This window comes from Abramis brama, assembly GCF_963993115.1.
Source record: "Abramis brama genome assembly, chromosome: 19".
NCBI lineage: Eukaryota > Metazoa > Chordata > Actinopteri > Cypriniformes > Leuciscidae > Abramis > Abramis brama.
In genome coordinates this window covers 12,861,385-13,005,563 of record NC_139981.1, presented here as the reverse complement: position 1 = coordinate 13,005,563, position 144,179 = coordinate 12,861,385, and the positions used below count along the sequence as shown (strand labels likewise).

Genomic DNA, 144,179 nt, shown 5'->3' with positions numbered 1-144,179 from the left:
GCTTATTTGTATAGACTATTTAAGAATATATATATATATATTGGTCTTGTATTTTATTAATGTTGTATTAATCTTCTATTGATGAAACATTTAAGTTGTAATATTATTTTCAAGGTAACCATTAGCAAACCAAAAGCTTAAATTATAGTCGCAATTGGAGAATATCTCTTTTTACAACAAAAGACGTTTTGATGTTTTTGACAATGTTTTATAGTAAGTCATAGAGCTTTTTTTACGTATACTATGTGTTGTGCATGTATATTTATTAGTGCAGCCAGGCAGTTATTGTGAGATAGCAGAATCTCAGCCTGTCATTGCACCTCTGCCTCTGCACCCTGTCCGCAGCTCGAGCTCCGTGAGCTGACAGCTCCGCCGCGCATGCGCAGGGCGTCTCCACTGGCTCGCTCGGTGCTGAAGTTGGGCGGATGGACGGAAAACACCGCTGATGGAGATAAAACGGCAGCATGCAATCTCAACGCGTGATACCCCCGATATCCGCATAAACACGTGTAACGACACCCTTTTAGAAGACTGACATCTAGAACAAAAGGGGTAAGGCGACATATGCTCTTTAACGGTCTCGGCGGTACCGCTAGCTCGCCAGCTAACGCGCTAGCCGTTGCCTCCTTGCGCTTAGAAAATCAAAGAGCCACAGCGAAAAAGTAATAAAGTGGAAGCTACACTTCATTTGCCTAAAAAAGCCCTGCTTTAGCGAACAGTTTGCCGGTTACTTTCAATTGCACTGCGCTGTTTTGTGATAGAAATGGTTTGGGCTTTACCTGCGATGACTTTAGTACTAAAGATGCTGGCTGTGTCGCAAAACCTAGCGAGATGCCTACTACCCAGACAGCATTTTTGGACATTATTCGAGCGGTTGGAACGGTCCAACAGCATTTGTAACGCTCGACAGCGTTTGGGGGCTTTAAATGGGCGTTCAAACGATCGTTGGTGTTTCAACCATACCTAAAAATGCTGTCTAGGTAGGATCCTCTGTAGGTTTTGACACACAGCCGTTTTGATTCCACTGCAACGGGGAATGAAGGCGAAAAGCGGGATGACAGCCGTCTATATCTATTATCACAGAGCCTTGTATTATTTTGTTATATATCAGACGTTAAACTGTGACTTTTCGTCCAAATTTATCTTTTACATTTAGGATTATGGTAGCCGACAATTTCCTCACGGTTGACCTTAAATAAAATAAGGCGAAAGGTCTGAGTTTGTTTTTATTTCTCGGTCCTGCCAGTAGTTATTTTGCTTGCATTCAGTTATTGATGACAGCCTACGTGATATTAAGAGTTTCCTTCCGGAGGAGGGCTGATTGCTCGACCATTCATCATCATACAAGTTCTGAAGTTCCTCCCATTCACTTGTGCTTCTGGTTTTAATATGCAGCTGGTTGTGTGAAACATTCTGTCTAATATGGGGAACATTCTGGGTGTCACAAAAGATGTTGTCCTATACAATGAAATGCACAGATTGTAACTACAGTGTTGTTTTACTTTCAAACACTTAAAATGCACAGAAAATGAGTCGGTAAATGTATACTATATACTTTATTATTCTAGGGATTATTTTCTTCTTTTGCTGATATAGTCAGGTTTATTGCAGTTTGCTGTAATAGATAATGTAAGATTAATTGGTAGTGCAGTTTATTGCCTTGCAGAAGTATTTACTTGTTTTTACTTGTTAATTAGTACTTTAAAACATTTCAGTTAGCAGTAATTCATGATGTGAAGTTGTGATGAAATAGAAGTAGTGGGAGATCTTTTCTTTCTTATTGTGACATACGTCTGAGTGAAACAGATTATCGACAAAAAAAAGGTTTGATTTGGTTCTATATGAGTCGGTTGTTGACTGGATTTGGAGATGTGGGCGTTGCACTCAAAAGTGGAGGTGGATGAACGAAGCGACATTAAGGGGCTGCGTTAAAGTCCTGCACACCTAACCAGAGAGAAATTTGTTGTTTTCACCAGAAGGTCCAGCATGATTAAAGGTCAAGGGTCGATTAAATAAACAAAACGCGTATGAATCGTTACAATAAGATTTGTAACATCATGCATTTAGAAAGTAGGACTTTAAGGTTCTTTTCATTATTTATTTATTAGTAAAATACTAATCAAATGCTAATTAAATGAGAATGAATTAATAAAAAGATTAGACATTGAGTGTAATCTAAAAGATTTACAAATTTCAATAATATAATTTTTAATCAGTTTGTGAGAATGTGAGTTATTCCCATTAATCTTTTATCTGGACAGAGTGAATTTATTGCCCAAAGCAGTTCTGATGCTTTCTTTGTGTTTTGATCTATTTCTCAGATGTCTCATCCTGGATCATTTAGCCCGTGACTCAAGGAAAGGGAGTGCCTGCAAATACCAGGTGTTTGAAACCTACCTCCACCCACCTCCTGCGTTCTTCATCAGGCATGATAAGAGAAGATACAAGAGGCCACAATTTGTTTTCCAGCTCTCTGCCCGTCTCAGCGTTTGACATTACCGTCATGATTTTCTTACCTGATCTTCGGATGGATCGCTGCTAATTTGCATGGTAAGTTAGAGGTGGTTCTCTCCTAGATTGATTGCAAGTGCGTAGATGATGTGGAAAATCACAAGACGTGTTTTCCGAGCGGTGATGTGATGCAGCGCAAGGTGAGAAATGTGGGCGAATTTGGCCCCGGTGTGATTATCACATGTATCGGAAGTGTGGTGTGACATGTTTCTCGAGCTGGGCTTTGTGGGTAATGGCTCTAGGAGGCTTCTGTTGTGCAGCCAGCCATGGCCTATGCTATGCATCACTTGCTGCCCTGGAATGTGTATGGGGAAGTGCACAAGGGCACGCAAGACTTCCAGTGGGAGAACGGGGTTAGAGGCGGGACGACTGCGGCATCTGAGCATGCTCACTCGCAGAGGCATATTCACACATTGTAATGTAATTCCCGAGTGCATACTGATGTATTTTAAGTGAGGGAATGAGCACTCAAATGCTTGCTGTTAGAATTATGCACAATTAAAGAAACTTCTTTTGTTATTTTAATTGTTACATTTTAATTGTTCTTTGAAGATGTGCAGTTTGTTTTTCAAAAATTTAAATTTTAGTTATATATCTGATCACTGACCAAAACGTTGCTAATAAAATGTTGATACTCGTTTGCAAGTATTGATAGTGTGCGGGAGTTCCTTGTTTTTTTAGTTATATATCTGAAGAATAATTATATCCCAGTCAGATTAATGTTGTTGTTTTGTTTCAGTTGTAGCCATGTCTTGTTTAAAGTGTAAAGCTTTTTTTGTTTTGTTTTTTAAAATATGTAAATTATTACATGGATTTCTGGAACACTTAATTCTGATTGGTCAGTGGTGGCTGTTGTCCAGGGCAATACTGTTACCTTTTATCTTCTAAGTCATGTTTGAAACGACATGAGGTTGAGTAAATTATGACAGAATTATTTTTTTGGGGGGGATGAACTATCCCTTTAAAGCCATGGAGATGCACACATATAAACTTGTATTAAATAAAAAAAATTGAAATTCACCAAATATTTATTGTAACTGACACAAGGTAGAGCTAATGCATCTGTTAAAAAGCCAAGACAGTTATTGGCAGATTTATTAGCCAATAATCTAAAAATAGTGAAATATTAGTTGATACACATATTAGTTTTTAGCTAGTTTATTTCTTCTTAGAATTATCATGTAATAAAATTGAATATATGATTTCCTACGAAATCGAACTGAGTCTGGTTGTATAATTGCTTTTTCCTCAATACACAACTTACTCTTTTACATATTGAGCAGAGTTGTTGGTGAGCGCTCTAGATGTGAACAAAGGGACTCCTCAGTGTGTTTTGCATCAGGATGCATGTTTTCCATTGACTGGCACTGAATAACTGATAGTTATGTTTTGCATATTTGGTTTATTTGGCTCCTTTATGGTAAACTATCAAAGGGTGTTCACATTACATCCCTGACACACTGAGTTTTCATCACCAGGTAGAAGGGCTGTTTATCACAACACGTTTTAAGTGAAAGGATGAATTTAGAGGTAAGGTTTCTGTTTCAAGGTCTCTGTTTAACTAATATTATCATAGATATATAGCCTAATCAGAGTAGATTTAGAGATTCACAAACAAAATATAGAATTTGTAATATCAGTAATGTTGAGTTAATGTTGATGCTATGTAATGAGACAGTACACTACTATTACCCTAGTACAAATCAAATACTACTAATACTAATTGCAGATTAGAACAAAATATTTACTTTCATATGCAGTGTGCTTTATATATTTATTTGAGAGAGCAAATTATGTGTAATATGTTTAAAGCTGTTTTCGAACATCAAAACAGGTTGTTATGTGGTTTTTGTCCTTTATCACAGCAATGCATTTCAATCAGCAGTAATCTTTAAATTATGCACCACACGTTGCGACAAAAAGTTAGCCAACCAAATGCCCCGTGGTTATGTGGTTATGGGATATTTACCAATACCATACTGGGAAATGAAAATTTGATACCATCCCAGACCTCCAGCTTGTCTGTTTAGTGGCCAGACTGTTTGTCCCTAAATATTTGGATCAGATATCTAGGTGATGTGATATGGTGTTTGTGCTGTCAAACCCTGGCAAAAGATCCCTTTCTAATAAGGTTTGTGCTAAAATCAACAAATTTGATGAGGTCATAGTGTGGTTCATCATGTTTACCAGTGTTTCCAGTATATTGTCACATTTTTTACATTTGTGATTCACGCAATCAACTTGTAGAGCTTAAAATGATTTGTTGAATAGAGTAATTGAGCAAGTCCCATTTATTTGTTATAAAGGCCAAAAAACAACTGAAGTATAGTGCTGGGGTTAAAGGGAGAGTTCACCCTAAAATGAAATATCTGCCATCATTTATTCAGCCTTATGTCTTTTGAAACCGTTTTGACCTTTAACTCTTTCCGATCTTCAAACCTATAATAAAGCCCAAAGTATACTTCGGTAAGTATACTTAATTATGTAATTCTTTGAATTGAATTAAGTTACAAAACTAGTATTTATGAATCTTTGTTAACATTAGTTAATAATTTTTTTTTATTAAATCCATACTGATAGTTCTTCTGGGTTGCGTCCGTTGCTGGAGTGGCTAAGAAGGGTCCGCTGTCATTATACAGTACAAGAGCGGCCTCTAAAGGACGAAATAAAAACTATCACTGACGCCTTGTGGTGTTTGTTTTGACACGACACTTAAGATGCAGATTTAAAACATAGACAATGAAACGTATGTATACAGTACACTACATGTTTTCATATCATTACAAAGTAATTAATTTGTTGACTAGGTGCTGCATTAGTGGAGAAAGAACAGCAGTATGTTTGCCGTCAAGGCTGAGAGGACGCTAACATTAGCAGTACCTCAAATAGATAAAACTGTGACAAAAATACATGCAAGTCTAACCCAAATGTTTAATGCCACAATTGTTACCATCTGTTTGTATTAGTTTATATCCAGCTGGTCATTTTTATGCATTAGTTTTCAAACAAAGTTGCATATTTAAAGCTAGTGCCATGAGAAAGCAAATTGAGACAGTGCTGGTCAGAATTATTTGCCCCCTTGGTAAATATGATCAGCGATGGCTGTAAAAAATAAATCTGCATTGTGATATTTTATTAAAAAATTGCAAAAATCTAACCTTTCATTGAAGTAAAATAATTGAAAGTGGGGGAAAATCACATTGTGAAATAAAAGTTTTTCTCCAAAACACGTTGGGAACAATTATTTGCCCCCTTTTATTAAATACTTTTTGCAACCTCCTTTTTCCAAAATAACAGCCCTGAGTCTTCTCCTATAATGCCTGATGAGTTTGGAGAACATCTGACAAGAGATCAGAGACCATTCCTCCATACAGAATCTCTCCAGATCTTTCAGATTCCTAGACCCATGTTGGCGCTTCTTCTCTTCAGTTCAGCCCACTCATTTTCCATAGGGTTCAGGTCAGGGACTGGGATGGCCATTGCAGATGCTTGGTTTTGTGCTCAGTGACACATTTTTGTTTTGATTTTGATGTTTGTATTTGGATCACTGTCCTGTTGGAAGATCCAAACATGGCCCATTATAAGATTAATAGCACAGACTGTCAGGTTTTGATTTTTTATCTGTGGGTATTTGATCGAATCCATGATGCCATGTATCTGAACAAGATGCCCAGGACCTCTGGCAGAAAATTAGGCCCACAGCATTAAAGATACAGCAGAGTATTTCATTTTACACATGGGCTACTTTTTTATCCCTGTGCACCAAACCCATCTTAAGTGCTTGCTGCCAAAAAAGCAAATTATTATGTTTCATCTGACCAAGAAAGGCATACTGTAGTTCATCAAAACATTGTAATATTCATCATACACAATTAACCATCTATATTGCTAAATGTACCCGATTTTTCATATCAACAGAAAAATATACCAGGATAACCTGGGTTAATGGTTATAGTTAACGTTATGCTAAAGCCCGCCCGCACCTTGACAGGATTGGTTATTTGGATATTGTGACGTAGAGAACTACTGCTATTCCAAACCACGTTTTTGAGACTGTCTTCACTGCAGTTTTAAAGGGATAGTTCACTTTAAAATGAAAATTCTGTCATCATTTACTCACCCTCATGTTGTTTTAAACCTGCATGAATTTCTTTCTTCTGCTGAACAGAAAGGAAGATATTTAGAAGAATGTCAGTAACCAGACAGTTTCTGGTCTCATTGACTTCCATAGTAGGAAAAAAATATACTATGGATGTCAATGAGACCAGAAACTGTCTGGTTACTGACATTCTTCTAAATATCTTCCTTTCTGTTCAGCAGAAGAAAGAAATTCATGCAGGTTTGAAACAACATGAGGGTGAGTAAATGATTACAGAATTTTAATTTTAAAGTGGAGTATCCCTTTAAGGAGAAAATACTCAGCAATGGTTTTGACATGGTTTGTCTTAAAGCAAACTAAAAACACCAAATAGACATATAAACAACATAAAAACTTGATTTTTTACCACAGGGGGTCTTTAATAAATGCTGTAGAAGTATTGTTCATTGTTAGATCATTAATTTCAACATTTACGTAACATTTTTCAATTTTAAAGTCTGTTAACATTAGTTAATGCACTATACTACAATACGGTAATACATTAATATTTAGGGCCCAAGCCCTGAAAGGGCGAAAGCCCTATTGTTTCCGTAAGGATTATTTATTTTTATTTTTTTAATTTTTTTATTATTATTTTTTTCTGCCTTTTTGCCACTTTTGGGGCCCTTAACATGCTCAAAAACTCTTGAAATTGTGCACACACGTCAAAACCTGCGGCCATCAGGGCCGGACTGAAGCTGGTACCGGGGCGCGGCAGGGGGGCTCGACAGCGCCCCCTGGAATGGTGTCTGAAAACTTGGTCCATAAATCAAACACGCTTGCATGTAATAATATGAAACTCAGTACACATATAGATCTCATCGGGCCAAACAACTTCCGTGCTCTAAGTATTACAAAAGCCCAACAGGAAGTCGGTTATTATACAGTGAGGAAAATAAGTATTTGAACACCCTGCTATTTTGCAAGTTCTCCCACTTGGAAATCATGGAGGGATCTGAAATTGTCATCGTAGGTGCATGTTCACTGTGAGAGACATAATCTATAAAAAAAAAAATCCAGAAATCACAATGTATGATTTTTTAACTATTTATTTGTATGATACAGCTGCAAATAAGTATTTGAACACCTGTCTATCAGCTAGAATTCTGACCCTCAAATACCTGTTAGTCTGCCTTTAAAATGTCCACCTGAAGACTTGTTATAGCGTGCATGCAATGGTTCTTTTTTGGGGGGGGTTGTATCATTTATATACAATTATAGTGTTTATTCATATTTTTTATTTATTTTTAAATTTTTAGTAATTTTGTTATGTGCTTTTGTTATTTATTATTATTTTTTAAATATATACTTCTATTTAGATTAATAGCTTTAGTTTATTTTTATTTCAGTTTTAGTAATTTTAGTACTTCAGTTTAGTATTTCAGTTAGTTGCCAAGACAACATTTCTCATTGTTGTTAGTTTTTCATCTAATATTTATATTTTGTTTGATTTTAGCTTGATTTCAATCAACAACTATTTTTAATAGTTTTAATTAATGATAGTAACACTTTTTTTTTTCTTTTTTTTTATCAGTGATCAGAATCACAAAAAATATCTTTTGAATCACAATGTTCATATTTATGCAGGTAAGTTGCTTCTATAGTACCTACCAAGACCCTGTGGTCACTATTAATAAAACTGTCAAACAGAATAGTCAGCCATGTGTTTCAATGACATGTTAATGGTACGTTGATGGATCACAGTTAGAGTAGAGCAGAGCTCAGAGAAAAACACTTGCTTATTTCCTCTCCTGATAGAGGGCTTCTTGGAAACGCATGTCGTTAAAATGTTTGTGGTCACGATCTGTGCTCTGATGTTGTTTTTAACAAGCCAGTGATATTGGGAACCCAACATGGAAGAATTTATTGAAAACCATTTTATTTCACGTCTGCTCCCTAGTTGTCTATTTACTGGTAAAAATTTTGATTAGCACAGATTGCATATATTTATTCGTATTTGGAGCCAAGCTTTTAAAGTAAAGACATTATAAAATCAAAATGAGAATTTTAAAATCAAACGTACATGCGAGCTCCTAAATGCTGACAATAATCACACATTTAAAATGTATAGTTTTTCTTTTTCCTGGAAACCAGACCAAATACTAGTTTAATTTCGAATACATTTTTTCCTTGACAATGTATCTTATCTATTTACCTAATTAGTTTTCCCTAGAATACATCTTTTAGGGAGGGAATATGCTTTTATTCAGTGTATTTAAGAAACAGGAAGTGACAGCCATTGCATCTTTATAAACCGTTTACTTCCTAAAAGGAAATCCGTTGCATTTGCACTTGTGTCAGAACATGTGAGATCCCACACTACTACAGCCTGTTTGTGTTCAGGGGTGGGGGAGTGACTGCATCTCTCTCTCTCTTTCTCTCTCTCTCTCTCTCTCTCTCTCTTTCTCTCTCTCTCTCTCTTTCTCTCTCTCTCTCTCTCACAGCTCAAACTAATTTAGCATCTTGCCAGAGGAATGAATGTGTAGTCTGAAGAGGGTATTTCTTTACTTTCTGTCTGTCTGTCTGCCTCTCTTTTGTTCAATCTCTACAGACACGCTCTCACATGGATTTGAGCTGAATAAGCCTCCGACAGTAGAGTAGGACGGAGTCCAACATGCCCAGATTCTGAGCATCCTTATGATTGCTTACATCGGAAAAGCTACCATAACCCTACCATAAATATCTCTCCTAGAAACTCCAAATAATGAATCATGCCTTTCAAGCTTACTTTAGATTTAGAAGCATATGTAGTTAACAAGATACTTCAGCTAACACAGTTCCCAAGCTCCCACTGCTTTGTTTCTAATCCGATGTGTCTGTCCACAGCCTCAGAGTGTGAGTGGAGTTGAAATGAGGAAAAGGCAGCAGGGACGTATTGAAGGACCCCCACAGGCGCCTGGTCACCCGAGGCCCAACACCTGCTGTCTTTGCTGGTGTGGATGCTGCAAATGCCTCTGGTACGCCACATCTTTTCATTATGTTTTTCTGTCAGTGAAAAGATGTAATTGTATGTAGATATTTGCTTAAAAATGAGTTTTACATAGAGCTGCGCAATTAATTGCTAAAAGATCGCAATCTCAATCCAAACACCCATGCTTTCTTATTCCTAAATGACAATGATTTGGCTAAGTCTTTTCATTATTTCTCTGTTACAATAATTCAGATTATCACAGAAGTACTTGGATAAAAGTTTATAGTTTGGTTATAAATACTGATGTCTACAGTAGCAATCAAAATAGAGTAAATCACCTTTTGAAAGGAACTTGAGTCTTGGCTTTCGAATAAAGATTGTATCAATTACGTTGTTGCACCAGTAGGTGGCGACAAGTGACTGTTAAAAAAAATGTATTTGTCATTGAATCATTCATTAAAGAGATTCGTTCAAAAACGCTGATTCATCCAGTAATGAAACAAGTGAAGTCTTTATGAGTGAGTCATTAAATCATTCATTTATCATTCAAGGACAAGTTCGGTATTTTACACTTAAAGCCCTATTTTGCAGCGATTTTTGTGTGAGCATATCAGTGAACACCACAGACCACTCGGTGAGTTTCAAGTCTTTGTAAACGAAATTTGAATGCGTTTTAGGAAGGATAGTTCATATATGCACCTATTGAGCCATTGTGAAGGTGGGGGGGGTGATAACACAAAAACCTAAAATTCTCGGATCAGCAGCATCTGTCCAAATTTCATTCTTAACCATTCTATTTCATCAGAAACAATCTGAAAATAGGGCTTTAAGTGTAAAATACCGAACTTGTCCTTTAAATAATGATTTGATTTATTAAACATGTATACTATAAAATGTTATTTTGTTTAGTTGTCTGTACAGAATCGCGGGAGAATCATGATCTCTATTTTAAACAAAATGTTTAATTTTCAATTTATCCAAAATCGTGAAGCTCTTGTTTTAGAGTATTTCATCACCATCACCTGCCTCAGGTACACAGGTTCAAACATTTGGGGTCAATAAGGTTTTTGAAAAGGCTCTTATGCTCATCATCAAGTCTGCATTTATTTGATCAAAAATATATTAAAAAAACAGTAATATTGTGAAATATTATTACAATTTGAAATAGCTGTTTTCTATTTTAATATATTTTAAAATGTGATTAATTCCTATAATGACAAAGCTGAATTTTCAGCAGTTATTATTCCAGCTTCAGTGTCACATGATCCTTAAGAAATCATTCTAATATCCTGATTTGCTGCTCAAGAAACATTTTTTTTTATTATTATCAATAGGGCTGCGTGATATATCGAAATATCGCAAATGTACATATCACGATATGCATATTGCAACGGCTTGCGATAACTGCATGATTTTAATACTCCAAAAGATTACAAAAAGTCCAAGTTTTAGGTCGTTGCAGACAACAGAGAATAGACTGGACACATGACTGTTATGTGTGTGACATGCTTAATGTTATTAGGTGCAATGAGCAAAGTACTCATGCACACAGGAAGCTAACATTACAGATTTCAAAAGGTACTGCGTAACAGGAATGACCCAGTGAAATTCGTTTATTTGTTTTGTGTTGGCATTGTTGTTGCTTAGCATAGCCTATGTGGAAGAAGCTTTGTCTCAGTTTGCAAACTTACATGGTGCATTTATTTGATAATTACTGAGTGCACTTTTAAGCATGCTCATATATTTAGAAACACATAACATCAAGTCAGTCTTCCTTAAAGAGTTAAATTAGCTTGTGAAAAAACAAAGAAAGATTGGAAAGGCCATAGCACAGCTTGCAGGGGGACTAAAAATAACATGAATGAATACAAATATTGCATGAAATAAAGCAAACATTGAAGAGGCACCCTACTCTGTAACCTCGGGTTTCCACAGCCATCCCCCCCCCCACACACACTCTCATTATCTGCTCAGTAAACGGCTATTTCTGTCCCACATCACATGCAAAACAGCTGTGTAGTACATGTTATATATTTAGCGTCTTGTCAGCTTGTCGAACCCCATGGCTAACAAACCCAATTATACTTGCTCTACAGAGACTTGGATTGAGAAACGCAGTGGATGTTCACCTGTAATTTGTAGATTAGTTTCAGTAAATGCTGTTGTTGGACTAGAGGAGAAATGTTATTACTCAGAATATGGTTAGACTTGTGCTGTTCTTCTCAAATTGGGTGCCAGAAGGGGGTGCTTGGGTGTCCTCTTAAAAAAAAAAAATATTCTGACTATTTTAGACTGGTTCGGGTCGTATATATATATCATTTTTTGTCAAGTGTATGACATGACCCTTTAAACACCTGAATGGCTTTGTAGTGTAATATCAGCTGGTAGGCTCCAAAATCTAGTTGTACCATAACTGTATAACCTTGCATGATGATCAACACAACATGTTTCAAATGCCACAGAGACTTTGCCCTGTCTAACACTTCTCTCCTTACCCTAGGAATGAAGACAGAAGGGAACGTTCAGAGAGGCAAACATGTACAAAGATGGATAGCATAGAAGCAACAGAGGAACAGTGAGTTGTTAGAAACATCTATTATTGTTTAGGAACAAGATGTTTGGTGCTTTTGTTGAAACCTCTCCAACGTCCTGTTAAAATGAGCTACATTCCCTTAAAATGGAACTGCAGTCTTGTTAACAGAATAAAAAAATGAGGGAAATCATCTAAAAATCTCACAAAGCAATTACTTTTTGGGGCAACTGAATTTCTAATCAAGCCTTTAATAACATTTACATGCACTTTATTTACTGACACCTGAAATAATTATTTTATATGGGTAGTTCCTGCTTTTTTTCATTGTTTAAAATTTTAAGGTGTCCCACACTGGATGAGGTGATTGCCTGGTCACGGAGCTTTGAGATGATGATGCGCTCTCCAGAGGGGAGGGATGTTTTCCGGAATTTTTTACGGTCTGAGTACAGTGAAGAAAACCTGATGTTCTGGATCTCCTGTGAGGAGCTGAAGAAAGAAACCAACCCATCCGTTATTGATGAAAAAGCCAGGATCATTTATGAAGACTACGTCTCCATTCTTTCACCAAAAGAGGTTAGATTATGGGGTGCATCAAAAACAAACTGTGGCTGTCTGTGGCTGCAATGCATCAAAATCCCTTTCAAGGAAAGTCTGTTCGCTCGCCATATTTGCAACGCCTCCAGGCAGCTATTTCAGTCATCCAAGACCAAATCCTATCTATTTGAATGGGGGAATCCTGAAAACTCAAAAACTGCTTGCCGAACTCACAATTAAATAACGTATTTCAAATCAGCAACAAAATCTGACATGAACTGTCCCATAAGTGTTTCTTATGCTCAAATAGCGTTAAAAAAATATTTCTTTCCAGGCTAGACGTGCCAATGCGCATGTGTAGTCCTAGTGCGAGTCTCAGGTTTCTATGGGAACCGGAGCTTCTAACGGCAGCTGCAGTGACGCAATGACTTTACCAATCTGCGATTGGCTCTTTTACTTAGAAGGCGGGATGTATTCAGCCATATTGCTCGTCGCAGTTTCTCCCATTCATAAGTAATAGGAGTGAACCTTCTTTCTATATCTATATAGTCTTTGAATAAATTCATAAATAAAACATGGCAACATAAAAATATAAGAAATACATATTCATAATTAATCTAAAAATGTCCAAAACAAAGGATATTCTCAAGCATTTTTGTGCAATTTCGTTATGGGTGTGTTTTTTCTATGTTCAACTTGAATCTGATGAAGAGCATGTAGCTCGAAACATCACATCTGTTTGTTGAGGTCATTACATGTGTTTTTACCAATCTTTTTGTGCATTGTTTCTCCTACATTTAAAAAAAATCTAGAATCTGAATAAAAAAATATTTTTGCAGTACAATATTTCACACAAAGCTTGAAGATAATGATTGTTCATTCATATAAAAATAGCAAAAACGCATACAAATAATGTAAGAGACTTGAAAGCATTTTTTGTGTATGTAAATTCTCTGAATGGTTTTTTTTTTTTTTTTGTCATCTGTCAATTAAAAAATGGTATTCATGAGTATATAATAAGGGTATATTTTTTTCTATGTACAGTACAACTTGAGTCTGAAGAAGAGCATGTCATGACATCAGATCTGTTCACATAAATGTTTTTTCGGTCGGCAGGTCAGCTTGGATTCACGGGTGAGGGAAGGCATCAACCAAAGCCTGGCAGAACCCAGCAGTACGATGTATGAGGAGGCCCAGCTACAGATCTACACCCTCATGCACAGAGACTCCTACCCCCGATTTCTCAACTCATCTGTTTACAGGGATCTCCTTAACAGCAAGAGGGCCTGCTTAGACACCTAGGTTTCAGCAAGAACATTTGAGACAAAAAAGCCCCAAGGTGCCACTTTCAAAAGGTGTGATGTTTCTTATTTCAAGAGTGAGTAGTTAAGCAATTCTGAGCATCCACTAGTGACCCTGAAGTTGAGTTCTGTTTAAGTGCCAATATGAGCTGCTCAGGCAACTGTGACACAAAAAAACGTGTAGGAAAACCGACAGACCCATACTTCCTACTCTCAACTTGTCTTTTTCATTCACCTATTTTCCTGTTTACCTCACCTGTTCTCTCTCTTTCTCTCATGTTCTTTCTACCTGATCCTTTCCATCTTTTATGCCTCACATGTCTGAGGACAGCTGAATAATGCTATTTTTTTTAAAGAAAATCAAAAAACAAACGGATAAGCGGTAGATGTTGAGCTAGAAAACCTTTGCATGATACAAGGTTATGGAATTTACTCCAGTTTGACATTCAAGCCCCGGTCTACAATGTTTTTTGAATAAAATAAAAAAAGAATTTTTTTATGCTGTCACGGGGAGAGAACATTGTAAAGCTCTCGTAAGCGAAGGGAAAATTAGCTGTGCCAATTGTTTTGTAAAAGAGAAGCTGGGAAGCGTAATCGCCATCTTGCCGTCCAAACTCTTTCTTTGCGTGTCGACAGTTCTTTAACTGGGAAACATAAGGGCTAGCTAGTGTTGTGATTGGGCAGCTAAATGAATCATGAAGATTTCTTTCTCTCTGCAAAAATCACAATGCCTCGACACTGAGTAAGGGCACAAAAGCTGCTGATGCTGGTGATGACACCGTTTTTTTTGTGCGAGTCCTCCTAGCCCCTCCCAGTCCGTTACTAACAGAGAGAAGCACAGGTACTGTATATCATGGGCTGTAAGCTTCGCTGGATTGACTGAGAATTGCTTGAAAATCACTCACCAACGTTCTGGACGTTCTTAAAAGAGCTTCGAATTGTCTTACACATTAAAGAAATGTATTTTATTAAACAAAAGTGTAGTGAACACTATGCCTTGTTTTTGAGAGTTACACTAGGTCTATTTAAAATAACTGTGCTCGCCGAGACCCGCTCGATGAGGTGGTGCGACGGAGTCGGGTTTATCAGGGAAATTGTTCTCTGCCTCCGAGTCCAAATGTTTGTTTTGCGACTTGAAACTTGGAGCGGTCTCGGCCATTTTCACAGCTCGGAAAACTGCAGGTTATCGGAAACGAAAACAAGTCAGTCTTTTTTATAATACTTTTTTCCAGCATGCGTTTCTTCTGTTGTGTCATGTACACATTGCAATACTCAACCCAGATATGATGTGAACCTCTGTGGGAAGCATCATGTCGAAGACGATACTATAAAGATGATTTTTTTTCTTTCGAGGTTTAGACGCGTGTCCCTCAAGAACGACAGCTTTTCAGCTCTGTGTTGTTGGATTCAAACTTGAATGTTGCTGTTCAATTTTCTAGACATTTATGTGCTATTGCAATCGCAGCAGCCAGTGCATGAGAACACCATATTTAAAATGCCGGTGTGTTAAACCACTCTCTCACCTTTTAGCAGAGTAATTCAAGAGTGAATTGCATTTAAACCGACATTTTTTGGTCACCATACCCAACCTCATAGTGTCACTTACCCTGAACTCTTGTGCCAATGAATGAACGAACGTTTGTCAAGTAAATCATGATCAAGTGTGTTGTTGTTGGGTTTTCTTATTGGTGCTCTGAGAGTTAAGTGCCATTCACTCTGCAGGTTTACCACATTAAAATGAAGACCTTTGTCACTTTACTGAGTGCATAGATATCCTTCTTTGAAGTATTTGTGTGTTTGAGCATCAGCCAATGTGAGTAGGTCCTTCATTTATGTTGTTTTACGAACCAAATAGGTGTTACCTAGTAGTTTACTTACTGAAGCAGCGAACCATCACGGGAAGCTTGGATTTCCCACATTTATAAAACAAAACTATTGAATTTTTCTTGTTTGTTTTAAAAGAAAAATCATGTCATTAAAAAAAAAGAGCAATAAATCAAAATTGTCTTGCTCTAAAAAACAAAAACAAAAAAAGACCCTGCATGACACATGGACATTTACTATCTTTGAGGGGGGAGAAATCAGATGTTGACATATTGAGTACTACACTGAAGTGTCAATGAAAAGCAATGCATCTGTATGACTATTTCAATCCGTACAAGCCAGTAATCTGGGAAGTCCCAACATCATAGAGGTCACTGAAACTACTGGACAGGGAACAGAGTGAATATATATATATATGGATATTTTTTATGTTTTCACAATAGAACATCATCATGATTTAAATTATGAGAAATTGTAATCATACCTTTGAAGTGTATCACTCAAAGGTAAACAAGTCCTTTTTCAATATTGACAAAAATGGAAGCAAATGAAGCAAGGAAATTAGTAAAGTATTGTGTCCTATATTTTGCTGCAGGCGGAATCATTAAATAAATAAAGACAAATAAAGAAAAAAAAACTTTTAAAATGCATCAACATCTATTGTTCGACAGAAAGTTACTTATGAAAGTTTCCCAGACAAAGGTGTTATTCAAAGTATCATAAATTTGACATTTTCACTCATTAATTAGATCATTCCAACAACATGTCATGTCACATTTGGTCCCATTTAGAATTAACCATAATTTTTGAGAGTAGTTATCTCTGCCTCTGCTACATTTTTGCTGCTAATGTTTTATCAGATTTCGAGAGTTTAGGAGTTTTTCACTTGACGGCTGTCACAGTGATGGCTAACAGCTGTTGATAATGATTTTATCAGCATGGTATGACTTGGAAAAATAATAATCTTTCTTGCCAAAAGGCTCCTTTTCTAAGCAAATGAAGTGGAGCCTGTGCTATGTTATTGTAGGAGCGCCATCCGCACGGACCGCCTCTCGTTTTCATTGGTTTTCCACTACCTCTCGTTATTCTTAGTTTTTCTCATCTATTTGTTAATGTTAAATGTTTATTTTGATCTACTTGAAGCCTAATACTGTAACTGAGATGTATGCTGGTATACCGAGGGTTTATGAAGAAGAGTAGCATTTTTTGTTTGTTTGCTTGTTGAATTCTTTTCAACATAATTATGATATATACTCATAAAGAATTCAGGAAACATACTATTTAAGGGCTAATCCCATATTGCCTATGCAAATATCTTAATTGTCATATTGGAATAATTAGTGACTGAGGAATGTTTTCCTGAAATCGGGTGGAACACTGGTTTACATTTGCCCTTTTCTGATATTCCTTAGTCTCTTCGGTCACTTAATATGTCATATATATATATATATATATAAAAATCCTTCTTGATGAAAAAGCTACTCATTAAGATTGAAATAAATCTGTGTTGTGTCTACTGTGGGTTGACAGTTCACTATTGATGTAAACTGCACACTGAATGTAAGACACTGTTCATGCTGAAGTTTATTTGTTCAAGTGATGGAAAACTGGAGCCACACAGGGCAGGAGGGAAGTAATTGAATTATTTGTAGATGAAGCAAGTGTCTATTCTTGTTTTTTTAAGGGTGCTTCAGTCTTTTTTGCAAAGGTTGAAGGGCTACTTTGGGCACTTTAAACAAGCTTTTCAAGAACAAGAATATCTACCTCTTGGTTCTGTTCTCTCCATATGCTTAATAGAAGATCGAGCCTTGAAAAACAACGTAGCTTGCACACATTTTGTTTGTTTTGATTCTGATTGGAGCCACAGGGGAACTGGCGGGCGAATTTTTAGCTCAACCCCATCGATTAAACTTCTCATCCTTTAGTTCTGTTGGTTTTCTTTGTTTAAACAAAAGATTGACAGTTTGTGCCCAAGCAAAGATATATTTTCTGTTTAAAAAATAATACTAGTGTCTGTTACCTGCATGTTGCTTGCATTATGTGATCTAAATAACATAACATATAACAGATTGCTGTAATTATAGAGAAAAAAAAAGTAATACTCTGTGTGCTGCGCTGCACACCCTTCACAATTCTTCATTGTGCTTACATGAAATATGCTCTTTACATTCATAAGACATTAATGCCATTGATTTGAAGGGTCATGCAGGGTAATGTGAATTTAAATGACCTTGCGGTGACCCTCAATATACTGTATGAATATTGCAACAAGGAGGAAGGCTTCATGTATATCAGCTTTTTTCTTTCATTAAATCATTTTTTTGACATCACATGGAATTGGAAAGAGGTCAGGTAACATTTTTATTAAACATTTGATGCCTGATTTTAAAATCATAATTCATAGTTCAATGATTTGTGTTTCTATAACCTCGTCACGCTCACTTGTTTTGTCTTTATACAAGTTCACAATTACATTCCAACCGTTTTCATGATAAAACAGCCTGACTACGATTGACTCTGCAGAGCGCTACTGAATTATTTCTTATAGGATTATTGTGTACCTCAAATTTTGTCACTTTACATATTTTAACAAAATATGGTATTATTTTTTATTGCTCCAATATCACAAACAACCTGCCAGTTACAGTTGTCAGATATTTAAATGTAAAGATTCCAAACTATTTCAAGAAGGGACAGAGAAGCCCTCTGCGCATTTATGTTATGAGGATTATTAACTGATCATTTTAAGGCATCTTTCACAGGCTTTGGAGGCAAACTGACTCCTGTAAAACAGTTTATCACAGTCACCCTGAAGTGCCTTGAATGTTTAGGCCATGATCTATGATTTAGTTAATATCCCAAGGGAAGATGTTTGTCTTTTAAATCTTGTGCTCTTCTCTATGATTGAATGCATGATGCACGCTGTAAGAAAAGACATTTGCACATGCAGAAAACTATTAATGCCAAGATTTGGAAATAAGTGTGAACTTGATAGTATTTGAGAAATTGTAGCCTTTCAGCTTCTGTCATTGTCCTCTGCACACACAATAACAAACAAACAAACAAAAAACTATTTTTTATTTTACCACCATCATCATCATCATCATCATCATCAAGTGTTTGGTGCTTATTATATGTCACATAATGAAATCTCAAACCTCTCGTCCCATTGTCACAATATTGTTTTCCTTACAGAATATAGGCTTGCCCTGTTTTTTCTTCTTCTTCTCAGATCAGACACAGATCAGACCTTCACTGAAGGCTTTCTTTAGAGCTGTGCCCTGATATGAGACCTCATAAATACTGTCACCTATTTAATATAAACTCTTTTAAAATGATCTAATATTTAATTATAATTCTGTTGTTTTTAATACCAGAGGACAAACTATAATGCCTTTGTAAATTATAACTGATAGAAGAAAAGAAAAAAAAGAGAATATTTTATATTTGGCATGCTTTTGCTATTCAAAATAGTTTAGTTAACACAATACTGTACAAGTATATATAGAAGTACTGCAATCTGCAGACAGTAACACTGAATCTCCTGGAAGAGTTTTGGAAATGGACATATATTGGAAATATTAGCAGTTTCTTTACAATTGTATTTAAATACAGTATTATGTGCTGACTGCTGAACTCTCAAAACTTGGTGGAATGACTGAAATTTGACTTCTAGTAATGAAATTAGTTTATTGTAAAGTGATGCAGTTCAGTTCAAGAACAGCAGTACTGGTTTATTAAGAATTGAGCCCAAGCGGATGGGCATCTTTCAGATCACATGTACTCCTGCATGAACACTATTAAAAGAGAGAACAAATGTATTTGTAGACATCAAATAAAGTGACTTACAATATGGTGCTTCTTCTGTCTGTCTAACACATAATAACATCCTGTACCAAATAGCTGGAGAGCAAAATAACAGTGTAATTTGTGGGGAAAAAAATGTTTGACACTAACAAGAAAAAGTGATTGTATGCTCACTTAGCAGTTTTTCTGTAATGTCTTGTGCAAAGTTTAAAAGAAAAAGAAAATATCTCCTGACACTGTAGCATATTGTCGCAATAGTGGTTTTGCAGTTTAACTCATAGATCACAGTAATGACACAAAGTTATCGACTTTTTCAGCCTCGCACGCATGAGAACTGTTCTTAAGTCTTATCACATTCTCCTCTGAGGATTCTCATGAGCTCTGATGGTTTCTTTTGGAAGATCTCCACATCAGGCTCTTCGCTTAAATTCATTTTTTTTGGGGGGGTTGCAACGTGTGCAATGTTAAACTATTTTTGTCTTTACTCCCCAGACAACAATATCATAAGCTGTGGAGTCAATGAAAGTACTGGCATTCTCGTGTTTTCTGTAATGATTGCCAAAATTATTAAAATACTTAGATTTATGAATACAAACTGTCCAGACACAAATTCCTCAAAAAGTCATGGGTCTTTTTCTGTGAACTCCGTGATATAATAGCATGTTCCATAAAGGAACAGCAGCCTGGCACAAATGAAGTGGTTTTTGAATATTGTTGCAGCATGTTAAAAAGATATTCAATGAAGAGGTCAAAGGAATTGACGCGTGTTGTCAATATAAAAATATCGATTTCTCGATTTTAATCGATTCTCATGTTTACGAAACGATATCGATTCTTAAATCCCAAGAATCGATTAGTCATCCTGTTTTCAGTTGATGAATGAATGGAACATTGTTGCGCCCATCAAATCCAATAAATCGCAATCTTTGTGCTTTGTTATTATTGATATGAAACAAAGTCTCAGATTTCAAATTACGTCCATTTTCTTACGAAATTCAAAAACATAATTACCGTTTTGGCGCTGTGGCGAGAGATCGCTCTGGCGCAGCTCAGCTCAAGAGCAGCAGCAGCGCGGAGCGCACGTGATCTTCTCTTCCGCCTTAAAAACACCAGTTACAGCGCGAAATAAACATGAATGAGCATCTGAAAGTGTGTTAAAAGATAGAGTACAACTTATCGAAGTCCGTATCATGTCACATGGAATCGCTCAATCAGTGTTTCGAACGTGGAAAGACGTTAGTAAACAATGTCATGTAACGTCACATTTACCTCAGAAAAACCATATATCCAGTGACCATAAACTCGTTAGTCAGCTAGAAAAATTTACTCTAGAGAGGAGCATTTTGTTAAATATATGCACCATATTACATAATTATTCATTATAATGTTTAATGTTCTTCAATATTTAATGCATGTTTGAATAAATCTGGAAAGTTTTTTATGACAGCCACCATTTAAATTTTTATATAATTTCAACTTTATTATTATAAAAATAAATAAAAGTGTATTTTAAGTGTTTGTATACAAATCAGTTAATTTTTACCTTCAATATTATAGTAGGCTAATGAAGCCTAAAGGCTACAACTGACTCCCAGTTACAATAATAGTTAATAGATTTGTTTTCCTTGAGAAAATTTGCAATGTATTGTACCTGATAATCGCTATTAAATCGAATCGAATCGAATTGCAAGCTTGTGAATCGAAATCGAATCGAATTGTGAAATTTGTGTCAATACCCAGCCCTAATAAATAGGTGCTCAAAATGCTAGCTATATTCTACACAGTATATTTTATAGTTAGCATTTTGAACACAAAGTGACATTGAATGGTTGATTCAAAAGCTGTACATGTTTTAGACTCTAACTTTCCAGAAATGTTGCTTGGAGAATCAGTCTGGTACAGTACAATGTTTTTAAATTCTGCTAAATTAGTGATAATTAGACAGTGCCAGTCAAAAGCTTGGAGACGCCTACTCATTTATTATTTTCCACATTCTGAATAATTGTAAAGTCATCAAAACTATGAAATAACACAAATGGAAGATTGATAATTAATCCTCATCAATTAAAACAAAATTGTACTTTTGTAAAGAAATTCATACATACTGTACAGTAGAGACTATTTATATTACTTTACAAAATAATTTTCAATCATTTAAGCATAACATTTTAGACAGAAAAGGATTATGAGAAACAATTTTTATCAAAAAGGATGAGAAACATTTGTCAGATGTAATGGTGCAACTTTTGACTGGTACTGTACACATGTACAAAAATGAATAAGGACAAAATTCAGATTCTTTTTTAACTTGTTTTAATTATTCAAGTTGTGTTATGGAGTGGGTTTTTAGGTTTTTGATGTCTCCCTATTTCTGGGAGCATTATAATATGCAAATATAGTTCTAGACTTACCATGAAATATTTGATATTACAACACATCATACAGACCCCCATGTCACATAATAAATTAACTGAAAGCCCCACATTTCCCATAGTAAAAAAGAAACGCACAACATTTTGCTTTTGGCAACTACTGTATAGTTCCAGATCCATGAAACTCATTTTAGTTCTTGGAGGAAGTTCTTTATAAAGTACACACTCTTTATCTCTTAGATTGTGCTTGCCATACTCAGGGATGTAAAGATCAGTTTACAACAATTTTCCAAGGGCCAATTAATCATCTTAGTAATGGTAAAATATTAGAGGAAAAAGGTGTACACACAATATGTGCCAAAGAGTGAATATGGCAACTTTTAGTTGTTTTTAGTAGATTTACAGAAATGACATTTTCTTGTCACTGCTTTTAATGCATCAGTAACCAGTTCAGAATCCTTGTAGTGCTTTTATGTTAATATAAAACAATGACACATCTGGATCACAACACATTTCAAAACAGCAGTGTGCAAGAAATCTACTATGCAATCATTCCCGACACCTTCTTTAGTCACGTGATCTTACATTACTTATACTTGAACAACAGTTCTTATTTTGCAAGTCTATAAAAATAATCACCGCTTGTGAGTGATGGTGTTCATGAAGTGCGTGCACTCAAGGCGCAAACATAAATTCTTCTAGTCATCAAATTCCATTGTTTAATCTCATAGATGGAGAGTAACAAGCTTCTGTTCACTCTCAAACACTTTTTTTTTTCTTTTTGCCTGTATTCTTTATTATTATTATATCATTTTTTTGGAAGAGCGGTTCTTTTCCCTTAAATAGGATACTTGCATTTTCTACACATGGCAGATGTTTTGTTTTACAAAAAGACGTCTGTAATGTACATTACTTGAGCTCAGGAGATCATGCTGGGCTGAGGCATTAGGTGATTGTGGTCTCATATGGTCTTCTGCTCCGGAGCGTCGTGGAAGGCTGAAGTCGAGTCGTCTTGGCTCTTGTCTGTGCTGTGGACCTTGGGTTCTGTGGCAATGGTGGAGGTGGCATCTATGCTCTCGTACGCCTCTGATGTCCACTGCTGAAAAGAAAGGACAAGTTAAAAATGCAGTTTGGTTTATAAAGATTTCAGCAGTAACTTGATGATAGATTCCAAATCTGTAAGACTCAAAATCATTGGGAAGCTTATTTATAATACAAAGATACAGAATGGAACAAAAATACAGAATAAAAGGTGAGTGAGGATTTTTTTTAGGATGATTAGGTGCATTCTGGGTCCAGAATTAACACATAAAATGCATTATTTAAATAAAAGATGTGAAAACCTACTAAAGAAAACACTTTTCTCAACAGCACGTCTAACCTTTACCAGTGTGGAAACTTTACCATGAAAGGTTTATCTAGAATTTTCTCCAGAACTTTTAAATATTGTTACAATTTACAAAAACTGTTTTCTATTTTATTATAGTTTAAATGTAATTTATTTATGTGAAGACAAAGCTCAGACTTCAGCATTATTACTCCAGTCTTCAGTATCACATGATCCTTCAGAAATCATTTTAATATGCTGATTTGGTGATCAAGAATAATTTATTATTATTATTATTATTAATTATATTTTTTCATTCTTTGATGAATGGAAAGTTCAAAAGAGCAGCATTTGAAATTAAAATCTTTTGTAACATTATAAATGTCTGTACTGTCAAATACTGTACTTTTGACAATTTAATGCTTCCTTGCTGAATAAAGGTATTCATTTCTTTAAAAAAAAAATCTTAATGACCCCAAACTTTTGAATGGTAGCGTATAATAACAAATTAAGCCACCAAAGTGAATGAATGGAATGAAATATTTAAGGTCCAATACATTTTCTGAATTCACCCACTTTTTTTTAGAGTTAAATAAGGCAAAGAAATCAAACAACACCGCAAATTAATATTATCAAACATAGAATTTATGTATTTTTTCTGAAGCTAAAATATAATAGTGTGAAGCATTATTTAAATATTCTTTATTCTAAGTTATAAATAAATTTGAAATGTTTAAAGGTTATGAGCCTCTGCTTTGTAAGTGTAGATTAATGACAAAAATAGGGAATTAGCATGTGGTGAAAATGGACAAAATCTGCTTTATATCATCTGAAGGCTAATAGTGGTTTATTCTGGCAAGCTTTTGTTTCTTGAAAATGCTTTAAAAACCAAATGTTCCATATATCATTGTAAAAAATATCTGAAAAGACGTCCCCTCACCTGTGTTGCGCGACTGGAGCGACAGGACGGTCCCAGGGCGATGTTGACGGAGCTTGAGGACTGCGTATCGCTGGTGTTTCCCCCCTCAGCCGCAGAGAGGCCCGAGATGACCAAGCCGCTGGAGAAGCTGCGCTTGCCAAAGAGCAAGCTCAGCGTGGAGCTGGAGGAAGACACCTGACTGGAGCGATGGTGACCTGTAGCTGAAGCCAGAGGCCCTGTTGTGGACAAACGAGGCACCTGGGAAAAGACGGAGGCAATGGAGGAAGTGTTGAAAGACAGCTGGCTGTTGGACAGGCGCTGCACCAGTCCGGGGCCTCCAGAGCCCGAGCCGTGCTGGCTGTCTAGGATGGGGCCCGATCGGCTGGTGACGGGGGGCCGCTGGCCATGAGGTTGCACTGAGCGACTGCGATACTCCCGGTGAGCTGCAGGGAAAGGAGACTCAGCACAGACAGAACAATGTACATTTGTCTGATTCTCTTATGGGAAACATTAATTTCAAGATGATAAAATTCATTTTGTGCTGAACTGGAAGGTAATTATCCATTTTTAATTTTTTATGGTTTTCAATTTAGGTAAAAGTAAACCAAATTGGTTTTTAATTTAAGTTTAGTTTTTATTTCATTCATATTTATCATTTTTACAAAAATTTTCTTCTAGGCTTTAGGGCAACAAATTGTACGGAAATGTATAAAGTGTCCATGGTTTGTTCTGACCTCCGTGGTTTCTAGACTGGGAGCTGCGAGGACGGCCGTGATATAGGCTTAGGCTCTGGGATGTGGCGGAGTTATGATTTTGACTTAAGGAGGAACCGGCACAATCCACATCCTCCATGTTCATGCCACTGTTACAGCTGGTAAGGTTATCTTTCCTCACCCTAGAAGATGCAAGAAAGGTTTTTAAAAAAATGTATAGAATAGAAACAGAAAAAGAGCCTGTTAATGCCTTATACATACCGAAACAACCTGGAGAGCAGCCATGTGCGAATGCTGTCCAGACTGAGAGGGCCGCCCCATATGTTCCTGATCTGCTTGTGAGTTCCCATATAGGAGGTGGTGAGTGGGGACACAAACATGGGGTAACCCAAGGGCTGGTCACAGGAGGAGTTGATCATGTTTCGCAGAGCCTGCTTTGAGTTCTGGATGCTTCCGCGTTCAGGATTGCGGTTCCGGAGGAAGACGAGCTCTTGCTGCTGACCTGCCCACAGCCCTCGCACACATTCTTTATTCATCTGAATGGAAAGATGATGGGATAAATGAATAACAATCAGTCTTAAAACATAATAAATGTACAAACTAAAAAAAACGTATATATAGTTTTTGCTCTCTTGCCTTTATAACTTTGAAGCTGAGATGTCGTTTGTAGAGCATGATGATCTTATACTCATCTGCGCCTTCATCCACCATGTGTCGAAGCGTGAGAAGTGTGTCTTGGCTGGACAGTACTGCTCTTCGCCAGGCGGGGTCGCTCTCATGACAGATCACTAGACTGGTTCTGTAGTTGGTTATGGCCTCGTAAAGCACGGCAGGCTCCTCAGTCTCCTCCAGGCTCGTGAAGTGGTCCTGTATAATGTGAAATTATTGAAATTATACCAAAAGGCAAATACGATGTGAATAGTTCGTCAGGTTGTGCAATATCCAAACATTGTCCAATCATTTCACCTGGTGGAGTTTCAGACTCATTCTCACGGCTGGGGCCACAACCGTCTGCAGCAGGTCCATGTCAGCAAAGACCCATTCATCCTTAGCGGCAATGCGGAAGTCACCTTTGAACAGCGTGTTGAAGCCATAGAGGAATGACTCCAGACTGTGGAGGAAACCATTAAAGTCACCATGAATCAAAATTGACAATTTGTTTTTTTTTAAATGAATATTGCAGCATTTATTATAAATGATTTATCCGTGCAAATCATTATTATTTAAAATCCATGTGCCTTCATAATCTTTCATTTATATAACTTCCCCTCCCTCATGCAGAGACATCTCTTCACTTCTCTGGACAACCTGTCACTCACATGAGATCACAGCAATAGCAAACCACAACAATTCTCTCAATTCCCGGATAGAAAAAAATGCACGTCCTACATTTTTTTTGTTTGAAAAGACGTTTCAGTCGGATATACATCACAATAGGGAAGAAAAGACTATCGCAACATCCATTTCATGCCGACTTTAAAATGTAAAATCTCTCACAGAGAACGTGTTTTTCCATTCCATTGCACTACATTGCCATTGTTTTTCTGAGTAAACGCGCTTGACGGACATAAATGTGGCGCTCAAGTTAAAATAAGCTCAACTTTTAAAAGACGTGTCTCAAAACCTTACATTTTTCCCCCATTCCACTGCACGCGTCTTGCGTTTTTCAAAGCAACACAGCATTCTGTGTGAAACAGCCCTTATTATGTTGGTACACATTTCATTTGGTATTCTTGATTCTGATTGGCATCCATCATACAAACTATTATCTTTCAAGTATTTAAGTGTACATCGCTAATGTTGGAAGTGTACCTGTTGGATCTGTTATGTGCTGCTGTGCTGAGGGATCTCCGTCCAACCACAGATAGAGCGAAACACAGAGTAACCAAGGGAGAATCTTCATCGCTGTCCACTGGCTGAGAACGAAAAAACTAAACTTTAGGTATAAGATGCAAGTTTAGATCACCTTAACATTGTGGAAATGCAAAGAAGAGTTCAACTGTCCTACCAAAGGTACGTCCCATGTTTATACACCATTTTAAAATCAGCCAGACACTGTTTTTTATTGCACTCTCAAAGACGTCCTTTAGTGCATCAGCTTTCACTCACTCTAATGAATGCCATTTGTGTCTCCTCACCTCCTCCAGCTTGTTGGCACAGTATTGAATCCACTCCAGGTAGACGTTACAGTAGCTGGCTCTGGTGACCCCCTGCAGACAGTGGACATAGTCTTCATCAATCTTCATGCTGAACACAGCCGGATCCTTCTCAATGTGATGCCATTTAGTGTAAGACTGAAGGACTTCCTGCGTAGACTGGTCTTTAATCCATATCTGCAGCTTGGGGTTGATCACCAGGTAGTAGATGATACTCTAAAAATAGAAATAATTGAAAATACAGAGATGTGAGTGTCGTTAATGTCACTTTATCAAAAAATAAACCTACCACAGTAAATCAAGAACATTGTAGCTATTTCATTCTTTGAGGAAATGTAGAATATGAAATTTAAGTAGACGGAAGAGACTCGATCGCTTCATATGATGAACAGATTGAATTTAGTCCTTTATTTAAGGCAGGGTTCACCAATCTCGGTCCTGGAGGGCCACTGTCCTGCAGAGTTTAGCTCCAACCCCAATTAAACACACCTGAACCAGCTAATCAAGGTCTCACTAGGCATACTAGAAACTTTCAATCAGGTGTGTTGGAGCTGGTTGGAGCTCGTAAGCGTAGAATCTGCCATTTAGAATACATACGAGCGAGTCGCTCGAATGGCGGCAGCCATGTTGCGCCTCCATCTTGAAAATACATTAGCCAAAGAGGGACATACCTGGAAATTCAAGCTTTGCCTTTTGCGTTTTTACACTCAGTGGCACCGTGTGTAATACGGCCAAAAAAATAATAATGCGGCCAACGTAGGAGTTAAAACGACCTCCGAATGGGAGGGGCTAGAAAGTAATATTCAGTTGGTAGTCATATACAATTTCACCGCTAGATGGGAGAAAATCCTACAGTGTAGCTTTAAATAACTGTACACAAAATATTGATTTTACTGAGTTTTAATATTTTATTAGCTCACCAAATGCAAAACTTCCACAAAGAAAAAACGTTCCTAGCAAGTGTATAGCGCTGCTGACTTAAGCAACCCGGATGAGCCTGCGGACTAAACCGATCAATTCATATGGATTAGTTTTACAATCTCTTTATGAACTTTTTGTTTATATGTCAACATGTAGTTAAAGTATAAAAAAGATAAATTATTAGATAGCATTCATACCTGTTAAACTCATTTAAAAAGTAAACACCTTTTGCAAGAATTGTTTTAAATGCTATATCATCATTTGGCAATGCAATTGCATTTCTTTTTTCTTTTCTTTCAAATATCTAAATTTTACTAATAGTACAAAAATAACTGTTAATTAAACCATTAAGGAAACAGAGTTGTTAAGAGGAATGCGAACTGGAACTGTATAGAACTAATACAACTTTTTCTTTCTTCCAAAATATAAAGGTCACGTAATAGTGTTGCTGGTACCTTAAGGTAGTAAGTGATGAGCAGCTTGCGCAAGTCATAAACTTGCAGCATGGTGGCAGCGTTGTTTTCGCTAATGCTGTAGCCCTCCAGCAGATACTTAGTAGTGGTCACCTCCCAGGCCAGCCAACGTAGATTGAAAGCAGCATTGCAGGACAGCAAATGGGGCAAATGACCCGGCTCACAGCAGCAGCAAGAATCATCCTCCTCTACACCTTCTGTGATGGCCTCCACCTCCCGCTGCTGACAGTAAGTACCTGAGGAAATGAGAAGGCCAGAGTGAGGAGAAAGAACATTTACAACAATGTAATATTTAAACCACTTACCCCTGAACTCCAGGCCTCGTAGCTGGAAGGTGACCAGACCGTTGCCGACCTCAATGAGGTGAACAAGTGCATTAAGGTAGTCAGAAGCCAGGATGAAGCAATCTCCAGCGCAATAATTCCCCCAGCGGCCCAACATCAGGTCTCCACATAAAGAATGCTGCAAGGAGCGCGTCAGGTACTCATAGAAAATTGAGTTGAGGTTGTTGTCATCGCAGCCTACATGGTGAGCATATAATCTCTCAACATTTTTATTTAAAAATGTAAGAGGACACCATTGTGTCTCTAGCAACAGTAGACACATGGCATCCTAAAACAATGTCTGACAAAAAGTTTAAACTGTTTAAAACAGTGAAACTGAACCTTCATGCATTTTTGAAACAGTTTTGCACAGAAATTGACTGTTTATTAAGTGTGTGGTAAGACATGAATAGATAGACAGTATTTACCCGTCTCTTTGTCAACCTGAGACACCAGTCGGCTGTTGGAATTGTCAATTCGTTTGGTGCTGAAAATGTCAAATCAAATGTTCATGAAGTGAAATATTCACAGTCATGTAAAAAAAACCTTTAATCTGATGCCTGTGCCACCATTCATGTTTAATATCAACAACAGAAACATTCTGTGTCATTACATTTGTGGTTGGAATCTACATCAATAATTCAACATTGTGTGGCTTTCTCTCTGCTACTACAGGCTGTTGGACTTCAGATAAAGCCCATCAACCATAAAGGAACTTTGTCCCAGTGGAAACAAGACAAGTACCAATGGAAACAATGTCAAACACGTCTTGCATCAACAGCTGTTTTCATATCAATAAATATGCATTTGTTCTTTCAAGTGCTCTTAAAGACAGAAAACTGCACTCAAGTATGCAGTTGGCTGACAGCGCATTACGTCACTCTGAAGCTACATGCATGTTTCATGTGCTTGTGGAAAAAACAGACAACTTACTTGTAGTTCCTCTCCCAGAACTTCACAGGCCGTGGATAAGAGGTGATAAAAATAGCGCTCCCGAGGAAAGGGCTGAGTGGTGTGTAGAAGAGCGTCGTGATTAACGTCTGCAGCAGGAGCATGGCAGAGTCTGAGCTGCTCCGTCAAGGAAAAACCGAAATATTTGCACTGCATTTGAAGCTATGATGCTTTAACCGTATTGCAATAGTTCTTTAAATATGCTATAAGCCATTTCTTTTCATGCTACCTGACACTCTAATAAGTGTCCTGAGAAATCACACCTGAAAAAATAAAGAAATTACATTTAACCGAATTTTATATTATTACCATTTCAGTCTGCTTTCTAGGAGCTGGCTCGAAATCCTGAGATTACTCATAAAATATTTAATTCTGTTGACAAAAAGATGTGTAAACATAATAGAAATAATAATAACTATTAAATATTTCCAATTTATTTTTCATTGCATAAATACATTTTTTTAAACATACAAATATATAAATATATAGGTGCTATAGTATTTTGGAAAGTGGGTCCCTCGCAGGGGATCATTATATTTTGGGGGTCAGTGGCTTAAAAAAGTTTAATCTTTACTTGATCAGATTAAAATTGGGAGAAAAACATAGTACAAGGTTTGTACTACCAATATACACACTCAAGCTGGACAGATTGTAAGGATATGAGGTACAGCAAAAGGTTGTGCAAATGCATGAAATGCACTACCCCATGCTATCTGCCAGGGGGCGATATACACCAGAATGAAGTGCAGCTTGTGGAGAAGGTCCCAAAGCTGTAGACAAAACAAAGAGCTGTTGTAAGACAGCAAGACAACAAAGGCAGTTATTTTGGGACTAGTTACTAATTGTACTGTCTGCTGAGAGCTATTTCAGACGATAGACTGACACAATATTGACATGCCATTTTGGAAAATGAATACTAAATGAACACAAAGGGCAGGGAATGATGAGCGTTTCAATGCACTAATGTCCATCCAACCCATATAGCACTGACCTTGTTGAAGATGATGGACATGAGGAAGAAGTTGAGCAGGAATGTTTCAGAGGCACTGCTGCAGTCAAACTCAAAGAAGATGAGGGTGAAGATGAGCGTGAGGAACTGGTAGCTGGGATTGCAGAAGGAGGCACGAAGAAGCTTCATCCCAGCAACTGTCATCAACAAGACATCACAGCTGGAGCGAGACACAGACACCTGAGCCACTCAGGTGCAGAGGCAGCACACAGCCAAGCACAGCAAACACTAATCAGGTGGCTCTGACACAGGTCTGATGCTAACTTCTGCTAAAACCACCACAATGAGCAGAAAAATGTGTTGTAGGAAAGTACTCTACCAATACTGCTTCTATATATATACCTATGTGTGTGTGTGTATAAAACACAATTATTGTGTTTAATACACAATTAAACAATCAAACTATTACTATTACTACTTTTTTGAATTTATTTATATGAATTTTCAGCAGCCATTACTCCAGTCTTCAGCGTCACATGATCCTTCAAAACTTATTCCAATTTGCTGATTTGGTGGTGCTCAAGAAAAATGTCTTAGCATTATCATATATATATATATATATATATATATATATATATATATATATATATATATATATTAACATATATATATGGAGAGAATGTTGTGACGGAAAATCTAAAAAAAACTCCATGTTTGTACTGTAGTCAACATTTCAAAAACTGGATGACCACGAACAGTGTTTTAGGCCAAACAGAAGGGGGGGGAATAAAATAAACTGCCGTTCTGTCAGGGTACAGGTAAGAAAGCTGCTGCCATAGTGTTCCATATTTACTATGATGCTGTTTAAAGTGTAGACAAAGTGCGATACAATTTTCAGTGATAAACCTACCCTTACAATAACTGTTCTGTTAAAAACCCTCTGTCAATCCAACAGTCCATGGGTGGGGATACAAAAATGCAGAAGTATAATTTGTAGTTTTCACGAAAGCCCTGGAGCTGTCAAAGTTGCTGACAAATAAACGGTCCAGGTAACACGGAGAATGAGTAAACATTGTTCATTTACATATACTACAGACATTGTAGCAAAAATGAATGAAAATAAGCAAAGTTACACTTTTAGTAGCACAGCTGTTTTCAACATTGACAAAAAGAAAAAATGTTTCATGAGCACCAAATCAGCATATTAGAATGATTTCTGAAGAATCGTGTGACACTGAAGACTAGAGTAATGATGCTGAAAATTCAGTTTTGGCCTTTGGCCATCACAAGAATTCTGTTTAAATTGTAATAACACTTCACACTTTTACTGTTTTTATTGTATTTTTGAATAAATATAGTCTTGGTGAGCAGAAACGCAAAACGTTTAGTTAAAAAAAAAAAAATGGGATTGACTGAAGAGTAAAAAATGTACAATATTTTTTTATATCTGTATTGAATTGCCAATAAGAATTAGGGGAAGGATACTTACTGTATTCCTAGTTTCTTACGATGGCTGAGGGCGAAGCCATCGTTGGTAAGTGCACTGAGGACAATGGCTGGGTAGACAATATACTTCTCAAAAGTCAACAGCCCCACATAGAGACGCTCGAACCACATCAAGTGAGCATCCTCTAAAAAGATAGTATACTAACATTAATATTCATATGAATGTCAGTGACAGTAGACACGTCACAGATGTGCAGTTAACTGACCTCTGGGTTCGAACTGTGAGTATTCCTTACTCTTCAGCACAGGATGAGAGATCCACAGCCAGGGATGGTGTTTCCGTAACTGAGGGATGATATAGTGGGTGACAAAGCCCACAGTGGCTGCTAATGCATACAGCACTATGGACACAAATGGCTGTATGTGACAAAAACAAAGTGTTAATTGACATGTAGGCTGAAAACTGAATTGAACATGTAATCATTGACTCCTGTCTCTCTGTGATAGTTTAGATTTGGTTATGATTTTTAAGATGACGTGTATAAGAAGTTTAAAAGTGAGAGAAACTCACCCTTAGAGACAGGAACACCGTGCTGGCAGTAATAGCAAAGGTCAAAACTGAGGCGAGAATACAGATAACCAGATCTGACAGTAAAATCTCTTTCTGCAACATAAAATTATACATGTATTTTAAGATTATTAATACATGGATCCTTAGATGCAAATACTACACTACTGTTGAAAAGTTTGTGAGAGTCAGTAAAATTGTATTATTTTTTGAAGAAATTAATACTTTTCAGCAAGGATGCATTAAATTGATAAAAAATGACAGTAAAGACATGCATAATGTTTCAAAAGACTTCTATTTCACAATAAATGCTGTTCTTTTGAACTTTTTATTCATCAAAAAATGAACTTTTTTTTTTTCTACAAAAACATTAAGCAGAACATAATAAAGGATAATGATAAAAAATATTTCTTGAGCAGTAAATCAGCATTTTAGAATGATTTCTGAGGGATCATGTGACACTCAAGACTGGAGTAATGATGCTGAAAAATCAGCTTTGCCATCACAGGAATAAATTAAAATTTTAAATATATTAAAACAGAATACGTTATTTTAAATTGTAATTTTTAATTAGATAAATGAGAGACATAAGGATCTTCTTTAAAAAGCATTTAAAAATCTTACCGGCTTGCAAACTTTTGAATGGTAGTGTACATCTGATTATTCTTGTCTATGCCCAAGTGAAATGAAAGCATTTTTGAATATTCACTAAATAAATCAAAGGCACCCACCACAGAGCCTTTGAGTTTCTCAGGAAGAGGGTCTATGCTCTCCTCATCCTCCTCCTCTTCACCATGTCCAAGTGATGGCATCAGCTTGGACTTTATCAATGAGCTAAGATCAAAGACAAACAAATATGTTTTTTAGTCCAAACTATGGCAGAAGTTCAAAATGTTCTTAACCAAATGATCATTAGAAAGTGCACAATGTTCTTACAGTAACACAGATGGGTCACTGCTTTGTCGACTAAGATGATAGGATAGGACCACTAGCAGGGCACAGAAACCAGAGAAAAGTGCTGGAATATGCTGTTCATCCCAAGGCTCCTACACAGAAGACGCCAATGCCATCACAAACTTATAATCTATCTCGTATTGCATTCAAAAAATAAAGTATATCTTTTACTGATGATCTACTGATTTTTGAAGTATACTGCACCCTTTTATTCAAGTAGATTAAATGCATGTTGTCATTGAAAATACTTTTCCCATTCCCAACAGATCATACCTTCAAAGCTCCAAGACAGAATCCGTAGAGTAAGGCCAGCGCTATAAGACTCCGTACTATACAGTACACTGCAGATGGGAGTCCAGTTGCAGCTAAGCAGAAAAAAAGAGAAACATGAGTTTCCTCCAATTGACCTTTAATCATTTATAATAAAAAAAACAGTTAAAAAATGATTTATCATGAATACGGACCTGTACCTCCAAAAAAGTGCATGTCGATTTGTTCTAAAAAGTATATAAAAAAGGTGTTGATTTGCGGAAAAAGGCCCAGAAGAAACATTACCGGAAAGCAGTACGTAAACCCTGAAAAGATCAGATCAACATATCCATCAAATTCAAAATTACTCTGCAACCATTTCCATTTGTAACGTTTTAAACATACTTTTCAACTTACAACATACCGACTAAAATATCTTGCACGTACTGAAGGGCGTCTGACGTTACTATTGTGATGCCATAGACGGTGGACACAGGGAGGTCTGGTCTTCTCAACACTATCTCCAAAATCCAAATAAGGCCACAGAACATACAGAAATATGCAGCACGGCTGTAGATGACAATTTGATTATGGCCCTGTAAAAAAAGACAGCTTTTTTCATCCCGTTAAACACATTAATGACATGAAATTTTCTTGAATGCTTCTCTAGTAAACTCACATGAGTAGGTGAAGCTGCATCTGGCTGAACACTCTATAAAACACAAGATGCTTTAGCGGGCAGCCTAGCAGTAGATTCATTTTCAGCAAAGACAGGCTATAAAATGAGGAATGCGGTACCTTCAGTAAGGAATACTGACAGCTAGCAATGACCAGGCAGAACTGAAAGACCCAGATGTCTTTGAAGCAGCCCTCGTTCAGAAGCACAAACCCCAGAAAAGCCACTAAGACGGCTAAGAATACAGCCACCATGTTCTCAGTCATATCCTTGTTCCTGCAAAAACAATTAGCATCTTTCTGTGCTTATGGTATTTAAATAGCACTGCAATGTCTAAAACTTTCATTGTCACACTCACCTGTCAAATAATGCCAGCAAGGTTAGCCGATCATACAATATGTTCACCCATTTGCCAGGAAAAACCTTTAATTTGTAGTACAGCTTTCTTGAGGGTTTCTCTTGTGTTGATGTCTCGGATGATTCATCTAAGGAGTCTTCCTCCTGTGCGTGAGAAATATTCAAGCCCTCAAATGGTGAGTAAATGATGACTGAATTTCATTTATGGGCGAACTATCCTCTAAGATACAGTATTTTAACAAAAACCAACCAACCATGTTTTCTATGTGTTTTGTTTGTTGTGTTGTATGAGAGCAAGCTTAATATGTGGAAAGAGGGATTCCGCACCTGGAAGATTTCCGGATGGGTTCTCCTGGGCCGGAGTCGGCGAGTTGGAAGGATGCGTCGCTGGAATGGGCATTCAGAGGGTCCTCCCACCAACCCGTCCTGGCACTCAGAGTTAGAGGACGTGGAGAGGAGATCACTATATAACAACGATATAACAACTGTTTTTATTTTTTCACTTAATTTTGTGATTGTAAAAGAGAAATAGGATACAGTACCATATGTTGCCGGTGATGAGTTCGGCACCAAGGGGTAAGTTTAGAGCTCTTTCATTGTACAGTTTCCGAGGTCTCTCTCCTGTATATATTGTACATGTTAAAAGCATCACAAATGCTCCTCTACTAGTCCTCCTATATATACTGTATATGACATTGCACGGTCATTTCTGTCCACTGTACTCACTGTGAACAGTGTGAAAAGTGTAAACCTCCTCTTTGGATGTAGTCTCTGGTCTGCAGATGACCTGAAGCATAGAGCTCTCTGACTGGGACGTTTGTGAGGGCAGAGAATCATAATCAGGGTCCCTCTCCTTATCTGTCTGCGGACTGTGAAGACAAGGAGAAAATGTACCCTAAAATGTGTACTTTTTCCAGATGGAGTGGAACATGCCTGGAATTCAGTTTGGTATGTTTATAGTATAGTGAGTCTGTATTAATAACTCTTGATTTTCATGAGGGTACACACAAACTACCATTCAAAGGTTTGGTGTCTGTAAGATTTTATGTTTTTGAAATAAGTCTCTTATGCTCTTCAAGGCTGCATTTATTTGATCATTGATTTCAATATATTTTAAAATGTGATTTATTCCTGTGATGGCAAAGCTGAATTGTCATAACTCCATTCTTCAGTGTCACATGATCCTTCAGATTTCATTCCCTCAGAAACATTTCTCATTATCATCAATGCTAAAACCAGTTGTGCTGCTGAATATTTTAGTTATATTTTATTGCTTTTTATATTTTATGCTTATTATATCTAAATTGTTTTGCATTCACTCGCAAAGCTTTTGCATTCTCTTGCGGAAGTGTTGCGTTCCCTGAGAAATGCTGCAAAAGTATTATGTTCCCCCAAGAAACATTCATTTGCAAAAGCAGTTTTTCCTCCCAACTCATATTATTTCCATAACAAAAAGTTTTGCGAGTGAATTCATATTTTTTTACGAGACAACACAAAAGCATCTAAATTTTTTTCCCATCACCATATCCCTTTAGGGTCTGCATACTTTAATGCATCCTTGCTAAACATATATTTATATATATATATATATATAATCATTATTATTATTATTTTAATCTGTTGTCTATATATTTAAATATCATGCTTATGTTCAGATTTATAGTTTACCCACCTTTCTGGAGAGACAATAGGAATGAGAGTCCCTGGAATGGTTTTCATTGTATCTGTAGCCAGATTGTTTGGGGGATTTGGACGCTCCTGTTGTTGTCCTGTGGATTCTGACACGTCAGAGTTATTCTCTGCTGTCATGCTTTGCTCTGAAAGGAGTTAGACCATTAACTTGAGTAAAGATATTCAGTGCAGTCTCATGCATTAATCAACACTCACCATTTCTCTCTTCCTTCTCCTCCTCAGCCTCATTTCCACCCCCAAATCTGGTGTTGTTGATAGACTCCAGCAAAGACACAAACTCAACAAAGTTGGACTCATTGGGTATCTGTCCCTCCTTGGCTTCTAGGTCAGATTTAGAGGAGGTCATTGTACTGAGCTTATCTTTAGCTCTATGGCTAATGAGGACAGCATCTCGTCCACTGTCGATACTGAGTCCCCTGGCATGTGTTCTTCCACTCTGAGTACATCTCTTATATGCTGATGGAATTTGCAAGAATCCATCAGCATCCAGTTTAAGCTCAGGAGGGTCGTTTTCATCAGGATGGGAGTTCACATCAATGCCTGAAGAGCTGTTATTGGTCAGTTGGGGGCTCAGGTTGGGTATCTCATGCTCATTGCTCTCTATTTCTTTGCATTCCTGAGCAGAGTCAGAACTGATTGGCTCTTTGGCAAGAAGACTGTCTTGATGCTCGGACTTCTCCTGAACCGAGTTGTCTTCTGGAACCGGCGTATCTCCTTTCTCATCATCCGCAGAGTGTTCCTCCAGCTCGTGAGGCGAATCAAAGGTGATGACAGGAATTTTGACAGGACAGTCGGATTCTCCCTGGTGGGACTGAGCTGACTCTAAGATGCTCAGTTTAACAGACTCCTCCAGCTCAGCTGCTGTCTGTGGGTCACAGCTCATTGTGATAATGATCTTCACCGTATCACTCTCGTCCAAGTGGGACAAGGGACTCGAGTTGTCAACCAGCACCACAGCAATTTCATCCGAGCAATAGTTCTCCTCAGGTCTTTCTCCGTCGTCGGCATCTCGTGTGATTTCAAGAGAGGTATTATTGTTGTTGGGGTCAGTGGGGGGTTTGACTTTCTCCTCTAAACCGTCCGCTTCATTCACAGGGGAAGGCGGAAGATCATTGTCAGCTTTGTCTCTGTGGGATGAAGGAATCTGCTCTCCCTGCAGGAGTGGGGCAGACTGGTCAGTGTTGGGACTGAACACATCCTCAGGGGTGAGTCTCTCCTCCACGTCTGGCCAAGACCGTTCATTACAGACAGCATCACTCTGACCTGGAAATGTCAGTCAGTATACAAACAGCATATTTAAAATGTCAGATGGACATATGGTTTATGATAGATTTGAAATGAATTAGCTACTAGATGCTGAATCCTGTTGGTTTATGTCAAAAACCATGATACACCAATTTTTTCTTCCTTGACATTATGATTAATACTAATTAAGGGTGTAATGATACACGTATTCATCCCACATAAAAAAAAATCCAGTGCAGACTAACATTAGGCAACATAATTTTTTTAATGTATTTTATTAAATTATATTGAAATAAAAAATTGAAATTCAATAAAATATTCTGAAATGTCTGTTTTTTTAGATGCAGTCAGAGACCCTCACAATATAAGTGTAAAGCTGTGTTTATGCAAAGCTGTCTGACAGCTTTTTTTGAGAGGTCCTGGCAGGACGTCACACTCGGTGTGACGTGTGACTGAGGCAAGATAGAGAGTAGTCAGTTATTCCTCAGTTATTCCTCAGTTATTCCTCAGTTCATATGCTAGGCTCTGTGACTGAAACTTACAGTAGTGTATCTGCACAGCATGTTCCCAGATTTGTGAGGATCTCTTCCACTGCAGTGAAACCAGGCCAGTGCTATAATTAAAGCTGGTACATACCCTCTATGTTTTTCAGCTCCTCGGATTTTGGACACTCCTTCACAGTTTTGAAAAGCAGGTTAACCAAAAAATGATATTATTATTTAAAACACATAATTTATACATAACAATATTCACAGCTAGATTTGGGCAAGATCTGCATTCAAGATGTTACACTAATTACCATTACCATTTTCTTTTTTCAAGTATAAATAATTATAGTACATAAAATCTTGAAGGTATTACTCACTCCAATCAGTCCAGGGTCTGTTTCAGTCTGTTTCACTGTGACCTGTATTACTGGACTTGGTCTGTTTTTGGTCAATACTGATGTGGCAACACTGTCAGGAACTGTGCTGCTCTTCCTTTGGATTAAAACAATTCAGACTTTAGCCTGGTTACAAGACAAATAAACACTTTTGGCAGTAGAGTTTATGAGCTTTGAGAACAAGAAGCATATGTTTTGTTTAATTAGGCAAAACATAGCCTCTGACATAATTTGTGGAAATAATATTGCAAAACGATATTGAAATCAATACATGGCACAACTGATTTTGGATCTTACCTTAGGGATGGAAGACCGGAATCAGATGCATTACTTTTCTTGTCTACACCTTTGCTGATGTCAGGCACACTATTCTGGGCTACAATGTCGCCCTGATCGAACATCAGATGGAGGCGATAATTTACCATCTTAATGACAATGAAGAAAACTGTCACTGAGGTGCAGTAGATACTGAGGGTAGTAGTGGTGGGTGGAAGAGCCTGGGGGAAAATACATTAGAGCATTACATTGCATCTCTGGAGCAATAGATAAATTGACAGATAGATAAATCAACTGTAAAATATAATTTTAGATGATTGGATTTGCATTATTATGATGTCTTTTCTGAATAAATAATAATAACAATAAAAATAATAATTTCATGACCACTAGAAAAAACACTTCATATAGGCCTAATGATATTTTTGTCTACTGTAAATGCACAACAATGCTATACAGGCTGCCATGCGAGAATCACCTGTACAGGAAGCTATGCAGAAGAAAAATGCGACAGTTCCAGGAGCTACGAGGAGCATAAACACCTAAATTCATATAATATTCAATAACATTTAACGCGTAAATACATTTCATTCATTTAGATCAATATTTCGCGTGAGGTTTCTTCAGCTACAGTATAACGCATTCAATGCTTCATATCAGCAAAGCACAATATTATCGGCGGCCTGCGACATTGTATCACTCACCAAATGAAGAGATAATGGAAGCATAAGCAAAAACATCCATAAATACAGGTGACATGAATTGTTGAATTTATTCTGGTCTGGATCATGATACCATCCACCGGTCAGTGAAGCCCAGACTCCTTGGCGTAGTGTTTGCACGACTTGAGAGCCCATATTTTCAATAATGGTCGCTACAAATATATCATGCTGCAAGCTGCGAATTCACACCACTGCCGTCCTGGACTCGCTGCCCCAACGCGCGATTACATATTTACAGAAGCTGCCTCTACATCCTTCCTTGAAGCCGTTTACTTTTCTTTTTCATCGTCCACGCCTTGTCTCCCAATTTCCCAACATAAAAGCATTGGTTTTGTGCGGTGAAAGGCTCCCAGCAGCAGCATCCTTCTGCGCCTGCTTCACATGAGCGGATAGGAGGGAGGACTGGACTGATTCATAGCGATGCTCTTCTGCTCACTGAGTCACGCGCCCCCACCCTGTGTGTGAGGATACAGTCAAAAGACGAGAGCCATGGAAAATCAACTGTTCTGAGATGGAGCCAGGGAAGCGGGACAGCATCTTTAACTTACATAAATAGCAGAAAACTTCAAGTGGGTCTAGCTAAAATGTTTAAAATATTGATTATGTACAATAAGTTAAAAATTAAAAATGTTTTAACACACAACCAGCATCAACAGCACTTTTTCAACCTGGCTTAAATGTAGGCTACACATTTTAGGGCCTGCAGTATTGTTTTTTTTTTTTTTTATATGGAGCTATATACAATGTGTGTGTGTGTGTGTGTGTGTGTGTGTATGTAGGCTACATTATATATATACACACACAGTCTGACATATATATCATCTATATAAAAATAATAATATATTCACACATATGTAAACAAAAACGTTTATGTTAGATGCAGTTAATTACGATTAATCGATTTGACAGCACTAATATATATATATATATATATATATATATATATAAACATCATGGCTCACAATAGTTTGGCCACGACTGTCTTTTTTGTTAGTGTGAAGAACATTTTAATAATCTAAAGAACGTTTTTTCTACTTTAAAGAATCTTTTGTGCAATGGAAAGGTTTCATGGATTTTAAAGGTTCTTCACTGACCCAAATGCGTGTTTATGAGTTTAATGTAAAAATTGTATAGAGATAGGCTAGCCTACGTTTTCCCTTTCTAATTGTCAATGAATTAATATAACATAAAAGTTATAGGCCTACTCTTTATATCTCATTAGCCTATGATATTTAAGGATTTCCTATGTGCTTTAAGCTATTGGAATTTTATGTAGGCTATGTTTGTTTATTACTCAGTTTAAATCATCTGATAAGTATCATTACAGGAGTAGGTCTATAAACAATTCTGAATTGTTTAACACGGCCACTCAGTCTTTATATCTTATATAGCCTATTTAAGCTGCATGTTATAAACTGTATGGTAGGCTAAAGCAAATCTTGAGAAGTACCATTACATCGCAGATTGAAAAAAAGAGAAAGGTTCGCAGCTCCCACTTGTTTTGCGCTCACGCATAGTGTCACGTGAACTCCTCTGACCAATCGATTTCCACCTTTTCCTTCTCTCCTCCTCTAGGGTCAGTTGTGTCGGAGAAGCGGAGAAGTGATGGCGGTGCACACATAAACTGACCGAACAAAGTTTTCCTAGCTCAGAAAAACTATTTAGATCCACAGGAGAGGGAAAAAGCCATCAATTTTTGGAAAGCTGGCGGACGACTGAAGTGCTCGGGAGCCTGAGGAAACGCTTACTGCTGTGCGCGCGCGACTTGTACTTGGCGACGGAAGAATTTTTGGGAGCCGCGGTTACTAGTTTGTGAACTTCGAAGAGAGAGAGAGATAAAGCTAACGCGTTAGCACAGCTATTTAGCCTGCTCGTGCAATGTGTTTTAACCAGCCAGATAATGGCTACGAGGGGGTTTTGTACAAGTAGACACGTAAGTTAATAAGTAACTTATTTTGGGTAGTGAAATAATCGTGTGTATTGCTTGATTCATTCGTCTAGGATGAGCAGGTACTTTGCACCTGTAGCCTCACGGCTTGAAAACTCTATCTACTTTCCTGGTTAGGTATGTTGTTTTACTTGTATTTGTGCTTTTAGTGACGCATGAATCGACAGGCTGATAATGTAGTTTTTACTCTATAATGTAAACAAAAAAGTTCGTGAAGCAAGTGTTTAGGCTATAGCTGATGTCCGTGCTTCAGAGACATTTCTCATTCCCAGATTGGTTAATTTAGCTGGCTTACGTGGAAACAAAGCAATGCGTCTCTTAACCTCTATTAAGCCGGACTTGACCTGACCCACTCTCCATTAATGGTATAACGTGACCTGGTTGGGTTTGTTAGGCACTTTTTGTGCGTGCGTGCGTGTGTGTGTCATTGGGGAAATACGACTACTGGACTAGTTTACTTTGATTTGACATCACGGCACCCTATGGTGCTCCTGCAGGCACCGAGACATGGATGTTCCCCAGGCCGTTTTCCCAAACGGTGAGGGGCGCCTGAGCCTCCAAGACCATGTCTGGACGGAGTCCTCCAACTCGAGGGCTTGGGCTCACTCTGCCCCCGTGTGTCCCCGCTCGCTCTGGACGGCGGTGTTTGACTACGAGGCCAGCGGGGAGGACGAGCTCAGCCTGCGGCGAGGAGACGTGGTGGAGGTCCTGTCTAAGGACGCTGCCATCTCGGGAGACGAAGGCTGGTGGACTGGAAAAATTAACCATCGCGTGGGCATCTTCCCATCTAATTATGTTACCTACCAACCAGCTATTTACAGAGCGGTAGGGGCTCGCGAGAGTGACCCGCCCGCCCCTGTTCGGATACCTTTTTCTGAACTCGTTCTACAAGAAATCATCGGCGTCGGAGGGTTTGGCAAAGTCTACCGGGGGGCCTGGAAGGACCAGGAGGTCGCGGTGAAGGCAGCTCGACAGGACCCCGACGAGGACATTACAGCTACTGCAGACAGTGTTAAGCAAGAAGCCAAACTTTTCTCGATGCTTCAACATCCCAACATTATCAAATTGGAGGGGGTGTGTTTGGACGAGCCCAACCTGTGTCTTGTCATGGAATATGCCCGAGGAGGGACTCTGAACCGCGCCTTGACGAGCAGGAGGATCCCCCCTCATATCCTCGTGAACTGGGCCGTCCAGATCGCCAGAGGCATGCACTATCTCCACGAGGAGGCCGTGGTTCCCATTATTCATCGAGACCTGAAGTCCAGCAACAGTAAGATAATCACCACACACTCATTAATGCCTCCTTATCTTGACCAAGATTTGCTGGTATTTGCTCTACTGTAGAAACGCACACTTGGTTGTCACATTGGTATTTCCTTTCGCAATTAGCACGTTAATTATTAATCCCCACCCTCCTTTACAAAGCTTTATCATTAGCACATCAACCTTTCCCATATGCCTCTGTTTGTACCTGAAAGGATGGGAACAGAACACCACGTGCTCTTGAAAGACCATATAACCTAGGTCATCATCACCAGTCTAACAGTATTTAATGTTGCCTATATATGAAGCCATAGGAGCTGTATCTTCTCTCTAAAAGCAATATGCTTCTCAAAGGAAGCCACTAGCTAGTGAAATCTAACCCTAGAAGAAAAGCTATAAAATTGATGGATGCCCTAAGATTTGAATAGAGCCTTTGTAGTTAATGTTTAAGACACTGGATCCTTCCAAGTCCTTCTAGCAACTTCAGCATTAGTTTATGTCTGAGTACAACATTGACTGCAAAACTTTGAATGCTTAATTTACACACACGCACACACACACACACAAAAACGTATGGAAAGCATACATTTCCTTCCTGTTCTTGCCTGTACTATTCTAGATAGCGTTTGAAACATTGCCAGCATTTCTCATATCATTAATCCTGTAAAGCCTGACATATGATTTTTTTGTAATGAAACAGTTTATTGAACTGTTTGAAGAAAGGTTATTCATGTCTAACAAGATGAAAGATGATGGTTTGTAATGTAAATCAATGAAATCATTCTAATAGTATAGCAGAATATTTAAAATGCTTATAAATATCCCTTGTCAATCTATATCTCAATAAAATATCTTAGTGAGATGATATTGTAAATGCTTAGTTTTATGATCAAAGAAGCTCAGTATTTATTATTACCTGTAACCTATAATGTTATGCAATAGAATGATGACAATAGATGAGAATAGATATGTATAAATAAACATTCCTTAAAAGCCTGATGTATCATATTTGATACTTACATTTTAATATGATTTTCCACACAAAAAAAATATGTATGGATAATCAAGTAAAGCTAAGCTAGTTCAGTCCAGTAAGTGTTCATCTTGACATATTACTAACAATATAAAAGTTATTCTTATGTTTGTTTACTATAAAAATCATTAAAGAGTTCACAGCAAAAAGGCATGTGTACCAGGACATGAAGGTGGACATTTTTACAATTATACTAAAAGGCCTTTTACTTGCTAAAAATGTATAAATTATCAATCAGATGACAGAAGTCTGTTACAACTGAAAAGTTTTGATCATGTTGACGATTTAAAAATAGAGGCCTTTGTGTATCAAATATAATACAGTAGGCATCATAGGGTTAAGATGAATCCTTTGTTGTATTTCTCATTTATAAGAAGTTACTGGATAAAAGCATCTGCTAAATGAATAAATGCAAATGTAATTTTTTTTCTTGAAAATGCACCAAGTATAAAATAATCTGTGGTTAAACCACAATGTGTACATCTGGGTGAAAATGCTTGACTACTAAACTAAGATAAAATTACATTTGTAAATGTTGACGGCCCTTCAGTCATCAAGAGATATTTAAGGTTGCATTTTTTTCTCCATACCCCAGTTGTCCCGGACTAAAGAGCAGGCTATTTGAAAACTGCACCTGCATTTCAACAGTGGATTTTGAGTCATGTGCTTCAGCAGAGTCTTGAGTCTAGAGTTACACAGCCAACAAGTAAAAAAAAAACACTGGCTATCTTCAAACCTTTCAAAAGAGCTGTGGGAATGATGGTTTCTGAATGAGTGTGACCATAGGCAGGTTGTGAAGTTAAGAGGTTAGAGTTTGAACAGCTGGTGTCCTTGAGAAACTGGCTATCTGCTAACAAGGTTCAGAAAACTCTGGTCTGAAAAAACGTCTGCATAAAGAAGCACTAAGTCTGTATATAAATGTTTTTTATGATTAAATAATTGGTGTTATAAAGTCTATTTCACATACACTGTATTATTTTGTTGTATTGTTTCAGTGCTGCCAAGGAACAATTATTAGACCATTTGAAATGGTGTAGTGTTTTTAAAAAAAAAAAAATTAATTGCCCTTCACCACGTATTACAGACGTTTATGGAAAGAGTTTCTTTCATGCAAATGTTTTTTTTTTTCTCTAAAACATTACTATAGCTACAGGGGACACTGCATGACTAGAGATTGTGCTATCATGTTTCTCAGTCATATATTAAGTTGGGAAAGACCCTTACACTTATCTGCCTCAGGTATGCTTAATACCTAAAAGAGACATTTCAGATATTGCTTTCAGAAGTTAAGTAACTTGTTAACAGAATAGTTTAGCTTTCTGATTAATCCTCACAAAAAATATGTAACTCAAATACAGTCTTAGTGCTGCAGAGATTTGATCAGCTTGGTACCATGATAATGTAAATCCATTCAGCGGCTCTCTTAATTCCATTCATTTATTAACAAGCTGTTTCTAATAGCTACACTACCATTCAAAAGTTTGGGGGTTTTAATGTTTAAAAAAGTCACTTTTGCTCACTAAGGCTGCATTTATTTGATCAAAAGTACAGTAAAAACAGTATTATTGTTAGATATTATATAAAATAATGATTCATTTGTAATAATTTAAAGTGTAATTTATTCTTGTGATGGCAAAGCTGTATTTTCAGTATCATTACTCCAGTTTTCAGCATCACATGATCCTTCAGGAATCATTATATTATGCTGATGCATAACAGTTGAGCTGTTTAAACATTTTTTGGAAACCATGATACGTTTTTTTTTTTTTTCAGTATTCTTTGATGAATGGAAAGTTCAAACCTACAGCATTTATTTGAAATATAAATTTCAAATATTTTTTTGCAGCATTGTTGTTTTTACTGTCCCTTTGGATCAAATTAATGCTGAATAAATTAATTGCTTTAGAAAAAATAGTACTGAACGGTAGTGTAGATGATTTCTGTCTGCAAACGCATTGTCATTCTCTATAGCATTCTACCTTTTGTTAAATTAGCAGAGTATTTCTAGAGCAATAAAATAGACGGCATTCCACTATCAACAATAGACGCAATGTGGCACCCTGCCCCCGTTCAGCATGGCAGTGCTACTGTTAACGCAACTCAGTTTGTTCATCTCTCCACAGGATTGTGACAAACAACATTGGAAGCTTGCTGACCTTAATTGAAAAAATAACGTGTGTTTGCTCAGTGCAGAACAGCAACCCATCATGAGCCAGACCCTTTCTGCTGTGTTTTTGAGGGGGACTCCTTACCCATTCAGGTTGTGGCGGTACATTGTTTAGCAGGTTAAAGGTGGAGGGTACATTTTTAGGGAGGCACAAACAGCAAAGTCAAATACTCTCTCTCAAAAATAAGAAATGAAATAAGATTTGCTTTGGCCCAGTCTTGCTTATCTGATCAATGATTATCTTTAAGATATAGCAAATAGTGAGTGAAATGATGTTTTTGTGCCCTAATCTTTTAATACCTCACTCAAAGGAATGTCGCTAACGAGGGGGCAAAAGCTTAACATAAGTTTGCACAATGGAATGGTCAAGCACTGGTTGCTAGGTGACTGCCAACCCGAGAATGCCCCGACTCCTGGGCCTGAAAGGCTTATTTTCATTATTTTTAATCTCCTCAATGGCTGCTGTTTTCTCTCCAAGATGGGGAGCTTCCCCTGATTGGGGGTAAAGAATATTGCAGAACTGTTGCCAGCAGTCCCTGTGAAACTCGGCACTGTGCCACACTTCAAAACTCAGTTTTGCAATTTCAGGCACATGAAGTGTAATGTTAAGGAATCTCAAGCATGTGTGCTCTCCAAAATACTCTCTCTCTTTCTCTTTCTCTCTCTCTCTCTCTCTCACTCACTCACTCACTCACTCACTCACTCACTCACTCACTCACTCACTCACTCACACACACACACACACACACACACACACACACACACACACACACACACTCTGACTGACAGTGTAGAGAATAATGGGTCTTGTTCACTAATAATTACATGGATTTTGTATACGCACAGCAGAATTTCTCACAACAGATCTCCACCTAATTCACAACATGTTCATACGCACATGAATTTGTTCTTAATCTCGTTCTAATGTTATTGAATTTGAAATATTTATTATAAATGAGTGGCCGTGTCCAAACCACATCCAAACCATCTCCATATAAGGGCTTTCCGCACAACCTTTCCTTTACAGCCTTTCGTCACTCTCATCAAACATATTGCACTCCTCGAGCAATGCCAAGTATGTCATTCTCAAAACCAGTTCAAACAACTTTTACACAGACCTGTGTTCCTGTAAGTTCCTGTATTGAGTTTTTGGTGAATCATGATTTGTTTGTGAAAACGTTTGTATGTGGATTTCACACACAAAATGTTGTGCGTACGCATGCTCAGTGAATGAGACCCAATGGCCTTTTTGGAGAGATAGAGGACCGTGGCAAACAGGTTATTGTCTCATGATCTAAAGGTGATTTTCTGCTCCATAAAATGGACACCATAGAAATCTGAGCCAAGAAAAGACATGTTACAAAAGTGGGAATGAATGAGAGCTAGACTGTAGCAAAGTACTATTAGTTTAGAAGTTAATTTATTTTATATTTCAGGTTCACATGTGACCAGAACATCTTTGTCAGAAAAGTGGATTTTTCTTTAGTAATAAGACCACATTCATATCCAACTTGGCTTTTTGGTTTGCTAAAATGTATCCAATATTAAAACTGATTATATAATAGGTATGTAAAATTGTCTATTATTTCATTATACTTAAACTGTTGTTTGGTGTTGTGTTGTTACTTAATGGAAAGGAAACCTTAAAGGGCTAGAAACCAACAGCTGAGATTAACCTGAAAGCATCAAACAGGTGCAACCTGTTCGAAATGGAATTCCAATCTTCATGTTTGTCTCAAAATGATAGTTTTGTCGACAATTTTACCTGAGACCTTGCTAACATGCAAGCCTTTTATCTTAAAAAGAGACTTATAAAAGTTCACATGTAAAACAGTCTGGTTCTTTTTATTCCCAGTGTCCAGCATGTTTATGGGTTTAAAAGAAACTAAAGGGATAATTCACCCAAAAATTTAATTTACCCCATGATTTACTCATCCTCAAGTCATCCTAGGTGTATATGAAATTCTTCTTTCAGACTAACTGAGGGTTAGTAAATCATGGGGTAATTTTCATTTTTGGGTGAACTAACCCTTTAAGACAAGAGTAAAGGATCTAAATCCTCATTATGGAACTGATAGTTTTATCTTTCTCTGGCTTGTTGCTTTAATAAATAAAACTGATGATTTCTGGTGCACTATTCTTGTACTGAACGAATGAAAATGTTACAGTTATACTAAATGTCTTAAATTGTAACATCTGCATAAACTGGGAGTGTAGTCAAGGCCAGTAATCTCCAATGTATGCTGGATGAAGCCTGGGAAAGTTAAGTGTTTAATGAAATGTGTCCACAAATAACACTACTTAGTTACACCCTCAGATCATGATAATGGGAAGGGAGTCAAGGTCAGATTAATCAGACATGTAGTTATCAACTGAGGGCCTCCCTATTTATTACATACTGATGTTGATAAAGGTCTCAAGTTGGAATATTGCCTAGGACAGAACCGGTGAGAAATACTACTCCTGACCTCAGGATGTTCCGGACTTCAAAGACAACTGGCCTATATTCTCATGTTGTTTGTCATTCGGTACGAGGCTGTATTGTAAACTAGAGCGACTTGTATGTCGCTCTGAGTTCTTCATGTAGACCTGTGTTCTTGAAGATTCCACTTCATGATAAAAGCATGGAAATATGATTACCCTCTTAGCATTCCTGTATTGTTATTCATTGACATAAATGCTCAAATGCAAAGGCTCACGCGTTGAAAACATTCCCATCATACTTTAAAATAGCTCAATTTGTCTAATTAATCTTGAAAATACTGCAGACTTTTAACCATTGACTCAAAAGTAATTTAGTACAAATATCTAAAACATTTCTCCTGTCTCTGTTCTTTTTTTAGTTTTATTACTTGAAAAAATTGAGAATGATGACATTGGTCGAAAAATCCTGAAGATCACTGACTTTGGCCTTGCTCGTGAGTGGCACAAAACGACCAAAATGAGTGCTGCTGGCACTTATTCCTGGATGGCTCCTGAGGTCATCAAGTCCTCTCTGTTTTCTAAAGGGAGTGATGTCTGGAGGTAAGCTGTTATTTTAAGTTAATTGCAATGTTTGGATCAAAGCCTGTTATTAAACTGAATTGGTTACTTGAGGTTAGACACAATTGCTTGGGCATCATTTTAAGCTTTTCCAAAAGGCATAATTATACTTCTATGACGCATCATTTTGGCCAAATTCTAAGTCAGTGTAACGTGTCGTTCATGGATACAACATAGTTTAATATAATTCAGACTGAATATATGTGTAATGCATTAGAATATTGTGTCTGTAGCTTGCAAACTCCAAATGCTATTGGAAGTGTTCCAAATCAGTCACTTAAGAGAATCAGTTTCAGTTTGGATGCTGCTCTATATGTAGGCGATAGACTGCACTGCAAGGAAGCTCACTAGGGCCGTTTACACCTGGTATTAAGATCCATTTTGGTCGATCAGATCACAAGTAGATGAGGGAGACACATACATTCTGTGCTGATAGCCGCAACACTGAAAGCTATGAGTGCATGTTAGAAATCAGGAATGGTGAGAGAACATTGTGCTTGGTACATTTTTCGTCTTCAAACCAAACCTGGGTCTTCAGCGACAAAGTTAAATCCCCTCTGGCTAGCGCTCTTCCCGTAATATTTACGCATTAAGTCAGTAGGCAGAGAGTAGGTGGTCTTTTGTGACTGTTCGAACACATTCAAACACATGAGCGTTTACACTACGAAAGCAATCCGGTCGAATGCATTTTCAACTATCTCTGGATGTGGTCGAAAGTAGACAAGCTCAAAACGTTTTAGACCCCGTTTATACCTGTATTTAGCATCATCCACTTGTGATCTGGTCGACCAAAACGCATCATAATACCAGGTGTAAACAGGGCCTAAGTTTTAGAACAGAGCTTAAATGTAATGCCTAGTGTTTGATTTAGATTTTAGGTTCACAGAATCTTTGGGTCAGTTTCAATCAGTACAGCATTTGGTGGTGTTCCAACTGCCCTTTTACCTTGTTTGTGAAAGCTAAATGTGAAGTCTCGTCTTTTTTTATATTTTATTTATTTTATAGACACATGATTGGTTTCACTTCTACCTTCTTTCTTTCCTAACATGGCTAGAACATTGTCTTTTCCTTTCTTTGCTTTTCTTTGAGGTTAAGAGGAGAAGTAATGTTATTTAGCGATCATACAATGTTGCTTTGGGATCCATTAGGATTTGCATCTGAGATGCTTTATGTATACACACGTAATTTAATAATTTAAAAGTGCAATCAGTGTACATCCTTTGATTAGGGAAAAAGTACAGAGGGCCCCAAAGTTGCCTGCCTGGTTAATATTATACATAAGCACTATTCTTTCAGCCAATTGGTGTGATTAGTACCAACCCATACCACACTGACACTTCCCTGTGTTCTGTTCTCTGTCCAGTTATGGAGTCCTCCTTTGGGAATTACTGACTGGAGAGGTTCCTTACCGTGGCATTGACGGATTGGCAGTTGCCTATGGAGTTGCTGTCAACAAATTAACCCTTCCTATTCCATCTACCTGCCCCGAGCCTTTTGCCAAGCTCATGGAGGGTAGGTCTGCTAGTGGTTTACTGATATTACTCATTGTTTATCCCATCACTATATGTTATCAACACTCCATGAAATTTTTGACATTTTGGCACTGATGCCCCATTCACACCGTCAGCGACTTTGTCACTGCATGTGGCTTGTCTCCATACCTCAAGTTGCTCATGGGCATTCCTAGTGCTGTCACATCTGGATATATCTTTAAAAAAGGCAATCACAGATTATGTGTATTGATGGTAAAGCTATGGTAACACATTCAAGTTACAAATGGCCACGTCCACTATGTTAAAATAAGTTGGATAATCAATAAAAACGATCAATGTATGAATTTACAAGCAGTATTTTATTATAATACATGTATGTGTTTACAGACCAATCATATAGAAGAGTGAATTATCTGTCCTGTCTTGACTGCACTCGAGGAATGTGAGCTCTATTGACACAGATCTCACTCCGATTTAACTTTGCAATTTCCAGTGACCATTGTGAGAAATGTTTAACTTTATGCAAACTCATTGAAATGAATGGTAGGCTATAGGAATGGGGTTTAAGTATAAACCAGTCCCACTGCAATCTGCAGTGAATTAAAACACATGGCCATTGTAATGATGACCTACAAGAGTTCCAACATATTTTTTGTTCATAGAATGCTGGGAGCAGGATCCCCATATCCGTCCGTCCTTTGCTTCCATTTTGGAGCAGCTGACTGCCATAGAAGAAGCTGTGATGGCCACCATGCCGCAGGACTCCTTCCATTCAATGCAGGAGGACTGGAGAGTGGAGATCCAGGAAATGTTTGATGAGCTACGCACTAAAGAAAAGGTCTGTTGATAAAATATTTAGACTCTCTTTCATTTCTGAGCTTGTTTTACCTATAGTTTTGATTTGTTTTGTTATGAGACAGTGGGCCTATATTGTTTTCGTATCAAATATGGTTCAGTTTTTATTAGGTTAGCTGTATTTGGTTACTGATCCTCTTAACAAAGCTAGCTGTTAGCAATGAAATGGCCTTAAGTGTTCAGTGAAGTTAATATGATAAGCTGCTTCCGATCTTAGCAGCTTGTTATGTTGGAAAGGGTTTGCCATTGGTTGATCAAGAATGCCTTTTCCTGCAAGTCAGCTAAAACTTCATGTAGAAATCCTGACATTGTGTTTCACATGCAAGTCATTCTTGATCAGTGAATTTTTCCACTCCTTTAGGAACAGTCCTGTCACACAAATATCTTCCTTGTTAAGTGATGCACCAAGTGAACTTTTACTCGATTGTAAATAAACAAATTTTTAATTCATTAATTAATTGTCTAAATCATCTGCCCAAGTGTGTTTCTTGGCAGAGTGCCCCAAAGCGTCTTACAGAACTTATTCATAAGAGATTAGGCCAAACGGCTTTACTCCATGTGGGCGGAAAACGGTTTTGATTAATGCTTAACAATTGTGTCTGCATGTTTTATACATGTGGATTATTCTGTTCAAGAGATATAGAGAATGAGTAAACTAACTCTATCACAAAGATGATTTATTCTTTTAACCAAAAGGCAGGATTTCCATTACCATATTCACAGTATTAAGATTGAAGTGTAAGCCAGAGCAGAAGTGAAATTAGATTTTTTTTTATTTACTAGCTTATAAATGGTGCTGCTGTTTTGTGGATAACTCACTCAAAGGTCTAGTATTATTGTTGTTTATGGTGCTCAAGGGTAGAAACAAGAAAAGAAGGCTGATCTGAATTGAGCAGTTCAAGGTAGAGAGGAATCTGAGCTCTGTTCTCCAAGGCCAAAGGAAGTGAAACTGCCATTCATACCAGTGATGTATTTTTTGCTCATAGACAAAGAGTTGTTTCATAAGCATGAGAACTATCCGATTTTGCTTCCTTGGGCAGTAATTCGGTATATAAAAATATTTATATTTATTTGGTCATTGTTTGGCCATAGTTTGAAGGAATAGTTCATTCAAAAATGTAATTCGGTCATCATTCACTCACCATCATGTAGTTTTTAGATAAACTCTTCCAATGATAGATTCCTTGCAAAATGTGCTTGATCACAAATGTTCTTGACACCAACAGGAGCTTCGTTCTCGTGAGGAGGAACTGACGCGAGCAGCCCTTCAACAGAAGTCTCATGAAGAGCTGTTGAAGAGGAGAGAACAGCAGCTGGCCGAACGGGAAATTAATGTGCTTGAGCGTGAACTCAACATCCTCATATTCCAACTCAACAAGGACAAGCCCAATGTTAAGAAACGGAAGGGAAAGTTCAAACGCAGCCGCCTCAAGCTCAAAGATGGCAACCGCATCAGCTTACCCTCAGGTTAGAGCCGTACTATCTTATTAATTTATATATGAATTTGTTGTCACATTAATTAATCTCAGTAAATTGTTTCTTATTACTGTTAACAGAATTTTTTTTCTTGTAGTATTTCAGTTGTAAAGAAGGTTGATGTGCAAAATGTTATTGTAAAACGTAGTAATGTTTCAAGTGTTCTTAATAAATATTACTTATGGGTAACCTTATTTGTTCATCAGATTTTCAGCATAAAATCACAGTTCAGGCCTCTCCAACTATGGACAAGAGGAGAAGCCTCAATAGCACTAACTCCAGCCCTCCCAGCAGCCCTACACTGATCCCTCGCCTCCGAGCCATTCAGTGTAAGTGCCCGCTCTCTTACACATCCGTACTGCATCTGCCACATTGTTATTTTACAATTTACCACACCTTTCCAATATTTTTGAGATTTTTGGTAAAAAGTTTTTTAAACATAAGACATATTTTTGTTTCCAAGTAGGTTTAGAAGTTTAAATATTATCATATTTATTTTAAAGGGAATTTCCACCATCTATCTTCCAATTATAAGAAATTATCTTAAAGTACTTAAACAAGGATCTGAAATAACAGACCCATTGTCTTTCCATTCCATTGTTATTAGCTAATATCAGGACTAGCGCATATCATTCCTGTTTAATTGTTTTGCCCGTTTCAATACAGTAAAAACATTATGTACCAAGGGCAATCACACTATTCAATCCATTTGTGAGTAGCTCAGTGTGACACAAAAGTGGCATCCAGGTCATTGCCAGTGGTTGCTGAATCCTGTGTTTGTCACACATTTATAACTTATTTTTTTCCCATCAGTGAGCCACCCAGGTGAGACTAGCCAAAGGAGCAGTATGTTTGTGTATCACCAGGATGTGGATATCTCAAGCGAGTGTAAACCACATAGCGGGTTTAGGAAGAAAGGCAAGGACACTGTGGTCCTGTGAGACAAAGCCGCCCCATCTAACTGTGTGTTGGTGTGATTGCTGATCACTATGGCTCTTACTTCACAACATCTCTTTTTGTTTTGATGCCTTTAGGTTACAAAAGGTTGTCTTAATGCATTGCTTGATGAAGTTTTAATTGTTTGTAATGATTTTGCTTTGGGAATCAAGGACATTATTGTAGACCTTGAGCTGGTGCTGCCAAACTCGATCTGATGATTGCATCAACAGTAACACTTTTCAGTGTATAAAATCCAAAAAGATTTAAAGCTAATGTTCTCACGATGTTCTTCCTGAAGCTCCATTAACTGTTTTCGAGAATGATTGTAATGATCTAACACTTGTTTTGCTGGGTGGTGGAGGTTGCCTTAATTGTCTAAAAGCGCTGTTTCTGTTCTGCTGTGAAGGACTAATAGATTGAATCTCAGTCTGTGGTGTGGCAGATATTGGGACTCAGTTGAAGAACATTTCCATTGGTATTAGCAATTCTGTTTCAAATTCTATGCATCTTCATCTCTAGTGACCCTGGACGAGAGCAACAGAACATGGGGTCGAAGCACCAATTACAAACCTGAGGAGTTTGAAGATGTTAAGAAAGGGTTCAAGAAGAAGGGCCGCACATGGGGGCCGAGCTCTGTGCAGACGAAGGAAAGAGGAAATTGTGCTGAAAGGTTGGAACAGTGTTTATTTTTGTGTGTTCCTTTTCTTAAAGCCTAGATAAAAAATATTATCTTTAAGCACCATTTGTTACATTTTAATTATTCAACAAATGCATGTAGTTGCTTTAGTATGCATACTTTAGTGTGTTCTCATGAGTTATTAATTGTGGGTGCCACTGTCATTTTGTCTTCAGAGTTCGACCTCTCTCAGATGGAAGCAGTCCTTGGTCCACTAGTCTTATGAAATCCCAGAAATCTGTTCCATTGGCTGCATTATTTGCAGAGCAGGGTATGTAAAGAAAGCTCATCTTCCATTTACTTTTTCCATGTACTCAGTTTTCATCGCTCTTTGTTGTATCCTTAAATCAGGTAACAAAGAACAAGTTCCCTGAAACCACTTTCTTGACATGACATTAATCACTGTCTGCACAGTTCAGAATCTAAAGTTTTATTGCTTGTTCACTGCATTCTTCTTTTAGCATCTTTTATTGAGGTTATCAAAAAATACATTATGTATTAAGTGTTTTGAAATGTAATTTATTCCTGTGAATAAATAATGTGAATCTTCAGCAGCCATTACTTCCATTACTAGCCATCCTTCAGAAATCATTCTAATATACTTATTTGGTGCTCAGGAAACATTTCTTATAATTGTCCATGTTGAAAACAGTCGTGCTACTTTGTAGAAAGTTGAAACCGATATTTTTTTAGGCAGATTCTTAATTGACATTATATACATGGCAAACATCATCACAACCTACTTTATTTTTAACATCCATAAAGTTAGATTAATCAAACTATGCAAATAACCAGAACCTCCCTACTTATCCCAGAATCCCTAATTATCTGTTTAATGTTTTCCAAATATAGAAAGGACATTAGGACTTTCAACCAAGAAAAATTAGAGAGGGGCGTGAAAATATCCAATGTAGTATTATTTGGCTTCTGGCTACCAATGAAGCAAAAGCAATAACATAATAAGTGCAAAGAAATATTAAGGCCCTTTGACAATGTATCAAAAAAGATGACCAAAATGAATAAAATTTAGGACGTGTAAAAATGTATGAATATGATCTGCTGAGGATAGTGAGCATGTATTGCAACTGTCATCTTCTGTTAAAGAAAGTTTCTCTATATGGCTATGTGATTTCAGAAGTTACATAATATCTTCAATCAAAGTTTTCTGGTGAGGAAAGGGAGCAAAGATCATGAGTCACATAACATAGTCTCTAACCTAACATCTGTAGTTATACTTGTCTTTTTTTCCCCCCAGGAACCAGTAAAGATGAAGTATGCTCTGCTGATGGATCTGACAACAAACCAAAGCAACTCAAGTTCCCCAACCAGGTGTATATCGATCTACCTCTGTGGAAAGATGAACAGGGGGAGAGCCAGGGGCCGGCTGGTGGAGGTGAGAGCCAGGACGATCCAACAACATCCACAAGTTCCACCAGCACCACACCTCAGCACACACCCACCAACAGCCTTAAGCGCAGCACCACATGCCGGCGCACAGACTCTGTTCTCTATGGCTGTGCCTCCATCCTGGCATCTGTCGCATTTGGCTTTGACCTGCGAGAGGTCTGCAAGGGTGCTACCAATGAGGAACCGGAGCCACGTGAGGAGAAGAAGAAACGAGAGGGCCTGTTTCAGCGTGCTACTCGCTTCCGCCGCAGCACCAGCCCCCCTGGTGGCCGTTCACGCAAGGACGAGGTTACCGCTGGGCCTGTAAACCTGCTCGCCATGTCATCGATTTCTGAGTGCAACTCCACCAAGTGCCTCCTGCAGTCTGATTGTGAGGGGTCTGTGCACAACCTAATGAACGAGACTCCAACAAACAATTCCCGGACACATCAGAATACAGGCACTAGTGAAGTTCTCCCCTCAAACCCTGTGCAAGATCTCACTTCTGGATCCAGCTCTCGGCTTAGGAGAAAGAAGTCCAGTCCTGCTGTGTGTCAGACCAGTGAGTCATGTGCTGATATTCTTAAGGGTTGATCACGATATTGGAATTATTTCTGATAACCGATAAATGGCCAATTTTAAATATCTTTTCTATTTTGTCTAAATAATTAAAAAATGAAACTTATAAAATATATTATCAATATAAAATTGATTGTTTTAAATGCTACACGTTAATTTAGACCGCACAACATTATTTACAGAATGTAAAATGGATATTTTAGATTATTAATTTAGTATTTGTACGCTCAGGAGAACTTCTCACGAAAAATTTGCAAGTTTACATAACTGCAAGTTTCAACACACTACTAACACAACTCAACCAGGCCTCGCCTTTTTTTATGTGTGTATGCCTTGGGCAAGAATTATTTAAATTAGAAATAATCCTGACAGAAAACTGAAGACTACATTCGAGGCGTTTCAGGGAGTTCAGAAAAAGTGCTTACTGATATAGATAATGACTCCCTTTGGAGTGGACTTTGTGTTTTGGAACTTTCCAGACCTTTTTTTATGTTCAAACTGCAACATTACACACTAAAGAAAGCTGAAAATATAATAAACATATACCTTTTAATAACCCCTTAATTTTTAAATGTTATCTGAAATATACATTTTTCATGCTGTACATACTATATATCTGAACAAAATATATATATATATATATTGTGAGGTCTAAATTCACTTGTAGCTTTTAAAATGGTTTTATGGTTTTAAATGTAAAAATAGATGGAAACAAGTATGTAAAATTACTGGATATTGGCAGATACCGATACACTTTAAAATATCTAATATTAGCAGACAAGCATCTATTTTTACCATTGCTGTCATCTAATAAAACTGCTAATTTAATAACACTGTTATCTACAATATAAATTTTCCATGCTGTACATTCTAAAATTGTGAGCTATTTCACTTGTACCATTTAAAATGGTTTTATATCGTTGTATTTTATCTAAATATAAAAACAGATGAAAATGAGTATTTAAAATTAAACTGAATACCGGCCGATACAGATTTGCTCATTACTGCGTCAACCCATATCAGTGAAATTTTGTTTTCAAATATTGTTTATTAACCATGTTACTCTCTTTGCTTTAGTTAACGGCAGCAGCAACTGCCAGGCCAGTCCAACTGATTCCGCTACCACTACCGCAAAAAAGAAGGCTGACAGAGAGCCGGCTCAAGAGAAGGACCCAGTATCTAGACCCAGACCACTTTCTCTAAGAAGCAAATCTCACTCCTGGGGTCTTCTAAAGAGTCGCAACAAGAGCTATTCACTCGGGCACTACTCTGGGGAGAAGAGTGCCCAAAACTTGGACGTGGTCCTCCCCTCAGAGGTCAAAATGGGCTGCTCTTTACTGGACATGGACACAGAGGGTCAAAAACGAGACTGCACGGTTCCCCTCTGTCGAATACAGAGCACACCAGGTCGGCTATCTGTCTTTGAACTGGAGAAAGAGTTTTTATCCTGAAATAAGCTGCATCTGGAACACAATTACTTTCGTCTTGAATCTGTTCCACATGACATTTAGTTTTGTTTTTCCAAGATTAACATCATGGCCTTTGACCAATATTTGAGCCATTGCTGCTGGAGATATTCTGTAGTACCTTTATTTATATGCTGTTTACTTTGATATGTAATTTAATATGAAGTGACGTATATGAAGTGAATGATCAACATGCCTCTGAACTTGCAGTAGAATTGCAGTGATTTGATCAGTACACATGAACAAAATCTCAGATTCTGTTAGAAACTACTGATTTCTTTTTTTTGTTATTTTTGTGTGTTCAGACGTTTTTGTACCGTTTGATTCTGTATCATGTGATGTCATATGAAAGGCATAAACAGGGCCCACAGTGTTTATATAGTATAATTATTAATAGTTGTACAGATGAAGTTCCATCGCGAATGCGATTGACCAAACTAACAAATTGATTCCTGAACCATGCTGTGGTCAGCATTGCAATAATCAATTTATTTCTGCTAGTTTTTTCCAACATTCTTCTTTTATTTTTTTGCCCCTTAAAGCTACATTGGATACCCACCTAATGGACTCTCTCCTTTTTTAACTACTAATTATGTCTTTTAGAAGTGAATACACGTCTATATCTTTTAGATTGCATAACTAATTATGGAAGTATTGTTGATCAAACCCAATGGGGAGCAAAAATATACAGTATAAATATATATTTATATATAAACATCGCATTATACTGCCAAATAGTGATGAATGAACTATATTGATGGTGTCAATCATTATTGCTTTTTATTTACAGATCATTCCTTTCCTTAATTTAATTTGATGTTAAATATCACAATATACTATAAATCCACTAATAAATGAATTGAAGCACCAGGATGCTACTTAAAACTGTTACCATCTGAGTAGCTTGATTTTGAGTTTAAGCTGCAGTAGGTTCACAGAATGTTTAGTTATTATTCAAATATACTTAAGCATTATACTGTATCTTAGTGATTTAAACTGCTGCCGCAAAACCCCAATGCTCTTCTAGCTGCTAGTCTTTCAAACTGTTTTCACAATCATTACCCTGTGTAGAAGACTGAATTATTAACTTGTTCATTGTCTATTGTGGACTTAAGTAGTTCAGTATCTTGCTTTTCTGTTCTCTCTGTGTGACATTTAAAAATACCGTTTTGTATCTTCAAGATGTGGAGACTGTGACTTGGAACATGCACTATTGAACAAATTGAAACATTATTTTGTGGTTCTAGCCTATCACATGGAAGAGTACTAAAACCCTTAGTTTGTTGGTAAAGATGTGTTTGAGAAACAACTTGCATACAGTATTGAAAAGCTTTTCCTTGTAGTGTGAACTAGAATTATTTACTGTATTTACAGTAATTCTATTCAGAGTAAATGCTGTTTGTTCATAAATGACTCTGACTGTTTAAAAATACCCATTATGTGGAGATGTTTTAAAGGAAGAACAAAATATGTTGTGTAGCACTGGAATTTCCGAGTCATGTAATGATGATTGTTCATTACATTTATGCTGGTATTATATATATAAAGATGTAATGATTACTACTAGTTTAGATATACAACTGCACATTAAGATTTATCAGAACAAAGGACTCAAGAGACATTGTGGTGCCTCTTTTTTATGTCTTGCAATGAACATTACTTTTATGATGAAGTAACAATAACATGATGCCCGTTTTTGAGGAATTCATTTGGTGTTATTGTCTAAGCACAATAATTTCTCCTGTTATCGGAGAACTGCAGAGATCAAACTTTTAAAGCAGTTTCATTTGGACACAGATGTGTAAAAGACAGAAAACCTTTTGGAAGAGTGGAAGTTTGGAATTGAGCAACAGAATATTCATTTTTCACCAAAGTTGAAGTCTTGGATTGTAAAATGGTTTTGAGAGATTGTTACATGGTTCACATGCACTGCAAATAGTTTTACTGGTTTTGCCTTTTAGTGTGTGCACAGTGTATGTTGTATTGAGCTCTGTTTTTATCTAATGTTTTACCCATGTGACCAATTTAATGTTAAAAGCTGTTCAGTTCTAAATGCGGACTGGTTATTTGCTCCAGGAGGGCTCAATAAAAGGGCTGAGCCCAGAATCATCTCATTTATATCAAATTCTACTATTTTACTTTACACAAGTGACCAATAAAACCTTTATACAACATTAGGCATTGTTTCTCTTTCATCATTGCTTTACTTTTTATTTTCTGTCATGTGCTGTAAACATTTATTTGTTGTATATTGTTGTGTTCCATCATTGTGTATCATGTTCAACTACTTCTGTCTGGTGTTTTGTTGCTCAGCCCTAAAGATGACTATTAGTTCATATATTTATTTTTAACAGTCATTAGCCTTAAAGCTGAAGTGTGTATGTTTTTATGTCACAGGGTTAGTTCACCCAAAAATGAAATTTCTTTCATTAGTTACTCACCCTCATGTCCTTCCAAACCCATATGAACAAACCCATAACACAAATGAAGATATTTTTAATGAAATCTGAGAGCTTTCTGTCCCTCCATTGACAGCCTACGCAACTACCACTTTCAAGCCTCAGAAAGGTATTAAAGACATCATTGAAGTAATTCATGTGACTCCAGTGGTTTAACCTCAATTTTATGAACCACTTTAATGATGTCTTCACTACCTTTCTGGGGCTTGAAAGTGGTAGTTGCGTAGGCTGTCAATGGAGGGACAGAAAGCTCTCAGATTTCAATAAAAAGATCTTCATTTGTGTTCTGAAGATGAACGAAAGTCTTACGGGTTTGAAACGACATGAGGGTGAGTAGTTAATGACAGAATTTTTATTTTTGGGTGAACTAACCCTTTAAATACTGCCTTCTACCCTAACAATAATAAATTACTTCAAGTAAGCCATTTTTTGATTTCCCTGAGAGAGAGAGGGGGGAGAGAGGGGGGAGAGGGGGGAGAGGGGGGAGAGAGGGGGGGGGGGGAGAGTAAACTATGGCAAGCCGTTTTAGCTTAAATTGTACCCAGAGTTACTCATCGTAATTGCATTTTTACTAGTAAGAATTCAATTAGAGAGCTCTACAATTCAATTATTACTAGTAGCAATTACAATTACAGAGCTCTCTAATTCAATTATTACTAGTAACAATTCCAATTAGAGAGCTCTACAAATGAATTTTTACTAGTCATATGTCTCCATTGACTTCCATTCATTTTTAATTACGGAGCTGTACAATTGAATTGTTACTAGTAAGAATTACAATTAGAGAGCTCTACAATTGAATTGTTACTAGTAAGAATGCAATTGCAGAGCTCTTTAATTCAATTCTTACTAGTACTAATGCAATTACGACGAGTAACGCTGGGTACAATTTAAGCTAAAACTGCTTGCCATAGTAAACACCTTCCACACTGCTGTTGACTCAAACCAGGGTGTGAGTTGGGGGCGGGACAATCCGTTTGTCCGGCCAATAAAAGATGAGTGTTCAGGAAACCCGTATGCAAACAATCATTATTTTTGACATTCCCTTTGTTTGTGCTAGTGGAACAGAAATTACACACTTCAGCTTTAATGTAACCAAAAGGCTAAGCCAGGCTTATAGTCTGTCTTATAGTAAACATGACCTTGGTGAACATTTGCAGACATTCCACTATGTAGTGTGCATGTGTGTAATTTTCTTGTTGAACAAAGGTCCAGAAGCAGCCTCACCCTGCAGGCAGATAAAACAGAAATGTTATAATCGAAACGGGAAATAATATGAATACTCTAAAAATACTATCAAAAATACTAGTGCATCTTGTATGTGGCAGAAGAGAACACTCAAAATTGTCAGGATTGAAACTCTTAGGAAAGTCACACAATCACTCTAATTTATCCTAAGGTGGTTGGAACTTGATCTGAGGGTCTCAAGGGTGCACTCTATGTCTCGAATAACAAATAGCGTGTCTGTGCTCACTTTGTCGTCTTTTTGTCTAACAACCATCAATGCCCAGAAGGCAACTTGGAGAAAGCACAAAGGCGGAAACTTGTCACGGGCACCATCATTTATCCCAGGTGTTCCCCTTACTAAAGAAACCATATCATATGTTACGTAAGGCTTACCTGTGGGAGACACTAAACCCTCAATGAGTGTTGACGCAGGTGCTGGAACTTCGTGAGCTTTTGCGGCCTGAGCGAGGAGTAACGGATAGAGCCTGAAGGCAGTAGGTGGTTTTCGGACGTAGCGACTCAATCACAAGCTCCTTGGAGCAACTGTCTGTTTCATGAACTTCCTGTTTGGGAAAGACGATTTTTGTGAAGGTTTAGCATGCTGAATTTGAGGAGTTTGGAGTCATTCATAATAATTATAATACTATAATAACTGGGCTGTCGGCCCAGGTTGGAAATAGGCTAAATGAAGCACAATTTGCTCTGCACATGTTAATCTTCCTATGCAGATTTTTTTTTTTTTTTTGCTCCAATGTAACAAAATTGTAGCAAAAAAAAAAGCTTAAAAATTAACTAATTCCTATCATTTGCTCTCTCAGAATATTACATAGTTGTTTCTTCTGTTGAACACAAAATATATTTTGAAGAACCAAAACATTTGGTGATCACAAAAAAAATACACTGAGACATTTCCTAAAAAAAAATGTTATGTTCCACAGAAGAAAGCAAGTCATACAGCAAATCAGACAAAGTAACTGGCAATTCAATATTATGATTTTTTTTTTTATTGAACTGAAGTTGTTTATGTAATCTGAACACCACCACTCTTGACTATGTTTAAATCTATAATTTCTTACCTCTTCTATGCCATTGTGCATTAAGTATATTCTGAAAGTCAGTTTCTGTAGTTTTGTCACTCGTATTCTGCCCTTCTGTCCTCGCAGTGGTGTCCTCGGAGGTCGGATCTGAACTTTAATGGTCTGTCCTGTCACAGTCGGCTTTATCTGGGGTGGGCTGAAATTGGCTGTAATTTAGAGAAAGTTATTAGGTGAGGACTTCCACAGAAAAAAAAAAGTATACCATTGCCATAACAAAGATACCAAATACCAATATACCAAAATCAACCATATTACATGTATAGAAGATCATTTCAGACAATGTATAAACTAGAATTAGAATTAAAACAATGTAGTATACTCACTTTCCCACTGAGGGTAAAACCTGTGGCTAAGGACCCATGATGAGAAGCCCCCGGGGGAGAGGGAACGGACCCTGGCGTAGTACCATTCTCTGGGATCTGATGTCGCCTGGCTCAGGTCACACTCCAGCTTGTGGATTCCTTGACAATGATCAGAATTAGTCCACTCCTTGTCTCCGTATCTAAAATCAAGAGAGGTCACCAATGTGAAAAGTTCCATTGCTACAAAAATGTGAGGATTCACCATACCATTTATTAAAGTTACAAACATAAGTTCAAATTTTTGACAAGAAAGTTGTGCACGCTTACATTTTATACTGAACAAAATATTGCAGGTTTTTGGCAGCTTTGTTTGGATGTTTCCAGTGCAAGACATTTCTGAAGTCCAAAGAATGGAATTGTACTTCGAGGGGAGCCAAATCATCCTGCTGAGAAGGGCTACCTTAAAGACAGTACAAGTGAAACTTCACACGGATGGTTCATTGTTTCCATGCAGGCTGCCAATGACTTAGTTTGTACCAAGCTTGATTTGAAGCTAAAGAATTGTTTGTATAAAAAGTTTGCAGATAATATTAAAAACGCTAAATTTCAGTGCAAGAGACAAGCTATTGAACTTACAGTCTGCCCAACAGAGAAGGGACGTCGCTAAAACAAGGTCCAGCCATTGAGGTCCAGTCAGGGCAAACATGATGAAAGGCATTTTGGCTGTTCATCTCTGAGACCTTTAAACCTCCCCATTTCCTCTTTTCGGCCAAGACACGTCACTGAAATTTCCATGGGCAACCCTTTACCATATATGTCATAATGTGTGTCATCCTGTACAGTGTATATTATTATATATTTTTCCCTTGAATCAATGATGTCTAAATGAAGAGTTCAGATGCAAAAGCCTCTAAGTGCCATCTGAAATTTTCTTCTAGAATGGTCATTTTTATCAAATTCATATATTTAAGTTCAGTAATTTCACTTAAATGGCAATTAATAGGTAATTTTCATTGCCATTTAAGTGAAATTACTGAACTTAAATATACAAGCTTGATAAAAATGATCATTCTAGTAGAAAATTTCAGATGGCACTTAGAGGCTTTTGCATCTGAACTCTTCAAATACTTCAATATGTAAAATAAATGAATTTCTTTTGTAAATTATATTCAATATTAGATATCATGATGAGAGTTGTTCATTGATCAAATATGTTTTATGACGATGCAAAATACATTCATAAAACTGTTGTATTGAAAAAAAAAAATTTGTCATTTCATTTTAAATAGTTCCTCTGTAAGGAAAACATGAGTTGACTGGAAACAAAAAGAGTTTTATCTTGTGCTTGAGACGCTCGTCTGTTCTTTAATATGTACATCACAGCACTGCTGCTTTCACACCTGCTCACGCTCACAGTGCAGCTCTTAACAGGAAAGGGAAATACATGTACTATAAATTTAATAAGATCAGATACCAAGGCAAGATCAGTTGATACCTACATGAATTTTGGAAATGGTGTAACCACATTTCCTCTTTCATGTATAGTTTGAAATGTATCTACCTGCTTGTAAGACCTATAAGACCCTGACCTTTCACTTTGTTCCCTAGCCTTTGTTTTTTTCACTTCACTTTTATTGTTAAAAGGGCATTTGCATGTCTGATATGACAAACAGTGTCACGTATTACCAGCTAAATACCACATTTTACCTGTTGCCATTTTGCAATGGAGGGTATTTCAGTTTGACAGTGGAAAATTATATAAATTGGTATGTAATTCCAATTTCAATTAAATGTAAATGTTATAGTTTACACTTCTATTAAAAGCTAATTTGTTACAGTTTTTCTCAATTGTTTACACACAAATACTGGTACTTGAGACACAATGACCACAACATGTAACTCATTCACCAACCCCCTGAACCAATTCTGCTAAACTACAAGCACAATTCCTGCTTTACACTCAAATTGCAGTTCTAAAACACACTTTTTTCAAAACACTACACACAATTCTCTGCATTTGGCACAATTTTCATGCAGAAAATCTCGTTTTCACAAGGAACACACTGCCATTCAAATATGCACACCGACTCATCACATGGGCAAACACCCGTCACACAGTTTTACAATTAGCAATCAGAGCTTTAGCATAAAAGGGCAACAGGAGAGCTCTTCAATGGAGCAATGGATGCCAACATTGGATTTTTTTTTTTTTTACTGTAACTGTATACAGTAAATTCTTCTGTTGTTTTGTATGTAGACCACTGTATGTACAACTTTGTGTTGGTTGGGATGTACACTGTGTACATTGTTTTTGTGGGAAAAATAAAATATATTTGTTACCGTGTATTTGTGTGTTCTGAGTATAAAAACAATATTCTCAAATATTTTACAACACACTTATGTATGTACTGTCTGTAGTAAGTGTAACACTGAACAAAAAAAAGGCCTAAGTCATTATGAAGAATGGAGAAGAAGTGTTTTCCATTCATCATAGTGTGTCATTTGAAAACAAAATACCATTTTGAGAAGAAATAACATTGTTTTGAATGTAAAGTTTCATTTTGCAGGAGAATTGAGGGGTTTTGCCCATTGTGTGTGTGTTTTTTTATTTGTGTGTAGAGTTCTGAGAATATGAGGCATGCTTTCAGAAAATGTGTGTAAACAATCGAGAAAAACTGTAATATATTTTACATTTACTAAATTGCAACTGTATCTTACAGTTTTTCTCGATTGTTTACACACAGTTTCTGAAAGCATGCTTCATACTCTCAGAACTCTACACACAAATCAAAAAACACACACACAAAACCCCTAAATTCTCCTGCAAAATTACTTTCGGCCAAAAAACTTTACATTCAAAACAATGTTATTTCTTCTCAAAATGGGATTTTGTTTTCAAATGACACACACAACCATCATATGAATAGACATTTATAAGAACCAGTTGACCACTGATGTGCTCAATGTAAAACACTATGATGAATGGAAAACACTTCTTCTCCATTCATCATAATGACTTTTTTGTTCAGTGTTACACTTACTACAGACAGTACATACATAAGTGTGTTGTAAAATATTTGAGAATATTGTTTTTATACTCAGAACACACAAATACACAGTAACAAATATATTTTATTTTTCCCACAAAAACAATGTACATCCCAACCAACACAAAGTTGCACATACAGTGGTCTACATAAAAAACAACAGAAGAATTTACTGTACACAGTTACAGTAAAAAAACACACACAAAAAAACCCATCTGCCTCTGTTTCCAATGTTGGCATCCATTGCTCCATTGAAGAGCTCTCCTGTTGCCCTTTTATGCTAAAGCTCTGATTGCTAATTGTAAAACTGTGTGACGGGTGTTTGCCCATGTGATAAATCAGTGTGCATATTTGAATGGCAGTGTGTTCCTTGTGAAAACAAGAGATTTTCTGCATGAAAATTGTGCCAAAAGCAGAGAATTGTGTGTAGTGTTTTGAAAAAAGTGTGTTTTAGAACTGCAATTTGAGTGTAAAGCAGGAATTGTGCTTGTAGTTTAGCAGAATTGGTTCAGGGGGTTGGTGAATGAGTTACATGTTGTGCTCATTGTGTCTCAAGTACCAGTATTTGTGTGTAAACAATTGAGAAAAACTGTAATATGTTAGTCACAAATCAAAATAAGTGTACTTCTTTAAGGCACGAAAAAAGATTATTAAAACGATTTAATGATTTAACCTGTTACATGTCACCATCCTTTTTGAGCATAGATCTGAACTTAAATTGTAATTCATGAAATACAGACCTCAGGTTGGTCTCTTTTTAAAGAAGACACTCAGCAGATTATTGCAGAAGTGAACTCACTTCAAAAAAAATGAAAGTGTAAAAAGGTTATAGAAGTTTAAGTTTGCTGTAAAGCAAATGCACTGAACTAAACATTTTTATTTTTTAGAAAATATATATTTTACAAAATAATTTGGAACCTAAAATTGCAAGAAAAGCATGCCAAGTTTCCCACTACCGGGAACTGACAGTTAACAAGACACAGTAACATGGCACACCTTTTTAAAAAATGTATTGAAGTGTATTAGGGAACATTGTCATGAAACAATACTATTGATCAGCATTACCAAACGTGGATGTTTTCCACTAGAAACAAACATTGATGTATTGTTTTAATTTAATACTGTGAAGCTGCTTTGATACAATCTGTATTGTGAAAAGCGCTATATAAATAAACTTGACTTGACTTGACTTGACTTTTGTTTCAAAGGTGAAAAGTTTATATGATTTAGATTAAAGCACTAACTGACCATCAGAACACAAATATGCTCAAATAACATACACCTTGGGAATCTAAAGGCTTCCAGATGGGAAGGGTCAAGACTCTTTTTGTTGGTCTATCAAACTACCTTTGACCCAGTTGCCATGGTTTCATTATCATTCCTAGAGTTGTTCAGACGACCCTGCCCCACGCTGTTGTTCTCCCCATTTTCCTCCATCTGATTTACCCCCCTCTCTAGTGTACTCACAGTGAGCACTTATAGGCTTCCCTTGACATCACAACAAAGGCTATGTCCCCTCACCTTTAGTTCTCATGAAATCTCAAAAGAACTGGCAAAAAATTATTTGTACACTGCTTGTGAGTCACTGCATTATGTGAAATTTCTGCAGAAATCTTGTGTCTCACTCGTGTCATGTGTTCTGTTACTTCCCTAAACCATAATCCAAAAATTCAAGTTCACAAAGTTCAGTGAGCCAACAGATAACTATGTGATTGATGGAAATATCGTGCATGGATCATATTGAAGCAGTCTGGTTACCATTTTATTCATTCACACTTTTACTTTTATGATTTACATTTACCATATGAGCAAATAAACAAACAAAAGAGTGAACATACACAATGTAAGCACATCTCTTTATCTGCATGCATTTATCAACCAAGTGATTTTCAAATACATTTATGTCATTTATTATAATAGTGCGCTATATTTGCATTAACATCCTTTGAATCTTTGCATATCCTCCCTTCTTTAATAAAATGCATGTGTTTTTTCACATGAATAATGAATGTGCAGATAATAAAAGGCCTTCGCTGTGCTTGACATTTAGATTTTTTTGTGTGCTTGAACTTCCTTGTTCTATGCCCTTTTACACTGACTGACACACAGAGGTGTAAAAAACATATTGACAAATCATATACAGTGAGGAAAATAAGTATTTGAACACCCTGCTATTTTGCAAGTTCTCCCACTTGGAAATCATGGAGGGGTCTGAAATTGTCATCGTAGGTGCATGTCCACTGTGAGAGACATAATCTAAAAAAAAAATCCAGAAATCACAATGTATGATTTTTTAACTATTTATTTGTATGATACAGCTGCAAATAAGTATTTGAACACCTGTCTATCAGCTAGAATTCTGACCCTCAAAGACCTGTTAGTCTGCCTTTAAAATGTCCACCTCCACTCCATTTATTATCCTAAATTAGATGCACCTGTTTGAGGTCGTTAGCTGCATAAAGACACCTGTTCACCCCATACAATCAGTAAGAATCCAACTACTACCTTGCAAAATAGCAGGGTGTTCAAATACTTATTTTCCTCACTGTAGCTAAAAGAATGAATATATAGTATCAAAAGTGTCTCTCAAAAAATCCTGCATGACTTTAGGGCTCGAGGACACACCAGATATTAAACTGAGCAAATGGTTTTAGTTAAGATTTGAGTTGAGTACTGATTGTCGACCGTGTTCATATTGAGTTAAAGGAGCCGTATGTAAGATTGTGGCCAAAACTGGTACTGCAATCACTTTCAAATTACTGTAGAGCGGTGTATCCCCTCCCCCTCCCCCCTGACTCGAGGTTGCCAGATAGGCTGCAGAATCCAGCAGGAATGTTTGTAGCTGCAGCTGTGGTAACTAGAGCAGAGCTGGCAACCCGGATGCCGAAACACTACTGACTTCGTGATTGGTAGATAGGTGGAGGGTGGGGCATCAGGCCAAAACACAACATGACAACATCAACATCAGTTGAGGGCTGCAACTTCACTTTTTAAATGACAATATCCTGGCCGGACTACTGTTGTTAGTGATATAAGTATTTGAAATGAACATGATTTCTTAATGTCTAGTGACATATCAGGGCCATTTTATGATTAATTGAAATACATTTCTTACATACAGCTCCTTTAAGTTTGTCCATCTTCAACAAAGTCTGCAATTAAAACATATAGGTTTCGGTCAGATTGTGCTGTGATGACTAATTAAATGTACAAGGAGGAATGATGAATGACCAGGTGTGTCCAGATGCAGTTTAGAATTAAATTGATGTTGTCATTGGCTGTAGAAGTTCAGCTCGCAGTGTAATTTGATCAGATTGTTAGCTTAGTAAAAGAGGAAAGATTTTAGTCACGATGACCTTCAACAAATCATCGTGAAATGGAAATGTAATTGAGTATTAGAACAGTCTTCGGTTTCAATAGAACTTGAGTAAATGACTTAATTCTTTAAAATAATGCTTAAGCATATTAATGAAGTATCACTCAGGTATTTACACCCCTGCTGTTTAGTCTCATTTGGATCTGCTTTAGTTTTACATTAAACTTACACTACCATTAAAAAGTTGTTGTTTTTTTAAAAAGAAATTAAGACTTTTATTCAGCAAGAATGCATAAAATTGATAATAATAAGAAAATCTAAATAAATACTGTTCTTTTACACTTTCAATCTAACATAGAATCCTGAAAATAAATCCTTTAAACATTGAAAATAATAAGAAATGTTTATTGAGCAGCAAATCAGCATATTAGAATGATTTCTGAAGGATCATATGACACTGAAGACTGGAGTAATGATGCTGAAAATTCAGCTTTGCCATCACAGGAATAAATTACAGTTTATAATATGTTTAAATAGAAAGCAGTTATTTTAAATTGTAATACTATTTCACAATATTTATGTTTTTATTGTATTATTGATCAAATAAATGCAGCCTTAGTGAGCATAGCAGACTTTTAATTTTTTTTTTTTTTTTTTTATCTTACAAACTTTTGAACATTAGTGTATGTGTCAAATACTTAAGTTTCTCACCAGGTCTGTGAAAGCTCTGAACAGCCTGCTGAATATCCATGTAATCATTGTTGTCAATAACATATTCCAACAATGCCAGTATCTCTTTTAGTTCCTATGCATTAACATAATGCTACATTTGTAATAATTTCAAGAAAATAAACACTACTACTCTATAGCCAATGGAGGGCAGTCTAGGCCAAAAGCAACATCCCACTGAGTAAGTGTTTCTGCATGCTATCAAGCAACTTGGGCAGATGCTGGTACTTTAAGTACAAATTATGAACATACAGATCCATTTGTTTTTGGATCTTCAATAATATTAAAAGGACATCTAAACAAATCATTTCTGGACATAAAACTGCTGAGGGATCAAATATCAATAATCAATAATAATAATCAAATGTGATTTAGAGCAGGGCCTGCTGGAAGAAAGCATTGAGCCGTTCTGCCTGATAGGTGAAAGCACAATGAGTTCTCTCACAAGAACCATTGATAAGAATGATACAGTCAGCTGGTTTGGTCACATAAGTCACATGTTTACAGAATGGCATGTGTGGGTGGGATAAGGAAGTACAGTAAGTATCTCTTTGATCAGAATGAACAATCTGTCACTAGTGTATTTTTTTGTGTAGAACCTGAAGCAACAAGGTTATATGTCATATAGGTAGTTTTGTTCAGTGCAATTATGGAGTTTTGTTCAGTGTAATTATGTAGTTTTGTTCAGTGCAATTATGGAGTTTTGTTCAGTGTAATTATGGAGTTTTGTTCAGTGTAATTATGGAGTTTTGTTCAGTGTAATTATGAAGTGCATTTATGGAATATGCCCAAACTTTCTTATTTGATTACAATGATAGCAATCATGAAAAGTTGAGCAAAAACAGCTAGTTAGAGAGACATGAAGATGAAAAGAGCTAGAAAGAACTTTATGACCACAAAAAAAGTGAGAAAAAAACAAAATGAAAAATTGACAATTGTGTGCTCTATAATTACAAATTAAAATAATTAAAATTGAATCACAAATTATATGGGGCAAATTTTCTTGAAAGCAGCTTCAAGTTCAAAAAACACACATAAATGCAGTTCAAATAAACCCTTTTCATAATAGTCTAGTTAAGTTAGTGGCTAAGTAGCTAAGTATTCCTTAGTGACATTAGTAGCTAAGAAAATTAAAAAGGTATTTTAAAACGTAGGCTACCCTTTTAAGTAAAGGATAAATAAGTTTGTGCATAAAACAGGCAACACTTAATTGTTGGTCAAAGTTTAGTTGTTGCTCACAACAAGACGATAACAGTTTTTTTTTTTTTTTTTTTTTTGACGTTTGACGATAACAGTTAAATTACAGTCACATATAAACTATAACGAATTTAGACTAACTTAGTCTCACTTAACGGGTTCACAAAAAAAAAAAAACGCGTTCTTTTGTGTAAAATCTTTTCAATGAATCAATTGAGTTTGTTACCAAAAAACGAGAATCGAAAGTGAGCATTTGGGTTGAACCGAACATTTAACTGGTGGTGCGAAAGTTACTGACAGGAATGTTGCAAATAAAACGTCCCTAATGTGTTTACGACTTTATTATACGACAGTTTTATGCCATAAATATGGCTTTATTGGAACGTCAGTGACCACGTGGAAAAGTAATACGTCACGATGTAAAAGGATGGTTGATCCAGTAGTAGCTTGAGGCGGAAAAAAATGTATCTTTGAATAATATAAAATATTCTTTGAATCGAGCTGTTCGAAAGAACCGATTCGCGGAATTTGATTCAGGCTTTCTATCACCAACAGAAAGCACAGGACAAAACAGCCCCCGGAAACAGCCCTTCGCAGAACATGATTGGTGAATTTTGAGAGTGACGTCATATAGGCGCGCTTTGTTTGGAACGTCAGCTCTTTGGCGGGATTCACGCTCAGGAAGAGACAAGCAGCGATTGTTTTTAAAGTGTGAGTTTGTTATTCGTTGTCAGTTACGTGTAGTAAATATGTATTTTTCGTAAGACACATGAAAATATTGGCTTGCACGTATTTTAACGTTAAATACACACGAGGACTTAGACTGCTGACAGACAACAGATTATATTGCCTGCTAACTATGAACTATGTTACTAGCTGGTAAACTTAGCATGAATCAAGTTATAATTCATTATTTAAGTAAATTATTGTTGCAATTTATGGCATGCGAGCTGTACTGTAATGTGGGTCTGTTTCTGTGTGTGTATTAATCGTCAACCTCTTTTCTCATTAAATTGCTATTAATATTTTCATATTAATCATATTGATCAGATCATAATGTTTTTAAAAGATGTCACATTATCCAGTTTTGTAAACTTATTGTTAACACTCTGTGTCTAGAATTGCAATGCAGTTTTCAGGCAGAAGAAAGAAGATCGGCAGCTCTCAGAATGATCTGTATGATCACTGTCTTCAGTTCTATGGACAGCCTCCGCTGGACAACATCTCTCTCGCTGAGTTTGAAACCTTAGCAGTGGAGAGGTTGAAATGTGAGTCATCTGCATGTGACAGGTGTTTTTAAATGAGAATTATTTTAATATTCTACTAATATATCTATATGATTAATTAAGTGCTCAAGACTGTGGAAAATCTTGGTGTGAGCTATGTGAAAAATACAGAGCAATACATGAAGAAATTGGAAACTGAATTATCAAGTCTGAACTTCCCACTCAGGACGGAATTGGTGAGGACACATTCTTCATATACACTTGTATTTATTTATTTATTTACCTACAGGGATACAGTGATGCTGAGATTTTGTGGTGCAATTTTTAATGTTTATTGCATACATTTTATTTCGCAACACTACACCGGACATTCAGCACTTGTGTGTGCCAGCCGAATTAATCGTTAATCATTTTGTTAAAAATAGTTTTCTTCTTTACAGGCATTACTTCTTTGATGTTAGCTTTTAACGAGTCTATAATGAAACTATCCCACAGTACAATGTTACACCTCCTCAAATTAAAAAGAGGGATTATATTTTCATTTCATTATGCTTTGGTCATTGGTCATAGAAAAATTATTAATTTTATGATGACTTTGTCTTTTTATCGCAAACTCTTTTTAAATGAGTGCACTCCATGTATTTTATATCTTTTTTTCCCCCTTCAACAATCTCCTAATAACCCAGGGTGACCAAAAGGTTCAAGGAGGAACATCTGAATATGAGAAACGAAGAAAAGACCATATCTCCCATTTCATTCTACGCTTGGCTTATTGCCAGACGTAAGTATTCTTAATTTAGGAGGTACTGATACAGACAAACAAAAATTAAAATGGCCTATTTGTCTGACTCTAATCTGTCTTTGTTAGTGTGTTAAAGTTAATGCTATGAATATGTGTATATGAAACATTAATAATCTTAAGGCAAGCTCACACTACAGGGCTGTAAGACTACGATGTGGTGCTCACACTACACAACAAGGTTTCTGGTCATCTGTCCTCTCCGTGTCATAGCAGATCTCATATTTAACAAGCGAAGCTGACCACAAGAGGCACCGATTTGGCCAAGTATGGGTCTCTGCAGGACAAACAGAGGGCCATTTTCAACCTCGTTACCTGGTTACAGTTGTTTAGGGATGGGGTCAGGTAAAGGGCATAATTTTCATTGCATGATATAGAAACACCCACAAATTTAGAAAAGGCCACTTTTGTTCTGTAGAGACCTCATACTTAATTAGGCCGCGATCCAAGGGTTTTGTCGCAGGCCATAGAAATCTGTCTGCGGCAGCAAAATCAGTCCAAAAGTTGTGTAGTGTGAGTTTGCCTTTAGTTAAAGCCAAACATAATAGCTTCAACTATGCTGGGGTTTGCTCCCAAGCCCTATTCATTTAAAATGTATATATTGAAGATCATGTATAGGCAACTTTTTAAATTAACATTGGCAGTGTTGATTAAGGTATAAATTAAGCCTTAGACTTTTATTTCATTCTAGGGAGGACCTCAGGCGATGGTTTATCCAACAGGAAATGGATCTTTTCCGTTACCGGTTCAATTACCTTTCTTCAAAGCACAAGACTGACTTTTTGCATAAAAATAATTTGAAGTACGAGACGGTGAGGCTATTTTACATATTAATCTCACTGTTGAAACCTCACCAATGCCTTTTCCTTGACTTTGATGTTATTAGAAAATAAAAAAATCTGTTAATTTAAAGGGTTAGTTCACCCAAAAAACAAATGTCAATTGCAATTAAAAGCCTAAATCTGTTCATCATATAAAGTGATCGTGTCTCGTCAGACAATTTGAACTAAACCGCTCAATTCATATGGATTCGTTTTTATGATCTCTCTATGAACTTTTTGAAATAACAAAGTGGTAGTTGTGTAGACTGTCAATGGAGGGACAGAAATTTTTCAATTTCATTCAAATATCTTCATTTGTGTTTTGAAAATGAACGAAAGTCTTATGGGTTTGCAATGACATGAGGGTGAGTAAGTGATTCATATTTGGGTGAACTAACCCTTTAATTTAGATTACAAACCTATAAACCTGAAAAGTAATTGCAATAACTAACTTTATCTATTCTTAATTTTATTTTATTTTTACCATTGTTCGAAGTGTGTATTTTTACAGACACAATATATAGTTATTTCTCTCATCTGTATTGTATGTGGTGTTTTCTGTCTTAATCAGATTCAGAACTCTTGTGATTCCCAACATACTCTACTGACAGATCACTTCCATCTGTCTTGTAACTGAAACATGGGAATTGTTTAGTACATGCCCCTGCTAAAACCTTGATTTAACTTTCTAATTTGAAAGATCCCATCATGATCATTGATGTTTTAGAAATGTACAGGGCCCAGTGGAAGTTAAATGTGTTTTCACACACAGTCCTGTAGGGGGCAGTTGTTCTACACTTAAAACATTGCTCATCTTTCAGTTCCAATCCTAATATGATTTCAGAGCGGTGCCTAAATGCTTATTTTCTAGCTGTAAATACATGCTAATGCTATTATGTCACTGAATAAAGGCTAAATGATATGTTTTGTCATAACCTTTTTACATGATAATTCAATTATCTGTTTTTTCTTTCAAGTTGCTTTCTGAATTGTGGTGATAAATGCTTTTTTCTTTGCCGAACGTTGTCCTTGCTTTATCTCTTTTAGTTTCTTGAAACTAAATGTCTCTCAGCTGTGCTATTTTTCTTTTTTTTTTCTTTCACTTAACAGGTTAGTGCGGAGGAAAAGAAAAGCTTAAAAGACAAGCTCATCAACTCCAGTTATGGATTAAGTGGAATCACAGTGGAAGAATATGATTTCTACAAAGTAAGATAATTATAACTTTCTAATTATAAAAGTGGTACAGACAGAGTTATGAAAAGCCATTTCATGCCGAGTCTCTGAAACTTTGTAAAAGACGACATGCTGAAAGACCCACTTAAAGTTTATAATGCATGTTCTATGGGTTATAAGTGTTTAAACTAAAAATTTATTAACATTATTCATTGACCTGCCTGTGAATCTTTTGAAGTAAGCATAAGCTGTAACACTTCAATATTATGAATGTGCAATAGATTTAGTTTAGTTTAGTTTAGTTTATTTGTTTATTTGAGCAGTAAACATTCTGCTCAAAAGGAGTGGGCCGAAGCAAAAGAGCTTATAAGCGCCCACCCCCAAAATTAATACAATAAAAAATGCTCATTTCACAATAGTACAAAGAATCATAGTGCAAAAGCAACAAAACAAGATTTAAAATATCTGTTATTAACAAAGTATTTAACTTATTATTTTTCTGTGTCAAAGGTCCCATTTCAGGATGCCCTGGATTTAGTGCGCACAAGGAAAGTCTACTTGCTGGCTGGCAATGCCTATATTCCCCACAACGAAATTGTCACGATTGTTCTGAATGACTTCCGCACAAGACTGTCCAAAGCCCTTGCGGTAAGTAACTTGGTTATTTTGAGTCCAATGTTATCGATGCTTCTCAAATGGTGCAATGACACACTGAGGAATTAAATAATGTATATAGTCACAAAATTGAGACCTTTTCCTCAACAATCAGTGATCACTAGAGATTCATTTGTACGAGATGGATGTTGTAAACAGGGCCTATTCTATGTTACTTTAACCCTTCATACACTCCACGCATCCTGTAACAAAAATTTCTCTCGCGGGTCAAAATGACCCGAAGGCCTAAAATTATACTTTTTTTCTTTTTTTTTAGTCCAGAAAGCTTATATCATTCCATTTTTATAATAGTTTTTCTATTTGTTAGTTTGTTTATGTACCTTTTGAATTTTTAGATTTATCAATAAATAATATAATTTAAGCACATTCTTCACCTTCAACTTAAATTCAAAATAACCTGCAATACATGCGGTAACCAGCTCAAATCAACTCAAAATATCTCACATAGGGTCAATTTGGGTGTCTCTGCCGACCTCTTGTGGAAAAAAAATAATATAACATTTTTCATAACTTGCCACTGATGGCCTTATAGCTCTATATGAAGAGCAAATGAGCTGTTCCGCTGGGTCCTAAAGTCAGTTCTTGAGGTTTTCTCTTCAGTATGCATTCAGATACACATGTAGATATTATAAAATCTTTTTTTGGGAAAGTTTTAGCATTTTTATTTTTAATTGAGCATTTTTTTAAATTATTATTATTTATTTATTTTGTATTCATGGTTCAAGTGCGACAAAAGTCTTAAGGTTTTGGACCACTCTGATTTTTTAAAAATAAAATAAAATGAGTTTTGGGTCAAAATGACCCAAAGGAAGGCATTATTGTGAGGGATGTTACTTTACACCAGATTGGGAATATTTTGAGATTCACTCAGAATTCATTGATTAATACACATTTACTTTACTAAAATTCAAAGGTTTCCTATTTTTGAAGGGTTCATGGGGAGTTATTGTAACCTACAGAAATAAAGCTTGTAGCTCACAGTTAGAGTTGATGGGGGAGCTGCATTAAGGTGGTCTTGGATGACTAGAAAGGTAACGCGATGGAGAGGTTATAGAAGTCATGAGATTGCTTTTTTTTAAAGGTGTAGAAGAGTGGGCGTCAGAGATGATATTTTGGAGAGGCTTAGTGTAAAGTGCTTGATGGCACACACTGAGAAGTCATGGGTCATTTCCACCCTCAGACGGAGATTAAAAGGCAGCTAGGAGACGGAGGAGGTCACGGGGAGGGTTGTTGGTCAGGAAATCAAAAGCAGCTTTTCTGTTAGCTCCTGCCAAGATTGCTGTACCCACCGTGGAGGCGACTCGATTTCATTTTTTTCCTTAACCCTGCCAAATGGCAGCAAAATGTGCTTCCCTGCGATATGCTATTATCCTTTGAAAAACAAGGCTTGTGTTTATATTCCTGCCATTGAGTTTCTCTCCTTGCATCATATTTATAACACATGTAAATGTAATGTGTGTCAGGAGATTCCCAGTAGACCGCACATTGAGGTCTTTTCGTGCTTGATGTGGAACGTGAGGGTTGCTGCTTACTTGTTGTCTTTTGTTCAGCAGCACAAGCACAAACATTAAAAAATACACAGGATCATACAGGCTTAATCTTTTGAAAAGGAGGCACTGTTATATAATAGTGAATAGTTAGGCACTGCACTGAATATGCTACATTTGTATGTATGGAGTCAGTAAGATATTTTATTCAGCAAGAACGCATTAAATGAATCAAATGTGACAGCGATATCAAAAGACCAAATTCAGTATAGGCACTTTAAGTGGTTTTCACGTCGAATGTTTTAGAATGTCCTGCTGTGTTTGTGATTTTAATACTGCACCAGGTGCTGTATATGGATCACAAGTTAAAAAATGTGCATATCGTTCACACACTTTTGTTGTTCTTTTGAGATGTGCTGCAGTTCTCTGGATGCTTTGCCCTCTAGGTCTCCGCGCGGGCCAATCACGTGACTGAAAACTATGAATTTGAGTGGTTTCTGAAGGAACGTGACACTTAAAGGGATAGTTCACTTTAAAATGAAAATTCTGTCATCATATACTCACCCTCATGTTGTTTCAAACCTGTATGAATTTCTTTCTTCTGCTGAACAGAAAGGAAGATATTTAGAAGAATGTCAGTAACCAGACAGTTTCTGGGTCCCATTGACTTCCATAGTATATTTTTTTCTTACTATGGAAGTCAATGGGACCCAGAAACTGCCTGGTTACTGACATTCTTCTAAATATCTTCCTTTCTGTTCAGCAGAAGAAAGAAATTCATACAGGTTTGAAACAACATGAGGGTGAGTATATGATGACAGAATTTTCATTTTAAAGTGAACTATCCCTTTAAATTTGGAGTTACGGCTGCTGAAAATTCAGCTTTGCCGTCACAGGATTTTAAAATAGAAAACAGTTATTTTAAGTTGTAATAATATTTCACAATATTACTACTTTACTGTATTTTTGATCAAATAAATGTAAGCCTTGTTGAGCATAAGAGAGAAAAAATATTTCAGTTTGTTTACTTTGGGAAGGTAAAGCAGTTTAAAGCTCTACAGTGCTCTGTTTTTCCATAAAGGTTTTGATGAGCATGAGTTCACCCATTATCTCATTGAGGTTGTGTATAAAATAACACTCTAAATATGAAGCGCAGCTTAAATATTTCATCCGTTGTGCAGAACAGTGTGATGGCTGTTAAGGTAATATCCGCCTGTTTGTCATCTTCACTCCATTAATATCTGAGATTCGAATGAGAGTCTCTGTGATGGTAAACAATGCAGCAGCATATTTAATTGCTGCTATAACTGGAGAAATTAAAATGTGCGCAGGATATTGGGAACAATAATAAATCGGGCAGCTTTGTGAACTTGAATTACTTAACAACATTAGTCTGCCCAGCTTGGGTTTAATTGGGCATTTTAATTGAAACCGGGGAGCGGTTGTGTTCGGTTGATCACTGGTAAGTGGAGAAGAGACAGGCTTTGTGCATTTAGTTCTGGCATGTAGTTTGCATAAATTGTTCTTGCACTTCTGGGATTGAACACGCTGTGTTAGTTGAAAATGTTTTATAGGAACTGTGCCATACTGTTTCTGAGTTTTGTGTCACACCTGAATGTTGGATATTATGATTGTCATAGATGGATGATGCAAAATTAAGAGGCTTTTCTCAGCATGGTAAATTATGTTTCAGCTTGGCAGATTTTTATTTTTTTTTGTCATCTACATGCCATCTCGTCAAGGCTGGCCATCAGAGTGAGTCTGCCAGGCAGTTGGACAGCTGGTGGGATGGGTTTTATTTCGGCAGAATGTTCTCGGAGAAAAATCATTTGAATTATTATTCGGTAAGCTCTTGTCCGACCGAAGCAGTGAACAGACACAGCAAGTAAACAATCTCTCTCCTGCCAGTACATTGAAGCTCTATAAGCTTGCGCATTAATCCATCCTGGCTAATGAAAACATATGCTGCCTGCACATTTTCTTTTTGATGGCGTTTGGGATGGCCACGCTGGAAGAAAATGAAATGTGTCAATCTTCATATTCTTGCTGACTCCATAAATCGGGCCTGGAACGAGTCTTTTATGATACTCGAAATCATTTCCAGAGAGACTCTCTGAAATCAATTGCCTGGTTGAAAGTCCTTTACCAGGCATCACCTAGTGTAGCTCTGAAGGACCATTTAAGTAGAGCTGTCATTGACCAGCAATTGTTACAGGTGAATATTTGCAAAAGTGAGAAAATGCATTAATTTCCTCTTCTTTTTTTTCTTCTTTACTTTTTTATGTGAGCTAAAAGATGACTGGACTTGATCAGGTTTTTCTAACTTTGGCTCTAAACCATTTTTATACTTTTTATGATGTGTTTTATGTTGTTTTGCACATATTGGCAAGATAATGTTATTTAGCAGGCTAACATACAGTGGATGAGGTTCTGTCAAAATAGAAAAAAAAACAACTTATGATAATCTTGGAAACATCAGTAAAATTGTTGAAAACTACAAGCCATAAATGTATGTAGTTAAATTTTAAGAGGGTTCTATGCACGTGATGTCACCGTCGGCCGGAGTGACTGCGGTTATGCCCGCTGAGTGGCAAAAAGACTGAGTGGCAGCATTAATTTTCAGCGTGAATGCTGCGAAAAACACACAAAATGCATCTAAAAGGGGAAAGAGCTTTGAGATTGACTGTACAAATAGATTTGACTAAAAATCTGAGGTATATTTTTACAGACTGCCGAAAGCTACAGAAAAGAGAAGCAAATGGATCGCTGCAAATCACAGAAACAACTGGCAGCAGTTTTTGGTCTTATGGGTATTTTTTTTTTAAAATTGAGATTTATACATCATCTGAAAGCTGAATACATAATCTTTCCATTGATGTATGGTTTGTTAGGATAGGACAATATTTGGCCGAGATACAACTATTTGAAAATCTGGAATCTGAGGGTGCAGAAAAATCTTTAAAAAATCGCCTTTAAAGTTGTCCATTTCTATTGGCGATAGTGCTGCATCCACTCACAAAAATATATTTTTTATATATTTAAGGTGGGAAAATGACAAAATATCTTCATGGAACATGATCTTTACTTAATATCCTAATGACTTTTGGCATAAAAGAAAAATCGATAATTTTGACCCATACAATGTTTTGTTGGCTATTGCCACAAATATACCCGTGCGACTTATGACTGGTTTTGTGATCCAGGGCGACATATATTGTATTGTTATACAGTATATTGTATTGACAACACATCAATTAAATATTTACCATCTTATATTCTGCATAATTGGATTTTTTTAATAAGGATAAGTTTTAGGGCTGGATGATATATACAGTATATAACATTGATATAGGTAATCACCTGGATTTAGACCTACCTATATTGTATTTATATAAAGCATTCACGGGCAAATTTGCATTATGGATTTCCCTGGCGTCGAAATCAGGCACACATAAATGTCAGGAAACACGATTTCTGGCTGCATGTCAATATCCATGGATCACTGGATCTTTGGTAAGTTGTAAGGAACACTATATTGAGTCAAACCTTTAGTTTAAACTGATCATTTTACTCGAGTTTGTTTTACTCAAGTTTTCGCAGATTCCCTTATTAAATCCAGTCATGCAGCAGGCCCTTTTGCCACTTAGTTCGGCTGAAGGGGCGCGTTCCGGCGGGAAAGTGACGTCAATGCATACCCTCTATATCTTAAATGTCCAGCTTGTAGTAGTTTTTTTTTTTTTTTGCAGTGGGTGCAGTTTCTTTTTCTCCTGATCATTATCCTTTCTCTCTATTCTGTACCTAATACATCTAAAAGGCCTATAAATAGCTCTGTAAATGAATTTGATCTGTGTCTCTGGTAGACATTGCAATTTTAGTGTTTGTTCCTCATGTTTCATTGTTAAAAAAACTGCTGAAACTTGGTTTTGTCTGAAAGTTTCAAAGGTTCCCCTGGCAGTTAAGCGGCAACTTGCCAATTACGGCAAAAGCCATGGGTCATGTTCGATTTTCAAAAAAGCGATCACCAGCCTGCAAAACGTGGTGAAATACAAAGGTAGTCATGTAGAGTTAATTGTGTCCATGACGAACAAACAGAACGTCTGGCATGGGAATCCGTTCTTAATCAAAGCTGAGCTGCGGCTTATGGTCCGACATTTAAAGCGCTATTTCCATCAAAGTCAATGTAATTCCCTCTCGTTGTTCAAAAGCCATCATGGATGAAGCGGCTCGCTTGGCAAATTTTCAACACTTTGAAAATAAGACCTCTAATATAATGAGACTGTCCATTGACGTAAATTATTATTAGCCTGAGCCTTATAAAGCATGTTAAAGACTTCCCCATCTCACTAATTCTTTTTCTGTCATATTGGTAATGAGGTTTGGTTTAAAGCTTTTTGACTTTCTCGCTGTTCCTACGATTTCTTTTTTTGTGTGCTTTTCAAGGCTCAATAATAATTTATTTTTTATTTTTTTGCTGATCAGGCCAGTAGTTCAGATTTTTACCAACAGTTAGTGAATAGGTGCAATTAAACAAATGTAAATGAATGAAAGTAACAAACCACACTTTTGCTGGCAAATGATTTCATACTGTGCAGCACTTTTAACTTGTAACTTTTAACCCTCTAGCTGACCCTCTTCTTTCAACAAAACCTCACTTACATTAGCCAGTTAACATTATCTTGGTGATATTTAAATCGCCATTGTTTTCAACAACAATGCTTACTTTATCACAGGAAACCAAATGTTTAAACTTGTATGACATAAAACACGCATACATTCTCAACAAATGTACGATGTAGTCACATTAGTCAAAGTTCCATCAACGTGCCTGAAGATCTCTTACAATAGCCATTGGCCGTCCATATTGTTGAGTTTTGCTTCTTTAAAAAGTTTAAAATTTGGTGCTTGTAGTTTGGTAATTAGTTAGTTATGTTCTCTGGATGTTTTCTAGATTTAATCACTAGCCAAGTTTGCTGACTTGGTCATGTCAGTGTTCCTTTTCTCATTAAACAGAGCTAGTTTTAATTATGAATCTAAAAATATCATAAGTTTCCTCTGCGGTCTGATCTTGTGTGTTTACCTTGTTTTGCAGGTTTTTGAAACTAAACTTTTTACAATTCATTAGTTTTAGACTGAAACAACAGGCTGTCTTTCACTGAAACAGTGGGAATTTTCACATCTTAAAAATAGATACTGGCAATTTGGGGCATGCAAAAATCTTTCATAGTTAGAAGTGTTTGTGAGAGGGAAACTGACACAAGTGTTTTAGTTATTTGAAAGTTAATATGGTGGATTCATCCGAGAGTTATTACTTTAATTAATTTGGCACGGTTAATGCATTTTTAATTAACTTAAAATAATAAGTTTAAATAATTTGGAAAGAAATCAAATAAGTTCTAAAACACATTTTCCCCTTAATAAATAAATATATATATAAATATATATATTTATAAAACAAAGAGAAACTATACATAAACCAAAGACTGCTGGATGAATTCAATTCTGTCATCTAGGGATGACAGAATGGGATTCACTTTTTTTCCCTCATTCAGTCTCTCAGGCTCTCATGCGGGTTGCTGTTTGCTGATATACGCTACTGTTCAAAAGTTTGGGGTCAGTAAGATAAAAATAAATAAAAAAATTAATACTTTGATTCAGCAAGAATGCATTACATTGATTGAAAGTGACTGTAAAAACATTTTTACAGAAAGTCTGTTTCAAATAAATGCTATTCTTTTGCCACAACAGAAATAATCTAAGTATATTACAATATAAAACGGATATGTTAAATTGTAATACTATTTTTGCAATATATTAATATTTTTCCTGCATTCAAAATATTTTGGCGGCCACCAAAATTAATCAGCCAAAGATTTATTTAATCACTTAATGTGACGATACCTGCCACTCTGAAGTACAGGGCTCCGCTAATAACAGCTGCTTTAAAATGCTCCCTTGAATGTTTGTGTGAGCAATCTGTGAAAAGCGTCAATGGTTTCTATTTGCAACGTGTTTTTGCCGTGTTGAGCTTTGTAGCCAATCACAGACATTTGTTGAACGTGTGAATGCAGTAGCCAATCAGATGTTTAATTAGTCAGAATCTGCTCAACACTGCTTTTTGTTTTTGTTCAGCGCGAGTTCTGCATGCTCTCGATCTCTTTCATTATAGCCAACAAAGTCGATGTAAACTCGATGTAAGAGATTCAACCTCGCGTTGAATTTGACAGCTTCCATGATCATAATGGCAGCGATCTTTGCTCACTTTCTGTATAAAATGTATATTTTTCATGCTTCCGAGTTCTGACTTCACATTGCAAAGTTTCTGGATTGGCAAACGTATTTAAATGCGCAATTGAACCCGATTGGCAGTGATAACCATAGCAATGGATAGGATACTGTATGCTAGGGTTGGGTATCGTTTTTGTTTGTTTTTGATACCGGTGCCAAACCGATACTTTTAAAACGGTACCGGTGCCTGAACCGATACTTAAAAAAAAAAAAAAGAGAGCCTTAAAACAATGGTGAATGACAGTAATGGGCTCGCAGTTCACATGGGTGGAGTACTTATACTGTGTGTGTGGATGACAGTGTTCGTCCGCCACCACCAAAGACCATTTTTGACCCAGGAAAAACCCTGACTTAGTACAATACTCGCGCATTGTGACTACAATATGCTTCCATAGACTTTTTTTCTGAGAGCCTTAACACGCCGCGTACAGAGGTGTGTTTGTTGTATTAGCCATAAATGTGACCTCTTTTCTGTTAATATATCACTTAACATGATTTGCATTTACATTAGATGCTATCAACAAACTATCATCCAAAAAAAAAAAAACCTATCAACCAAAAATGTCATTGTTAATTTCTGTTGGTCAAACTTGCAGTGCAACTATTGTATTTACTAATTGAATTACATGTATTACTATTATTAATTGTATTTACTGTAACACAATAATGTTATTCCTTCAATACCTTTGACACAAGTGATACGATTGTAAATGGCCTCCTAAGATGCTCACTTTTTAGCAGTTTTTCCACACCGAGTGACTCTAGGTTCTTTTGTTTAAGTTTGTGAAGCGTTTCTTTTATCACCAGGTTGTAATATAATACCTTGTCGCTAGGCATCACACACTTTTAGAAACCAAAGCTTGACCTAATTGAGTGTCACCAAGGTAGAGTAGAAAAACACAGGCACTTTCACTCTGCCTACCAACAATTCAATTGAAGCTGTCAATCTAGAGGCTAATTTTAGCCATTTGGCTGTAGCTGGCGTGTCTGGCTAGGGCTGTGGAGGTGCCGATGGATGGATGGACACATGCTGAAAACATGGCAATGTCGAACTTTCAATCATGCTGAGTCCTTCCGTAACAGAAAGGCCATCTCGAACAGTTTGAAGGTTTGTTTTTTCCCCTTGTCCTCCTGGGTGATTAATGAGCAAGCATGGCTGTTGTGTGTCCAGACGAAGGGCTGATGCATTCCTTGCTTCATTATCTGATCAATGCAGAAGAGACTCTGATAACAACTAGAGTCAATAAAGCTTTGGGGATTGGCTCTGATTTACCTTTTTGTGTGTGTGTGTGTGTGTTTTTTTTTTTTTTTTTACGGTTCACACCAGTGAGTATCTGTTTCGCTCTGAATAGACCAATATTTCACTGTATCTTAATTAAGGCAAGTATTTGAAATGAAATGCAATTAAATAATTCCCTCATGGAAATTAATCAGCTGGCTTGTAAATTAAGTTAAATTATATATGCGGCCATGTGATAATGCTGTCTGCTAGTGCATTAAGCAGTAAATTATAACAAGACTGTTAATGGATGGATAAATGCATTTTAATGATTTTGAAAGGATCCAACTTAAGTGCAAATCAGCATCAATTGTGTAAATCTATGTGTATCTATGCACACACAAAAGACATTGCTGGTCTATACATGGAGTGCAGAGCGTGTTTGTATGTTACTTATAACGTTAAGTACTGTGGTCAAAGCCCTGTCAGGGCTTCAGATACGAGCGTGAACGCAATGATGCCACCAAGTTCTACAGAAGGTCAGGTGTGTAACTAATTATATAGTAATAATCTTATCAGTCACGGAGTGGCCATCGGGAGAATTCCCGGTGGGCAGCTCATAAATTGGGCCGGTAGTACCACCTCTATATAAAGGCAGTTTCACACGGGACGCCGAAAGCGCATGTCATAGTTCATTTTCAATGAGAGACACCGCAGCAAATCGCAGGCGAAGACAGTACATGGTGCTCGCACACCGGAAATCCCATCGCTTGCGCGTGCACAGCTCTTCCTAGCCGTTATACATAATAATAATAATAATATTATTATTATTATTATTATTATTAGGCATATATATTACGCACACCGTAAGATGAACCACATGACTTCTCTTCCACTTTGTCTGTATACTTCACATACAGTACACATGGAAAATGCATGGTACGTTGCATGACTGATAATTAAATGAACTAATCACAAAGATTGACTTTGTATTTAAAGCAGCGCATCAGTTTATGCTATGCTTTAAACATTGTCTTTATCTCATGTCACAGAGAGTGCGCATACTCTTTCTTACATGACATGGCTTTGGTGGCTTGTATGACAGATAAACAGTCCCTGATTATGTACAAACAATTTGTTGAAACCATGGTTGGCTGGTTCCATGACAGTTCCCTAAAGTTGAATACAAGAAAAACCAAAGAGTTGTGTTGTGGGGGGTTTTGCCCATCCAAAATCTCTTTTTCTCTTTCTGAACCACTTAGGTTAGGGGAACAGGAAGTGGAACAGGTTGAATCCTTTACATATTTAAGTACTGTGATTGACAGCCGACTGTCCTTTGCACAACATGTGAACTGTGTCTGCAAGAAGGCTCATCAGCATTCATTTCTTCTGAGACCGTTGAAAGGATTTAATGTTAGACAGGACATTTTGACAACAGTGTATTGGTCACTTGTGGAATCAGTCATGACATTTAACATTGTTTCTTGGTATAGCTTACTTTCAGCTGAAAATAGGGAAAAATTATCAAGAATTATTAAGCAGGCATCTAAGATTACTGGGGTCTCTCGCAGCTTCACTTCTCAGACCTTTATAAAATGGCAGTAAAGAGGAAAGTAGCTTCTGTTATTACAGACTCCACACACCCTCTTTATGATTATTTTCATCTACTTCCATCAGGTTGCCGGTTCAGAACTCCCTTAGCTAGGAAGAAGGCTTATAGGAATTCGTTTGTGCCCAAAGCAGTGACTATTTTAAACAAGGTCAAGTGAATGTGTGTGGGTTGCAGAATTGTGCAGAATTGTAGTTTCCATTTAAATTTTTTAGATGTCGTTTTTAATAATGAATTGTATGTTTGTTTACTGTTGAATTGTATGTGTTGTTGATGATTTGTATTGAATAAGAGCTTTTTAACCTAAGAAAAATTTCTATCACCAGTGATAGACAATAAAGTAATTCTAAATTACCTTAAGAGAAAAAGTGAATCCGCGTAGGCCTATCTACCATGTACAGAACAGATAATAGTTGTAAAATAAAAATTTAGATGCTACTTTTATGTTCTTTTTTTTTGTTAACGAAAAATATTTTGAAGGATCTGTTTTGAAGTAAATTTTTGAAGTAAATAACATTTTTGTGAGGCAATCAATCCTCCCTCCCAAATAATAATAAAAAGGCCATCAAGACAATATCAAAGCTTTTATACAGCTAAGAATAAACAATCCCTAATGAAAAAAGTATACTTTATTGTATTTTAAATATATTCCCTTTTTCAATAGTACATCGCAAATATACTAACAATTTTTTTTACTATCTTTAAATATATTACAAATATATTAGCATCATGCTTTTACCTATTTTCACAATACAGCTTTTAACACACTTTGAAATAATTGTACTTAGTATATTTTCTAAAAATATATTTTAGAAAAATATACTTGAAGTGAAAATTCTATATTAAAATCTATATTATTTGACGATTATAACAGCCACTGTTTCTTTTTCATATAAATGCTGTTCCTTTTGAACTTTCTATTCATTTATGAATCCTAATAAAATGATCACAGTTTCCACAAAATATTAAGCAGCACAACTGTTTTAAACTGATGATAATAATAATTGTTTCTTGAGCAGCAAATCAGCATATTAGAATGATTTCTGAAGGATCATGTGACTCTGAAGACTGAAGTAATGATGCTGAAAATTCAGCTTTTGCCAGCAGACATCTTCCAAAAACCTTAAAATCTTGTGCCGTTTCTGCTAGTTCGTGCAGCAATTATTCTTATTGCAGGTTAAAAGTGTACAAATTGTGCACTGCCCATCTGGAACACCAGCCAAATAACATTGATAAGAAACTAAGAAGAAGGTTTTGCATTCAATGGCATCAAACTGGAAAGGCAGCACTTGTATACATTTAGACTGGCTTTTTCCACCAAACATCATGAGGCATTGTGGAGGAAATGTGTAATTGAAAACACATCAAGTTCTATATTTTTAATTCTTTCACGTTCTACCCACAAGTTCGCAGTCCAGTGGGGCTCTGCAGTTGATTTATGATTGTGTAATGCCAGGCTGGAGATCTCTCCCACTCTGCGGTGTGCCAAATGTCCTGATGAATGCTGGAGGAGAGAGATGACCTCCTCGTGGGATCCAGATAACAAGATTGATTTGGGTTTCTTGTCAGCAAGCCTTGTCTTGTATGTAATGATGTGAGCGCTCCATGCATTTATCAAAGCTCCACTTGTAGTCTTCCATCTCGCTTAAATGCAGAACAGGGAGCACTTTAAGTAGTTTCCCATCTTTAGGGAAGAATGGAGCCTTCAGGCATGTTTTGTACAAACAGATCCACAGTGCAAAATCAATAATTATTTTATAAATCTCTCTGGTGCACAGGCGTCAGTCTCATATCACAGATGTTATGAGAAGCACACTTAGACAATTAACAGGCTTTTATTTGTGTGATGTACTTAATGTTCCATTGGAAATGAGGGAATGTTTTAAAATGATCCACCTATTTTATGTTTGTGCCATTATACAGTATAATGTGCCTTGAATTATGAAAGGGACCCATCATTAGATGATAATGGCCATGTGTGAATTATTAATTTTTTTTATGGACTGGACTAACATTTAAGTTTTTTATTGCATGCATTTTACAGATAGTTTCTTTATTTAATGCTTGAGATGATGTTAATGTGACACATGATGGATGGTTAAAGAATGATGAAGTGGCAGCAAAAGAGTTAGGTCTTTCTCTTTTTGTGGAGGTGAAATGTTTCCAAGAAGAACGTTTCACACACTCTCAACACCACCCACTTGTGAAATGCGGTTGCCGCTTCAATTTTCCAATTTTCCTCTCACAAAAAGCCAGGGCTTCTGAAAGGCAGTGGAATATAAATATTTTAGGGTTGTAATTATTTGAGGGGGAAGCATTGATGTTTAAATATTAAAGGCTTCATCTCTCAGTATGCTGTGACAGTATTTAGATGGGCTCTAAAACTATCTTATTGCATAAAGTCTCATACGTCTGTTACAGCATCAGATTATTGCTCAAGTATGAATGGGTAATTGTATTTTTTGCTGTTTTATTAGCATCTTTATTTCTGGTTTGATGCTGGATCTACATACTTGACATTATTTACACTTCAATGGAAGGATTTTGCCTTTAGTTGATGAAAGGATAGTCATGTAATGTAGTTTTTTTTTTCACTCATACTGATGGATTCAGCCAAGAAGATTGCTTTTAGAATTGTGTATATCTTTTGTATTATCTTTCTGCCATTTCAGAATAAGTCATCGGAATTTCATTATAGATGAAATTCCTGTTTACCAAAAAGTGCTGCTTGTGTGATGTTACAATATCGTTTTACGAACTCTGAATTTGCAAACGACTGGTTTTAATTTCCAAAGAGCAAAAACAGTGCTAAATATGTTGTATAAATGTTTCAGCAGTAAAGGGCACATAGCAAGTATGCTGGTTGTTTTTACTTTTATGTATGCATATATGTGTATATATATACATATATGCATACATATGTATATGTATATGTATATGTATATGTGTGTGTATTAGAGCTGCACGATATTGGAAAAAAATTACATTGCAATATTTTGTTTTTCCGTGGTGTATATTGCGATTTGAAACAATTGAACAATTCCCCAGATGACTTGAATAGCTCTATTTGTAAAGAATGAATCATTCTAGGATGATTGGGGTGATTTTGTAGGGTAGTGCATCTACATAGAAACACATACACAAATTACAAGCATAAATAAATACAATAGAACAAAGATACAAATTAAATAAACAGTGCTTTGTTTTTCAGGTAAATCTAACTATTCAGGTACAGACATTGAATAATCAAATGTAAAGTAACACTGGATAATCTTCACTGAATAAATTAAATATAATTGTTTAATCTTTGTTAAAGCAGCAAAAGTCATTTTCTCTTTCTCTTTCTTTTTTTTCTTTCAATTAACATTGGTGACAAACCGCTTTGAGTATATTATAGGGTATATTAAGGGGAATAAAATGTTTGATCAGAGCAACTGAGAAAAACCCTTAATTTACTGCCAAAGACTCGCAAGATGCCCTGATGAAAGGAGGAAAAAACATTTCAATGCAGAGTATAAGAACACTAGTTAAGCATGGTCTTCGTGTTGGGACATCTTGCCGACTGCCACTCTTGACCAAGAAGAACACAAAAGGCCGACTTGAATATGCTAAAAATCTGTTTGGATAGACCTGTGGGGTTCTGGAAGAATGTTTTATGGAGTGATGGGACCAAACAGCAACTTTTCAGACCCATGGATCTCAGACACCATCTCTATGGTCAAACATGGAGGCGGTCCAGTCTGTAATGGGGGTGCTTTGCTATTGCAGAAAGTGGGAATCTTGACTGTATGAAAGACATAATGAATTTGAAGTATTAAGCCATTTTGGCAAAGATGGTGATGCCTTTTGTGTAGAGACTGACGCTTGGTGATCAATGGACTTTCCTGCAGGACAGCCATCCCAAAGTATAAATCCAAATCTACTGAAGCTTTGTTCAGGGACCAGCCGTACAATGTTCTTGAGTAGCCTGTACAGTCTTCAGATTTACATCTCATTGTAAATATTTGGTGGAATTTGAAGAAAGCAGTGGTAACGTGAAAACCAAAGATTATCAGTGATCTGGAATTTTTTTCAAGCGAGGAATGGGCCAGGATTTCAGTAAAAAGGTGACAGAAGCTTCTAAGCACTGACAGGCAGCGTTTTCTGGAGTTTATAAAAAATAAACAATTCTGCACAAAATTTGACTTTTGGGGGTTGAATAATTTTGGACATGAATGTTTAGAGCCAATTTGATTTATTTTAATTTTTCATCAACTTAACGTTATCAGAATTATTCAAATGTGTATTAATATTCTTTCTGTAATAGTTTACTGATGCCTTTGTTGTTCTCATAAAATGTTCTTGACAGCAAAATGTCTTGCAGGTCAAGGGGGTTGACTAATTTTGATTGCAGCTATATCTAGTGTGGTTTTATAGTTTTTGTTCGCTTTGTTTTATTGGATTTAAAAAGATTAAGAACCACTGCTCTAACTTCCTTCACTTCAGCCTGTCTGTTTTTCCATAAGTGAACATGTCAGATCATGGCATCATGGGAAATGTAAAATTGACCTCCAGTGAGACATAACCTTTGAGTTTGCTCAGTCTGTTCATTCCTCAAGTACCTCATGGCTCTGGTCACACATTGAGTCAAGGCCACTGAACTGCAAAGTGTAAGGAGGCTGGAATTGGATCACTGTTTGCTTTTCACATCACACTGAATATGCTTAAGGACAGAAGATGATGATGATGTTAGATAAACGCACTAACTCACCTCAGTACAAACTCTAGAGTACATGCCAGTGTGTACAAAATGCAGACACAGCCCATATCTTTCCTAGGACAGATCGAGTAGAGCGAGTGAATTGGGACCATCTGGGTTAAACATGAAAAAAAACGAAATGAAAAAAAAGAAGCTTTTATAATAATTTTTTCCCTAATTTCTATACATGCAAGCGATCAATCCGTGAGCTTTAATTTTGACGGAAACAGTCAAGCTTTAATTGTGGCGGAATACAAGTTTACAAACACGTCTCATTACAAGTCTGGTGAAATGCTGTAATCGTCAACTATGATCTGTGAACTCATGTTTTTGAAAATTCACACATAGCAATCATCACTCAAGTGAGCAAGCACCGATGTGCCTCAGATTTCAGGCTTTTGTCATCGATCTCTATTTAACTGTCGACATTACTCTTGTTACGTATAAATGTCTTTATTAGTGCAAAAAGTTATTAGTTAAAAAATGAACTAATCAATCACACACTTTTCTGTAATTAATCGTGATTAATTGCACCTAACATTTAAAGTTTTTAATATATTTTTATATTGTAATGCTTTCACATTCTATCCCCAAAACAGTGTAGAAACAACATAGACAGTATATTTTAAATACTTGTTTAATGGCATCTTTTTACTAAGCACTGAATGAAGGCCAGTATCACTGATATCAGTACTGATACTGATGTCTCTATTAAATTGATTTCTTTTCTAAATTCTATCCATTAATTATAGACATTCAACATTGAAAGCTTTCATTTTTAGAATTGAATAGGCTTTAAAAAATATAACAACTTTTAATTTAAGTGAATTTAAAACAATCTTCATATAAACCATGTAATAAATGTCAAATTTAGCTGTGCTTTTTATATATCAGGGCTCAATGCTAAGGTCTTTTTCTACTGGACCAGTCGGGCCGGTTCAGATTTTTATATAAGAGAAATGACCCCTTGATCTGAGTGCTCAGATAGCAGTGCTGGTCTCCTCACAAAATGTGAAAGTTTTAAAAACCTTGAAGTGTCAACCAAGTATCTTTTGTGTTGAAATATTCTGGATCCTTTTTGGAAAGTCAGTCAGTGATCTATGCGGACCAAAGGAAAGTAAATGATCCAGCACCATGCATCAATTCACAGCAGTCAGCCGGCTGTGCGGTCTGCCAAGTTTTAACGCCAACTCTGCAACTCTGCCACTGTCCCTGAGCTCCAGTGAATTTGCATCGAATGACATTTTGCTGTAACGCTAACAAGAGAAGCCGGTGTTTTCAATCAATCAGCTTGTGAAAGGCTCTTGAAGTCAGCACATGTATTCTATTGAAAGTGCCTGAGATTATTGTGCTTACACAGCAAGTGAGATGCTGGTCACCAAGGTTACCGCTGAATTATATATGCATCTGTCTCAAGGACCCTGTGAAGTTTATTAAGATATACAGCTTGTAATTTTGGAGCTTGCCTTTTGGGTTAAAAGTTTCCTTGCTCATTTAAACCAACTCATTTAATGATCTCATTGTAAAGTAATTCTTAAAAAAAAAAAAAAAGCCTTTAATGGTCGATCTTTGGAGGCATTGTGGGTTTCCAGTGTTCGTGTGGTTTTATTTCTTTTAGGCCTTTTTTTAACAGAATGGGGAAGCAGATGGCAAAATCCTCAGCTCACCTGTCAGTCCTTAAAGCAAAATTCTCATCCAAATGCTGTTAGAACTCGACGGGTATTAAGCTGGATTTCAGTCAGGGCTCTGAACCGGTTCAAGGAACAAAAACAAAAACTGGAAAAAAGCGAAATTTTAACAGGAACATAAAAATGAAAATGAAATCAAGTTTTAACGTTCTGAACAGAAACGCTTATTTGAAATTACCCTTAAAGGGATAGTTCGCCCAAAAATGAAAATTCTGTCATCAAAAGAAATTTATACAGGTTTGAAACAACTTAAGGGTGAGTAAATGATGACAGAATTTTCATTTTTGGGCGAACTATCCCTTTAACCGGTTAATAATGTTATTTTATCGTTCTGTTTAAGATTTTAATTTGGCAGTCAACCAATCATGAATTCAGATAGTACAGCCTATGCAAATGTGTCGTTGACGCATTCCAAAATGAGTGAAATGCCCACGTTCAGCTGTCAAGTCATGCTATGCAAGTCGCAAGACAATGTGTTCGCATTAGCTGTGGATCGCAGGAGTTTATCCGAGGGTATGATTCCATGACAGGTCCTATTCAGCTCGTTTTGAAACCAGCAAAAATTGCAGGTTAGTGTAGATCCGCTACTATTCAGGGGAAAAAAAACACCTTGATTAAAAAGATTAAACACCTTGTTGTCAAAGTTAGTATTGTGGCTTTATGTATGGTCCAGGGTTCCCACGGGTCCTTGAAATCCTTGAAAGTTTGTGAATCTGAAAAAATGTTTTCAAGGCCCTGGAAAGTTTTTGAAAATAAACATACATAGAGACAGGTGCTTGAAAGTGCTTGAATTTATTTTGTGCAAGAAGTTTTCTGGAAATAATTCCATATTCACTCCAGTCCCCTAATGTGTTATTTCGCCAACACTTCATGGCCTTTGCATACTAGCTTGCTTGATTTGCACTAGTTAAGCGCATTTACGCGTTACGTTACCAGGGTTTTTCCTGCATAGAGAATTATGAGGCGGCCGCCTTCGTCTCTCGACAATAAAAAATAACTAGGGAATCACCGAAAACGTGAGGATGATTCTGTTTTATTTCATTTAAAGTAAGTGGTGATTGATAGCCTATGGTTGATAATAATATAGTCCTACCTAATGTACTGACGGTAACAATGTAGCGCTGTTGAGGCTCGCGCAGTTATTTATAACATATTATAGTTAAAAAACAATATATAGCCTAGGCTACACGCGACCAGAGAGCTGTTTGAAACCGAGACTGATTTCATAACAGTTCAATAAACAAATAGTTAAAATTAAGTCACTTACATTTTAGACGCAATGACTGTTTTTGTTCTGTTTCAGCAGCGAAAATAGTTCCAAACAAAGATCACCGCAGAACCATCTCGCATGGCATGCAACAGTTGTTGCATTACTGAATGATTCAGCGTTTTGAAAGAATCGGTTGAGTCAAAGATTCAATTACCCATTCATAAACTGCCTCATTCTGAATAAATCAGCCTTTTGAACGAATCGTTTGAATGAATGACTCAATGACTCGCTCATTAAGACGGTCGCCTGCCGCCTCCTACTGGCGGTTTAGTTTCATAAAGTATCATTCTTTTCAACATTCCTTATTTGTATATTCAAAAATATTTAAAAGAATCTAATTTAATACAGTTATTATTTTTCAATGTAAAATATTTAATTGAATTGGTAACAGCCTAGTGTCTTATTATTTTAATTTAATATATTGATCAAATTTAAGAATTTGAAATGAAAGATGGAGCATACATTTAATAAAATTAGGGGGAAAATGCCCTTTATAAAAGGTACAAAAAAGTAGTGTATTCAAACAGTAATGTAATGAAAGATTGAAACAACAATGAAATTAAACAATTTAAGTTTGAAGGGAGTAAAGCCTCTGTTTAGGCTATTAAGGAATTATGTAATTTTGCCAAAAGAAGAACTTTTATTTTAAATAAATGTTCATTTTAAATCAGCCTACTTCAGTGTGATATGTTACCATACTATCATGCTTAACAGTGAGAATCTGAATAATTGTAATGTGATGATCAGATGCAGATATCTAAATCAGAGAATATAGGCGGTTTGCGGGTGGATTATCTATTTTTAACAGTGGATTTGGGTGACTCAAAGTGCACCAGATTAATGAATTTATCTTTAAAATGTACAAAATTTTCTTACGGGGGGGCATGCCCCCGTACCCCCCTAGAGGTACCAAGCTCTACCCACAAAAACAATGTGGGAAAAACAATAGGCTATGTGATGATCTACAAAAAATACATTTTTTATTATCTTATTATTAAAATACATTAATAGGATTTTACCACCTCCGCCTCATTTTGAGCCAGGAAAAACCCTGAGTTATGTTAAGTGTTTCCCGCATGAGGTACTTGCCATGAAGTTCACGTGCGCATGAAACTACGATGGTACCTCATCGTTTGTTGTTGGACACAACAAATGTGTCCCCGCATTAAGTCCTTGAATTTGAGGGTATTGGACCTGGAAAGTCCTTGAAAGGTCCTTGAATTTGAAGTCAACCAAGGTGTGGGAACCCTGATGGTCAGACACCTGCGTCTGTCGTTATATTATTAAAGGTCCCATGACATGAAATTTCCACTTTCTGAGGTTTTTTAACATTAATATGAGTTACCCTAGCCTGTATATGGTCCCCAAGTTTCTAGAAATTTTAATCGGTGTAAATCGAGCTTTTGCTATTTTTCTCTGCCTTTGAGAAAATGGAAGCTCAACCGGGCTGATCTTGAATCTCCTCCTTATGACGTTATAAGGAGAAATGTTTCCTCCCCTTTCTCTGCTTTGCCCGCCTAGAGAATATTTTCCGCCCATAAGAAAATGAGCTAGGAAGTAGAACGCGCGCGTGCGATTTTAGTTTGTCCACGAGAGATATCATGGCTTTTGAGCGAGCAAAGCATAATAATTGCTCAATAATTGGATGTACAAATGAACATTGAATGGTCAATACAGAGCTGGGCTTGCTGAACGTCGGACAAGTAAGTCAACAAATGATATATAAGTGTGTTGCTTTACTGTTTATGGTTACCTAGCTTGTTACACGTAGAATGTGGCTGTCACATTAGCTATGCAGCTATGCAGTTACTTGCGCTAATGTAAAGGTAGACAGCATCAAGTTACACACACTGTAACGCGAGTGTTGTACATTTCTTTGTTATTTGGATCGCAGAGCTTGATGTAATTGTAATAAGATAAATTACAGACGTTACAGATCTCTCATGAAAAGGCAACAGTAGGTTCGCATTAGCTATATGATAATAACTGTAAACCATCCGAATAAAGTACCGTATCCAGACATAATATTTTAAACTAACCATTCGGAAACGTCCTGCTGGAGCCGCTGAGTTGCAACTTCTTCATCCGTTGCTTCTCCATCTGGATCAGATTCTGGGTCAAACTGAAATGCTTGAACGACTGCGTGTCTTCGTGCCATTGCAATATCCAACATAAACAAACATGCATGGTACCGTTGCGCAAGATGGTCAAACCCACCCTCCACCTTGCGCCGCCTTTCTCCTCCTCATTAGTATTTAAAGCTACAGACACCGAAACGGCCCGTCTGAAGGAAGCTCATTCTGGGACTGGCTTGTAGTGGCTATAATTCTGCACCGAGGCTGAATTTCAGATACAGTACTAAGGACCACTAAGGACTATATTAAAGCCTACAAAAAGTAGCATGTCATGGGACCTTTAACATTATTCCAAAATCAAGCTCAAATGGAGTTTTGGGATTGAATGCTAGAAAGCAAAAATGTCTATTAAGATTCTTAGGTAAACAAATCATATTACATTTAGTATTGTTGTACCGGTTGCATTATATTTTATTTAAAAAAAAATTATAAAATTGATTACTGTTTGAGAACGGAAAGATAGAAAGATTCAACTATTATTTATCATTATTATAATTGAATTGAAAAGTCACAGCATTAAGGTGCGATCACACTAGTGAAAAGGTTCATTGTCTGTTGTCAATATATATGAAGCTCATCTCACATAGAAGGTGCTTTCAATCCATGCGGCAATTGAACCCATTGAATAATCTGCGGTGGGAAATTTTTCAACTTCACGTGAAAATTCCTGATTGGTTGTAGTAGATTCCTATTGAAATGACTGGAATTCCTTTTTTTTAAATTAATTAATTAATTTATTTGCCTGAAGATGACCCAGCAGGCTCGAAACAGTGCCTTTATATTAAACATGAGAGTTTAAAGCAGTGTTGCGGACATTAAATTTTTTTTTCAATTACTGGAATTCACCCATGAAAATTTTGCTAGATAATGGTAAATGAGACTGTACCTAAAGAGTGCATGGACTAAAACAAATTCTGCATTTTCTCAAATGCATTTTAAAGTACTAGACAGTTACAGCATTATATTTCAATACAAGTTATATTTAAGTAACAACGCTTAATTTTTAATTTATATTTATATTTATATTTATATATTTATATTTAAATCTTGTAAGCTGCCTCGTGTTAGACATGCATCCTTCATCTCTGTATCTTTGCTGATCAGGTTCCCCTCAGTGGTTCTAGTTAATCTTGTCAGTTTGGGTATTGCTGATTGCTTATCAAGATGCGGATGTCTCCACCAACAAAGGGGAGAGGACTTTTGCAGCCTCGCTCCAGACTATGCTAATCCAACACTCAATTTGGCCTATCTGGGGATTTATGAAAGCAACAGTGGGCTTTTTGATTTATGGCTTTACACTGATCCATCTTCAGGAACATGCGGAAAGGTCTGCTCAATATTTTATCATTGATTCCAAACATTTAAAGCTCATAGCGTGGTTGTTCAGGATTTAAGCAGCTTGCACAGAGTAGCCTGCCCGTTCACATAAATGTTATTGTTGCAGGTTTATGGGTTTTGAGAGGTTTGTCTTCTCCAAGGTCTTTGACTCTTTCAGCTGTGCCACATAAAGACGTTTAGGACATGAAAATTAAGCCATTCTCTCATGTGATGAACCATGTGATTCTTTCATAAGGTTTGCTCTGAGTTTCTACTCTCAGTAATGTATTTTGTAAGCTGCTTATAAAATTGTATGAAATGGCAGTCGTCCAATTTCTCCCCTTTAAACCCGGAGTTTAATATGAGGACAAAATCAAATGCAAGTTGTGTATATATATATTAGGGGTGTAAAGATTCTCTGTAAAAAAAACTCAAATCTGAAGGCGCATCTACAGTAATATGGTTTGTTGAAAAACAAAAACAACACGTAAGACAGACAGAGTTCCTCTAATGCAGTGGTTCTCAACCTTTTTTTCCACTGGGCCGCACAATGGTCCAAGTGCAAGTCTCCCCATATCATTTACATATGACGTCACCAATGCAAACTAATCAGATTTAATGTTATGGTATTAGCAGATAATATTATTATTATTATTAATATTATACAGAAGAGGCAGTGTTCTCTAGTAGCACATACAGTATTTTATTTCTGTCACACTCTGCAAAATCAACAAACACAACAAGAAATTCGTTTTTGTTTCACAGTGCGTTTAAATGACGGTGGAAGTGTGACTTCTTCATATCAAAGTGAAACTCGCTTGTTCAATAAACTCATCTGATATACATTAGGTCACAGAAAATAAGAACAATGTATTCCACCAAATAAAAACTACAAATATAAACTAAAGAATTCAGTAATCAGATAATTCGCAATGAACATACACAAACCGTACTTTAATTAGCTATTTAACGCTGTATGACTCTTTATCATCGTAATACTCACCAAACAATAACAGAATGTTATAGGACAAAAACAATGCCTTAATAAGCAAATGTTACTCAACTCTTTTTAAAAACAACATTGAGCGCATTGTAATTACAGTCTCTGACGATATCAAGCATTCTGTCACGTCGCAATCCCTCGCACAGAGTCCGCTAGCGCGGACGAGTTAGCCGCATTCCAGCCACACGTGCGCCGATGCTGTTATTTGTAGCGATTTAAAATGCAAGTATATTAAACAAACGCATCGAATTGACATGTTTTTTTGACATTGTATGTTTTGCATAGGCCAAGTACTTTACTACAGAGCAAACAGACTGCCCATCTCGCTCATTGACAGAAAACGGATTCTTCCATTCTTCCAGTAAAGTTAACGTTACTCTCCTACCTTCGCTTCTAATGCTACGACTCTTCTTGTTTGTATGTTCCTTCATTGGTATGTTCCTCATTTTGTTTTTCTCTTCTAATAACACATTTGTCCATATTGATCCATAAATTTAAAAAAATAATCGCTACTGATACTGAGGATACTATTCTGCCAATGTTACCTGGTTTGCGCCAACAATATATTAATAACTGATTTTGTTGATCAGAGTATGCTTTTTCTTGTGAGCTTTTTTTTTCTAAGCATTTTTTTGCATGGTAAAATAAAACCTGTTGCTGTAGGTTTTGTTGCAATACACAAATCTCTCCCCTCTTTCATTTGTACACTTATTCAGTATGTTTAAGCCTGGGATAATCTCATCAGTAATCTTTACATCGACAAAACCTGCTCAGTATATCAGTATGCGATGTACACGCTGCTAATCTTGTTAAATTGGCCTCATGAGCTCATGATGCTGTGCGGTGACTGTACCTTCCCTCCACTATAGATCTCCAGACTCTTTACGCATAGAGAAACTGTTGGCGCTTTTGCTAACAAGCAAAATCCAGTTACTAGCCACTCCTCAGAGAGCCCAACAAGCCTTCGTAGGAACTCGATGCCAATTAGCTGTATCGTCTTCTCACCATTTTGCGTAGCCTCTAACAGTGTGCACAAGTGTGATCCAGGAGATAAAGTCCCTGCATAGCATGCCTCTCAATTATGTCTTTTATGTTTCATCACAGTTGAATCACCATCTGGACCAGTCCGTTCATTAGCTTTTCCTGTCTGGACAATATCACATTTTCCTTTGCCAGCTCATGTGTCAGTACGACATGTTCAGAGAGGAGGCTTGTTTTGATTTAAAATAACTCTTTATATTTTTATTGGTGAAAGTCAATTGATTTTGCGGTTGTGATACCAATTTTGATTTAACAATACTTATTTGAGATGCTTTACCGATTTCGATATAATTCGTTTTTGCTGATATTTAATCATATTAGTTAATTCTAATACTAGTTCATTGTTAAACTAATATTGATGTTCATTAGATAAAGTTGCGGTTAGTTTATTTTTATTTTAAGTCGTGATAACAAGAAAACCACTTTTGTTATCTCGAGATCACGAGAAAACAAGAATATATAATCCATGGCCTCTTAGGGCTTCCGTACTTCTTTTCTCAGAATTGCAAGTTTATATCTCACCATTCTGACTTTATAATCTGCAATTGTGTGCCAGACTCAGAATTGTGAGATTTAAACTTGCAATTCTGAGAAAAAAAAGTCAGAATTCAATTGTGACTTTATATAATGCAACTTTATAACTCGCGATTGCTAGTTTATATCACACAATTCTGTGAAAAAGTCGCAATTACCTTTTTCATTTTTTTTTATTCCATAGTGGAAACCAGCTTTCTATACTGAAGTGACACCATCTCAAGTAAATTTTAAAAAAATTGCATGTCAAGCTTAAAGCTTCAAGTTGGCATGTTTGATACGTTTTTTCAGCAACCTGTCAGATGGTGATGTTGTATCCAAACGTAAATGGAAAGTTACAGATATGCTGTTCCTGTATCAAAGGACACACTGTACTGTATTTGCTCAGCTGGAGTTTGTTGTAAGGATGTCCTTGCATTGCTTGCTTTGACCTGATGGGGGAGTTGTCTTTCCAGTTGTCCCTTATTTGTCTCAGCAAGCATGTTTTATTGCGACATCTGTTCCCTAGTAATGTGTCTCAAGAAATGTTTTTTCTTTTGTTATAGAATAATATCTTTATCCAGTATAGCAACACCATAACAAATGACGCGTTTAATCCAGACAGAAAGATGGTAAGCATATGTTTAGTCTGTTTCCTTTTAGTCCCAAGAATATTCATAAACCACATGTTAGTCATCTCCGTTCATTATGTCCTCATTATTCATGTAATTGTGTATATGGACTTGTTTTGCATATCTATTTTTTTATTTTATTTTTCATAATAAAATAAAGCTAAATTTCGTATTTATTAATTAACACATTTTGTGTACATATTCTGTGTGGAAAAGTATTTAGTAAATTATCAGAATTTCTTCCAGTCCACTGTCAAAAAGAATGTAAAAAAAGTTAAGTGACCGAGTTTAATAAAGTGGATGGGTAATTGTGTTAAATAGTCATGATCTCAGAATTAATCAAAGTAATCGTGCCGTAATCAAGCAGCCCTACTATTGGTCATACATATTATTGACTGACAGGTGGCTTTCAGTCTTTCAAACACTCATGTGTATGTGGTCTTTCTCTAATGCAGCTGTGTGTGTGAATAGTCAAATGTACCTTTGGTGAAATATTAATGTAAACAGTCTTATGTGAATGTAAACTGGCTGGACAAAAACATTTTAAAATATCATATCTGTTCAAACCTTACATTGTGAATACAACTGAACAGCCTGCTTTTAAGACTTGCTAACAGACTTGTTAATACATTTTTTATTGCTGACTGTTTACCTTAATTACTGTAACAAATGAATGCTATAGCATTTAATGGGGAACTACTTAAGGGCTACACACCAGTGTTACTTGCATTTGTTAATATTTAAATAAATATTTGACTTTATATACAGGAATGAGTTCAGTACCATATTTGATTTTGCTGTTGTATTACAATTTTTGTTTCACGATCTTGATAGTAATTACTATAAACTACTGAATTTGTGACTGCCGAAACGGCAGGTATTTGTTTGCATCATTGTTGCTGATGGAGATTATTTTATGGGATATACAGTATCAATTCCATTAATAATTACTTCAAGTTTAATTCAGTTGCTAATAGAGAAAAGTCTTTGTTAGTGACCATGTGGCAGTGTATTCCACAGTGCCATATGTAGGGCTGGGGCGGTTACTGCATCACCGCAATACCGCGGTCACATGATGCCTACCGCGGGGAGAGCAATGTTCCATGACACACAATAACATTCCATTCGTATTGACTATTAGGCCTATTAGTACCTACAGACATCCCAAGTCTCCCAGAAGTTCCGGGAGTCTCCCGCATATTAATAGCGGCTCCATGTTGCCCGCAAATTAGTTAAAATCTCCCGGAATCTAGAGCGAGCGAGCAAGAGTGCGCATGCGAGACAGAGACTGTGTTCCAAACCGTGTAGCGTGATTTAAAGCGGTTTACCGCTATACTGCGGGAATTTCTTGCTTTTCAACCGCGGTAAGAAAAAATCCATACCGTCCCAGCCCTAGCCATATGTTCAGGGATACGGTTTGAAGAGAAGATGTATAGTTTATATGAACTTTAGGATACAGTATTGGTTGCACTGCATGTATATTAGCAGTAAGTAAAAGTTTTAATATGCTTGGCTTTCTTTGCACATGGCATTGCTTTTCATTGCAGTAGTAAAGTGATGGGTATGACCTTGTGAAAATCACATCAGGCTCCAATCTAGCGTTCTATCAGCGTCTTATATACCTGACAAGCTCAACTGAAAGTGATTGTCATGCTCAGGAATGGACAGAAGGGATCTGGCTCAGGGCCACCGCCACCATGTTTCTCATCTCTCTATTGGCTCTCTGCAGCGCTGTACACTGACCCTCAGCACGGCGGCCCTCTACGCCACTTTCCTGCTTCTGACTTCTATTTCCTGCCAATTATCTGGATCACCAACATGGCTGTTGTGGCGTAATGACTGTGCCTCGTTCTCTCTGCCGTTAGTGAGCTGTCGTGGCCGATGTGTGTTTCTGTAATGGCTTCTCATGGCCATGGAGGACAGAGACGAGACATTACTGGGAGTGTCTCATTAAATGAGCATGAAATTGAAAGCTGCTTCCCATCTGACAAAGAGTTTGCACTGAGCTTTTATCTCCAATGATATGTAGTTTGGATTTCACTTGATAATACAAAATCACAAAATGATTGTTTTATAGAGTTTGTATGTTCAATTGATTTATTTTTCAGAAGTGTCAGAATTGCCCAGAAAAGGCAAGAAAATAAAAAATAAATAACGGAGTACTTTCCTGGCTGTTTCATGATTTGTCAAATTCTGGCTTTTGGAATAATATTTAGTCACCCATTACTGATAAGGATTTTTTTTTTTACTGGTCCTGCCAACATTTGCGGTGTCCCCACTAGAGATGAAACGGTATGAACATTTCATATCACCATTATATTGACCAAAATGATCATGGATTTCAATATCATGGTATTGTTAAAATGTGCTGGAAATGTTCAAAAAGTACTGATACACTCACTGAAATCATTTCACCAAGTTTTATGTCGCAAATCAACAAACAACAAATAAAATTAGCAGCACTATGGATTTTTTGTTTGCATAAACATTAAAATAATAACATTAACAGCAATGGACGAATTTTAAACAAACAAATTATTGGATGGTAGACTTGCAACAACATGTTAGGGTACTACATGCTCTTAAAGTTTTGACATAAAAAGGTTTTTAAAATGATAAACCTCACATTTAATTAATTTATTTTATTTTTTTTAATAAATAGAATCACTTAAAATTATAAATGATAGGCATTTTATCTGTTCCATAAACAATTGTACATAGGCTACCATTTTATCCGAAATGTTGAGATTTGTAGAATTTCATATACTGTTTAGAATTTACTAAAAATATTTGGTCTGATTTTCGCATTGGTCTGAACAAAAATGGCAGACAAGCTGAATGAAAATGTAAATCCACTCTCCGACAGTAGGTGGCACTTATGGAACTGCAGAAGTAGAGCTGTTTCCCTTGTAACCTCTGCAAACAAAGCATCGCTTGTAAACACTACTTTATTAGGCATTACACTGAGAGAGAATGTGAAGTGACGTGAAGGCCAAGGATGACAGCCCATACTCGGAGTTTGTCCTCTGCATTTAACCCATCCAAGTTAGTGCACACAATAGGAGTATATTGATCTACACTGCTGAACTTTCATCCTTTTTATTCCTCTAAATCCATGAATGTCGTCATTTGATACATTTGTTTTAATGAAACGGTGTTGTGGAGTTGGATGGTGGATGATTTAGTTTTAAAGGTTGTGTGTCTGTGGTCATTGGACTGGAACATTTGCTGCCTACGCTGCAGTTTCACTGCAGTCTCGATAGCTTGATCATCCTCAGACCTCCACGTCTCTTCATCATTGTCTCCGTTTTGCTTCAGTTAACCGATATCCTGCCACTTTAGCGGCAAAGTTGATTTATGATCTTGTGGTAGACATGTTTAAAAACATTATTTACTAAAAAAAAAAAAAAGAAGAAAAACCTGAGATTTGTTTTGACACAATTTCAACTACTAAAGAAGACTTTTTCACTTTTTTCTTTTGTTCATTCGGTTTGGAAGTAATTATTATTATTTTTTTGTATATTTTGGGCATCTAAAAGTCTTTCTGGTCATTGAGTACTTTTTATTACCCTAGGAATATTATGTGTTATGCTGTTTGGATAAATTCATAGTTCATGCTCCAGTTACTGACTTTTTATTTTATTTACTTTACTGCATTGCTGTAAAATGACTTTAAACTCTGACCCTTCATTTATTTTTAATTAATTTTTTTTCTTGTAGATGACTGCACGGTCCTTGCCAGCGGTACAGTCTGATGAACGACTCCAGCCTCTTTTGAGCCACCTCAGGTAATTGACGTCATTAGAAAATGTTCACCACTTCTTACATAAAACTATATTCTTTATGGCATTGTGATTAATACAGCTGCTACAATTTAAGGCAGTAACTTTGCACATCCACATGGGGCTTTCCTTTTTTGTTTCTTTGAAAAATAATTTCATTAAAAACATTCACACAGTTGTTTTTCAATTTCCTTGGCCTACTGAGGACAGATCAAACGGTCCACTCAAGGCCAGCCGGCACCCAAAGTGACTCCACCTGCTTTTCTTTATCTCTTGCTCGTTTCTATTCAGTCTATTTCATTAATGGTCTTGGTACAGTCCCATTATGATGCACCAAGTGTTTTCCTCAAGTGAACGTGGGCTTGCATTTTGGCTGCAGCCAAGCGGGGATACCAATGTAGATAAATACTGGGCCTCTCCATCATTGGCCACGTCGGCTGCACGGGCAACCGTGTCCCTCCACTTGCTCGCATGAAAGGAAACAATGGCAGCATTCCCAGCAGTCAATTCATTTGCTTTTTGATGGACTCTGAATGAGAGCATTTAATTGGATGTGTCTTTAGAGGCGACAGTTGTGGCTGTGGAGGATTGGCTAGTAGACTCTTTTACTTTTTGTCAGCACTGGGCAGGCCAGATAAGAGGGTGTGAAGGGCCGGCATGGAGCTGAACAGTGAAGGAATGTGCAAAGAGCAGGACCTGGAAATGCTTAATTATTCGTACCATCACACACAGCCTCAGTGGATGAGGCACTGTTTGGTACCAGTTGGACCAGTTTTTGGTTCCTTGCCACTGTCCCCTTTGGCTTTTGGCTTGTTAGTTGGGGACACTTAATATTCAACAATATTATTGATCTGCCTGCATTGACACCATTATATGAGAACTGAACTGAGCTGGACGATGACATCACTGTTTTCTCCAGAGCAGTTATATATATATACAGTGAGGAAAATAAGTATTTGAACACCCTGCTATTTTGCAAGTTCTCCCACTTGGAAATCATGGAGGGGTCTGAAATTGTCATCGTAGGTGCTTGTCCACTGTGAGAGACATAATCTAAAAAAAAAATCCAGAAATCACAATGTATGATTTTTTAACTATTTATTTGTATGATACAGCTGCAAATAAGTATTTGAACACCTGAGAAAATCAATGTTAATATTTGGTACAGTAGCCTTTGTTTGCAATTACAGAGGTCAAACGTTTCCTGTAGTTTTTCACCAGGTTTGCACACACTGCAGGAGGGATTTTGGCCCACTCCTCCACACAGATCTTCTCTAGATCAGTCAGGTTTCTGGGCTGTCGCTGAGAAACACGGAGTTTGAGCTCCCTCCAAAGATTCTCTATTGGGTTTAGGTCTGGAGACTGGCTAGGCCACGCCAGAACCTTGATGTGCTTCTTACAGAGCCACTCCTTGGTTATCCTGGCTGTGTGCTTCGGGTCATTGTCATGTTGGAAGACCCAGCCTCGACCCATCTTCAATGCTCTAACTGAGGGAAGGAGGTTGTTCCCCAAAATCTCGCAATACATGGCCCCGGTCATCCTCTCCTTAATACAGTGCAGTCGCCCTGTCCCATGTGCAGAAAAACACCCCCAAAGCATGATGCTACCACCCCCATGCTTCACAGTAGGGATGGTGTTCTTGGGATGGTACTCATCATTCTTCTTCCTCCAAACACGTTTAGTGGAATTATGACCAAAAAGTTCTATTTTGGTCTCATCTGACCACATGACTTTCTCCCATGACTCCTCTGGATCATCCAAATGGTCATTGGCAAACTTAAGACGGGCCTTGACATGTGCTGGTTTAAGCAGGGGAACCTTCCGTGCCATGCATGATTTCAAACCATGACGTCTTAGTGTATTACCAACAGTACCCTTGGAAACGGTGGTCCCAGCTCTTTTCAGGTCATTGACCAGCTCCTCCTGTGTAGTTCTGGGCTGATTTCTCACCTTTCTTAGGATCATTGAGACCCCACAAGGTGAGATCTTGCATGGAGCCCCAGTCCGAGGGAGATTGACAGTCATGTTTTGCTTCTTCCATTTTCTAATGATTGATCTAACAGTGGACCTTTTTTCACCAAGCTGCTTGGCAATTTCCCGGTAGCCCTTTCCAGCCTTGTGGAGGTGTACAATTTTGTCTCTAGTGTCTTTGGACAGCTCTTTGGTCTTGGCCATGTTAGTAGTTGGATTCTTACTGATTGTATGGGGTGAACAGGTGTCTTTATGCAGCTAACGACCTCAAACAGGTGCATCTAATTTAGGATAATAAATGGAGTGGAGGTGGACATTTTAAAGGCAGACTAACAGGTCTTTGAGGGTCAGAATTCCAGCTGATAGACAGGTGTTCAAATACTTATTTGCAGCTGTATCAAATAAATAGTTAAAATCATACATTGTGATTTCTGGATTTTTTTTTTAGATTATGTATATCACAGTGGACATGCACCTACGATGACAATTTCAGACCCCTCCATGATTTCTAAGTGGGAGAACTTGCAAAATAGCAGGGTGTTCAAATACTTATTTTCCTCACTGTGTATATATATATATATATAGATATATATATATATATAGATAGATAGATATAGATATAGATATATAGATATATATAGAGAGAGAGAGAGAATATAAATGAACTAAATTAATAACTTTTTTACAACAAAAATGAACCATCACTGAACTTACTTAAGCTGGACTATGATGCTATTTTCTTTTAGATCTGCTGTACAGCAGAAACAAACTTTTAACTAACTTATAACTATGTTTGTCCCCAGTATTAAGATAAATACTACTGTTCAAAAGTGGTGTTAAGATTGGTGGTAATATTATTATTATTATTATTATTATTATTATTTTTTAAGTCTCTCGCTTACCAAAGCTGCCTTTATGCCGTCCAAATACAGTAAAACAGTAATAATTTGAAATATTGTTGCAATTTTGTCAACACTACATTTGGTTTTAAATAGAGGATCTTAAATGTGTTGGGAATACAAATGTCTAGTAATTTTTCTCCTGTATTATGAAAGTAAGATGAGGGCATCTAAAATTAAATTGTATCAAATTATATGAAATTTGATTCAGTGGTTAAAAATTTTGCTTGCCTAAAAAACCCTACTACTGTGTGGTCACATTTTTTGTGTATAAAAATATATGTTCCTTTAACAAAGTTGCCTCCAACTTAAGCCGGGGACACTCTTAACCACTGTAAGGCCGATTATGAATGTAATTTGATACTTACGACTGATCATGCCCAAACGCATCGAGTCAGAGACAGTTGCATTCAGTCGGTTTAAAATCTGTTCAAGTCGTTGAAAAAAGTCTGTAAGTGTGTTCAGTTCAGTCTTAGAATGTTTCAGCTAGTCGTTAAGTGTGTCCCCGGCATTAGATTCATCAATTTTATATCATTGTTAAGCAGGCGTCTGGTCTGCATCTTGCAAAATCTGTATTGTTTCAAGGTATGTCTTTTGCTGTGCAGTGTTTTATGTTGCTTCACCAGAAAACCGGAATCCATTTGAATAATGTGCATGTTAGTCAGTTTTGTAATCTGACCTTGTGATTTCCACTGTGATTGGCTCTCATCATTTGTTCCCTTGTTCTTTGTTGTAGCCATGCCTATGTGGGTCAGGACTATAGCATTCAGAAGAACATTGGGAAAATTTCTCTGGAGCAGATTGATTCAGTAAGTAATTAAGTTATTGACAAAGTTGCATTATTTCTCTAAATGTATTTATCTATCTGTATATATGGATGTATATGTATGCAAAGCAATATTTAGCAAAATTGTGATGCATAAAATGTATTTGGTCTCAGTAGCCTGTACCGCTGTTTGCTTTATATTTGGCACTTGAGACTTGTGCTCAAGTTAAAGTTTTCCTTTTCCGGAATTCTCAAGTTACTAGGACATTGAGCATGTCCTACTTTAGTGGTTGGAGTGCATGTGCACAGATGTTTCTAAGGAAGAGAGCTGTCTGTGGAAAGATCTGCTGTGTGTGTGTGTGTGTGTGTGTGTGTGTGTGTGTGTGTGTGTGTGTGTGTGTGTGTGTGTGTGTGTGTGTGTGTGTGTGTGTTTCTGTATTGTTGATGTCATCTCAGGGCCAGTTGCTGTTCCAATTAAGTGGCTCATCAGCACATGCAAATTTTGTCCTTCATTTTTTGCTTTTACTTGAACGTTATCGGATGCATTAAAATCTTTTGTAATCAAAGCCTTTGCATTAAATCAAAGGCGTTTTTAATCAGTGCCTCTGTTTTGAATCCTCATTTCAGTATTTTACCACATCCTAACCAGGTTCGATAAAGCTATTCCATGTAAATGTGAGTTTTTGTCCTAATCATTTGAGACACATAATTGTACATTTACAATTTCTTTTGATTGACTGTGATTGTGTCATGGTCGTTTCGTGTTCACAGTGGACCTGTGATCTCTGTGTTTGTTGTATTTTAGGTGATTGATTGCTGTCTGCACATTAAAATTGGCATATTTATAAAATGAGCCATTTGCAATCCCCACTCTTCTTTTCTTCACTTCCAACAGCTCTCGGGCAAGTCCTTTCCTCTGTGTATGAGGCATCTCCACAAGGCACTGAGAGAAAACCACCACCTGCGGCACGGTGGGCGCATGCAGTACGGCCTCTTCCTCAAGGGCATTGGTCTTACTCTAGAACAGGCCTTGCAGTTCTGGAGGTCAGAGTTTGTCAAAGGGAAAGTTGATGCAGACAAGGTAACTCTTCAACTTCAGCTCGTACTTCTTCACATTGTCCTGGTTTTCCACAGGCTTTCGTCCCCTGACAGTTACTTTAGCTGAATATTTTTTTGTTTGTAGCAATTCTTTGGTATTGCACTTTTGATTCTGCTGATGTCATTCTCTTCTTCATCCCTCAATAACTCTTAAGAGGGTCACTCAAATGAATGAGAGAAGATATTATAAGGCCAAGTTATTCAGCTCCCCTATTCTGATGCTGGAGATAATTTGCCACCCTTCCGTCGTGTCTTTAATTACAATTCTAGAGGAACATGCCAGATCGTATTTTTTGCGCATGGTACATTAAACAAGAAAATTACACTCCCAATCTTAAACCGATGTTTCCCACCTCCCTTTGCTCTGAAAATGAATGCTTATTCCCAACTGATGCTCAATCAAGGAGAAACAAATGAATTTCATGTCCTTACCTGAGAATGGCTGCCCTTTCGGGCAAGGTTTTGATGCAATCATCAGTCTCATGAGAGCTCACTCAGTACCGGCTCAGAATCACTTATTACTAGGGCTGCATGATATATCGTTTTAGAATCGATATCGCGATGTGTGCATCCGCAATAGTCACATCGCTGGTTGTGCTATGTCAAAAGTAGGGATCGTAGTACAGACCAGAAAAGCATGTGATTTTAAAACATTCTAGTGCGAAAAGAGGCAAAAGAAAACTCAATTTGGAACTTGAGTGCTGTTTTCTGTGGGCATGCACAGAGCAGCACAGTCAGAACACGAACACAGAATTCCGTTCTCTTCCATATCTATTGTGCTTGAACGGACACATTTATGTCAAAATGCCTGTCTTGGTGAGTATCATAAACAGTCGCTTATGTCTTACGTGAGCGTAAACAATTGAGAAAGAAAACAGATCTGTGTCATTATATTGGATCTGTGCATTTTGCTTAAAGTGACAGTAGCCTAATATTCCTGCTGCTGTCTGTCATTAATGTTAATCATACAAAGAGAAAATCCTTTGTAACTTTAACAAAGATTCATTATATTTAATGTATACAGTGAAGACTATGCTGTGTTAATATACATTATTCAATTTCTGTACCTGAATACTGTTAAACGTACCTGAAAAAAATAAAGCACTGTTTATGTTATTTGTATCTTTGTTCTATTGTATTTATCTTTACTTTATCTTCACTTTAAGAGTTTATGCACGGATTCAAAATACTCTTACACAACATGCGTTACCTTTCTGAACTATCTACGTTCCAGAACTGACTATGTTTAACTGAATACTCGCCAAGACGGTCATTTTGACATAATTTTGTGTTAAGTTTAAGCGTAGTAATCCACTCATTTTGGCACTTGTGATCTGTTTAAGAGGCAGTCTAATGTGGGCACGCGCCGCTTATATAGATCAGTGGTGCGCATGCTTTTTGTGTGAGCGCAAAACCTGTGGGAATTAGTAAAATTGTGCGCAATACAAGCACTATTTAACCAGAGCAAATGAGACAAGTGAGAGGGTGTGTGTCATTTTGCCGTCAGAGAGAAAAGAGTGAGAATGCGCTGCTGACGTTATTGCCTGCACCTCTGGCCAGAGGTGTAAAGTCCAGAGGTCAGAAAGTAAAAGTCCTGCCATATGTTTATTCTACCCATGAACTCAGCCAGCTGATTTCACTAATTAGTTCTATCTCCTGGCTGAAAAACTGTGCTAATTAGCAAATCCAGGGGATTGGAACAAAATACTGAGGAGGACTTTTGCTTTCTGAACCTGGACTTTACACCTCTGCCTCTGGCAACAAAACAGGGAGACTCCGCCCGGTCACCGGTCTGGGGCGTTCGTGCAGAAAATCATCCGATTCCGGTCCCTGGCATATCTGTCATATAAAGCTGCCAATCGTGTCTTGTTAGAAGACTTGGATTAAACCTGTTCACTCCACGTAACACTTAAGGTAAAGTTTTTTAAGCCTTATGATATACTTAGGAAAATGACAGTTAAGGGGCTTCATAAGAGATTACTTGAGTGAAAAATAGACATAGGTTTATTTTTAAACCTATAAAAATAGAAGGGTTTATGTAGTTTTTTTTTAACCTAAAGAAACCAAGTAACACTTAAGGGTTATTTTCTGCAACACCCTTAAGTTTATGGGAAACCTAAGGGCGATATTTAGGGAAAATTACAAAAAGCTGCTTTGTACAACCGGGCAATGAACTTTGCATATTGGCAAACTGACCAACTTGGTCTTCACTGGTCCTTATTCTGTATGGACATAAGGTGTTCCGTTTATTTGTGCAGGTCTTAAAAGGTCTGTAAATTTGCTTTGATTGTTTGTGAACATTTTAGTATTATATTACATTATACCGATAATGTTTCTTATTTATTCTCATCTGAGAACGAGGAATATCTTACTGTTCCTGTTATCGAGCTGATGAAATGCTTACCATTGAGAATTTGTGCCTAAATGTTTTCCTTCGTTTTCCCCCCCAAAGCTTAACAGTTTTTATTAGACTGTATTTGTGTCAGCAGCTCAGATATCGAATATGCAATTGATCTACTTTTGTGCACGTGTATGACTGTAAAATGATGGAGTGTTGCTAAGCACTGACATATTTTTTGTGTCAATGGCAGTACTTCAAGTGAAATCTCCTGAAACTCTACAAGCTATGTCGGTTTGGATCCTTTGGAAGGATGTAAAGTGTTCATGACTGTTACAGGACTGATTTTTGTTATGAATGTTTTGTTTGTCAGTTTTACAGATTATGCTATACATCATCTATACTTTAATATTAGCAGTTAATATTCAGTAAATGTTTGAACTAAGGCAACAGGATTAAATTTTACCACTACAATGAATGCAAACAAATACCCTGAAACGGTTTTTGCCGTGTTCTGATGAATGCATTATTCATTGGTAGATACACAGTGGGTGAAGTTTAGCCCAGCTTGTCTGTTGAACAATACAGTACTTGGAACAACATGATAGTTTTTGATTCTTTTGCAATTGAGGTGAATATCAGCTTCTGAAGTAATCTAAAACGATAAAGCCACACAATGGATCTGTCCATTTCTGCATTCACTTGGTCACAGATGAATGGTGGGCAATATTCTGTGACATCATTGTGTAGCAAAACGAGAGAAAATTTAGATAATTTTCAATAGAATGGTAGAATGGAGGAAATAAGAGATGTTGAAGTTTACTTCGAAAAGCAGTGAAAGAAGATCAAGACGGACGGACAAAATGGGAAATGTATTACCAAACACCTCTGCAACGAAAAGTCCACAAATAACCACAAACAATAAAACCACATATAGCTGGACTTTTGTATTTTAGAGTGAAATTCTTAAATAGTAATATTTTTTTTCAACCAGTCATGTTGAATTTTGACATTTATTGAAAATGTTGATTCTTTTCGAGTATTCATACCTTCACCAAAGGAAAACTTAAGAAAATAACTGAAATAAGTTTCTTCAAATGTTAAGTCCATTGGAAAGATGTAATTGAGTGCAACAGTTCCCATCCACCTTTTCAGCAGCCTTGGTTCTGGAAATAATTTTCCCATAGAGATTTTAAACAATTCTTTGTTAAAGCCAGTGGTGTACAGGGGAAATGAAATGTTCTGAAATGAGGTGCCAAAATCCTCACTGGTTCACATATGTCATAAGTCATTTCAAATTTGAATGTGATGTGACAAAAACAGGTGATATTTAAGTTGGTAAGATATTTAAGTAAATTTTAGTTAGTCTTTCCATTAATACCATTATTTGTTCAATTAGGTTGATTTGTAGATGCGGAACGCGCATGAAAACAAAGGGTGGTATTTCTTGTGTGAAAACGGCAATAGCTTAAGGAGATGACTCTCGTGAAAATAAGTCAACCACAACCAGAGTTATAAGCATTTTAAAAATGTAATGTACCACTTGGTGAGCGTTGTGATGATGTACAAAGTTTGGTCTGAATACGATAAAGCGTTGCGGAGATACAGCCTTACGTCTGTTTTTGAAAGCACTATGTAAAATTAGTTTGCGCGGTATTTGAGCACGGTTTGACGAATTGACATGAATTCCATAACTTTTTGTTGGCATGATCTGAAGAAGATCTGATTCAATTTTCGTAAAAATCGGAGCAACGGCCTAGGAGGAGTTAGAAAAAGTAGGTTTTTCTGAGAATTCAAAATGGCGGAAAGATTTTCATGACGGAAAATGCAATCGAATCAACGTGATCTAAGGAATCAGAGGAAAAAATAATTTTGTTTCTAGCCCTTACAGTTCAAAAGTTATTTAGCATAAACATGAGTGCAACTTTGGACAGTTGGTGGTGCTAGAGGGATTGAGTTAGAGACTCCAAATTTGCTATGGTGACATTTCAGACTGTCCACTATCAGTGTGCCAAACTTCATAACTTTCCCGCAAACGATTCTATGGGCTGCCAATAGACTTCCAGAGCGGAGGAAGAATAATAATAAGAATGCCAACAATTTCAATAGGTGCCTACGCACTTTCAGTGCTTGGCCCTTAATTATAGCCTATACACAAGGAGTTCCGCTGTTAAACAGTTATTTTAATAAAAAGTAGAAATAATGTTGACTGATGGCTTCAACAAAAGCAAATGATATTGAATAACAACCTCAGAGCTAATGGCAGGTTTATCTTTGGTATTGTTAAAATTAAATTCCCCTATGGAGAATATGAATGGGATTTTTACTTCTAGAACCCGACTGCTGTATATACCTACTGTTTATACCCACTGTATTTCATATACTCCGTCTAAATTCATTAGATTTTTTTTTAATTCATTTTTACTGACCTTTACACAACCTTTTTTTGATCCCATTCCAGTATGTAGATGAAGTTAGTGGACGCATGCCACCCTACATGTAAAGACCAGTGCTCCCATGCAAAGCAATTACATTTTCTTGTGATATAATGCCCTGTAGCTGTGTATTCAAGCGCTATCCCAGTTCTTGCTGCTTCGCTTCCACACTTGCCTCCACAGCAGTAGCTTAAAATAGGACTCGCAGGACAAGAATGGTTAGCAATGGCTGGCCTTCAGAAAATCAAAATCCAGGCCAATTTGTTATATTAAAAGTGCTGTGGCACAAGACCATCTGAAATTTCTGTGCTCAGTCAAGCAGGGAAATCTAATATTCATATCCTCTGTTCCTTGTTCTTTGTTTTTGTCCTTGCTCTTAACATGTTCCCTAAAGCAAAATTCAAGTACAGATATAGTGAGAATAGAAATGGATGAGTAAATTTGGATGGGAATGCCAAAGTAGTTTAACCCTGCGATGGACTGGCTATCCGTCCACGATGTTTCCCTGCCTGTGGCCCGAGTTGCTGTGATAGGATCCAGCATCCATTTACATTACAGTTCAAAAGTTTGGCATCAGTAGATTATTATTATTATTTTTTTAAAGAACTTTTATTTCAGCAAGGATGCATTTGCATTTCTTTCATTTTATCTTTTCAAATGAATTGTTAAATGTTACTAATAAATGTTATTTTGAACCTTCCAAGAACCCTGAAAAAAAAAAAAAACACATTTTCCACTAAAATATTAAGAAGCACAACCATTTTCAACATTGATAATAAAAATGTGTCTTGAGCACCAAATCCGCATATTAGAATGATTTCTGAAGGATCATGTGACACTGAAGACTGGAGTAATGATGCTGAAAATTCAGCTTTGCCATCACATGAATAAATTGATAATTTTAAATTGATTTGTAGTGCTTTATTTTTATTTATTTAGACAAATTGTTTTTTTTATTACTGTAATGGTGCAAATTGTTAAAATCTTTTTGGAAACAGTCCAAACCTTTCACAGTGTGCTGCCTCTGCTTAAAGATGAAGCACAGAACATTTTGCCATGCTACACTCCCAGCACCAAACATGCTCGAGTTCAAAGAGGTGCTTTTACTTTTAATACTGCTAAGCCACTTTCACAGACTCAAAAGCAGTGAGAGGGTGTCCATTTACAAATATTCTTTCTCTTAGCCGCCAACCATTCCTCTGGAAGAAGTCAGGAGGTGAATTTTTTTTTTTTTTTTTAATAAATAAAAGATCCAGACAAACACATTCTCTGGTGGTCACGCACCGCCACTCGCAAAAGTGCCCCATTTCCAGGGTGGCTGCGTCCCCCTCAGTCTGCCCTCTCAGGTGGAACTCAGTCCACCCACTCACAAGGAACGCAGCCTTCCTTACGAACCAGCGGTTGGCGGAGTCTGTGGGATGCAGGTCACAGCTCTATGAGTGATGTATGCGAGGTGTCAAGGATATCAGACTGCACAAAGCTCCCATTAGCATTCCACTTTCACTAGCAAATAAACAACCGTGGCAACATCTCAGTCTGGACCACTTGTTTTGTTTTGGTAGTGGGTGTGGGTGGTCGCAGATAGACTAATCTATGCTTTTCTTTATGAAGCAGTTTGTTCAATGTTGTTTTGCCTTTCACAGCTTTCTGGTCCTTTCTGCTTTAGCATGCGTGAAGGGATGCTGCCATTTAGATACACTTCTTGTTAACGGTAGCTGTATATCCAGTTCAGCTTTTATGCACCCCCTGATGAGTAAAAAAGAACTCTGGTGGTTTGATAAAATCCTCTCTTTTTTTTCTTTTTTCTTTTTTTTTTGCCTGATGATTTTTTTTCTATCTCCTTTGGTCCAGGGTTAATAATGTGCAGTATATTGCTTCGCACTTCAGTTGACAGTAAAGCAATAGTAATCATGATAAATAATTATGATTATAATTATAGTACAAGCAACTGCGTATTCACCTGACAGCATTCTGCATGCAGCACCAAAATGGTTTACACACAAAATATTGTCACGAGTCATTGATTTTTGGATGAATAAATTACTGTTTACCCCGTTGCTGATCTATCTGATTGCTGCTTGGAGCGAGGAAGCCTTATAGCACCTGCTACATATCAGTGGCATGGACTTTGTTTGGTGTCTCATTCATGCAGAGGGCCAGGGCCAGCTAAGGGCAGGCAGATATGGCCTTCCATGCTCCTCTCTCGCTAAATGGTTGCTGTTAACATTCATTTTGATTGAGTGAGCACAATGTGAGGTGCACCAGGGTGATGCTCATTAGACTTGCTCACACACATCCATTCTCCACTGCCGAGGGACACATCTTGAGCACAAGATATTCTACTGTTCAGCCATGAGGAAGAGTCTGGACGCATACATGTGGCTTTACTGGCTTATAATGTGTGTATATAAACTATATTCGTCATATTTAAGGTCTATTCACACGGAGAAAATTTGGTTGAAAATCTGAATGCAATTCACTCTCTAACAGTAGGCATCGCTTATAGAAGAGCAGAAATACCCTGAAACACAAAGCACTGCACAGCTTTGTTTCTAACTGCTACTTGTCATGGAGGAGGGAAGTCAAACTGTATTTACATGTTTTCAAACAGCTGTGCAGATTTTCGTATTTGCTGTGGTGTTTATTAATCAACACCAAATTCAAGAGTACATAGAAAAGAGAGCTGGATTCTGGATTCTTTCTCTGCTATTCACTGTCAGCTGGAAAAATAGTCATAGTCATACACTCCTCCCTATCCACCTTAATTTTTAAACGCAGAAGTAAGCTATTTTCTGTGAATGTGCGAGACTTCCGGTTCATTAGCCGCTATAGGGAAATAAAGATAATAGTACTACTACTGATTCTACTACTAATAATAACAATATACATACAATGCACTAAGGATTGATGAGCTGCTGGGTTCATGAATATTAATCACGTTGTCAGCGTTCGCTGGAACTGATTTGCTGAAATCAAAACAGGGATGAGCGCCAGCCAATGAGATTGCCGTTTGCGCATTAGTTTCTGCCCACTACCGCTTGTTCTTAAAAGCTGAATAATTCCTAATGAACTTTATTTTGACAGGAAAATATAACAAAGAATATCGTTTACATGTAGCATGTCGATTCTGCGTGGTATGTAAGGCTCTCTCGCTTTCTCTTTTTGCGTCTGTTTGAGAAACACAGCGCACTCAGCAAAGTGACGGCGAGTCGTGCGCCTTCACACTAGAGTTTACAGTACATCAAATACAGGTACACTGCGCACAGGTCGCTTGACGGAGTGCAAAACTCTCAAGCGCTGATCAGTCAGTCAGTGTTCAGCGAGTGAAAATATATCTATGCAAGACTTATACGTAGCCTCTAACACATACTGGCGAGTAAAATCTGAGAATTGATTAGCCAATGGCTAATAATAGACATTATTTAGTCGCCCAGAGTGAAGATTTAGTCGCATATGTGAGTGATTTACTTGCAATGTAGAGGGTTGCTCCTTGACGAAATGATACTTCTGGCCACAGTATTTCTTGTGTTTTACGATTACAATAAACCGGTTTAACTCAAAACATTACAATCAAATGTTTGCAGGATAGAAATGACCCACAAGAGCCAATCTGCGGGTTTGATATTGTTCCCATGTGGTGCAAATCCACAAGCTGGACTTTCTGGTGCTGAGGCCACTGGTGGAGAATAATAATAAAAAGGCATCATGGTTCAATTAAATAGAAATAGGGAGGTGCGAGATGCCCCGCTCCCAGCATCCATCCTTTAAGCCCCCTCAGCATGGGTGAATAAGCCAAACAGTGATTCATGCGCATTAAAGGTTACTGGCAAAATGCTCAAACGTATTGTAATTACCTTTGTCTTTTCGTGGAATATTTTGCATGCTAATGCTCTTTTAAAGCAGATTATTCACCCCATGTGAATGTTAAATGATTCAGTGCTGTGTAAAGACTAAAAATGACTAGACGTACTTTAGAGAGAATCGAGATGACCTGCTATGTAATTATTTTAAATGTTACGCATCCTTAAAGCAACTCATGGCTGGATTCTTCAGAAAGCAAAAGCTTTTTGTTATTGATTAAAGTCTATAATCAGAAGATCTCTGGAGAAAAACAAAAGCCAGTTTTAAATCTTAAGTTTCTCACTTTTGTCCTTCCTTTTTGAAGTTTGTTGAATAAAATACAAACAGACCTACTTGAAACTAGCTAATTAGTGAGGGAATGAATATTTCAATTACGTTACTTATGAATATATTATTATATATATATATATATATATATATATATATATATATATATATATAATAAATATAAAATATTATAAATATAATGAGGGACAGTTCTTTAATCATCCTTAACAGGGGAGCATTAAAATAAAAACAACACCCTTATTATAATAAATGTATCATAACCAGGTTCAATGCAGTAAAGCTACGAGATTAAAGATTATTGCATGTAAATCTGAGTTTCTGTCCTAACCAGCCATGGCAGGACATTTTGTCAAGTTTAGACTCTTTCTGTGACATTTACACAGGATAGCCACACGCACTATGAGATCACATTAACAAATGGACCAAAACATATGTATCTAGAGACCAGAATAATCTCAGGAACTTGGGCCACTGAGCAACCGCCTAGCAACCACCCAGAATACCTTAGAAACCACATAGAAATACACTAAAAACACCCAGAATACCCAATAAACCGCATAGTACAGCCCTGGTAACCATTCACAAAAAATTTCACACCAAGACAAATGTTCAGTGCGATAAATATTTTAATTCGAATAAACAGCTGTTAATGCAATGATACTGACCGACAAAAACATCTGCATGTCAATGCGACAGTTTTTTTTCTATCCACCTTATTTTTCACGTAAGAGTGGGTGCAGCCATTTGTAAATTTGATGTGTCTGGCTTCCGGTGTCATCCGCTTCCAGTTATTTTTTTATATATATATATGTATATATATATATATATATATATATATATATATATATATATATATATATATATATATATATATATATATATATATATATATATATATATATATATATATATATATAGTCATATACAAACATACATGCATACATACATACATACATATACATATAGTATATTAGTCTGGTGAGTAAACTAAAAAATGTACTAGCCAATGGCAATTCTATTGCCAAGGTGTGTGTAGAGGGTTGTCAAGGAGTAATGAGAATCTTTCTCAAACCTGTCTCAGTGCCTCTTTACGTTCTCACATTCTTTTCCTCACCTCCGTCTCTTAATGTTTCCCCCAGGGAGACAGAGGAGCATAATTTATGGGGAAAATTTGATTCCCCTTCCTAGTGTCAAAAAGGTAACTGCTCTACAAGGAACTGTGATGGTGACAAAAGTGGCTGCGTTGTTTACCGGTCTGGCTGTCTGAAACATCCCCCACTCCCCCCCACAGCATCTGCCTGTTTAATTAGAGTGCTGGGCCCCTAAGGGACCCGCAACTCCTCCTGCACGCTGTCTGGAGAAAACCAGACCCTCTCAATCACTTAGGCCCCTAAATGTTCATGCTGTTTACTCAGTCAAGTCTGCATGCGCCACAATAGCTTAACTGCGCTAATTGAGACAGAAAAAAGGAACTGTGAAGAGACATCATTATGCATGCATTCAAACAGTAGAGAACAGTTATTGGTTGGGATCAGGGTTTGGGAGTGGTTTTGTAGAAGATCATGCAGTGGATCACCTTTCCCCAGTAGGACACAGTGGTCCTCCAGGAGCATGATTGGACACCCATTTTAGTTGCATGAAAAACAAAATGGCTATTAAAAATGAGAATAAATTAAATGCAGAAAGTGAGCAACAGTTCCCATCACTGAAGCATTTATAACTTTAGTCTAGCGCTAATTATGCACTAACGCAAAAAATCTGGGATATGTTGTTTTTAATGAGAAAATTAGCATGCGCACCTAACAAAACTCTGGCGTTTTTAGCAATGAAATCTAAACACCCATGATTGGCCGTTGCATTCATAAGTTCCGCATAAACCAGTGCAATTGGTTATACTGCCCGATCTAAATACCGCAATCAAATTGTCACTTTTCATTAATTTTCACATTTCACTTCACAATCTCGACAGCCGTAATATTCAGAATGAATATATATATAATATATATAATATATATATATAATATATCGTACAATAAGACACACAACAATTGTATGGGACAGCAAACAATTGCAATTGTGCACATTTGTCAAGTACAGCAACAGTAGATCAATGGCACTTTAGTCATGGTTGTCATTGAGATTCAGAGCTAGTCCCAACCTCTCTTTTCATCTGGGTTTGCGCCTAATGCCTCTGCCGAGACATCCATCTTTTGAACTCACATTTCGTCTTCCTGCTCCCTTTACAGAGCAATCTTAAGAAATTGTAGTGGTTTTCACCCCCTTCCACACTCTATTTCTTAAGAATATAAAGTATTGCCTTTTGTCAGAGATATGAAATTCTGATTGTATCACCCTGAGCAGTGATTTTGGACTTCAATAGGTTTATGTACATTTTTCACTGTTGTCATTGCTGTGATACATTTCACATTCACTTCAAAGATTATCTCATTGTAGCAAGTCAGTATCTTTTATCATTCTTGCCACTTTTTGGCATCAATGGCATCAATTTAATATGGACTTTTACTACGGTCACAAAAAAACACCTTGCCGGTGGTCATACTTAGATCCCGCGTCTGTCTGCTGCACATACATCCATGTGCTTGTGACAAAAAGAGAGAGATTTCCTGTGATGTTTTCTGTAGTCCCACAGGACACAAAATGAATTCAGTGAGCTGTGTTTTAGCAGCTTTGCTAGACTGTCTTTTTTTTCTTTCTTTTTTTTAAAATATAATCACCTACTCGACACTCTCCTGAGCTCTTCAATATAGTGGGTGGACTGTCGCAGCTTAAATCGAGTTTTACTAGCCTTTTGTCGCAAAGTGCTTAAACTCCTTTTGTTTGGCCAGTTCACTTTTTAGGTGCTGATCGACTGTAGAAAAATGCCTGCAATAACTCAGTGCCTTTATGACCATATCCAGGATCTTTCACTCTTGTATGTGTGAGAAAACTGAAAAATAGTGTTAGACCATAAACATACTTCAGATTTTTATTGTTTTGTTTTTAACTTGACTTTTTTTTTACTAAATCAAGATATATTGTTTACATATATTGTTAATATATTTTGTAAATTGTAATTAAAAAAAAAAATCTTGGGATCAACCAAAATAATAATTAATGATGTAAATAAATGTACATTTAAATTTGCTTAATACATTTCAATGTGAGGGGTACAATGAAACATTTACCTGAACCGTTTGTATTTAAAATATATTTAATTCATATTTTACAGAGGAATCAAATGATAATTAGCAAGAAAATGCAGGACTGAAACATTTCAAATTCCTATCCCTGTTGCATTCAGTGAACAGCATTATGAAGTGATGGAGCCTTCAAGTGTAATAATGTAGCAGTCAATTTCCAGAAAACATCTGGAATGAGACGAGCCTGAAATCATTGAGGAACAGGTCACTCCAGGAGCCTGTTGTATAATCTGCAGGAAATGATGACTGATTAACTGTTTATTTTGGTACAGATTTTTCTCCAGGTTTACTTTGGAACGGATATGAAATGGCTCAGATGTGCATTTGCATACATAAAGGAGAGGCAGTTGACATTAATACAGTAATTAGTTGCATTCTAATGAGCTGCAGCCTGCAGGTTACTGCCTGACAGTGTGGGAGTCAGCACCAGAGTTCTGTGAGGCAGGGAACCCTATGATGATTCCTGTGTGTGAACATTTAAAGTCAGAGTGAAATCAAAACTGACCCCATTTACTTTCTTAACGCACATTCATTACAACATTTCTGGCCAGTGTAACATAACTTAGGCCAGTGTTTCTCAATTTTGAAGCTGCCGCTCCCCGCTCTGCATATTTTGTATATCTCTCTTATTATTAACGCACCTGATTCAGATCATGAGGTCATTAGAAGAGAGCTCCATGAACTGCCTTCCAATTGACAGGGACCCTATGCAGTGTTCACTGCTCCGTACTTACTGAGCATGAGATATTACTTGAAGTTTACTTCACTTCACTTTACATTCACAGATTTGTGCTACAACACTGCCTGCAATATTATATTAGTAGTGTTTTTTTTTTTTTATCTTATTTAACTATAATCATAAGATTTGCACTAGTAACTGTCACGTCTTGCACACTTTATATCTGCAAACAGGTTTTTTTTTCCTCCTTTATTTTATTCAAACTTTGAGTGCTGGAGTGATGCACCGTGACTGGTGTGTAAATGTTTGTAAGCCCGTCTATATTGGTCCAATCTGCCGGTTAGCCAATACACGGGGAAGACATCACGTGTTCTGTCCTCACTCATGCAAAGTATTGGTTGGTTAAATTTACAATACATTTAGTTATGTATTCTCTCGTTTATTTCATCTGACTCCATAAATGAAAGGGTTTAATCTAAAAGTGAGCGAATGTTTGACTATTCCTTTTAACCATTAAATGAACAATGTCAAGATCAGTTCGAATAATCACATGTAAGGATTTATTATGTCAGGTAAATGTATCATGCCAATCTCATAATCAATTCAAAGATAATCGATACAAAACATTAAATGCTCTGGAATAGAGAGAAGATGCAAACCCAACTTTAAGAAATATGTGAGGCTTAGAGATCGCTCTCTCAGCCACACGGGCCGATCTGAAGTACAGAAAAAGGCCCCGATCTCCCTGCTGCACTTCATTAAATAGCCAGACCTCTTTCACATGTAAACATGTGCTAACAAAGGAAATTTGCATTCAGAGGTAGCACCTCTGGGTGTAGGGAGACCACTTGTCTAGAGGCCAACCACTCCTTGTGTGCTAGTTATCCATAAACCTTCAAAAACCTTATTACCTTGTGTTTTACTTATTCTGGAAATAGGACATTTGTACCAGTCGCACTGTGACATTTTAAATGATACCAAACATGAAAATACTCTGTGATAATCATTCACATTAAACTATACATTTTCTTGGGAGAAACCAGGTGATCATCTGAGCATATGAGAGAGGGGGTGAGGGGAGAGGGAAAGAGATGTAGATTAGGATGACTCAGAGGTGAGACTTTCGCCTCAATGGTGCACGAGGGCCAGTTCAAATGGTAATCTCCAGAGAGGTCCTTTTGTCCTCTCAGGGTCTGGTCAACCCAGAAACAAACTGTCTGGAATTTCCTAATTTATCAATTCTTACAGTGTCCCTCTCCACTACTCGTGAATTGATGTATCAATGTTCCCTATGCCATTTGCAATGCACTTTGAGCTGTCACATTCTGTTATTGTTTCAGTTCCGTTTTCATGGACATTTAGTTTGTTTCTCATTGCACTCAGTCTCCCTTTTTTGGATTATTCGGCCAGATTCTGTCAGCTATAGCACAATGTTCCTATCTAGATAATGCTTCTTTGAAATCCATCTACTAGATGGGAGCAAACTACTATGGGAAATTTAACTTGGAGAGAAGCCATTCGCATTTGTTTAGAATGTGCATATCCCTTATTGATATCCTCACCAATGACCACCTCTGTGGCCCACTGCAGACTGAGCCTGAGCTAATGCCCACCATCCTCATCTTCCAGCATCGACAATAACTCTTCCCCAGTCTGGAAAGAACGATTCCTGATGACTTCCTCTGCCCAAGCCCTGTCTCCTCTGCTGGTTTTGTCCAGCCCCAGGTCGTCTTCATCTTCTCCATTTCTGCCAGTCCTGCCCAGCTCCAAGTCTTCTTTGTCGCTGATGGTCCCACCCAGCCTCCCACTCTCCTCCTCCAAGAAAGCCATGGAGTGTCGGCTCCACTGGTCCCATCCAGCCCCTCTGCTCCTCCGCCGACTCAGCCCAGCGATGCTTCAATGCCTCGGGCCTCCTGGCCCCCAGCTCCACCTTGGTGTTTGGATCCCATGGCTCTGCCTCGGGCCTCCGAGCCCACTACTCCACCTTGCTCATCGACCAGTTGCCTCAACCTTGGCTCCTCGTTCCCTCTGCCCCACCTGGGACCATCGTCCTTCCAGCTCTAACAGGCTCCCTGGTCCCTCCGGTTCCACCTTCGTCATTTGCCACTCTACCTCGGCTACAGACTTATTCCTCCACACCTTCAGCTCCATCGGGCTCCTCCCTGGCTTGCAGCAGATCTTGGTTTGTGTGCAATGGAGGAATTCCTGCCTCTCTTTTGACTCCTTTACACATTTGATAAACTCTTCACGAGTTCTCAGCTGGTGAAAATACCATTATACAACGAGCGCATTTAGCCCAGAAAGTTCCATCACAAAATGTTTATTTTATTTTTTTTAATCTTTAGATTCGGCCTTAAAAATTACAGTGAAGTACCTTTTTATTGTAAATGAAGTACTCTAATTATAGGCTATATTAATGAAAAAAGTTGCGTATGTTTGTCTTAAGCAAAGCGCTTGAATCTAATGTTTTGGTTTTGGACATGCATCAATGAGAAAATAGTGCAGGATGTGCTTGATGCTTGCGCAGTGCGAACAGTTGGATTATGCTACCCAATAGTCAAAGAGCTGTTCAGAAAATTATTTATTATTTTAACAAACTCTCATTTAGCCCAATTCCTGTACATAGCCCAATTCCTGTATGTGCACTCTTAAACAAACAAACATTGCAAAAATATACCTTTAGGGGTACTAATATGCACCTTTTAAGGGTAGATAAGGTGCAAAGTTTTCTCTTTTAAGGGTACTGCACCAGTGATGAGCTATTGTATAAAGGTACAATTTCCAAAAAAAAATTACTGACAGTATAACTGCCACTTTTCATCATCCAAATCCGTTCCCAACAGATAAAATCAAGTCCCGCTCTACTCATTTTTTACCCCATCAAATATCCTGTTTCACTCAGAAATACGTCACATTATATAAGCAGGTTTCAAACTGCAATTCATGTTGATTTTTTTTGTTTTTAAGTAAAAAAGATATGAATAGGCCATTTACTATTTGACTTTAAGTGCAAATGGGGAGTTTTTCTGCTCTGTAAAGGCAGATTAGATTTAGAGCTCACAATCAGCGCAGATCAAGCATGGCTCAAACTGTAGTGATATTGAAATGTAAACCTGGATGGAATCTCAGTCAACCTAGGGATGGGGCGGTATGAAAATTTAACGATTCACGATTATAGTGACCAAAATTATCGTGATTATTATCACGGTTTTGTTAAAACGAGATGAAAGTGTTCAAAAAGAGTTGATGCTCACACTGAAGACATTTCAACAAGTTTTATATTTGAAAATCAACAAACAACAAATAAAACAAGCAGCTCTATGTACTTTTTAAAGCAAGATTCTATTCTGTGGCATTTCCTTCCTTATAATGACATCGTTATGATAGCAACGCATTATAACGGCGCATATCCATGTGTGACAACGGACGCACTCTCTCATTTCATTCAAATACAACTTGCCGTCTTACGTCTCCGTTTTTAATTGTATTGAAAATGAAATCAGAGTTGATTTTTTGTTTACAGAGTTTGATAATATTTTTGTGATCGTCTTGTCTGGGCGATTGTTTTGTACGCTGTACATATAAACACGTAAGATTTAAAACATTAATCTCAATTCAATGTCCCCGTAATTATGTGGTAAAAAAAATCGGTGTAATAAGTGTATAATGAATATACATTATTATCCATTAAATGTCACTCTTAATAGTCTTGTTTGAACTTGTTCGTTCGTCTTTGGCTCAAAGCCACTTGCTGCAAACTTTTCTTTGCGGAAACTACACGTTTATTTCAAGTGAGTGATATAAAATAGTTCAACTTAAAACAACATTTTATGCCCAATTATTTCCCAGACGTAGTTTTGGTATTGAGGTCAAAGTTAACTTGCTTTGCGTTCGCTATACAACAGTGGGTAATGGTCACACAAGACGACTCGGCAGATTTGAAGTGTTTCTATTGCAGCGACTTTTTCTTGTGCATGTTCTGCAGACAGGGTGACCATCCTCGATTAAGTTTCCCTCAGGACTTTTGTTAAAGCCAAAATATGACCACACCTCAGAATTGGTTCTCTTAAAAGGCTGAAAAATCTCCCGAGCACGGTCATTGCCTTCCGCCATTCCTTCTTGAATAAAAAAAAAAACCCATCAGACATTTTTGCTGGCATTAACAGGATTAATGGTGAGTTATTAAAATTGCGATAATCAAACACGGTTTTAATGATAATTAAATTTTAAACGATATTACTAACCGTCAGTACATTTTATCATGGTTTATAGTGAAACCGGTAATCGTCCCATCCCTAAGTCAACCAAGACAAAGTTTACAGGTTAAAAATAAATTTCATTTGGACAAAACAGATCACAAGAAGAGTTGTGGGCTATGGATATATCATCAAAACTGGAGGGGCTGCCTCAATCTATAGACCCATCATGTCATTAATTTGTGATAGGGTAAGTTGATTTTATGGCCTGTTTAATTGCAGCCTTGTAGATAGTCACCTTGTCAAGTTCACAGGTTTTATTACCATGGTAATGGCATCTTAGTGCTGTGGATGATTATTACTTGCTATTTCTTTGTCTCCCCTCTTTGCTGTCTTTACTCTATCTCTCTCCATCTCTTAGCTGAGACATAACCTGTTCAGGGGGCTAGGTTACCCTTTTGGATAGTTACCAGAGTGTACATGATTGGTGTATTGAGTTCAGCCCTGAGATTGAATGCACTGACCCTCATCAAATGCAAGCAGTGTAATGGTTTCCTAAGCATACAGCATATTTCTCAAGGTGGACAGTGATGTACACAGCAGCTCTCACACAGAAAGAGCTGCGCAAAGCACAAATAAGACCCGATAATGCTCAAAGGAGATTTCACGTCACTTTTAATTTGTATGATAATAGCCACATGAGATGTTCATATGTTTTTTTTTCTTTCTTTTTTTTTTTTTCCTTGTCCTACTCTGGCATTTGTTTATGCACAGCTCTCTTAAGGTCCCGCTGCAACATTTCAGTCAGGTTGAGGTATAGACTTTGACTGGGCCAGTGCATTCTGTTATAGATTTGCTGGTGTTCTTGGGATCATTGTCCTGTGGCATGACCGAATTTCTGCCAAGCTTTAGCTGTCGGACAGATGGCCTCACATTTAACTCTAGAATACCTTGGTATACAAAGGAGTTTGTGGTCGACTCAATGACTGCAAGGTGCCCAGGTCCTGTGGCTGCAAAACAAACCCAAATCATCACCCCTTCACCACCGTGCTTGACAGTTGGTAGAGGTGTTTGTGCATATATGCTGTGTTTGGTTTTCGCCAAACATGGCACTGTGCATTATGGCAAAACATTTCCACTTTGGTCTCATCATCCAAAGGACATTGTTCCAGAAGTCTTGAGGTTTGTTCAGATTGCTGACTTGTTCTTTTTAGAGAGAAGCTTTCTCCTGGCAACCCTTCCAAGCATGCCATACTTGTCCTGTATTTTTCTAATTGAACTGCCATGAACTTTAACATTTAACATGTCAACTGAGGCCTGTAGAGTCTGAGGTGAGTCTTGGTGTTTTGCGATTTTTCTGAGCAGTGCACGGTCTGACCTTGGGGTGAATTTGCTGGGATGTTCACTCCTGGGAAGATTGGCAACTCTCTGAATGTTTTGTTAACTTGTAAATAATCTTCCATTCTGTAGAATGATGGACTTCAAATTCTTGGCCATATAATGGGCATATAACCCTTCTCAGATTGATGGCAGCTGTTGATTGCTCCTCAAGATCATTGCTGATGTCCTTCCTCCTTGGCATTGTGTTGACGCACATCTGAATGCTCCAGACCAGCAAACTGCCAAAACATCTGCTTTTATAGACGTGATCACACTCTATAAGCAGCGCCTGACTGCTACTTACCCTCTTAAATCCTATGGAATCAGTAAGGGTGTACTTAGTTTGTCACCTATGGCTTTTCCATTTTGGCCTAGTTTTTGTTAAATAAATAATGGCATGGTGTAATATAGGGGTGCGCCAAAATATCGATATGGCGATATCTCGCGATATTTTCTCCCGTGATCGATTCTCGATGCGCTCTTGCCAAGTATCGATATTAAAAGCCGTTAGGGCGGGCGTACACGGTGCGAGTTCAGACACTCGGGAGGTCGTGAGATCAGTTTAACTGATAATCGCGTCAAAGCAGCTGGTACAAGGCACGCCTGTCCTGCATGAATTTTATCCCGAGCCGGCAGCAATCACGTGGGCTTTCACGCTAAACCGTCATGTTGCGAGAGAGAGAGAAAAGTGTGTGTGTGACAGTGACAGTGACTGTATGCGCACGCTGTATGGTTGCTGCCACTGAGGTATAGCCCCATCGACGTGGTTGTGTATGATTTGGCAATAGGGGACAGCTGGTGAAAAAAACGTTTAAAAATTATCGGGAGGTCGGGAGGTGCTCATAACGTGCTCGGCTCGGCTTATAATTCCTCTCACACGCTACGAGCCGCGACCATGCGAGCATCACCGATTCCACTCGATTTCTCCCGAGTGAAAAAAATCATCTGCAGGAAAACAAAAATAGTGTCTGTGACTGTTTTGTTGCAACTGATAAGACACAAGTTGTTTTTGTTATTGTGTTTCATCCAAAAACGAAATGGAGATTCATTTTCCTAATTAAAAAAAAATCTTTTTATTTCTTAAAACATGATATATTGTGAGTTATTACTGATAATATATCGATTATCGCAGTATCGCCATATCGTGATATTATCGGTATCGTGAACAATGTATCGCGTATCGTATCGTATCGTGAAGTACCCAGTGATTCCCAGCCCTAGTGTAATATGTCATGTATATATGTATGTATATATGTATGTGTGTGTATATATGTATATATGTGTGTGTGTGTGTGTGTATAAATACTTGGGGACAATTTGGTACAATATCAGAAAGTGGTGAAAACAGCAAAGTTTAAGTATTTTTCAGATCTGATTGAAAAGAATTATCACAATCCAAGAGCAATTTTTTTTATAAATGCTGCTGTTAACCCCTCTGTTGGTCTTTTCCCCACAGAGTCTCTGGCTATGTGTGACAAATTTATACATTTTTTGTGGATAAGATGAGGCATATTTGGCTAAATATCTCCTCTTCATCTCATGATTCTTCACTTCTCAAAAAGTCAAAATTAGACCCGATAGTTTTTTGAAACAAGATTTTTGAAGTGTTCCAATCAGGTTTCAGGAAAAACCATTCCACTGAAACAGCATTGTTAAAAGTTTTAAATGATATTTTACTGACTCAACTCTGGCAAGTCTGCTGTGTTAGTGCTGCTAGATTTGAGTGCGGCATTTGACATGATTGACCACTCTGTTTCTCATTTGGGGCACTGGATGAGCATTCAGGACTTTTACGGACTTTGAAAGGGTGATTCATGCTTTTATTTCAACTAGGCTTGACTATTGTAATTCTCGTTTGGGGCACTGGATGAGCATTCAGGGAAATGCTCTTAAATGGTTTCAATCCTATTTTAATAGTAGAAGGTTCTCTGTTAATATCGGTGAATTTACTTCAGATGCAGCTTCTTTTAAGTGTGGGGTCCCTCAAGGTTCTATTCTTGCTCCGATTTTATTCTCCTTGTAAATGCTTCCCCTGGGGTTGTTTTTTTAAGAAACACGGCATCTCATTTCACTGTTACACTGACGATACCCAAATCTATTTGCCCCTGGGATCAAACAACATGTTTTTTTTGTTTTTGTTTTTTTTGGCTTGTCTGGCGAATGTAAAGGTCTGGATGTCCCCTAAATTTACTTCACCTCAATGAAGGCAAAACTGAGATTATAGTTTTTGAATCTTCAGAAGCTGCTATCTGTCCTTGCTCAAATTTTGGCCATTTGTCTCCATGTGTGAAACCCCTAGTGAAGAATTTGGGCGTGTTTTTCGATATTGGTCTCAAATTTGACAAACAGATTAGTACGGTAGTCATAACCAGTTTTTTTCATCTCAGAGTCCTAGCTAAAGTAAAATATTTTCTTTCTTTTAAGGACTTTGAAAGGGTGATTCATGCTTTTATTTCAACAAGGCTTGTAATTCCCCTTATATGGGTATTAACCAAGCATCTCTTAACCGTCTGCAAATGGCACAAAATGCAGCTGTTAGGCTCCTTACTGGTGTGTGTAAATGAGAGCACATCACTCCAGTTCTGATATCTCTGCATTGGCTCCCAATTTGTTACAGAATTGATTTTAAAGTCTTGTTGCTGGTTTTTAAATCTGTGAATGGATTATTGGTGTTAAATGTTGATGATATTTGATATAGTGTACAGCACCTTCGTCAATAATTGTTGTTTTTAGTGGTGCTATATAAATAAAGATGAGTTGAGTATATTTCATGATACTACTGTATTTAATAAATTCAGCCTGGGTGAGCATAAAAGATTTCTTTCAAAAACATAAAAATTCTTCCTGACCCCACACATTTGAACGGTAGTTTACTTTATTTGTAATAAAAAAATGTATATATTGAAAATTGCACATTAGAATGTTATTATAAATGTTAATTCCTTTGCTCTCTAAACCTTTTACACTGTTATTTTATATTTCTGCTTGAAGTAGTAGCTCTTCAACAGAATGGCTTTCCTTTGCATGCATTAATTTGTTTAATTTGGTTTGATGGCGATGCCTCAGAGACATGAGATTTGTGTGAAGAGAGTGAAATAGAGATGGGGGATGGGAAAGATAGAGAGAGCAGCCACATTATCCATAATCCAGTCACAGCTGTCTGCGGTTTGGCGACACTGCTACAGCAGGTCCCTGCTAATAGCTCTATATTTCATAGCGGAAAACACCCTGCCACAACCCACTTGATGTACGACAATGTCTTAGTTTCACCCACAACCTCCCCACCATTCCTACCCCTCTTCTTGCATGCTTTACTGTCCTCTCCCTCAAACTCACAGTCTCTCTCTTTTTCTCTCTCGTCTTTGTCTTGCTCTGCAGTTTGATAAAGCATATGCCTACAGCGTCCGCCACATGTTTGGGAAGGAAGGCAAGCGCACTGACTACACCCCCTACAGTTGCATGAAGGTGATTTTGTCAAACCCACCCAGCCAAGGCGACTACCACGGTGAGTCATACTGAGCCAGACTGTTGGTTTTATATGCGGTCGTTCCCCCGAGGCCCATGTTTAGTCCTGTAGTGAAGAGAATTAAAAGACTGTTTAGTACGCAGGTGGTCTTGAATTAGTTATTAAAAAATACCCAAGTCCACGCTGCCTAATTGATAACACCTGCTTTTCACAATGCACATAATAGGTGAAATCCATTAAAAATTGAGCATCACTATTCTGCTTGCTATGAAGGCCGGAGAACTTGGTGGAGGGCATTAATTTCTAGAAAACACTGTCACAAAGCTATACATCACTGGCACCTTGTTTTAAAGTGAAATGTTCCATTGATAATGTAGCATTAATTTATTTTTGTTCATAACAAAAAAAAATTCTAGCTGTTAAGACTGATGGAATTGTATCCTTTTTTAACATCAAATATCTTATTTCTACTTGTGTACTTCCATATGATGTTTAAAAATGAAAATCAATTATTTAAATAAAACTCAAATTTTTCCTCTGTATATATTTGTGTATGTAATGTATATTTGTGTGTGTGTGTATATATGCATGTATGTATGTGTATGTGTATGTGTATGTGTATGTATATGTATATGTATATATGTATATATGTATATATATGTATATATATATATATATATATATATATATATATATATATATATATATATATATATATATATATATATATATATATATACATACATACATACATACAATACATACATACATACATACATACATACATACATACATACATACATACATACATACATACATACATACATACATACATACATACATGCATATATATACATATATACGTATGTATGTATGTGTATATATATATGTATGTTAATACTTTTATTCAGCAAGGATGCGTTCATTTGATTTAAAAGTGACAGGAAATACATTAAACATTTATAATTTTACAAAACATTTCTATCTCAAATAAATGTTGTTCATTGAACTTTCTATTCATGTGTGTGTATATTTCCTGCTGGTAGTCTTTGTGTGCATGAATTCAATTGAGGGTTATCAATCCATGGAAAGATCTTAAATTGTCTCAATTTTCAAAATCAATTGCTTGGAATCTCCACCCGGGATTACATGATCATAACTGCAAAAATACTTATTGGAACCATCATACAGTATGGACCCCACAAGTAGTACCCTCATCTAGCAGTGGCCTTAAAGGGCACAAAAAACATGTGGGTCGTGTTCCTACTTTCCAGTAGAGCATATTGGTTTGGACTGTTTGTGATGCTTGTAAACCCATTTTGTCCATTTTTTTTCTCCTCCTTCCTCACAGGGTGTCCATTCCGCCACAGCGACCCTGAACTACTGAAACAGAAGTTGCAATCCTATAAAATCTCCCCTAGTGGGATCAATCAGGTTTGTCTGACAACTAAAACACACTATTTAGCAGGCTCAGCACAATGTGCAATGACAAAGGGGTGTCCACTGGGTCAAGGGGGGGGGGTCTGTTTTAAGCGAGGTGTCTTGAGAGTGTAAAGGGCTTTTTAAAACAACTTAGCATTCAAAATTAGTTGTGTAAATTCACCTCAACATAACCACAGACCAAACAAAATCTGCCAAATATTGTGTAGAAAAGGACATTAGCTTGACAATTAAAATTATACGATTGTATAATAATCAGAGAAAAAAAGTGCAATTAATTTTTAACAAGGCATCCCTGAAATCCCCATCCTGTAGTACTTTTAGAATATTAATGAATCTGCTGTACTTCTGGAATATTAATGATAAAAAGAAATAACGCTCTGGATTCTCCAGTGTAATGACAGCTTCAGCTCTCTGTGTTGATTACTTTGACCTTTGCTGTAACCAGTGATTTGATGCGTTCTTTAAAGTACTCTTAAAAGTCATTTCAGCTGACTTTTTTTTTTTTTTTTAACACACATTAAAGCAGCTGCAACGGGCCAGGCAGTGAAATGAGATGGACCAGCCTTGCTGTAATGTTCTCATGGAGTTATAATCCTTTGACGCTAATGTAATTAACGAGCTGGTTTTAATAAGGCCATTAAGTTCAATGTTAAAAGGCTCTTAAAAAGAATATATTCATGAAGTCAAATGTTGCGTACTATCTCTGGTTGTGCTCTTAAGATTTCTAGTGGATGACTGAAGGTAGCTATCATATTAATATGATATCAATATAAATACAATCAAAATATTATATTTTTATATTACATATTTATTTATTATTATTATTATTTTGGGGGGTGCGTTTGAACTGAAAATATTAAAAAATAATTGGTACTTAACAATGTTGATGTGCTATTATATATTTTGAACTTCAGTTATATGAAGCATATAGTTTGAAGTGCATGAAAATCGTTCTTAGCTATTTGAGAATCGTTTGCATGTTTCCACTGTAAGGTGTGCTCAGTTTTTTTTTCTCACATGGCTCATCCACTACCACCAATCGTGCGGTTGAGGGAAATGGCTGATGGCTGCCTAATGCAGTCCGACATGCCAGCCCAAGGGTAGCACATTTCCAATCCAATTAAATTCATAATTTCATTGGAGACACCCCAAGCAGTGTCCTTATACACTCTCAGTGTTCATAGTCTTAGACCTGTGGGCGTGTGAAGCAACAGCTTGATGTTCACCCCAGGAGCTCTCGCAGCACGTGGCCCTCTCGCTGCAGAGCCAGCCCAGTGCGCTGGATAATTAAAAACCTCAGAAAATGTGAAAAGCCTGGGCAGTAGGGTGATTAAAATGCAGAACGTCAACCTTCTCAGTCAACCTGTCTATTGACAAAGTGACATTACAGTCAAAAGGGCGAGACTCCAGTCTGGAGGAGAGCTACTTTAGAAAACTCAGCTCTCCTCTCTCACTCACAGTTAGCGCCCTTCACAGCGTGGCTCCTACCTCAGGAAGTGCAGATTAAAGGATTGCATCATGTTTGGTTCACAGTTCAAACAGTGCAAGAAGCAGCGAGAACATGTAGAGTTCACACGTAGCATGCATGTTATGAATTTAATCCCAGCATTTTTCATGCCACTTCGTAATACTAAAAAATCCCCTGAAATTATAGCCTTATGTTGTGGCTGTGTGATTGTTTGCTGTTAAGTTACTAAGTGTAATGTATGATAAAGCAGTCAGAACAAAGTCAATCTGTGTGCGGTGCAGCTTTGAGTTCTAAGGTTTACATTAAGGAATTGCATTTTGTTTGATGATTACTTGCGTAGGTTGTTGGATGATATATTGGCTATGTATTGAATATTCACATTATATTAACAATGGTTTTACTAGCTATAATAAATTTAAGTAACATCCTGAATATTGCAATTTTAATGTGCTTTTTTTAACATTGAAAAGCCTTTTTTGATCCACACATATAAAGTGTTCAAATGTTTTCGTGTTGTTTCTGATTTAAACTTCTGTTTCAAAGAGGGTGCTATGTTCAAGTCATTTATGTGAGTGAATCAGTTCAATGAAATGATTCAAAACTCTGGTTCATTTTTCTTATATTAGTTATGTTGATAAATGTTCCTGATAATAGTGGAAAACCTTGTGGGAAACAAGTTTAGTTCTTGTATCAGTCATTTTAAATCTAATTGGCAACAAGCTCTGTTTTTTAAATGTTTATTCTGATAGTTTTAATTAGATTTAAAAGTCTGAAAAAAATATTTTAAGACAAACTCACAAATTTCCACAAGGCAAAAGAGTGCAGTTTAAAATGTGTAATGCATGTTATTAGCTGTTCTTGGCTCTTAGCTCTTATCCACAGGCAATATGTAAACCAGTGATTTTATCTTGTTTTTCACAGCATATGTCGAACCCCTAGCTGGTGTCTTGCTGTATATGTTACCATTGCTTCCCAGTAGCGATCGTCTCCAGAGCTTCGAGTTAGGTGTTGGATGGTGTTGTCTCTCACCTTTAAATCCATGTATTATGCATTTCTGCTCTTGCCGATTTTAGTTAAGGTGGAATGGCATACTTTACCACAGGGAATACATGGTGTTAAAAGCATCACCTGAGGGGAGGTCTGAGCAAAAAAGAAAAGGAAAGAGAAGCAGATTGTAACCACTTTTCCATCTCTCTTTGATGCCATTTTGCCTCTGTTCCTCACCTGAAACCTCATAAACTTGTGCTGTCTCAGCAAAAACAGCACAATGCGTTGTTAACTGTGTTATTCATCTTTATTGCTCATCAAAGAGCTCATCAAACCTGTAGTGCAATATGTAAGTGGCTTTTTCCATTTTGTGCTGATCTCTATCTAATCATGCTAGAGACACATTAGAATGAAGGTGCAAATAAAGATCTCAGCTAAAGAATATCCAGGTACTCTCTGGATATGAAACGCATGTTAATACAGTAGCACATGTTCAATGTGCTTTTGATGCTATTCACTGTTTGTTTGTTTTTTCTATTCTTAATATTTTGTCTTTAATAATGTAAGCAGATACCTTTTTGGAGCATACATGTAAATGTATTATAAATAATTAAGACACTTTTTTTTCTTTATCACTGTGCTCTCGGGCCCCCAACCGCTCACCACTTTTCTCTCTCTCTCTCTCTCTCTCTCTCTCTCTCTCTCTCTCTCTCTCTCTCTCTCTCTCTCTGTTTTTTCACAGGTTCTGGAGCTGGTCAAGGGAATGCACTATCAGCTGGCCTGCCAGAAGTACTTTGAGCTGACACACAGTGTAAGGATGCTTTTCATTTTGGCCTGCTGTAATTGGACCTGCTTTTGTCAGCTTAGGGATAGCCCTGAGATGTCTTTACAGAGCCTGACCATTGTAGTCACATCTGCCTTTAGCTGAACTCTAATAAAATCTTAATTTGTAGTGTTTTGCAAAGCAATTTTAAGATTAATTTTCCCTGATACGTGGTGTCCACTACAATGCACAGATCTCTCAACTATTTATGAGCAACATGGGTGATTACATTTGATACTTAGCCATAAATCTGTATGATGTCGTTTTTGGCTCTGTCCCAAATGCCGCACTTGATGTGAATTTGCAGATTTGCGGTGACCGCTGCCTGTGTCAGTGAAGTCTACAGTCCCGTAGGGTGTCCCATTTGACATTTGAGGGCTTAGGGTGGCATTTGGGACAGGGCCTTTATGTCATAGTGTTCCTTTATTTATAACATCAATTCAGCATGGCTGATGGAAATGGTAATGCACCAACAAGGCTCGAAATTGCAACCATTTTGGTTGCATATGTGTGAGTGCAAATAATTCTTATGGTGTTTTCTAGAGATGTTTTTTTTCTCCAAACACCACTGGCAATTGGTTTTTAGTTTTATTTTGGCCGATCTCTGTTCCGGAATATGTACAGTGTATATATATAAATACATATATTATAATATCTACATTGGACAGATGTGTAATTCTCTCAGAAACCAGACGAATTGGAATTAATTTATATTTTTAGATACATATACAAATTGTATCATCTAAAGCTTTTTGGTGAAGGCTAGATACACATTGTCTATTCAGGGTCATTAACATTTTCTCAGCATGTTTAAAGCTGATATTATAGTCATATTTTCAAGGTAATGGACAGAAACTCATTTTTTTTTGCTTTTTCTATTTGAATTGCCCTTTCAGATTGGACTTTGGGCTTTGCAGTTTCAATATGCTTTCTTTGACAGGGGCATAATTGTGTGTCAGAGCTGAAAGCAACCAGAAAGCAAATGATTACAGCTCTATTTAAATGGTTATCTAATAGATTTCATCTTATTTCTTCTTCCAAGTTTTAAATTGGAGGGGGTGGATAGGACTCTGGCAGCAACCTTTCTGTATTTTATTTTTGTTTATTTTTTGCCAAGCAGAGAGAAATATTTCAGAGCCATGTCAGTCAAGATTACCTGTGTGACACCTATGCCCTGTCCCTCGACTAAAAAAGCAGCCCAGCTGTCAGGTTGAGAATGAAAATGTGCACACACCAACGCCACGCAAACAGACGCTATCTGCTAGGTGACAGGTTAATGTGAAGAGGGGGAAGAGACCGTCTTGGATATGAGAGAGCTTGGTAAACCTTTCAGATGTTTGTCAGCAATGTGTAACAAGATGGATTTTAAATGGGGAAGCTTTAGTAACAGGTAAAGTCATGATGAAGCCATTTCTCAACATTTACCAGAAGCAATTTTATAGGTGTTTATATATATATATATATTTTGTTGTTGTTTTTTTTTTACTTTTTCACTAATTTAGTTGTTAGTTTATTTAATTTCATTAATTTATTGTTTTTCACTTTAGTTTAATTTTCAGTAGTTTTTAATTGATCGTTGTTGATTTTAGTTGTTTTTTTTTTATTTAGTTTTCTAGCTCTAGTTTTAAGTTTTATTTTGTTTTTAGTATCAGTATTTTAGGTCTGCCAAAGTTAATGCGCTGGATGGTATCATTAAAAAAAATGAATGTCGTTACATTTCACGTCACACTCCAGTGTCATCTATGCCATATTTTATATATATTATATATTTCCTTCAGAAATCCTTCTAATATGCTGATTTCTTATTATTATTATTAACGTTGAAAACAGAGTCGTACTGCTTAATATTTATTTTTAAAGTTTTCGTGATGAATAAAATGTTCAAAATAACAGCATTTATTTGAAAAATCTTTGTAACATTATGAATGTCTTTACTGACACTTCTGATACATTTAATGCATCCTTGCTGAATTATAGATTTATTTCAAAAAAACATTTGAACGGTAGTAAACTGTAGTTAATTTGAGTCAGTTGTGTTAGATTTCATTATTTTAGTTTTTGTCTTAGTTTTCATTAATAATAACACTGTTGAGTAAAAGTCAACAGTCTCCACATCTGCGTAAGCACTTCAAATCTGCTGATGTTCTTGCTGTTGTTGAAGCTTTAGCTCAATGTCGAGATGAGTAAATCAAAGAGCGTGTATAAATTTCTAATCTCTTGCACGTCTAGATTTATTCCCTCAATAAGAAAGCTTTATGACAGTGTTTGTGTCTGCGCCACCCCTCTTTTAATGCAGTAATGCACTCAAAGTGTCATTGATAGGATATAATGGCTTTTAATGGCTCCCGGTGAAACGGCAGCGCCTTTGCAGTCCAAGGGCATCATTTAGCTCCTGGCCCCGGGGCGCTTGGGACTAGGGTCATTGCTGATGACTAATAGCCCCGAGCCAAACAGTGCGAGCGGTTTATGATGCAGGAAAATGAATAAGATGGCTTCCTTGATGAACAGCCTGCAATAACAGGATTTGAAAGATAAACTGAAATTCATGACTCTTATTTTAGGGTCGGTGAATGATGAAACCTCTGACGTTAATAGGCACAATAAAACATTCTTGTTGGGGCATCAGTGGATCCGCACCACCTCGTCTTCCTTACATCTGATGCGCGATGGCGCGACCATCTTGGCTGCAAAAACACGCTTGTTGAACTCCAGCGTAAGAGACTTTAATCACTGCCATATGTGCCCTCCGCTTTCACATCCGCGACACATAACAAATAGACGCTCGCGTTCCTCCCTCCCTGGCAGCATTTATTTAAAGGTCAAAATGTAATACTTCTCTGATGAAATATTTACACAACCGCAATAAATCAAACAATAGAGAAAAGGAAACAATAATGAAAAAGAGGAGGGGAGGCAAGAGAGGTGGACTTTAGAAGGAGAGCTTGTTGCGCATCCGCCGAATTGATCCGTCTCTAGGCCTCGGCTGGGATTGTTTCATGTTTATGCATATTTCATTTGGCACAGAGTCGCTGGGCGAGGGTAGTCCACTGTAATGCGTTAACTCTGAGATGGATCCGTGTAATGTATCTTTCTGTCCACAGCTTAACTACCGCAGAGACCCCTGTGCACTCGATTCAAAGAGATGAGTTTGAAACTTTGATTCATGAGGAGTATCAGGGGTGTGCTGTGATTGAAGCATAATTAAACAGCCATATCCTCTGCACTTAGAAACAAATGGATTGTGCGGCGTTTGAGTGCAATTCAGCTTTCAGGGATCCATCAGTGAGAGGCTTTGCCATAAACAAGGCTGAAAGAGAGGAGAGATTAAATAGAAGCTACCAGCTTAAATATCCCTGTGTACCCATTTAATGTTCCAGTATGTTCAATGCAGTTATTTAAACTTGGCTTACAAAATAAATGCACATTATTACACAAAATGTGCATACTAAACTCTGTTGCTTGTTACAGGTTGAGGATGCTGGGTTTTCTCTTAATCACCCTAACCAGTACTTCACTGAGAGTCAGAAGCTTCTGGGTGGAGGCCGGGACATCAAGAAAGAAGTTGAGATGTCACAAAGAAGCCAAGAAAATCCATCAAAAATGTCCCGTCCATCTCAGGAAAGCTCCAAACAGGCCAACGAGGAGATGGGGGATTTAGATTCCTTCTTCCAGGATGAATGATTTTGTAGAACTTAAAATCTGGGATGAATACACCATAGGGCCCTTACTTGCATTCACTATATTTGATATAAATTGTTTCCAATGTTCAATAACTTTGATCTGGTTGTATTTTCCTCATCTTTGTGGTGATAAGATCTTTTTTCAAATTACATGTTTTTATAAAAATGAAGAAAATAAATAAAAATAATTTTCATTTTTCATAAAAGCATTTTCTGTTTTTACTTTTCATTTTAATTATAACCAGCACTGATGACTCACCTCAACCTATTTAGTAATCAGTGTAATTATCATCTGCTCCGTCTCTTTCTTCCCGCTGGTACAGTGATGTCTTCATACATTATCCTTCAAAAGTGTGGGAGTCAGTTTAAGAAGTTTTTAGTTTTAAAGTAATACTTTTATTTATCAAGAAAGTATTATATTAATTAAAAGTGATAGTAAAGACATGTATAATAAATGCTGTTATAATAAATCCTGAAAAAAGTAAATATCTAGCACCACAACTGTTTTCAACACTGATAATAAGAAATGTTTCTTCAGCAACAAATCAGCAAATCTAAAATATTGTGATGTGACACTAAATACTGGAGTAATGATGCTAAAAAATGTACATTTTTTAAAAAATATATTAAAATAGGTAACTGTTATTTGTAATATTTCACAATATTGCTGTTCTACTGTATTTTTGATCAAATAAATGCAGCCTTGGTAGGCATAATTGACTAGTGTAACAGTAGTGTATTTCTTCAAAAGAGAATCTAAGAATTTATTTTGCAGATGATTTCATCAGGATGCATTCCCTGAGAATCAAACCTTGGTGTTGTTAGGGCTATGCTGTACCAGTTAAACTACAGAGACAGAAATTGATCTACAGTGTCAAAAGTATGCAGTCGCTCATATGGCCACAAGGTACTGCTTCATTTGATCGTCCGTGTAGAAAATAAAAACAATACAGTAGGCGGATGAGACGAGGTGGGTGAAATTTAGCTGCCAAATACTTTGGGTTTTTCAGACTGAACCAGCTGCACTTTTCTCATTTAAATGACAAATCTGAATGTAAAATGAAAAACCTTGATTCCTCTTCCTTGCTCATGCTCGAGGAAGAAGTAAAGTGGAGTTATATTCTATTACAGCAAATCCTCAAGGACATGAAGGATGTTGATTTTGGCCTCACAGGAGGTGCTTTCCATTCAGCGCTCACATTAAAGCTATCTGTAAACCCTTCATCCTAACTTCTGACTCTTAAACATAATTGCGCTTGAAATGAACATTTATTTTGAATGTCAAGCATCATTAAGTGGAGCAGCATTTGTTCTTTGCATGCCACAAACGATGCTTCTGAATGTCTGTTGTGGCGGTGCCATTGCTATGCAGTGTCACATTGTTTTCTTCTGAAAACGTCCTTGAACATTGAAATATGTCCTTCACATGATCAAAACCCTCCTCCTCGTATTGCCTTACTTCTCGCTCCCTCCGTAATGGGTAATTGTTCTTGCCTTCTCTTTCTTACTGTGTGCCCTGGACAAGCCAACATGCTAAATTTAGAGGCAATTAGATGCACCGTGGAGTTAGACCTGCATTGTGAATGCAAATGCGTCCCCTTGGTAGGGCAAAGACAAGTAATAGTACCATTAAGGGACAAATTTAATGAATGCTCTTACCTTTGAGTGTGCATATGGTTTCAGCCCAATTGTTATTCCCCAAATGTGTGTGCACTACTTTGTTATTCTGGGTTGTTAATATAAAAAAAAATATATATATATATATATATATCACTAAAACGTCCCGTGGTCTCTCTATCTTGATGTAATCGTCTATTATATGAGACCAACAATCTGCTTTCAAAAGAATAACTCCCCTCCAGTTCAATGCATGTCGAACCATAATGATTAATGGTGTAACCAATCTTTACCCCTTTCATTTTAAATTGCAGGCAATACAAAAGCTCAAGCATTGAAAACATTGTATTACTGCATTCACAGTCTTAAACAACAATAATAATGTTGAATGGAGGAAGCAAAAGAAATTTCATTCCCATGCTTTATGACAGACTGATTAGATATGAGGTTTATTTTATCCGACCTCGGGCCATAGTGTTGGGCTATGAAGCATGTAGTGACAGTGGAGCTGCACTGCCGGCTTTGCTTCAATCCTTCACCACGGCACACTAGCGGAATTAAATTAGCTTTGGAGTTTAAAAATGGAGCCTGACAGACAAGGGATTAGTGCAAAATAATATGCATCTGGATATAAGCAGTGCACATCTGGGGTATTGACAGCAAGAGACCTTCATGTTTTATATTTGGTACAGCTTGACTGCATTTGACAAAGCTATATTACACCAGTGCACTGGTGCTGCTTTCAATATAGCCAATGAGATTGCGGTCATTAGCCGTATTACAGCAAATTTGACCTAAATTCAAAATGTAAAAATGTATTTCCTGTTCATTGATGTGCTGGAATTTGCCACGGGATGTTGAATTCAACAGTCACACAACAGAAGAATCTAATTAAAACAGGTTTTGTAAGAAGATTTATTTCTACTTATTAGATGCATTAATACTGACAAAACAATCCATTAAAACAAAAATATTTTCATTTTGCTACAAAACTGTCCACCATATTGTATTTAGATAAATATTGACATCGAAATTTTATCAGTTTATTCTGTCATAATTTACTCCCCCTCAAGTTGTTCCAAACCTGTATGAATTTCTTTCTTCTGCTGAAACCAAACAGTTGTCGCCACACATTGACTTGCATAGCATTTTTGTTTCTCTGTACTATGGAAGCCAATGAGTCAATCAACTGTTTGGTTACTCACATTCTTCAAAATATCTTCTTTTGTGTTCAACAGAAGAAAGAAATTCATACAGGTTTGGAACAACTTGAGGGGGAGTAAATTATGACAATTTTCATGGGTGAACTATCCCTTTAATGCATATTTGCTGTAAAAAAAAAAAAAATCTGACGCCAAACTTTTGAATATAACATGTTTGAATATGCTGTCTATAGAAAAAGAAAATAGTTACAGCAGTGTATATGAATACATTTTTACATCCTGCTTGCAACCTCATTTCAACTTAATTCAAATTTAAAAGGCATTCTTAGTTTTAATTCTGAATGGTGAATGTACCCTGAACCCTGCATTATCGAGCATATATTCTGCACATAATATGCTTTGTGGAAGTGAGGCCAGTTGAGGATAGTGCATTTGATGGAGGAAAAGAAAGCCTAATGTATTCAATGACGTGCCTGTCCGTGCTTAGAAGCTGTGATGCTTTTTACCTGTCTGCATATAGGGATCATTTCTGTACATTTATCTTGGGAAAGTGAGATAAATAGGTTTCGTTGGTTTACATGTATTTAGTGTAGTGTATAGAGTGAAATGTAGCCTAATTTTTATGCTAATTTTTTAGAAGCACATTCTTTCTCCTATGCTTTCGCATTTTTTTAAGTAGGTATTTAAGTAAGTTGCCACTCATTTGGGTGCATTAGCGACGGACTTGCTGTATTTGATAGGGAACTTTCTGTAATGAACCCTGCCCAGTGGTTTATATAAAACATGACCTTGATGAGTTGAAGGGTGCAGAGCATGCGGTCCTTCTCTGTGGACACCAAATGGTCTCCTGCCACAGGATGGTAATTAGTTCCATTTGTCAGTCTTTCATGAGGTTAATATCTGAGAATGGCCAGCCTGAGACTGGGACTGATGCAATTGGCTACATGAGGTAACAGAAGTAGCCTACTTACTCTAGCTCTACACATTTGGAACACGAAATGTTTCTTTTACCTTTATCTCAAGAGCTTTAAAGAGATAATTTACCCCAAAATAAAAATGCTGTCATCATTTACTCACCCTCATGTCATTCCAAACCTGTATGACTTCTCCAGTAGAAGCAGAAACACAATTCTGTAAATGATAACAGATTTTTGGGTGCAGCTGTCCCATTAAATATCAAAAAGTATGTGGCGGTACATAGTACGTACTTACCAAGAATTTTGTTTTGATTTTTTGAACATCATTCGAAAAACGTAGGCTAGCCTACCTGTTGCAACATTTTTGCAAAACGCTAAACGTTGCTTCGTGCACGTTTCGCGACAGTTTCAAAATGTCCAGTGAGTGGCGCTAAAAGCGTGTTTAGGTTTTTTCCGGAACAGATGAACGTGAATATGGCAAAGTTTTATTACGTCGGAGTTTGTACATTACTGCAGTTCTGAAATGAAATGTCAGGTCAGTGGCTCTAAAATATTCTCCATCACGTTTTAAAATAACATAAACAACACCCTAAAACCTACCCGATAGTGTTAACAAAAGCAAATGCGACATCATAACTTCATAGTAATCATGGCATTTTAGCT

At 37.0% G+C, this 144,179-nt stretch overlaps 5 protein-coding genes across 7 annotated transcripts; 3 read left to right on the top strand and 2 right to left on the bottom strand.

Annotated features, from left to right (window-relative positions):
• Window positions 1-379: 379 nt before the first annotated feature.
• Window positions 380-19,610, top strand: rgs17 (regulator of G protein signaling 17). Its single transcript, XM_084092984.1, has 6 exons — window positions 380-552; window positions 2,322-2,550; window positions 9,476-9,606; window positions 12,061-12,135; window positions 12,435-12,666; window positions 13,744-19,610. Exons 2-6 carry the CDS (start codon window positions 2,548-2,550, stop codon window positions 13,927-13,929), a joined length of 627 nt encoding a protein of 208 aa, XP_083949110.1. The 5' UTR covers window positions 380-552; window positions 2,322-2,547; the 3' UTR covers window positions 13,930-19,610.
• A 2,245-nt stretch (window positions 19,611-21,855) lies between these two features.
• Window positions 21,856-40,232, bottom strand: pcnx2 (pecanex 2). Of its 2 annotated transcripts, none has more exons than XM_084092979.1 (34): window positions 39,714-40,232; window positions 39,031-39,230; window positions 38,716-38,830; window positions 38,487-38,523; window positions 36,801-37,868; window positions 36,586-36,730; window positions 35,640-35,782; window positions 35,456-35,534; window positions 35,241-35,376; window positions 34,915-35,057; window positions 34,679-34,832; window positions 34,560-34,592; window positions 34,305-34,476; window positions 34,096-34,206; window positions 33,905-33,996; window positions 33,614-33,723; window positions 33,409-33,511; window positions 32,681-32,773; window positions 32,376-32,526; window positions 32,153-32,294; window positions 30,706-30,883; window positions 30,376-30,484; window positions 29,697-29,826; window positions 29,192-29,250; window positions 28,746-28,961; window positions 28,423-28,676; window positions 27,029-27,262; window positions 26,703-26,806; window positions 25,857-26,001; window positions 25,527-25,757; window positions 25,152-25,426; window positions 24,912-25,072; window positions 24,199-24,620; window positions 21,856-23,030 (listed from the first exon to the last, which is right to left on the bottom strand). In XM_084092979.1, the coding sequence occupies exons 1-34, from the start codon at window positions 39,864-39,866 to the stop codon at window positions 22,893-22,895; spliced, it is 6,036 nt and encodes a 2,011-aa protein (XP_083949105.1). In that variant the 5' UTR covers window positions 39,867-40,232; the 3' UTR covers window positions 21,856-22,892. The 2 variants fall into 2 exon arrangements, with proteins under 2 accessions (XP_083949105.1, XP_083949106.1); XM_084092980.1 differs by having other exon boundaries at window positions 21,856-23,027.
• A 1,014-nt stretch (window positions 40,233-41,246) lies between these two features.
• On the top strand, window positions 41,247-60,225 carry map3k21 (mitogen-activated protein kinase kinase kinase 21). Of its 2 annotated transcripts, XM_084094015.1 has the most exons (11): window positions 41,247-42,949; window positions 48,986-49,166; window positions 50,548-50,696; window positions 51,340-51,515; window positions 52,759-52,999; window positions 53,215-53,337; window positions 53,822-53,926; window positions 54,467-54,617; window positions 54,800-54,894; window positions 55,879-56,571; window positions 57,666-60,225. In XM_084094015.1, exons 1-11 carry the CDS (start codon window positions 42,187-42,189, stop codon window positions 58,037-58,039), a joined length of 3,051 nt encoding a protein of 1,016 aa, XP_083950141.1. In that variant the 5' UTR covers window positions 41,247-42,186; the 3' UTR covers window positions 58,040-60,225. The 2 variants fall into 2 exon arrangements, with proteins under 2 accessions (XP_083950141.1, XP_083950142.1); XM_084094016.1 differs by lacking the exon at window positions 53,822-53,926 and having other exon boundaries at window positions 41,249-42,949.
• A 1,908-nt stretch (window positions 60,226-62,133) lies between these two features.
• Window positions 62,134-63,857, bottom strand: il22ra2 (interleukin 22 receptor, alpha 2; the record flags this gene model as incomplete). The annotated part of the gene is made up of 5 exons (XM_084094066.1): window positions 62,134-62,303; window positions 62,817-62,983; window positions 63,161-63,339; window positions 63,467-63,595; window positions 63,772-63,857. 5 exons carry the CDS (start codon window positions 63,855-63,857, stop codon window positions 62,154-62,156), a joined length of 711 nt encoding a protein of 236 aa, XP_083950192.1. The 3' UTR covers window positions 62,134-62,153.
• An 8,177-nt stretch (window positions 63,858-72,034) lies between these two features.
• prim2 (DNA primase subunit 2) lies at window positions 72,035-140,539 on the top strand. The gene is made up of 14 exons (XM_084092701.1): window positions 72,035-72,139; window positions 72,548-72,696; window positions 72,778-72,890; window positions 73,341-73,435; window positions 74,145-74,265; window positions 75,385-75,480; window positions 75,958-76,095; window positions 104,780-104,847; window positions 108,448-108,520; window positions 109,373-109,558; window positions 131,331-131,457; window positions 132,770-132,852; window positions 136,059-136,127; window positions 139,608-140,539. The coding sequence occupies exons 2-14, from the start codon at window positions 72,555-72,557 to the stop codon at window positions 139,818-139,820; spliced, it is 1,524 nt and encodes a 507-aa protein (XP_083948827.1). The 5' UTR covers window positions 72,035-72,139; window positions 72,548-72,554; the 3' UTR covers window positions 139,821-140,539.
• Window positions 140,540-144,179: the final 3,640 nt, after the last annotated feature.

Coding starts and splice junctions, on each gene's coding strand:
- rgs17 (XM_084092984.1), top strand. Junction 12,136..12,434: donor ATAGAAGCAACAGAGGAACA/GTGAGTTGTTAG, acceptor TAAAATTTTAAG/GTGTCCCACACTGGATGAGG. Junction 12,667..13,743: donor CCATTCTTTCACCAAAAGAG/GTTAGATTATGG, acceptor TTCGGTCGGCAG/GTCAGCTTGGATTCACGGGT.
- pcnx2 (XM_084092979.1), bottom strand. CDS start 39,866: ATGGGCTCTCAAGTCGTGCAAACACTACGCCAAGGAGTCTGGGCTTCA. Junction 35,535..35,639: donor CACTTTTCACACTGTTCACA/GTGAGTACAGTG, acceptor CAATATATACAG/GAGAGAGACCTCGGAAACTG. Junction 23,031..24,198: donor GCTCCAGTCGCGCAACACAG/GTGAGGGGACGT, acceptor CTTTCTTTTCAG/CAGTGGACATCAGAGGCGTA.
- map3k21 (XM_084094015.1), top strand. CDS start 42,187: ATGGATGTTCCCCAGGCCGTTTTCCCAAACGGTGAGGGGCGCCTGAGC. Junction 42,950..48,985: donor AGACCTGAAGTCCAGCAACA/GTAAGATAATCA, acceptor TTCTTTTTTTAG/TTTTATTACTTGAAAAAATT. Junction 51,516..52,758: donor AGCTACGCACTAAAGAAAAG/GTCTGTTGATAA, acceptor TGACACCAACAG/GAGCTTCGTTCTCGTGAGGA.
- prim2 (XM_084092701.1), top strand. CDS start 72,555: ATGCAGTTTTCAGGCAGAAGAAAGAAGATCGGCAGCTCTCAGAATGAT. Junction 74,266..75,384: donor ATAATTTGAAGTACGAGACG/GTGAGGCTATTT, acceptor TTCACTTAACAG/GTTAGTGCGGAGGAAAAGAA. Junction 75,481..75,957: donor AAGAATATGATTTCTACAAA/GTAAGATAATTA, acceptor TCTGTGTCAAAG/GTCCCATTTCAGGATGCCCT.